This window comes from Brugia malayi (assembly GCF_000002995.4).
Source record: "Brugia malayi strain FR3 genome assembly, contig: Bm_v4_Chr4_scaffold_001, whole genome shotgun sequence".
Classification (NCBI taxonomy): domain Eukaryota; kingdom Metazoa; phylum Nematoda; class Chromadorea; order Rhabditida; family Onchocercidae; genus Brugia; species Brugia malayi.
The window spans coordinates 6,228,590-6,351,529 of record NW_025062478.1 but is presented as its reverse complement, the minus strand read 5'-3'; the positions used below and the strand labels follow the sequence as shown (position 1 = coordinate 6,351,529).

At 31.7% G+C, this 122,940-nt stretch overlaps 25 protein-coding genes across 33 annotated transcripts in view; 8 read left to right on the top strand and 17 right to left on the bottom strand.

Moving 5' to 3' along the window:
- Positions 1–9,044: 9,044 nt before the first annotated feature.
- Positions 9,045–12,633, top strand: Bma-dmsr-7 (Uncharacterized protein; the record flags this gene model as incomplete). Of its 3 annotated transcripts, XM_043081857.1 has the most annotated exons (9): positions 9,045–9,130; positions 9,300–9,512; positions 10,046–10,189; positions 10,502–10,682; positions 10,995–11,069; positions 11,276–11,385; positions 11,704–11,922; positions 12,062–12,109; positions 12,522–12,633. In XM_043081857.1, 9 exons carry the CDS (start codon positions 9,045–9,047, stop codon positions 12,631–12,633), a joined length of 1,188 nt encoding a protein of 395 aa, XP_042937791.1. The 3 variants fall into 3 exon arrangements, with proteins under 3 accessions (XP_042937791.1, XP_042937792.1, XP_042937793.1); XM_043081858.1 differs by lacking the exons at positions 10,995–11,069; positions 11,276–11,385; positions 11,704–11,922; positions 12,062–12,109; positions 12,522–12,633 and having other exon boundaries at positions 10,502–10,691; XM_043081859.1 differs by lacking the exons at positions 9,045–9,130; positions 9,300–9,512; positions 10,995–11,069; ... (2 more) ...; positions 12,062–12,109; positions 12,522–12,633 and having other exon boundaries at positions 10,071–10,189; positions 10,502–10,691.
- A 992-nt stretch (positions 12,634–13,625) lies between these two features.
- Positions 13,626–14,262, bottom strand: Bm9965 (Uncharacterized protein; the record flags this gene model as incomplete). Its single annotated transcript, XM_043081856.1, has 3 exons — positions 13,626–13,705; positions 13,953–14,114; positions 14,214–14,262. The coding sequence occupies 3 exons, from the start codon at positions 14,260–14,262 to the stop codon at positions 13,626–13,628; spliced, it is 291 nt and encodes a 96-aa protein (XP_042937790.1).
- A 1,383-nt stretch (positions 14,263–15,645) lies between these two features.
- Bm9966 (Uncharacterized protein) lies at positions 15,646–18,104 on the top strand (the record flags this gene model as incomplete). Its single annotated transcript, XM_001901825.1, has 10 exons — positions 15,646–15,774; positions 15,899–16,075; positions 16,187–16,414; positions 16,496–16,716; positions 16,814–16,931; positions 17,049–17,177; positions 17,259–17,356; positions 17,439–17,572; positions 17,740–17,873; positions 17,967–18,104. 10 exons carry the CDS (start codon positions 15,646–15,648, stop codon positions 18,102–18,104), a joined length of 1,506 nt encoding a protein of 501 aa, XP_001901860.1.
- A 981-nt stretch (positions 18,105–19,085) lies between these two features.
- On the bottom strand, positions 19,086–30,364 carry Bma-unc-120 (Uncharacterized protein; the record flags this gene model as incomplete). Its single annotated transcript, XM_001901826.2, has 10 exons — positions 19,086–19,157; positions 19,283–19,398; positions 19,525–19,602; positions 19,865–20,119; positions 21,164–21,317; positions 24,691–24,776; positions 25,048–25,207; positions 25,373–25,461; positions 25,913–26,024; positions 30,272–30,364. The coding sequence occupies 10 exons, from the start codon at positions 30,362–30,364 to the stop codon at positions 19,086–19,088; spliced, it is 1,215 nt and encodes a 404-aa protein (XP_001901861.2).
- Positions 30,365–33,972: 3,608 nt separating this feature from the next.
- Bm482 (Uncharacterized protein) lies at positions 33,973–35,024 on the bottom strand (the record flags this gene model as incomplete). Its single annotated transcript, XM_043081855.1, has 3 exons — positions 33,973–34,551; positions 34,738–34,796; positions 34,913–35,024. 3 exons carry the CDS (start codon positions 35,022–35,024, stop codon positions 33,973–33,975), a joined length of 750 nt encoding a protein of 249 aa, XP_042937789.1.
- A 305-nt stretch (positions 35,025–35,329) lies between these two features.
- Bma-slrp-1 (Uncharacterized protein) lies at positions 35,330–36,034 on the bottom strand (the record flags this gene model as incomplete). The annotated part of the gene is made up of 4 exons (XM_043081854.1): positions 35,330–35,377; positions 35,517–35,624; positions 35,724–35,782; positions 35,932–36,034. The coding sequence occupies 4 exons, from the start codon at positions 36,032–36,034 to the stop codon at positions 35,330–35,332; spliced, it is 318 nt and encodes a 105-aa protein (XP_042937788.1).
- Positions 36,035–36,564: 530 nt separating this feature from the next.
- On the bottom strand, positions 36,565–38,754 carry Bma-nuaf-1 (Uncharacterized protein; the record flags this gene model as incomplete). Its single annotated transcript, XM_001901828.2, has 7 exons — positions 36,565–36,712; positions 37,152–37,357; positions 37,555–37,668; positions 37,751–37,876; positions 37,987–38,103; positions 38,355–38,531; positions 38,644–38,754. 7 exons carry the CDS (start codon positions 38,752–38,754, stop codon positions 36,565–36,567), a joined length of 999 nt encoding a protein of 332 aa, XP_001901863.2.
- A 415-nt stretch (positions 38,755–39,169) lies between these two features.
- Positions 39,170–42,804, bottom strand: Bm1961 (Uncharacterized protein; the record flags this gene model as incomplete). 3 transcript variants are annotated; one of them, XM_043081852.1, is made up of 13 exons in its annotated part: positions 39,170–39,461; positions 39,579–39,701; positions 39,886–40,049; positions 40,272–40,431; positions 40,534–40,643; positions 40,781–40,936; positions 41,095–41,229; positions 41,318–41,419; positions 41,534–41,674; positions 41,899–42,051; positions 42,170–42,297; positions 42,377–42,493; positions 42,663–42,804. In XM_043081852.1, 13 exons carry the CDS (start codon positions 42,802–42,804, stop codon positions 39,170–39,172), a joined length of 1,923 nt encoding a protein of 640 aa, XP_042937786.1. The 3 variants fall into 3 exon arrangements, with proteins under 3 accessions (XP_042937786.1, XP_001901864.2, XP_042937787.1); XM_001901829.2 differs by lacking the exon at positions 42,663–42,804 and having other exon boundaries at positions 42,377–42,452; XM_043081853.1 differs by lacking the exons at positions 40,781–40,936; positions 41,095–41,229; positions 41,318–41,419; ... (3 more) ...; positions 42,377–42,493; positions 42,663–42,804 and having other exon boundaries at positions 40,534–40,565.
- Positions 42,805–43,307: 503 nt separating this feature from the next.
- On the bottom strand, positions 43,308–44,990 carry Bma-ric-8 (Uncharacterized protein; the record flags this gene model as incomplete). Of its 2 annotated transcripts, none has more annotated exons than XM_001901830.2 (1): positions 43,308–44,990. In XM_001901830.2, the coding sequence occupies one exon, from the start codon at positions 44,988–44,990 to the stop codon at positions 43,308–43,310; it is 1,683 nt and encodes a 560-aa protein (XP_001901865.2). The 2 variants fall into 2 exon arrangements, with proteins under 2 accessions (XP_001901865.2, XP_042937785.1); XM_043081851.1 differs by having other exon boundaries at positions 43,308–43,784.
- A 903-nt stretch (positions 44,991–45,893) lies between these two features.
- On the top strand, positions 45,894–47,513 carry Bm6179 (Uncharacterized protein; the record flags this gene model as incomplete). Its single annotated transcript, XM_043081850.1, has 3 exons — positions 45,894–45,919; positions 47,092–47,239; positions 47,418–47,513. 3 exons carry the CDS (start codon positions 45,894–45,896, stop codon positions 47,511–47,513), a joined length of 270 nt encoding a protein of 89 aa, XP_042937784.1.
- Positions 47,514–49,202: 1,689 nt separating this feature from the next.
- Positions 49,203–56,329, bottom strand: Bm14765 (Uncharacterized protein; the record flags this gene model as incomplete). Its single annotated transcript, XM_043081849.1, has 26 exons — positions 49,203–49,262; positions 49,402–49,647; positions 49,762–49,945; positions 50,032–50,131; positions 50,195–50,324; positions 50,395–50,592; positions 50,698–50,794; positions 50,886–51,094; positions 51,265–51,452; positions 51,511–51,653; positions 51,725–51,846; positions 51,935–52,087; positions 52,304–52,388; positions 52,488–52,696; positions 52,788–52,965; positions 53,091–53,254; positions 53,373–53,563; positions 53,671–53,767; positions 53,992–54,116; positions 54,203–54,366; positions 54,470–54,603; positions 54,684–54,920; positions 54,986–55,112; positions 55,357–55,607; positions 55,662–55,765; positions 56,032–56,329. The coding sequence occupies 26 exons, from the start codon at positions 56,327–56,329 to the stop codon at positions 49,203–49,205; spliced, it is 4,194 nt and encodes a 1,397-aa protein (XP_042937783.1).
- Positions 56,330–56,917: 588 nt separating this feature from the next.
- Bm1339 (Uncharacterized protein) lies at positions 56,918–57,219 on the top strand (the record flags this gene model as incomplete). Its single annotated transcript, XM_043081848.1, has 2 exons — positions 56,918–56,925; positions 57,123–57,219. The coding sequence occupies 2 exons, from the start codon at positions 56,918–56,920 to the stop codon at positions 57,217–57,219; spliced, it is 105 nt and encodes a 34-aa protein (XP_042937782.1).
- An 810-nt stretch (positions 57,220–58,029) lies between these two features.
- Bm4075 (Uncharacterized protein) lies at positions 58,030–64,110 on the bottom strand (the record flags this gene model as incomplete). Of its 2 annotated transcripts, none has more annotated exons than XM_043081847.1 (12): positions 58,030–58,280; positions 58,729–58,857; positions 58,987–59,174; positions 59,763–59,875; positions 60,227–60,367; positions 60,492–60,658; positions 60,778–60,844; positions 61,129–61,275; positions 61,507–61,750; positions 61,930–62,110; positions 63,451–63,580; positions 64,084–64,110. In XM_043081847.1, 12 exons carry the CDS (start codon positions 64,108–64,110, stop codon positions 58,030–58,032), a joined length of 1,785 nt encoding a protein of 594 aa, XP_042937781.1. The 2 variants fall into 2 exon arrangements, with proteins under 2 accessions (XP_042937781.1, XP_001901867.2); XM_001901832.2 differs by lacking the exon at positions 64,084–64,110 and adding an exon at positions 63,945–63,998.
- A 1,710-nt stretch (positions 64,111–65,820) lies between these two features.
- Positions 65,821–66,324, bottom strand: Bm1340 (Uncharacterized protein; the record flags this gene model as incomplete). Its single annotated transcript, XM_043081846.1, has 2 exons — positions 65,821–65,874; positions 66,250–66,324. 2 exons carry the CDS (start codon positions 66,322–66,324, stop codon positions 65,821–65,823), a joined length of 129 nt encoding a protein of 42 aa, XP_042937780.1.
- Positions 66,325–66,844: 520 nt separating this feature from the next.
- Positions 66,845–70,503, bottom strand: Bm4660 (Uncharacterized protein; the record flags this gene model as incomplete). Its single annotated transcript, XM_043081845.1, has 5 exons — positions 66,845–66,931; positions 67,497–67,580; positions 68,037–68,202; positions 70,145–70,233; positions 70,399–70,503. The coding sequence occupies 5 exons, from the start codon at positions 70,501–70,503 to the stop codon at positions 66,845–66,847; spliced, it is 531 nt and encodes a 176-aa protein (XP_042937779.1).
- Positions 68,902–69,830, top strand: Bm7595 (Uncharacterized protein; the record flags this gene model as incomplete). The annotated part of the gene is made up of 3 exons (XM_001901835.2): positions 68,902–68,995; positions 69,296–69,468; positions 69,750–69,830. The coding sequence occupies 3 exons, from the start codon at positions 68,902–68,904 to the stop codon at positions 69,828–69,830; spliced, it is 348 nt and encodes a 115-aa protein (XP_001901870.1).
- A 955-nt stretch (positions 70,504–71,458) lies between the features above and the next one.
- On the bottom strand, positions 71,459–75,463 carry Bma-mboa-2 (Uncharacterized protein; the record flags this gene model as incomplete). Its single annotated transcript, XM_043081844.1, has 9 exons — positions 71,459–71,716; positions 72,148–72,316; positions 72,696–72,928; positions 73,108–73,248; positions 74,396–74,518; positions 74,614–74,711; positions 74,828–74,964; positions 75,032–75,184; positions 75,351–75,463. 9 exons carry the CDS (start codon positions 75,461–75,463, stop codon positions 71,459–71,461), a joined length of 1,425 nt encoding a protein of 474 aa, XP_042937778.1.
- Positions 75,464–76,458: 995 nt separating this feature from the next.
- Positions 76,459–81,351, top strand: Bm4950 (Uncharacterized protein; the record flags this gene model as incomplete). Of its 2 annotated transcripts, XM_043081842.1 has the most annotated exons (12): positions 76,459–76,520; positions 76,705–76,813; positions 77,222–77,341; positions 77,527–77,624; positions 77,909–78,032; positions 78,268–78,384; positions 78,738–78,864; positions 79,021–79,132; positions 79,335–79,543; positions 79,968–80,119; positions 80,598–80,817; positions 81,197–81,351. In XM_043081842.1, 12 exons carry the CDS (start codon positions 76,459–76,461, stop codon positions 81,349–81,351), a joined length of 1,605 nt encoding a protein of 534 aa, XP_042937776.1. The 2 variants fall into 2 exon arrangements, with proteins under 2 accessions (XP_042937776.1, XP_042937777.1); XM_043081843.1 differs by lacking the exons at positions 76,459–76,520; positions 76,705–76,813; positions 77,222–77,341; ... (5 more) ...; positions 79,335–79,543; positions 79,968–80,119 and having other exon boundaries at positions 80,637–80,817.
- A 1,207-nt stretch (positions 81,352–82,558) lies between these two features.
- Positions 82,559–93,204, bottom strand: Bma-scd-2 (Uncharacterized protein; the record flags this gene model as incomplete). Its single annotated transcript, XM_043081841.1, has 28 exons — positions 82,559–82,786; positions 83,018–83,256; positions 83,396–83,609; positions 83,777–83,929; positions 84,021–84,195; positions 84,391–84,581; positions 84,759–84,888; positions 85,118–85,264; positions 85,409–85,592; positions 85,846–85,953; positions 86,188–86,358; positions 86,575–86,652; positions 86,819–86,984; positions 87,057–87,174; positions 87,449–87,663; positions 87,966–88,137; positions 88,235–88,312; positions 88,612–88,720; positions 88,846–88,948; positions 89,176–89,346; positions 89,442–89,587; positions 89,745–89,966; positions 90,137–90,295; positions 90,492–90,640; positions 91,549–91,733; positions 91,928–92,013; positions 92,276–92,395; positions 93,135–93,204. 28 exons carry the CDS (start codon positions 93,202–93,204, stop codon positions 82,559–82,561), a joined length of 4,287 nt encoding a protein of 1,428 aa, XP_042937775.1.
- A 5,199-nt stretch (positions 93,205–98,403) lies between these two features.
- Positions 98,404–100,343, bottom strand: Bm1341 (Uncharacterized protein; the record flags this gene model as incomplete). 2 transcript variants are annotated; one of them, XM_043081839.1, is made up of 5 exons in its annotated part: positions 98,404–98,502; positions 98,845–99,017; positions 99,713–99,758; positions 100,034–100,099; positions 100,248–100,343. In XM_043081839.1, the coding sequence occupies 5 exons, from the start codon at positions 100,341–100,343 to the stop codon at positions 98,404–98,406; spliced, it is 480 nt and encodes a 159-aa protein (XP_042937773.1). The 2 variants fall into 2 exon arrangements, with proteins under 2 accessions (XP_042937773.1, XP_042937774.1); XM_043081840.1 differs by lacking the exon at positions 100,034–100,099.
- A 3,668-nt stretch (positions 100,344–104,011) lies between these two features.
- On the top strand, positions 104,012–107,939 carry Bm7398 (Uncharacterized protein; the record flags this gene model as incomplete). The annotated part of the gene is made up of 9 exons (XM_043081837.1): positions 104,012–104,139; positions 104,436–104,597; positions 104,843–105,001; positions 105,791–105,956; positions 106,158–106,263; positions 106,391–106,587; positions 106,779–106,913; positions 106,981–107,175; positions 107,772–107,939. The coding sequence occupies 9 exons, from the start codon at positions 104,012–104,014 to the stop codon at positions 107,937–107,939; spliced, it is 1,416 nt and encodes a 471-aa protein (XP_042937771.1).
- On the bottom strand, positions 106,469–106,821 carry Bm13266 (Uncharacterized protein; the record flags this gene model as incomplete). Its single annotated transcript, XM_043081838.1, has 3 exons — positions 106,469–106,540; positions 106,614–106,693; positions 106,812–106,821. The coding sequence occupies 3 exons, from the start codon at positions 106,819–106,821 to the stop codon at positions 106,469–106,471; spliced, it is 162 nt and encodes a 53-aa protein (XP_042937772.1).
- A 309-nt stretch (positions 107,940–108,248) lies between the features above and the next one.
- Bm13108 (Uncharacterized protein) lies at positions 108,249–108,829 on the bottom strand (the record flags this gene model as incomplete). Its single annotated transcript, XM_043081836.1, has 2 exons — positions 108,249–108,494; positions 108,812–108,829. 2 exons carry the CDS (start codon positions 108,827–108,829, stop codon positions 108,249–108,251), a joined length of 264 nt encoding a protein of 87 aa, XP_042937770.1.
- Positions 108,830–109,748: 919 nt separating this feature from the next.
- Positions 109,749–115,414, bottom strand: Bma-cash-1 (Uncharacterized protein; the record flags this gene model as incomplete). The annotated part of the gene is made up of 19 exons (XM_043081835.1): positions 109,749–109,901; positions 110,073–110,212; positions 110,540–110,641; positions 110,905–111,081; positions 111,237–111,362; positions 111,519–111,640; positions 111,749–111,818; positions 111,964–112,144; positions 112,282–112,394; positions 112,626–112,738; positions 112,889–113,077; positions 113,209–113,328; positions 113,589–113,689; positions 113,775–113,878; positions 114,009–114,082; positions 114,444–114,547; positions 114,646–114,756; positions 114,996–115,084; positions 115,339–115,414. The coding sequence occupies 19 exons, from the start codon at positions 115,412–115,414 to the stop codon at positions 109,749–109,751; spliced, it is 2,265 nt and encodes a 754-aa protein (XP_042937769.1).
- A 5,294-nt stretch (positions 115,415–120,708) lies between these two features.
- The window catches only part of Bm5561 (Uncharacterized protein), a gene marked incomplete at both ends in the record, with an annotated part of 3,951 nt that continues 1,719 nt past the window's right edge, over positions 120,709–122,940 (top strand). The window contains 8 exons of the mRNA XM_043081834.1: positions 120,709–120,807; positions 120,985–121,191; positions 121,665–121,771; positions 121,891–121,978; positions 122,044–122,139; positions 122,347–122,467; positions 122,544–122,697; positions 122,897–122,940. The exon at positions 122,897–122,940 is cut by the window's right edge and continues 43 nt beyond it. Coding sequence (XP_042937768.1) covers positions 120,709–120,807; positions 120,985–121,191; positions 121,665–121,771; positions 121,891–121,978; positions 122,044–122,139; positions 122,347–122,467; positions 122,544–122,697; positions 122,897–122,940 — 916 coding nt within the window. The remainder of the gene's footprint in view (positions 120,808–120,984; positions 121,192–121,664; positions 121,772–121,890; positions 121,979–122,043; positions 122,140–122,346; positions 122,468–122,543; positions 122,698–122,896) is intronic.

The window sequence follows — 122,940 nt, the reverse complement described above, 5'->3', positions numbered from 1 at the left end:
TAATCAATTGTTATTATTGTTTACTGAAAATGATTTCTCTTTTTGTTGTTTTTATATCATTTTTTAAAGTTTCTTTCCTAGAAGAAGTAAATATCTACTTATTCTCAAAATTATTTTCGGCACAAATTAGATTGCAAAAAAAATTTTGTTTTGAACCAAAGAGCCTCATCAATTTTTATTTTTCATTTTAATATTAAGTAATTTTCCGTATTGGTGTGTTACATAATTTCTTCTGATAAACGCACTTCAGGTTACCCCCTGGATACTGAATTTTAGAATATTTTCAGCAGACTGAATTAACACTCCTTCCGAACATCCTTTGATTATAAACTTATCCATGGCCTTTTTTTTCCTTCTACATTCTACGTAGTTATGTCTACACTTCCATCAAAGTTGTTTTCTTTTTTTCCTGTTGAATAAGTTGCAAATCTCTTATAGCAGCAAATCCTTTTAAACTAGTGGGAATTCACCCATTCTTATATCTCTTGTTTCCAATTAGAAAAGTTTTGTTTCTTCATCACCTTATCATCATTATCATTATCACGCAGTTGTTACAATTTGTTTTAAATATATGATGCAGTATATATTTCGCATGATGTGACCGAACTAATTAAATTAAATAAGGCTTCAATTCATTTGTCTAATTGAAATAATCACTTTGGCCGCCAAAATGATTACACTGGTAGGACCAGAGGATTTAAATATATTTCCAGTCTTTTCATTTTCCAAAATTATTGTCGGTTAGTATCTCCATTTATTAAACTAGTTTAGCAAATACTGTTCTTGTTCTATTATTTTAAAAACTAAATCCAAATTAAAAAAAAATATGAATAAAAAAATGCAGACCAGTGAATTGTATAATGTATTTAAAGAAACATATTTTATAAAATAAATAAGATGTCAAAAATGGTAGTTTACCTGGAGAAATACAAAGTTTTGAAGCAAGAAATAGAAAAGTTCGTGCAGTAAAAGTTACATATAGGTCAGGTGGTGTATTAAGGTTATTAATTTTTATCTCTGTAAAATTGTCGTTAAAGCTGCCAAAAAAGCTGTAATATGTATTTGAAACTTTTAGGCAATGATGTAACAGAGAGATCGTTAAAAAAGAAAAATAACTTGTTTAAAGTCTTTTAGATTGAAAAAGAGATGCCACCTTGTCTCTTCAATTTCCTATTCTTTTAACTTTGTTTTTAGATTGATTTTTACTCTGTCTTCAATCCCTCATTTCTATTTCTACTTAAAACTTTATACAGTTAACAAGATTGGAATAGGAAACCAAAAAAGAAAACTCGAAGACGTCCTTCATTTACATATCAAAATTTCTTCTGAAGAAAAATAACCGGTTCAACTGGAGAGAATATAAATCCAATTTGTTTTCAAAATTTTTAGATGAGTTTTATCTAAGCATCAAAAATTCAGCTTATCCAGTTCAGTTTAATTTCGTACTAAAGCTGAAGTTTTTAAAACGTCAATCTATCAACGATTTGTTATTCCAAAACTGAAGTTTTGAAACGTCAATCTATCAAAGATTTGCTGCATGTGTTTCGTTTTTTGCGAACCTTTTTCATTCTTTTCACTTATCACAAATTCGAGTACGAAACTTACTCGTAATTTACATTATGTAGATGTCCTTTGTTTTGTGATAAGGTTCTCTGAAATGATCGAATGATTGTTATGTAATTATTTAATTCAGCGGATACCTCTTACATAATTACAGCGATGATCAATTGTAGCTGTGGTCATGAAAAACTTTCTAGAACAGCCTATAAATAATATAAGATCTACTACTGTTTTCCTCAGTCTTACACTTCTTTAAATGCCAGTGGTTTGATTGTCAGTAACTTTGAATCATAAAATTCAAAAAGTTCTGAAGAATCGTGACTCAACGAGACGTAAAATTAAAGAAATTACTTTTGATTCTGTATTGTCTTAGCAGATTTCACTGAAGTTGCAAAAATAATGCATGAAAAAACAATTAGTTTGTATGCAGAAATAACGTTAATGCTAAGAAAAGATAAAGTCGGTGTAAGAATGATCAGCCTCGATTTGATGTCAGTGACTTATGCATGAGATGATCTTTGACGACTAAGAAAGAGTTCTATAATAAATTAATTTGACATCGTCAATTATGAATGAGTTTGTTGGAATGTTATAAAGGAACAGTGTATAATTTTCAATAAAAGAGAGCATGCTGTGATTCTTAGTTCTAAGTTTTCTTACCGAGAATGTTGTAAATACAGATTTGTTTCTTATAATTTGTGAAAAAGCGATCTTAGCTTGTGAAGCAGAGGTAGAAGATTAATTTTCTCGATTAAAAATTTTTTTGGAAGATTAAAACCTTTCGAAACGTCAAATATGATGTGACGTCCGAGGACAAAATAGATAGTATTTCATTCTTTTTAGTATAAATTTTTCTTTAATTCAGAAGTATTATTCGATAAGATAAAAATACTGGCAATTTAAGATTCAGCTAGTTTGTATTTAAACATTTTGTTAATTTGTTACCAGCCAATGGATTGACAAATGTCTGATGTAAGTCTGTTTAATGAAACGGCATTATGAGACTCATTTTGTAAAGCAATATTCTTGTAGAATTATTGGATATATCAACTTAAATGAAATTGTTAAAAGTTTATTTCCTTTAAAAATTGAGCTTTTATTAATATTTCTAACTCAAACAATGAAGTAACGGTTAGGGCTGTCATAAAAAGATACATTTATGAGTAATTTTACAAAAGAAAAATTATCTGCAGATGGAATAGTAAAATTGCTTTCTTTTTGCATAACTTTTATCTCATCGGCTTAATAGTGATTATTTAACCATACCATATAAGTTTTATATCCAAAATGCTATTTTTATTTTTAATAGTAAAGAAGAGCTAATGTCATGGAATAGTGTAATAGTTTCTTTTTGGGTTCTCAAAATTATCTTTCATGAAATGATGCAAGACGAATTGATGGGATTTCTGCTCTACTGATAAGCTATTATCAGTAACATTCCTGCAGCTGTGAGTATTATTATCTGCATAAATTGTTTGCATAAATAGCTGGTCGTAAATTCAACGAACTTCCACAACTTCTTCTCAAAGAAACTTTCCAATAATGCGGATTGATCAGTATTGTAAAATACGTAATGATAAAGGTCAAAAGCAGGCTCAGATTACTTATAAGTTACTTTTTGACCGAATATTAAATAATATAAATTTATGAATTCACTCGAATTACGACAGATGAAGACAGTTGAAATAAGAAAAAACAAATTTTCTAGTTGTGGTTAGGATTTTCTTTCGTCACAAGTGTATACCCAATTTCGAAACAATTGCCTCTGCGCCTTTAATGCTGTCAGCTGTGCCATTTCCGACTTATCCAACTTCTACTAACTTATTTCGATCTTCCTTCTATTCTAGTCAAGCGTAGACTAAGTACGACAAAAAAGTTTTTCTCAAATATCTTTACGTTTAGTAAATTTAGAATTAATCATAAATTTTGCTCTGTTTTAATCATTTATTGAACTAATATGTTAGGAACTCCATGTTTCGTATATCATAGTTTCGTATATTATAATTTCTTAGTTTGCTTATTTTAGACAAGAACTAATTGTCGAAAATTTGACCTACAATTGCAGCACATATGAAAACAATAAATAAATAAATATCATATATTCATTTCCATTATAAAGTTCTCCTCTTTTCGTTAAATTTGAGCGGTTGAGGCTCATTACATCCGTTTATTTTCCATATTTGACTGATGCCATTGGAGATTTTAGACGCTGATGAAGAATAATGCAGGGAAAACCTCATTACTGCTGTTAGATTAAATTTCCTAAAGTTTTTTTCCAAATTTTGGTAATGACACAACAGTAATTTTGCAATCGAAATTCGTCATGCTGTTTTACAGAGTTTAGATTTTACTCTGTAAAACAGAATAATTCGCAGTATTTTTAAAAAGAGCTTGTAATGCTGAATTGTGAATTCGTTTTGGTTCTTTAGAGATGATTTCAATGGTTACTTATCTTTTATATATTGATGGCTTGACTTCGAGAACGAAGAAAAAGCACGTTTGCAGCAAATGCGCTAGTGCCTAAAAAGGCCAATGCGAGACAAACAAGTTCTGTTGCAAAAGACACAGAATAAAAGCTCACTAGTTGATGCTGTGCACTTTTTAATACATTTTTTTTTTCTCTTAGAAATAAGATTCAAAAAAAGTATATAGATATTTCAAGAATGAAATCTGAAAGCAAAATATTTCATCAGCATTTTTAATTTTTGCTTAACCTGATTCTAACATTGCGTCTCCTATAATTCCGGCCGAATTAAAACTCCTTCAGAAAAATGAATTCAAAATTGGACATTCTTATTATAATTCTAGAGCTATGTTTTGTTAGTAGAAAGCAAACAGTGAAGTAGTGATTCCTTTCTTCGAAAAATTCTGAGCAAAATATTTTTTTGAAATCTTCAACATAACACAATTTTTTAACATTTCAAGATGTTATTTTTGAAGCTTTTTCTGCTTTGAGCATTTAAATAAACTATTTTATTTAAATAAATTGTGTATTGTATAGCCCACTCATACTTTCCTAAATAAAGTAATTTCAGACTTTTGATATGTTTAACATAAATGCCGCCTTGTAGCGTCTAGATTCTCACTCTTACCTTTGCATTTGACAAACTCATGACACCTCCTGTTGGCATATTGTTCCTCAAATAATGATCGAATGTGAAATCTTAATTTGACAAATAGCGTGTATAAGATGCGTTGAAAGCTGAAAATTTGAAAAAATTTAAAAGCGAAGCTATCACATGTGGAAATACACTCAGCAAACAAAAATTCCTTTTGATCTCTAAATGTCGTCTTTTTGCTCTTACTATTTCATATTGCTTACATCTGTTTGCTGTTATAATAAGTACCTAGAACTGCTTCATTTAATTTAAAACATGGTGGAAAGATAGATGAGTACCAGATAAGTAATGATATGATTATCATTTGAATCTGAATTACGTTGAAGTGAGGTAATGGAGATGGCGTCTAAATTTAAAAAGTTAGTTTGTTGCAGCATAAAAATTCAAGGTTTCTTATTAATAAAAATCTTTGAGAAAAAATATTCTTAAATGCAACAATGCAGCGAATTTTTTTAAATTGATGAGAATATAAGTTCCATGGAAATATTTCAGTAATAGAAGTTATCAAAATTTATTAAAACCGAGCACATTATTAACTTTATTCATTCAAAATTTTAAGGGATAAAATGCAGCAAATTTAAATCGAACGCAGAATTAAAAACTTGTCAACAAACAGCAAGTTAAGAAGCTTCTTTTCATCGTCACTTCTAGAAAAACTAAATAAACTAATATAATAAGATATGAATGATCAACTACATATTTGTGGAAGGCAGTGATAATAATCTAGCTAAAGGTAAGTAGGAAATTATAAATGAAGCTAATTAATTCCAATTTTAAAGCACGAAATTATCATTAGTGAAGATTAAAAAGTTTGCAATCAATATCTTTGGTATGATTTTTTACTTTCACATCGCAATTTTTCACTTTTTTCTTTACTTCAGCAATCCCTAAAGTTAAATGTAAGTTAATTTTATGACGACCGTACCAATTATTGCATTCAATTCACGACAATGCTTAAATTTTTTGGCATATTCAAAATCTGACTTTTATTAACAAAGTTTGCTCATTGATTATTATAATTTCATTCCCTTTTCAACCTTATTTACAACTTTCAGCAAACTTATTTCTAGCAAAAGTGTACGATTTGAATCCTAATCAGTTGAAATTCTCCTTATCTTTGTTCAGCTGAATACAATAATATCAATATTCTCATCATCATCGAACATTTTGCACAAGATTTTGATAGAAATGAAATTATTTTAGAATCAGTTAGATGTGATATTTCGCACAAAATAATATTTTAAACTTTAAATTTTCTTTTACATTAACAATTTTCATCTTCACACGGATTTTAATGTTACTACAAAGTATTTAATGAAAAAGTCATCACTGGTGATTGTTTATTCTCATGAAAACTAAGGAAAGTGGAGTTTTCACTTCCTATTTAATATTTTCACAGATACTCCAGCAAATTAATTAGTCTCTGTTTCACTTGTCATTTGCGATCTATTACAAAATACTTCGTTTATCTTCAACGATGAAACATGGCTTTAAATATTTGTTTATCAACTAATCACTGAAACAGAAAGTTGAAAAGTTAGGTTGAAAAAGGCAAAAGGTAATGGTTGGATAGGCACTGTATGAATGGGACACATGTGCTAGTGCTGGTAATTGATTTATCACTGCCTTTATGATGGCTTATGATGATATATTTAGCCTATGTGGCTCTTAAAAACCAGAGAATGAATAGCAAAGAGAAGGAATAAAGTAAAATTAGGCTTATTTCACGCATATGTTTTCTATGCCTCATAAATAGAAAAAGTGTTCAAAAGTGGTCACAAATTTTGTCATAAAAATATCAGAGGATCAAACTATGTCAAATATTTTAGAATTTAAACTGCACCATATAGCTAACCGGTTGGATATTTGATTGTTTTTAATGTCCTATTTATTTCTTCCTCATTTTATATCAACTTCGAGAATATGCTAAAAGAACATTAATAAAGGTTAATTAATATTGGGAGTAGTTGTATAAAACTTGAATTTGACCGATGATCAAAAGACGTAAAATGATAATGTGCAGAAGTTTTCAAAGTTCTTCCAAATTTCTTTTTCTTCTCAAGAAGAAGAAAATCGTTTTTCGGGAAATGAGTAAGTGGATCTGAAATTTATTTTATTCCCTAGCTAATTCTATAAATAACCTAAAGAAAGTAACAATTATAAAAATCACTCAGTATACATACAATATTATTAGTGTTTATTAATGTACAGACATTTTCACTGTTCTCATGATTTGTTGTATTTGGTATTTATCGTAGTTACATTTGCTACCTTAATTTCTTTTCTCAGCTCACAGACTCACAGATATGAAAAAGACAGATGCGGAAAATTAATTTTTTTTTTTTAATTTCTGGATTATCCGTGCAAGAAGATTTCCGCTACTTTAGAAATTGCTGACTAAAGATTTTAATGGTATTGTCATTTTAGAAACCTAAAAATCAGCAAATCGATCTTTCACTTATTATTTGCTCTCGCTACTTTGGTTGCTACTTTCGGCTAATATCAGACTTTATCTTCAAAGCCGTAAATGTGAGTCATCTCATCTTTTGCTCTTCTAATATTAACTCATATTCATATAAAATTTGCTTTTCATTACTTATTTTCCCCAAACAAATTAGTAACATGAAATATCACAGGCTGCTATGAATTTCTATGTTCTGTAAACAACCAAACAGAAGGCATTTATTGCTCCTAAAATAAAGTTTAAACATTAGTCAATGTATTTAAACTTCAATTTGTATAAAAAGTTTCAGGAACTTTCCCTTTTTTTGATTTTTTTGACATCAGCTGTTAGCAGGCAGTTTTTCTACCAATAAATGTTCTTTGAGTGCCTGTTTCTGTTGACCCATTAGAAAAAAAAAAAATCACTCACTTAAAATTCGTGTTCAAATATTTGTCTGATAAATAATGTAAATGTCAATGAAATATCATAACATAAATTCTGAGAGCAAGACTTCTTTCCTAAATAGTTCTGTAATAAAAGATTTCATCAGAATGCAGAGTTTCATAAAATTAAACTCTATCTAACACCTTTATAAGGAAACCATTTTGCCTCCTAAAAGCCACATATATTTTGAAATTCAGTCTAATTGGTAAATCTCTCCAGCAATCAGTGACCTGAAACTTTTCCTTACATGTTTGAATTTCAGTTCCCCACAAAGTTCCGATGCTCTCTCTCCCTTCCTCTTTCTATTTCTCTATCCTGTTGAAAATTGCAGTTGAAGTATTGCTAGCACAATTGTTTTAAACCGGTGTTGTTTTTGAAAAAAGCTGTCATCCATTCTCAATTTCTGTCAAATTAGAAGTTTTTCTTTTGACCGTACTTTTCTATCACATTGCAACTATTTTGGGAAGAATATTCTGAATAGTTAAGATCTAACTCAAAAGCCTATTTTTATAGAATAATTTTATATAATACCTATTTTTGTTGACATGATATGCTCTGATTTAACCGTCGAATCATTTGAAGATTTGTCTCTAGTTTTCATTTAATCAACTTCAAAATTTGTTTAATTTCTTTCAATCGAAAAGACAGGACTTTTTTGATGTTCATCATTTTTTGCATTCCCCAAATGTCTATCATAATAGCATTTTATTTTTATTCAAATTGATGCATATGAATCATTAACTATTTTTACTCTTTATTCTTTGCTTCCAGTTTTTGTTTTTGTTTTTTTGTTTTTTGCAATTGTACTTATTTCCACAAATCGGCTAAAACTTGTCACACTGATAAATTTCATTGTCCGGTTTAGCAATGATAAAGCTAGTTTGAACTTCTTTAATTTTGTTACTAATTAATTCTGCTCTTGCAAATCGCTATGAAACTTTTGCATCGATTGCATGTTCAGTATACTCATCTTTTTTAAAATTAAGTCTTTATCCAAAGTTCGTTACTGTAAAGACTAATGTAAAATTATATATTTATGGATAGATAGCCCTTCCTAGCATTCTTTCGCCCTTTTTGAACTTATTGAATCAATTCCTTTTTTAAAAATTTATTCATTTTTCAATGTTTTTTTAACATTATAATGTTCAGTAGTACTATAACAACAAAATCGTCACTTTAAATATGAAATTTACAATCATCATCTGATCTGATAAACTGTAACTATTCGATAGGACTTAATTTATTGAACTGAAAATTAAGGAAAATGGAAAGCCAAAGAATTAGACTTTTGGAAAAATATATACTTCTGTATATTGAAGTATATATTAGTCATTTGTTCAAAAATACGCCCATTTCTTTCGAGAAGTTCTATGCTTATGGACAGTTGTTTTTCGTACGTCACTACCCACGCACGCATGTAGTTTTATTTTACGTTTAAGTTAATATTTTTAGACGAAAGAATACTATGATGTCAGAGGATGTTGTGTGTAAATGACACTCCTTTATTTGATTTGTCTGACAATGCAACACGGTTATTTTTGGCCGCTTTGGAAGCTTTTCAAAGGTCAGTATATATCATATCAACTAAAGCCAAGTGTTGGAAGGCCAAAACCACAAATTAGAAATGATGAGTGAAATCAGATGTAATAGGAATTGCCTTCTAGTACTTATCATTTAACTTTTACTTTGAAGAGTTCAACTGATTACTGGAAAGTACATTTGCCTGATTGCAGGACCTATTCTCCGGTGCATGGTTTCATCTGCATAGTAATATGCACATTCAGCATTGGAACCAACTTGATACATATATTGGTACTAACTAGGCCAAATATGAGGTGCTCGGCGGTAAACTGTGTACTAACAATGGTTGCTATTTGCGATATGGGTACCATGGGATCGTATTTCATATACATTTGCCATTTTGTACTTTTCAAAGATACTACTTGGTTAGTTTCAATGATTCAGTGTAGCTTCAGTGATTGTTATTCGCATTTTACAATTTCACATGCAGTTTGGTAATATCACTCTTCATCTATTATCAGTGTTTTTAAATGCTTGTACTTGTATCAGCAACTGCTGAAAGTTAGAACATTTCTTTTCAAGATATGTTCATTAATCATTTTGATTTATAATGTGACTAAAGAACATTTGAGATGACAAAAATTTGAAGTTGAAATTTCCACATTTGCACATCATTGTATGTAAGAGTCTATACAACATCTTCGTTTTCTGTCACACTCAGCTATAAAAATTCTTGAATGTCAGACAACTGAAAATTCGTATGTCACCAATGCAATGCAAATCATATAAAAATTGCTTGACAACAGTCACCATTTTGAATTCTTTTTCAAATATGAGTTATTCCCTCGAGAGTCATTTTTTTCTATCAATGAATGACTGATTCCTTTAAAATTCATCTTTTGAACAGATCAAATATTAATTTAATGAACATTATGCAAATATAAACGACTTATTGCAGTGTGCTTATTTATTCCTATTTATGGATGCGGTATTTATTATGTCATATGGTACTGAGCATCACTTTGCATACAACTTCTCTCTGGTTAATTGTTGCAATGGCTTTTATCCGTCAGATGACTTTGAGAAATGCTATCCTCAATAGGTAATTACTCTTGAAACCTATCTTTTATATTCCTGGCCATTAAAATCATCATGTATCGTTTTTTTTAGCAGTAAGAAAAATAAGTTCTGTCATTTATTGATATAGTATAAAGCTATTAGATGCGTAGTAAAATTGAATTCGCAAGCTAATTAAAACCACTTTGTTGTTGTTAGAATTCACTTCAAATTATTTGTAAAGAATACCACTTGGTAGCTTCAATAATTGCAGCTTCAGCGATTGTTATTCTCATTTTGTAATTTCATCACAGAGATGCAATATTATCATATTTTAATGAAACTTATATATTTACAGCAACTGGCAAAAGCCACAGATGGCCTGGAGAGTTTGCACTTTAATATACTTCTGTGTGTTCATACTCTGCATACCGACATTTCTAATGTATGATGTGGTTGAAGTTGGTGATTGGCATCCTGCACCGCATTGTTCTCATAGCTTTCCACCTAATTACACTGCTAAGTATTACACCTTTCATGTAAGCTGATTTATTAAATCCAGAGGTTTATTAACTGTTGGGATAACTTCTTCAATATTTGCAACTATTAGATATGTGAATAGATATGAGAAGTCAATTCTACTGATCGCAACAATTGTTGGTGTAAAAACTTTAATTTATTGCTGCGCAATCATTGTTGATCTTACTATTTACCGTATTTGTCATTTAATCATTGAAATTTATAATTAAATTCCATATTATGGAATCACTGTTACTACGAATAGTTCATCGATAAAGTATTATTCCCAAAACATTTTGTGTCTGTAATTTCACTAATTACTGTTTCTACAGATGTCACCGTCTGCAATGGCAAATGGATGTCGTTTTTTTAAATGGAATTTATGGATGTCGGGAATCATTTTCAAGGTATTTGTACTTCATTTCTTGAAAGTTTTTATAATTGGTAACTACTTTTTGTTATTTACACGCTAGCTAGCAAAAATTATGTATATGACCAAAAAGTCTGTAAGTTGAAGTAAATTAAGTTGACTTAAGATCAAACATAAGAAATATTTTTTGCATCCTTAATAACTTTATTTTATCGAACCCGACAATTCTATTGTTTTTTACAGGTTGTACCATGCATATTGCTACTTTATTTTTCATCAAGTCTTATATTGACATTACATCAAACAACTAGAAAGCGTAAACTAATATTGAAATATAACTCAACAAAAATAAGGTTTTTTTATTAACTTTCTCAAACGATATCTTGAAATAACAGAAGAGTGGTATATTACTGTGTTAAGTGCTGATGTTTATTTAGTGATAAGTTTGAGTTTTTTGAAAGGCAGCACTGCTTATTGTAACAAATTTGCTTATCTGGAAAGGTAAGCTCTTTAATAATCTGATATATTAGAACTGAGAAATATAAAAATCAAAAACTTTAATTTAAAAGTATTATTTACACCATTTATCAGTTTTGGAGAAATGCAACTTACGACTAGTAAATCAGAAAAACTTTATTATAAATTTCGAATAAAAATGAGATGAATTTCAGAGGTGTCACTAAGTCAGATCGGACGTCAGCTCTATTACTTGCCATAGTGTTGGTATTTCTAATTGCCGAGATGCCGCAAGGTATCATCGCCATCATGAATGCTATTTATACCACTCATGTGCACATATATATTTACTTTAATCTCGGTGATATCCTCGACCTTCTCTCACTGCTCAATTCATCCATTACCTTCGTCCTTTATTGCTTAATGTCTTCCAGGTTGGTAACATATTCATAAAAATATTTTTTTATGAATCAGTTGAAAATAAAAATCTGTCATTTCTTAATCATTCAACATGATATCTCCTATAAATTGTGTGATTGTTACTTGTCTTTCAAATACTTCCAACTGCTTCAGATACAGAGATACATTCTGGACAGTCGTGCTACCTAAGCATTTTTTCAGGTTTGTTACATTCCCTTTCATACTTATTTTCTTAAAATTGTATTTATAAGTTTATTTTTACAGAAATATCGAGTAAACAACAGGTATGTTTCAAATGGCTAGTGTTTGGAGTTTAAAACTTAGTAAAATAGAAATTTATTATTTCTTACAGATAAAAATTTGGAATTAGTCAAAACAATGTCCAGACTTACGTAAATTTTTTTCTGGAGAGCCACTGGATGGTTAATCAACATTTCCATAGAAATTATTACAAAACTCGAAATTCAAAAAAATGAATAAAATAATGAGCTATTATTTGGATCTCCACTCTTTCCATTTTTTTTAAAAGAAGTCCGAAAATTAAAGAACGATTTTTCATATGCATTTTTTAAATTTAGAGTTAAAATTATTAAAAAAAATGCCAAAATTTTAGAGAGTTCACCAGAAAGAAAACATCAGAAATGCTTTCATCAGAAATGCATTCCACACAGAAGCAAATAAACAAACCATCCCTTGCAACAATAACTGTGAAACCAGAATCCTGAAGTAAACAACTCGGTTAAATACGCCTACAGGTAGCAATTTCGAGTTGTTTTGAGAATTCTAAAATACAAAAACTTGGAATAATACGGTAATTGGAGTTTATTTTTATAGAAAAAAATTTGCGATTAGTGAAACTAATGACTTACGTAAATTCTTTTCTGGAAAAGCAACTAGACTGCTAATCTACATTCCTAAAACTTTACATAGACAGCCTGCAAATAATTCAAGAGGGCAAATTCAGACTACTAACTTTAAACGGATTTTTATGAAAAGGCAGGTAACTACACAATAAAGTATACATTATTTATTATAAAATGTGGCCCTCGATTGTACAATAAATTTAGAAATTGTCTTAGCAACTCGACTTCTACCACAGCTCAGTTTGATATGTCTTTTAATCAGTTTGGTTTTGCAGGCCATGCAACTAAGCTGCTATCTGACCAACCTTTAAATGATGGCGACCACACATTAGAAAGATGAAAGATTGAGGATCAATCCAGACATAGACATCCTGGATGCGCGATTGTCTTTTAGTAACATAATAGCAAAGTGTATGTTAAAAGCGCCAAATGCTATTTTCGTTAACAAGACGTAATCTTAATCTAAATTATTTCACAGAGTGTTTACAATTATCTACATCAAGAAGCGAATTGCCAGTCAAAATAAATTTGTCTATCAAGCGGTATCGTCGTGTAGAAACAAAGTGTCATGTTAACAAAAAACAAAAAAAAAAAAAAATTCAGTAGCAACACTAAGGGTGATTTCTATGAAGACTTCTACTGGAATGATTATTGTATCAGAGACTTTATTGATCATAAAATTATCACTGCGAAAGTAACAATTGAGTCGCAAATTAAAGCCACAATCCTTTACATACATAACAAGATCATCGACAGAAATCTTTGTTCTTAAAATGAATTTGTTTAGCAGGCGGTCTGCCGTAATCTGTTTCCAAACAAAGAAATATCAGGTACTGTCTTGTACACATAAACTATCAGTTCTTGATAGTTCTATCCAGTTTCTCATCCTCATTGTAAATTTTTTCCAACTCTTTCAAGTTTGGACAACATATACCTGTAAATTAAGCCACTGTGACCTATTCAGTAAGACTAAGTGTTAAATGAATCTGTTTCCAAACAAACAAAATTAATGGTTAACTGCTTAAAACCTAAGTCTCTTTTTAGAGGTGATTTTACAAAAAAAAAAAAAAAAACATATTAAGCCATTTTTCTGCTACAACGAAAAATGTAGTAAGCCAGGTGTTCTAACAGATTGGTGAATGTGTTTCAGTAGGTTTTAGTATAAGTAATATTCATTACACCTTTCCTCGTAGTATCATTCGCTGTTTTGTATTCACATCGGAATCCTTCGGGACAATTTTTTTCACATGTATGAATTCCAATATCTGCGGCTAGTAGAGGTTTTCCACCGTCGCGACAGTTCGGAATTTCCCCACCATAATCCAGTTCTTCGGGTAGTGGTACTAGAAAACAAAGCATAAACTTGGCAGAAAAAGGATTTAATGAAAGCTCAGTCTATACTTATTAAAGATTATGGCAACACTGAAATTGGTAGGACTTACTTGCACTAATGGACAGCACAAATAACAATCCTAAACAATGATAAAACATTGGGGTAATTGTAGAGCACGATGCTGCACTGGTGGATGGATACTACTCGTTGAAGAATCAACTCCGCAAACTAACAATTTTTTACCATTAAATAGTTGTTCCTGACGAATACAGATGGAAAGTGGTACACATTGATGAGGATAAGTAGAGAGGTCATCTTTCCTCTTCTTCCTGGAAAATTTCCGTGAATGTCAAATACTGGAACAAAACAAAAGATCGGTGACATTTTGTCGACTTCGTCTTCTCTTTCTCTCTCTATTCTTATGTCCCCACGCTACTTCTCTTACTTTGCAGTTATTGAAGCAATGAATTTTACTTTTTTTACTGATACTATGCCCAAACATGTCATAATGAGGCTATATTCTTAGAAAATATGCAGAATGTTCGTTTCCATAATAACGATATTTCTGATAATGATGATAACGATGACAATATTGATAGCAATAGCAAAGTTAGTAATACACTGCTAATGGCGATGATAATGGTAATGCTGATAATAATAATAATAATAGTAATAATAATAACAATAGTAGTAATAATAATAAATGACGATGACAATGATAATGATGGTGTGACGGTAACAATGATATTAATATGATAATGATAATTGATGTTACAGTCAAAAAGAATGGCCTTATTTTCATGAACATTTAATTTTCGTGAAACCACTTGTCAAACCCGTTAATCAATCAAATCATACTTCTGTATCCGTTAATTATTTGATACCGGTTTCTTTGTTTGCAAGTCTGTTTGTCACCTTCTCACAACTATTTCACAAAATGTCACAGCCGATTCATCAATAAAACCTTCACTTTTGAAAAGATGTAAAGTGAACTTGCTGATAACATTATCGTCAAGTAGTGTAGTGTATTGGATGATAATAACGGAACAGTAGATAAACCTCACATACCTCACCATCTGAAGTATTAAACAATCAGGCCACTTCTGGTCTCTAACTGAATAGGAAACGGGCTGGGATGCAAGTTGCGAGACTTACCGCTGGTAAGTTGTTCCTAATGACAAGTGATAATTGCATCTAATCTGATTTGCCCAATTTGCTGTTTAATAATTAATTATGTATCACCAGTTCGCTGTCCGTTTTGGATTTTGAAGTATATACACTTAAATTTAAATACTATAAGGATATAGAATTTTGTTACCAGGAAGTAATTAATTCATCATGAGAATGATTGATATATTTGAGGTCACGCCGAAGGAATTTGGTATTTACCATTAATTGTACACACTGTTTATCATCCCAGTTATTTTGATATTAGCAATGTTTTGTTTCCAAAACCCGTTTTTTATACTTCTTTTTTCAGTGGTTTAAGTGTACTAATAATACTCAAAAAAACAAATCCCATTAACCTTAGATTTTGGTCGATGTCCAGCGTAAAAGTCGATAAAGGTTTCCGATTAGTAATTATTGGTGCTGGACCTACTGCATTCGGTATGCTGCATCGTATTTATTCATTGATAGCGGAAGGAATCATATCGAAGGAGGACATACAGGTTATATCATTTGTTTATTCTTTGTCATACAGATTATATCCATTTGTTAAGCTTTGATGTTTCTCCTCGATAATATTTCACGTAATTCACATCTGGAACTTCTATTTATTATTTTTTATTCGAGATTATCGTTCTGGAAAAAGAAGATGAAGTTGGTGGTTTGGCAAGATCAGTAACAGATGAAAAAGGATTTACGTGGGATTTAGGTGTACATGTTTTGGGTGTGTCAAAGTATCCGGAATTCGAAAAAGTTATTAACTCTGTTGTGAATAAATGGAATAAAGTCAGGCGTTCTGCTAAGGTAAGCTGCCATTACTAAGAACTACTGAATATTTAAAATTTTGAAAAATTGAGAAGTCGCGCAAAAAATTCCTCAAATTTCCGTGGTGAAATATTGCTTATTTATTTGCAGGCCGATTTAGCTCATTTATTTAAAAGCGATAATTCGTGCAGCAACTACGTACCATATCCTGTTCAACATTCTATTCCCTATTTTCCACCTAGTATTAGGCAAAAATGCATCAATGAATTGAAAGATCTGCAAGGCTTACCTGTCAATTGTTCGAACTTTGCTGAATATAGTGCAAATATATTCGGAAATACATTGTTGGATATTTTTATTAGACCATACAATCGTAAGGTGAATTCGGATTTCAATGAGTGACTTCATATTGATATAAGTTTAATAGATTTTGAACTTTGAAATGAATTTTATAGTCAGTCACAAGAAACAGTTTATACAAGTGCTGCTAATGTTGTGATTGGAAAAGAAAGTGGAATTACTGTGTTTGTTTCGGTATGGACAGTTGAACTGGAAGAAATGAACGCATTTTGGGCATGGAATCGAATACCAAATATTGATTTGTCTAGTATTGAATTACACTGTGGACGGAGCCGGCAAGAACTTGAAAGTGATCTTAGATCATCTATGGCATGCTTCAGGTAAGTAGTTTGGTTTCACTTTTGATGCCTCATCCAATTTCTTAACAGGATGGTTCTTTTTTTTTTTTTTTTACACTGAATTCTCACTGTTTATCAGATATCCGAGAGACTACAAAGGTGTGGGCAAAATTTGGAAAAAAATTGCTGAACGATATCCAGAGTCCATTTTTCATTTTCAAGAAAGAGTACGAGGGATCGATATTAAAGCAAAAAAGGTGTTTTTCTATGATTTTTTTCTTCCTTCTGAAGTTCAGTTTCTCATAATTTAAATTAGTCATAATAATTATGTGCGCCCATTATATCAGTGGCTATCATCGTTTTTAGTTTTGCAGGTAATTACGGAAGATTTAAATCGCGAAACACATTCGTATGATTATAATGCTGTATTGTCTACCTTACCGATTCCTGAACTGTCGAAGATCTCTGCAGTAATTAGTGATGTCAACTTAAAACATTCCAAGGTCTTTTGCATTTTAATACACTGCTTTTAATAAAATTAACAATGTGAATCGTGAATTTTTCATTCCTTTGTTTTTTTTTAGGTAATCCTTGTTGGTCTTGGTTTGAAATATCCACAGTGCGAATGGACTCAATTTGTAACGTGGGCGTATTTTCCATTACCTGACACTATTTTTTATAGGTTTGTTGTGGATCCAAATCTACCTCTCATCCTGTCAAATTTCTATAAATTTGTTATATACTTTTCATGTTCTTTATTTTAGATGCACCTTCTTGTCCAATTTCAACGATAACTTAACACCAGATTGCAATCAATTTTGGTCAGTTCTATGTGAGATCGGATTGGAAGCTGACGCCAGTTTTGTTGAAGAAGAAGTTATAGTTAAAGTAGTTGAAGGTTTGATCGTACTTATTATTTCTTCGTTAAATTATATAAGCTAGGTTTATTTTTTGGGTGCAATAGCACATTTTTCTTAATCATCTGCAGATTGTATAACTGTTTCTTCGGTAGATGAAGGTTCATTTTTAATTTTGTTAATCGATGAATATGGTTAATTGTTGTAGGTTTGAAGCTCAAAGGCATAATAGCTGATAGTAACGAAATTGTTGACAAATGGTTGTGTATTCTGCCATATGGATATCCGATTCCAACTGTTAACAGAGACGAAGAGTTACAACGCTGTCATGAAGCGTTCCAAGTAGGTCCCTCTTTCAGCAAAAATATTTTCATAATATTCATATTTAGAACTTCATAAATCTTAGGAAAGTTCTTATTTTTTACTATTGTTCAGGCACATAATATTTATTCACGTGGACGATTTGGTGGTTGGAAATATGAAATATCTAATCAGGACCACTGCTTCATAATGGGCATGCAGTGTGCAGACCTCATTCTTCTTGAAGTTAAGGAAACATTGTATACTTTTTAATTTCAGAAAATTGTTGTGCTTTATAAATTATTTCTAAAAATGTTACACTTTACCTTAACATTCGTAAATGTATAAAAACTTGTCGACTAGTATATTACAAATTGTTCTAAACATTGTGCACAACAAAATGTTTTGTTAACAAAGGCACAAAAGTAATTACACGAAAACAATCAATCAAAAAAGCGAAATACAGAAAAGAACTAACCATTTGTGCTTGCCATCGAGCTCTGCTAAAGAAATTCGGAAAGTTTCATTCTTTCAAATTCATCTTAATGAGGAAATGAAATTTAATGCTGATTGGAAAATTTGCATAATGAGTTACATTTGTATTTCTTAGAAATTCATTAATTCAGTTTTTATAGAAATTTTGATACTGACTTCCCATAGCCCCTTGCGAAACTGCTTTGCTATAAAGGGGATTTTTTAAACTATGTGGTAGCATTATACGCAGTACTCGAAGACCTCAACACTTACTACAATTTTGTATGACACGCGCACACGATAAATGAAAAAAGGAACTACCATGGACGACTTTGTAAAGAAATAGAATCAAAATCATAATACATTGGGTACAAATCACGACTGATTGTGAAAGAACTCGAAATAAAGTAGTAAAAGGTATATGAGTAAAAAACATGCTTTCTACTTGCAGTGTTAAAAAGTTAAAATTCTTACCTTTATTCTACAAAGGAGATCAGTAACTTCTGCGTCTGTACTACCATCTGATTGGTATTTTTCATTTCTTCCTAATGTGTAGATTTAGGTTAATTTTTAAACTTCCTAATGTGATTAATTCCTGATCTCCGATAAATTCTCTAATTTCATTTCTTAACTTTCTCTTAATTTTCTTCAAATGTAAAGAATGAAAGAGACTTTTGCATTGCAATGTTATCCCATCAACTGCTATGCAGTGCTTCAAAATTACAAACAAAATTAATTTTTTCCCTTTAATCTTTTTATCGAAGTCTGCTTGTTAAATGGTCAGCTGGAACGTTCGCTGTTTTCTAATTGAGCTGCACTTAGCGCTGCTGTTGACATGATTTGTAAGAGACTCTGTAAAGAGGAAATTACATGCATATATATTAGTAAATGTATAAATAATAAGTAAATAAATAACTGAATAAATAGATAAATAAATAAATATATGGAATTAAACCAGTGGAATCGTGGAATCATACCTGTTGCAAGGTGAGCGAATTAATAGGAAACATAAATTGTTGACTAGTTTGTTGGTTCTCGCAAGAATTGTTGTTGCTGCCATTGCCATTAGCGAATAAAGAAGTATTATCAGCTCCTAAAATTAAATTAACTTTTCAAATCCAACCGCTTAGGCAACATTAACGCTTCCTTTTCTGAGATTTCTGAATCTGCTAAAGCAATTATCCACTTTTGATTTTGTTAAATATAAATTGTCATTAACCTTCGTCATTTGTATAAACCACTCCTTGAGGTATCTGATACATGATAGTGTTGTTCGTAGTTGAAGCCGAGTTCAAGCCTGAAAAGCTATTGAGAAGGTTGTGATCACAAAATTTCAACTTACCAAATAAATTATAATTTCAATCATTTCAATATTTTTTCATATTGTTGAAGAAGTTAAATTCAAAAGCGATGTCCAAAAACAGATGATCTTGCTCATATTATCAGCAATCGTTTATGAGAAAAAAGAAAAAGTAAATTACAAAGTGCTACTGGGGAAAGCATATATTGATAGATTGCTAAAAGTAATGCAAATAGCCATGTTGGCAAATAAGGATTACCTGGTAACAGAAATGGTGCAAGAAGAGGGAATGTTGCGGTGGCTTGAACATTGGTATTAGTAGCAATGTTACCAGTGGTACCATTATGAGCATTATTACCATAGTTTCTGTTATTATTATTACTATTATTAATGACGCTTCTAACATCATTAGTGTTATTAATTTTTGCTTTGCTTTTTTGTAACTGTCGTTGAGCGGCCGCAACACGAAGAGCTTCTTTTAATGTTTGTTGTAATGACAACGAAGTCGCTTTCTCTGCAAAATGATTAATTTATCGGTCCTAAGGAAAAAACCAGTTGCTTATGTAATATTCAAATTATGATTTGAAAAAATTAGGTACAACATTTCTGTTAATCCTTTACTAATATTTTAAGCTTTAGATGTAATTTAATTCGAATTAAAAGTTTTGTCTTTTTTACTAATTACTACAAATGAAGTTTCCCGCTCCTCATTATAGCTTCCGTTGTATGACAAAGCATTGTATTTGTGATGAGTGATGCGCCGCCGATCAGTCTATCCAATTTATCTATTTTCTATTTAATTTTTCTATCCATTCCTGTGTCGGTGTTTGCGGAGCTACAATGTCTACAAATTGACAGCAGCTGTCCAGATTTGGTCTATGTGTGCTTATATCTTGTTAACCCATTTCAAGATTGCTCTCTTCTCAATCTCCTCTTCACCATATATATAAATATAAATGTATATACATATATATCCCAAATGAACGGAAGTAAGTTGAAAGAGGTGCATTACAACAGTGGCTACGACTGCATCTATCAATTTCAGTTTTCTCCCCTCTCATCTATGCTGCAATTCATAAACTCCATTTCTCGTCGCCCACTCTGCTTTATTCTATTTGCAGGCTTAGTTTCCGTATATATCGTGCGCAGCACAGCCATTAAAATCCCATTTATATATGCATTAGCTAAATCATCCAGGGAACAACTGTCGCTGACCTCTATGATCAACTTTCGAAGGAGAAGGCGAAAGAAGATAAAATAAAACAGGATGACAGTTGTTACTTCATTTGATAAACCACCATAATGGGCCATCGAGTTACTTACTTTTCAATTCCTCATGCCACAACAAAGAAATTAATTATAGTTTCATGTAAATAAGGAGTTTAAAAAATTAAAGACCTTCCATAAATTGACTTTTTATTTATACGCGATTTATTGCATTCTCTGTTATCACTCAGGATTTATTATTATCAAGAGTAGAAAGTTTGATATCTACAACAACAAAGATTTCCTAGTTTAATAATTATTCGTCTTTTTTTTTGTACTGAAACATTATGACCTTTTTCTTTATCAGTTTCGCTTTCCTCTATCACAGCGTCATGACTGTCAACGCTTTCTGATTCACCTCCATCGGAATTCTCCGCTTCTTCTGGATTACAAGTAGGTGAGGCAGATATCACTGTGGGATGAACCATTGTTGGTAATTCAGGACACTATAAACAAAAATCTCATTAAAATATTGGAAATGATATTAATGGAATGATAAGTTATTGCTAGTGTTTTGAATAAATCAACTTAAAGTCAACTCAAATAAATCAATCAATTTCATGCAGGCTTTTTTGTTAAGTTAACTTCTAACTTTAAAACGTTTTAGAACTACGAAAAATATTTGCTAAGGATTGAACAAGTGAATTTTTATCGAAATTTTGCTTTCTCAAATAGCAAGTTTTTAAATTTTTCAATGAATTCCAATGAATGTAAAAATTTTGCTAATGTAGAGGAAATGGTTAGTTCATTTAGATTGTTAGCCAGCTAATTTATATAATTACAACTAAAAGTTGGTCCCCTTTAGGATTTTACAAATACAAACATGAGGATGACGTAACATTAGTAGTAGCAGTAATATTGATGACAGTAGCTGTTAAAGAAGATGAAAAGAGAATTAGTTGGTGAAAGTTACCATCTTCAATTACATAAAACCACATATGAAGAGCTACTACAACCACTGTTGTCACTGCTGAGACCAGTTTTCAACAGGCGTTAAAGCTCCAAATTTGTATACACAGTAGAAAAGCACTCTACGTTGGAAAGCCATGCAAAAGTTTTATTAATTAATCCAATTTCTGACAAATTTCGATAAAATTAGAACATTCTCATTAATTGTAAAATGCAAATACTGAAATTTCGATCTATTTGCAGACAAAATAGTTATTATGCAAATAGAAGTGGAGAAAGAATGGTTTGTTCCTTAATCATCGGTATAGAGAGCGAAATACTTATGTTTAATGCCACATTCTAGAACAAAGATAAAAACTAACAATCGTTAGTAAACTGCAAGAAAAAAGGCATCGGAGATGTAATTTTCCTCTGAACATTTTTATCAAAATACATTTTTGAGTAATGTTGTTCAAATGGCCCAAATCTTCTTAAGGTAAAGAAGAGATTTCTGGGTAAAAAAAAGGAGAGAAGCATCAAAGATTCTCACATGAGTTTGTGTTGCTGTGTATTATGGATTTTCATGCATATTTGATAGGATACCGATCTTGACTTTATTTATTTTAAAAGATCTGATCATGGTTAACTTTTTTTTCTTTTTTATGAAATAGTAAACTTACTCGTAACAGTTTGTATTTGCATCACTTCCTTCACTTCTAATCCCTCATTTCAAATCTATTCCATCACATGTTTCATCTCTATCTAGGCATTGCAAACACATAACTTATTAAATGCATCAGTCAATTAATCTAATATCTGAACTTCTCGATGCTTTCCCGATCCGTTATCATTTACGTATTGCAGTTGTTTAGCTTTGCTTTTTATAATAGCGGCAATTTGATGTAACAAATATAGGCGACCAGTGATCTGATGTAAAGTTATTTCGTCTTATTTATCACATTTATCATACATACATACACACACATATATATATGTATACATACATACATACACACACACACACACATATACGCCATAACTACTACACATGCATAAATTTCACATCTATCTATCCAATGATCAGCCATCTGAGGAGCATATCCTTCCTTCTTTTCTCCTTTAAACCTTTTTACACATTGGTCTGGCGATAGCCGCGCTGTTGTTGCTGCAAGGTGGTGATGCAGTGAGTGCTATTGGTGCTGTTGTTGTCGTTGAGTAGTTGATGATACTTGCTTGCTTGCGTTATTGTTGTTGCACATATTTGCTTGACAGGAAAGCCATCGAAATTTCCTTCTTCCCTGCTCTGTTGGGTTTATTCTTTGAATTTAATGGGAATGGAAGGATGAAAGGCTTGCTTTCAGATGATGGAAGCGTAGGTGGCTTTGATGGCTCAAGAAGACGACGCCGCTGGTCTTTTCCCCTTTCTATCTCAAGCTTCCCGTATAAAAGTATCTATGTGTGTATGAGTTTGCTAGTTAGTTGGTTAGTAGAGATTCTTAAATAGTATTGCTGGCGATGTGAAACTAGCTGCTGGAAGGGTATATGTATGTTTTGGATGATGGATGTAGTGGAAGAGGGATCTAGAAGTGCTTGATAAGAACAGATCTGGGCAAACAGGCAGTTGCAGTTGGTGCTTCCTTCCCTTTTCCTCCCATTTTCTGAGATCCGTCAACGTCAGGGAAATATTTGTTCTTGTTACCTTCATCCTGAGGAAATTTCGGAGACCAAATTACAAAGATTTTAGAAATTTAATAAATCTGGCTTATTTTAATTTCCAAATGAAAATGAGTGCAGTACAGTTGGTATTTTCCAGAAATATTAGTTAATATATATCTACAACTGATTATGGCAATCATTACAGAAGAATAGCATGTTAATTTCTTAGATGAAGGCAATAAGAACTACAATTGATACTTTCTCTTCTTTCCCTTGCTTTCCAAATGCTGCTAACAAAGTGACGGTCAGAGAGCTTAATCATAAACTGTTTTTACATTCCAAACAAAGAGTGAATTATTAGTTGTAAGGTAGGGCTTTATTAGCATTTTGCGTTTATAACATCGCTATCAGAAAGAGTAATTGGACAGTAATTGGAAACAAGCAATTTGCAGGAATGGACTAGGCTTTTATATGAAATATAGCTACCGTATTTGTCAAAGAATTCAGAGTGCAAGGAAAAGGGGAGGAGATTGCAAGCGAGGAGGAAAGAATGCATGAAAGACGTAGGACATGGCGCATGATGCACATCATACGGTGGTGTCCGCTCGGGAATGTGACATCCTGAATAGCTGTTGGTTACCGCTAGTGAAATGACTGCGGTAGTGGATGCTGTGACATAACAAAGAATGCAGACAATCATGCACCTGCACATGCACAGACACAAATGCATGCACACGTATACACATAATATATGTACACTCATGCACCATTTGCCTATTTGATGGTGAGAATAGCAATTTCACGTCTTCAACATAACTCTCTTTTACCGTACTTTCAAGGGCAATCATTGCTGTATGCACCACAAATTTTTAAATGACATCTCACTTGTAGTTTTTCCGAAATTTGAGAATTCATATGGCGCTGTTACTAGGAAAGGGCGAGGCTCTCACAGCATATATCACTTATAGCTAGAGGGAAGGAAAGATTAAAAAGTTATCTGCTTGTTTGTTTCAATAACCTATAAACTACGGTGATAACATTTGCTACATGAAAATGAAACATCAGAATCCGAGGTCTAATCTACTTATATGGCTGTTTAGCAGGCGTGGATAATTATGCTCAAAAGAATCAAATGGTTATTTCTTTTTAAATTGATGAGGCCAACAGATGTGAGAAGTTTTTGCAAATAATAGGCAAATGCGCAAGAATTGATGGCATGTGTTCGTCATATGATTTATTGGACGCAATTTTAACTCAAATTACATGTGAACAAACCTCATTTAATTTTCGCTTTCTTGAAATATTTGGTTGTGGTTCAAATGTGAATTCTTGTCGTGCCCCGATTGGATCCACCGCGTCATCTGAAACATCACAATGATTTCAAATATACACAAGAATAACTGCAACCGCATTTATCATCATTGGCTTTAAAAACCAATTTAGTTGTACGAAATAGCAAATTTTGCTGAAATAATCTTTTATTGGAAAATTAAATCATGTCAAGTACCAAAATTTTTTTGGTTTTGGCTTGTGAAAAAATATTGGGAAGAACAATGCAGTTTAAAATTACTGTTTGAAACATATTTAAAGAGGAAATAGAATAATTAGAAAAAAGCTGAAATAAGCACAAACCAATATCAGGAGTGTTAAGGCAATTCCTAATTAGTGTTTTTCCAGCTTCGGAAGAGATCATCGGTCGTAATTTCTTCGTGGCAAATGTATAAACGTGACCTGTTTCCGATGCTACCAGCAACATTACCTGAGTTCCTGTCAATGTTGATAATTCATAAGCCTGAAGAGGAAGGCTGGCAATTTAATATGGAAGCTAAATTGGAAGACCATAAGTAAATCTGCAACTAAACAACCTTCAGGAATAATAAATTTGCACGAGAAAATTTATTTTTTCCTCTTTATGAGAGGAAAAAAAAAGCAACAATAACAGCAATGAAACACAAACTTTTTTCATGATTCCAGTTTTCCTTTTACTAAATGTTGTATATCTTCGCAGTTTATTGCCAATATATTCCATTTTTATCTTTACTCGACCTGCAATATAATTACTCTGAAGATGACATCATTTAATCAGCCAATATATACACACAGGGAAATATGTATTGCATACGCACACATACATGCATATGTATACAGACACACACACACACACACATGCATGTATTTGAATTGTATACGATAGATTTTTCTGCATATTTCCGAGATTTTGTAAATTAAAATTTTAATTAGTTTGGCAAGTGATTTTATTTACAGAAATGAAACTGTTGGAAAAAATATGAACGCTGTGATTCAATAGGCATCATCGACATTATAAGTAGCATCACTTTGATTTTGGAAAGATAAAGAATTTGAAATGAATGAACAGCATTGAACCTGATTATAAAAAGTGTTCTGTGTTCGTTAATTATTCCAAATTCATTTGTTAACTAAATATTCTTGCCTCTTTTCAATTACCAGCAAAATTTTTTTTAATTGGAATCCATACCTTTCGTTTTTTTTCCATTCGGTAATGTCGGCGTCCCTTCGTTCACCTGATGCTGCAACTGCGGGGATGAACTTTCACATTCACCTCCCATCACACCTTCCTCTGTTGATGACTGAAGAAGAATAAAAAAAATTATAATTTAAGGGCAAAATGATATGCCATGATATGGTATGAATTAATTCCAATCATGACATCAACTCATGCCACGGTCATTTCTGGAACAAATTGACCGACCGTCTTCTAAGGTACAAATTCATCATTGGCTTTAAATTGATAGATGTTTGCTTCTTATTTGTGAGAAGAAGCCATATTGAAATAATTAATTTAGTGACAGAAATTTGTAGTCAATAATGATTACAAATTTTACAAATATTATGTTTTTTTTTGCATAATAAAAAAAAAAACTCTAGCAAATATTTCATGCAAATGTAACATGCATAATAATTAAGTGCAAATGAAGAAAGTTAAAAGAATTCTTGAATCTGCTTCTTGTAGATTAAGCGGTTTCAAGCATAAATTTGAAATATATGAATCAAGATGTATGTCATGAAATATAACTCTTGGAACTCTTGAGATGATAATTCGGAGTGAAAAGAACAAATATAAGTAGAAATAGAATAGAAAATAAGAAATATACACATATTGAATTTGTTAGGAAGCATTTAAGTCATTGTCATGCTATTAGAAAATAAAATATAAATAAGTCTCATCATTAGTTTTGACCTTAGATTGGCAAGATTCTATTTATGATCAGAAAATATTATACTCTGTTATATTTTATGCAAAAAAATCATAATTAGTGCATCAGTAATAAAATTGTGAATTGAACACCGAAGAAGTTACAAAATTAATTTTTCTTTCTTTTTTACGACTGCATTCTTTGAATCTTCCCATTTTTATTTGAAATGTTACAAAATACTAGACATCTGGAAAATAAGCAAATAACAAATAAGGGAATAACAATATGTAAAAATTTGCATCATTTAGTGTTGATCCATTATGTACTATAACTTTGCTAGACCATATTTTCATTCTTCTGTTACTAATTAATTTGTGTAATGGAGGGTGGTTCTAACATGAAAATTTTGTAATGAACAACAGTGGTTGTTTGCTGACTGACAACACTAATTTATACAGGAAGTCGTGAAGACTGGTATAATTATAAGATGTAGAGTTCAGAATATGTTTTAGAAATTTCATTAATAAGCTATCGCATTTCATAGTTTACCAGCTTGCAAACTCTAATAAAATAAAAACTTTGAAAAAGTTAAAAACAACGAGTCACAGGATTTATGTCTAAAGGACAGTTGCTAAAAGCATAGTTTCGAGATCTTTCATCACATTTATTGAAAAATGCAGTTAAAGTAGTCATAAAAACATAGTCAAACGTATTCAAGTAGTCAACATCGAAATGTCCTGTAACCGTGAGATGATGTCTTGCTGTTTTATTTTATTTCTTTTAGCATTTTAATCTATATTAAAATACTGATATTACTACTGCATAATTGTGTCATAAAAAGAAAGATCTTATTCTCAGCCTAGTTAAAATAATAAGAGCACCTGTATATTATACAATGGTCTATTAACCTCAGATGTGAAGATATTAGTAAAATAATTCAGGCCAAAAATAATTTGTTCGGGAAAAACAAAGTAATACACATGGTTGGAAACAAGTTCCACTGTCCAAATAGAAAACTTCATCTTGGAATACCTCCCTCTCCTTTTCCTACCTCCTTCTACATTTTTATCACCATCATCATCATCATCATCGCCATCATTATCATCATCATCAACAAATTGCGACTGTAATTGGTTTGGACTTATTTACACACCAAATGAGCAAACAGCATAATTTTCATCCTTCCCATAATAATATCCCAAAATAATACTATACATTGTCTTCCTTTCCCTCTTTCTCTCCCTCTCTCTCTCTACTTCTTTTCAACTCTTCTCCATATATTTTGAAACATTAATTTTTTGAAAAGAATGTTTCTTGCTATATTAATGTTTGCCACTGCCTGTATCTTCTGTTTTAAACTGACATCATCATTATTGCATGCAAATAACTTGTTTCTAAGGAATCATGACCTAGAATTTAATTTTTATTACCAAAAATGTGCCAACTTAGATGCAGACATTGAAATAACTATTCAAAAACTATTGTTGAAAAAAAGAAAAACAAAAACTTTTATGTTAACAAAACTATGAAATTCTTTCAACGTTTCTCATTAATATTTTTTGTGATATGAATTTTGAAGTTGATCGTCAGTTTTCTGAATGTAACAGACTTTGTTTTTTTTTTGAACAAACTGATCAAGTAACTATCGCAGCAAATTTGTCGTAAATAATGAGAATTGCTAATATGTGAATGGAGAAAACAGTGGAAAAACAGGAACTGATAGTTACGTAAATACGTAAATTTAGCTTCAAGAATAACTTTATGGAAAAAAGTATTCTCAAATTGAAAATTTTCTAGTTTTGTAAAAACGGAATAAACTAAACTATTTTAATTTTTTTTGAAGCACAAAATTTGAAAATTGCATTGTATATGTCTAAGCGAAGTGTAATGATGTAATCCTATTGAAAGCAGTGCTAATCTATGAAAGCTTCAAATATGACAGAAAATTCTTACACCTTTTATTCATAAAAGGGATTATCATGCAGTACAGTTAAATTAAATTAAATTAAATTGACATATTTATTTCAATCAGTAATTATTCATATTGTTATGAAAATACTAAAACCAAATATGATTTTATATAAATCAATTTGAATTACTTTTCGCTTCCAAAACTCGTCTAATGAGCAAAAAAATCGTTTCTGCGAAGATTTATATTGAAAAACAAATTCTTTGTTTTGGTGGTGGACATTCCCAGATAAAGCTATAAAATAATACGACAACAAATGATAGACAATAGTACTTGCTGGAAACTATGTAACGGAAAGAAAGAAAAAAACTAAAATTCAAAATCTGTTTTGATGTATTCATTAAAGATTAAGCAAATCTTACATAAAATTGACCAAAATGATGAATAATAACGATTGGTTGAAAAATAAAATCAACTTTTAATTAACTTGATGATTTTTAAGGCTTTGTTTTGATTTTTGTATTTATTAAAGAGCTATACTATCTTACATTATTAAATCAAAATGGAGTACTCTTTTCAAAAATAAAAGCAGGTTAGCATTTGTTCGGGGTAGATGAATAAATTGTGTATCATGAATCTTTTTAGTTTTTCTCAACTTATGTTCACATCATCAGTGCACCACATTCAGTTACATTTCAGTTTTATGGTAGTTCTCTCATTCATTGTATACACAAAGATTAAGCAAATCTTTCATAAAATTGACCAAAAAAAAACTATGTATTGCATAAAATACATGTACTTCTACTTAGCGCTAATTTAAAGAGAACTAAAAAGAACTACTTCTAGCCCATTCGTGATTGAGTATTTTTAATTTAATTACATTTTAATAATTATATTCATGCAGACATATCCAATCCACAAAACCTTTTCGCTCGAGAATCGTCGCAACATTTTTAATTGTTTTGCTTAAGCAGTAGTAGATATTTTTTCTGCTTTTATCAACTTAAAAGATAGTAATATTTATCAGTATTTGTCTTTATCCAGCTTTCATTTCAATTAAAGTTATCTTCCAAAATCAAAGCAAAATTTTTTGATTTAAGCTCAATTTAAGAATAAAATTGCACAAAAGTTCTAAATTATAAATTATAGATTTTAAACGCACAAAGTGATATCAAAACTTTTCAGCCAACTAAAATATTTTCTAATAGTTTCCTAAAAAGCGACAAAATTCTTAAAACATTTATCACCAGAACTTATTATTAGAATTTTTACTACAACTATTTGCTATAACTGGTCTTTGCTACAGAAAAATAATTAATACGGACTTAATTTGTGATTCAACTAATAATAGAAAGCATTCAATTAATCGATATACCACACAAATATTTAGTAAAAATATAGCTACTGAATTATATTGAATCATTCAATCTGTGTTATTGATCTGTTATTAGTTATATTGTTGAAAGAATACAGCTTCAAAAGGTAGAGAGAATTTTAGAATTCTTTTCGGAAGAAATCCAATAACAACAGACTCCTAACGACGTTAAGATGGGAACTGATCATATTCCACACTTCTGAAGTTTAATATCTTTTTATCATAACTTCACATTCTTTGTATAATTTTGTCTCCATCAAGTTGATGGCATTTTCATATTATGTTGTTACGAGTTCATATGAATCAAACAAACGAGAAAATTAGCTAAAATGAAACATATGAGTTATAAATATTTTGATAAAATTATTGGTGTGATAAGGGAAAGAAATGACATACCGTTTCTTTGGGTGTTAAGAGTAGCGACTGGCATGGTGAATTAGATCCAGGATTAGTGAAATTCAAATTGAAGCACGTCTCACCAGGGACCATGCTCATAGTCAGTAGCAGATGTATTGTATTCTGTAGGAGCAATTAATGTATCAAATATTTCTTACTTAAATGAACCAACTTTGATATAAGTTCAGCTTGAAAAATAGCGTGCAGTATACTCGGAAAGAGTAAGGACTTGGATATGATATGATGTTGAGGAGGCGGAGAAGGAGAAGAGACAGAGAATCTGGGACAGTTAGCAGGAAGAGTTAGCAAGGTTTGTAAGCTAGGCAAAGTGAAGTGAAAGAAATACTTTTTCCAGAAAGCGTTTGCTGCTTGCTGTCTTGGCGAATATTGCCAGCTATCCAGATTTAGACAAGACAGCACCTCACAACTCTCGAACTTGACTAGACTTCAAGATGCTCCCTGAAGAGGCAGCAGCAGTAGCAGCAGATAGTGGCAGATTTGAAAATGATTTTGAGAGTTGTATGTATATTGAGGAGAGATATATAAGTTTGAGCTGATGTTACATACCTCTTTCTTCAGCCAGCAACGTACTTGGTAAAGCCGCTCAACAAGTATACAGAGAAAGGGAGCAAAGAGAGGTTAGGAGAGAGGTGGAACATTTTTCAATTTCTCAGTTTCCTCCGCCTCCGCCTCCTCCTCCTCCAGTTCAAGCCAAGCCATATTCAAGCTAACAGTGCTGCAGTTGAGGCAGTATCAACTATAAGAGGGTAGAGGGGTGGACTACTTACTAAACTAACTTTTGACTACTGTCGTCATCATTGCCAAGCACAAGCACATAAACACATAAACACACACACACACACACATTCACACACCTATATATACACACACACACAAATAGAAGATTCATTTGTAGAGTTGGATGTGCCCACGCAATTTTACATTTAGCTAAAACTGGAGAGAGGAAAGAGGAGACGGCGAAAGGATGGATTTACTGTTACATTTCCTCCACTGAGCTTCTTTTGGCCTCTAATTATTAACGAAATAATTTTCGATTTAAAAATTTGCATAACATAAGTCAAATTGCACTTAGTAATACTGACGGCTATATCGAGAAGATATTTAGTTCATTAAAATAATAAGTAATTTAAGAAGATGGCATATAATTCAGTGTTAGATTAGCAAAATTGAACAGTGATAACAGTTTTTATTTCGACTTGATAATTTTGCAAATAACAATCGATCTGAACTTCAATTCGCAATATCAAATTCATTTATACCTTCTGCTAAATGTCGTATATCTCAATAAATGCTTTATCAATATAAGGCATGAATTTTCCATTTTTATTTTCCCAATTAAAAAAAATATTTCAGAATACTTTCCTATCTTTGGTTTTCTAGTTATTTCTAACTAACTTCCGTTTTATTTCGCCCGAAAAATTACTGTGATCATCCGAAGAGTTAGAGTATTCCAGGTTGAAATACAATTAGCTAAATATTTTCAAAATATTATGCAACTTTAACTCCCCAATATTATCAAAGAATTAAAATAAAATTTGTTGTCTTCGAAGAAATAAATCGAAAGTTAACTTAAAATTAATTTGGAAGAATAAAAAGTTGCAAACGTAAAAATTAAAGTCAAAATTGATTTTAGGCATAAAGAAATTGTACTATCTTCTACCGAAAATGTGTTTAGAAATTCAAACGAAAATTAGACAGAAAATATTCGAAAGCTAAAATATGAATGACGATAATGGATCGAGTGTTCGAGAATTCCAAAATGGGATTGGCTAGTGGTGATGAGAGTGATGATAGTAAAGGGAACAATGACGATCTGTGGTATTTGTTTATATTTGGGAGAAAAAAGTGATCATGAATTCAGTAAAAGGCCATTTTTAACAATGCAGATGAGTGCACATTCCATTTCGTCCGCCACGTACTGCGCAGTGAAAAATATTTGTTGTTCCGTTTTGGTACCCTTCCCAGTGACGACCATATCAGTCTGTTAAATCATCATTTTAAAGCTTTTTCCTTCTGTTTCTAGACATATATGCAAAATGAATCTTCACTGCATCCTTATGGGAATTAAATTAATTTCAATTTTTGCACGAGTCACTCAGTGCATTCCTCAAAGTGGTGACACATGATAAACATGTACTGAAGCAGTTTAACCGTATAGTTACAATTTGAAATTTTTGAAATCATTTGTAATTTGAAATCATTACAATTTGAAATACATTTGCCTATTTTGGAGTAATGATGGGTGCAACTATATGTAAGCAACTATATATTGCAAATTCTTAAATTACTTAGTAGTTAATTATTGCTTTAATTAAATTCTAACTACATGATACTATACTTTTTATAATCCTAGACTTTGGGTGTATTAAACTGACTGTAGACCAACTGGCCAAGACTTCAAATTTTCTGACTTTCCCGAAAAAGAAATATATGTTCCAAATTCACATTTATTAGGCCGACTATCTTTTGATATAGAATACATAAATGCATAATGTTTTGTCTGAGCGAAAATGGATTTTTACATAAATGTGAGTGCTGTCTGTTGAAAAGTATTGTACATGTTTTGCTGATATGATATGGACGTGTGACGTATAAGAGTTGCCTATACTTTTATCATCTTGTTTTACTGACAGAAATAAACAAAACTTCAAACTTTATAATTTTTTCTATTTTGGAAAGTGGACCGTGTGCTAATCAATCGGTATACATGGATGAAAATTCGGACATGAAAGGAAATATTTAGTCTAAAGTTTAAACACGGCCACTTCTACATCATAACTGCACTGTGTTAATAAAAAATTGAAATGCAACTAAAAATTAACTTTCGGCTCCTTATTTTACTAAATGATTTTAATCATTGACAGGATTCCTTATTTCCTCCTAAAAATCAGGAAAAAACACTGGTACACCTCTTAACATTAAATATTAAATAGTTTCTAATATTTAATTTTCTACCTACCTATCTCACACCAAAATCTTAAAAACTGACATTAAAAAGCTAAATGCAATTTGACAGAGTCCTATGATATACAAGAAAAATTCCCGATGAGGACGAAATACATGAAAAGAACTACTTTCCCATACATATTATGAGGTGATATATACCAAAATTATGGTAAAAAAGAGTTGTGATGCCGTTATAACTTTATTATTTATGGCCAAAATTATAGTGAAGGATGTAAAATAGAATGTAGTATGCCATTGCTGAATTGACCTTGCACTTACTGATAAACATAATTTAACCAGATATGACAGAAGAGATGCAAAAGATTTGAAAAGTTTAATTTAAAAAGGATGAACTTGGATCCTCTCCTGTCCAAATTTATATAACTAAGAATATTCTTTGCTCGTTTAGAAAATCAAGGATCTATTCATCAGAAATTATCAATCAAGTTATCTGGTAAAAATCTAAATTAACAATCGTTTTTAAGGCTCGAAGCGCCGTGCAAAGAGACGGAGAAAATATAGAAATAATTTATTTTCAAAATGTTTTGAGTTTTTTCATGAGTTAATATTCCTAAACTAAAATATATGATCAACGGCAACTGTTAAAACATTTCTCATGAACACGCATGCTTAAATTGTTTCATTCACTTTCTTAAGCAAATATCCGGTTCCTAGCTTGTTGGCTGGCCGTAAGAACTACGCTTCTTTACGCTTGATCTGAATTCGACCCCTTTTTAAAATAATTTTTGCTTTGTAGCTTCGATCCTAAAACTTCTGTTTGATAAGCTAATCCGATCAGTAAAACCATTCTTTGTACCATTCACATATAAACCATTCGAAGCACGCACATTCTTGTAAGTTTTGTTACACATTCCATTGTCACATTCATTTTCCCTTACGAAATCCGTGAGCTTCGTACTGACAGCTTTCTGTACTAACAGATTATTTTTTCCGGACTTCTCTTTCAGATTATCTGCTTTTTGTAACTTTTGTAGCAGATTTGTTTCTTTTGTGCGTTCTCCACGTTTTATTTCCTTTTCCTTAACACTTTTCTCAGTTCTAATGAATTCAACTGCATCAATTTCATTGTCGAAATTTGTTTTCGAAATATCCATTCTACAACTGTTTTCACTGTCAAATAATGTCGTATCAGAATTAGTCAAAAACAATGACTTTCCTCCATTCGGTAGTAAACAAATTACTTCCTCATCATCAATAACGTGTTTTCCCTCGAATTTCTTGATATTTTCATAGAAATCATCATTTTCAAATGAAATAAATGCGAAACCCTTGTGCAGGCCTGTCTCCAAATCCTGGAAGATGTTTAACTAAAAAAACCTAGATTTTAATGGTGAATATTTTGATATCCATTAGCTTAACATCAAAATTAACCATCAAATTTGATTAATAATCCCTTTAATTCTGGATAGAATATCATTTGATCATAGCTAATATAGGGAGACAGCAATAATAAGCACTATCAACAAAAAGGGACTTACAAATGGCAGCATGATGTTTCGGACTTTACCAAACTGAGAGAAGTAGTCTTTCAACTGCGCTGAAACAAAAGAATTTAAAAGAATTTAACGACTTGAATTTAACTATTTCATCGTATCCTTAGTTGAAAAAATTTCTTTGAATACTATATTTCACAAGGTTGCAGTGATAACTTACATGCACCTGTAACCCAACTGATTCTTTTAACAAAAAGTTTCGCGCTATTCCGCCGTGCTTCTTTAAAAATTTTAACAGCTGCACCAGGTTCTCGAAGTAAACGACCTGCCATTTATCTGCAAATCGATTTGTACATAAAATCTGTCAAAAATTAGCATCAAAAAGATTAGTATAAATTTGACTTTTTTCATAAGTGAGCATAAACGGATTTGAATTTTCCGAGATAAAAGATACCAGATAACTGATTGAAAAATAAGTCAAATTAAAGCAAACAATACTATCGTCAAAAAAAAAAAAAAAATTCAAAAAACGGAATAAAACATATGTCCACATTATAATAAAACGTACATGTCAATCAACAATCAAACAGCGAATGGAAAACTCGAACGAATTTTAACAAAGCAAATAGAGCTATTTCTATTTTTGTTGTTTCCTAGAACTAGATACTGCAATCTTTGCAATTACCTGAAATAGAGTTGTACTATGAAACTATATAGAAACCATTTAAGTGATATTATTTTAGGAAGCGCATTCGTACAAAATTTTGCTTAAAACATAAATGAACGAAAAATAACAATGATTGAAGCACTTGAGAAGCACTAACCTGCCGTCTGTTAATATAATGATTTCGTTGCTGTACAGCCTTTATTGCGTCGTCCGTGCTCTCAAAAACAACAAATGCAAAACCCCTATGCAGACCTGTTTCCCAATCCTGTAAAATAAACTAAGACCCTACTCATAAGTTATGATAATATACGCATTTTAGTTTTCAAGTATCAGTTGTGAACAGAAGAGAAAAACGGAAACTAACATATAACAATTTGACGTGTTCCACCTTCCCAAAACGACCAAAATGGAACTTCAGATCCTCTGCAAGTAAATAAACAACAATTCAATTTTACGTAAGTCAATACTTTAATTCTAGTAATAAAACAGTTGTTTTAAATTCAAGACTTCATCTTTCTACAAACACTTCACTATAAGTACTGAATTTAAATTGCAAGGTAACAAACTTTCACCGGTGAACCAACTGATATTTTTCAATACGACACGAGCTGACACGAGCGACGCTTGGAAATCTGTTGAAAACACTCTTACTAAAGTCCACTGTCCTATATGCATCCAATAACCATTCAGCGGATTTACCTTACAACTTATTACTATTACGCACTTCGTTAAAAATTCGATTTAAATAAAAGGTAAAGAGTTTATGAACTATGGATAGACAATTTTTTTTTTAACTTAAGAAAATATTAACTCATCAAAAACGATCAATATCTCTCAGAAACTGTCCGCATAATTAATAAAATATAACATAACATGATAAAATATAAGATACGACGCTGATAAACGAAGAAAATGTTGTAGGAACTAAAGAAACATTTATAAAGAGAACACAATTTTATAATGATAAAGCGAACATAGTTTTATAATCACAGAAGCCAACAATTATGAATTTCTATTCCATTAGCCTTCCATAATTTTTAAAATTCCAAATTTGTTATAAATATGATTTGAGCTAATAAAAATAGCATAAATTTATAAACAAAGTAACCATTTAAAAAAATAAAACACAAGCTTGATGCAAATAATATATATAATTTAGAATTTAGTATATTACAAGTAAGAAACATAAATAAGTGCTAAGAAGCCTAAATACCCTCAGTAAACAAAATTGGCAAATGATAAGATTCATAGGAATGTTCCTCTACATGACTTCTATCGTGCACCACGCCAATGTAATCAATTTCAAGCGAAAAATCTCCATCAATTCTATCCGTCAACATTATAGTTAATGAGCTGAAAGTACCTCGTTGAGTATAAGAGGTATTAACACAGTGAATGTAAAAACGTCTGTAAGGGAAATCATGAAATTTCAAGTCTTCAAAACTCCAAGATTATTTCAAAATCTTCAAGACTAATTATCTAATTAATATAGAGTGTCATGTAAATAAACTAACACATTCAAATAATGAGTAGGGTTTGAAGTTGAACTAAGGAAAATCAACATGGGAAAAACAGTAGTAGTCCCAGTATATAAGCACTTAAGACATCTGTTCATGTTCATCAGATGATGATGGTCAACATGAACAGAACAACAGCAAAGCGCTGAGTTTAAAAGTCAGAAAAGCCAACATGTTGTGGAACTGCATACTGATCAACATAATAATGCTAATAGCAATTACTACAGTTTTATTACAATTCTCCCTTTTTTTAAGCATAAATTTGTATTTCATACCTGACGTTAATATTTTTTATTGGATATTGCTTATCCATAATTCGATTGCGCACAGTATGGATAAACTTCGAGAACGGAATTGCTTCGTACTGCCAATATGGGCCACCATGAGTATGCAAATAATAACTGTGGGCATCACCCCAGGTAATATCAAATAAAAGCGGTGAATTCAACGAAATTTTATATGTACGCCCATCACCACGGCACTGAAAAAGAAATCTTTTTCAGCCATATTTTTAAATGTAACAAATGATACAATAAATTAAGAAAAAAAAAAACGTTCTTTCTCAAAAAATTCTAAGACGTATGAAAAACTTCAGGATTATTCAAAAAAAATGTCAGGAAAAGAATAATTCCAGGAAAATAGAATAATTTGAAGAATAATTTCACAATATAATGTCACCTTTATAAGGAAGTGGGAATAATTTGACCATTTGCTGAAATATTTTTTCTTCAAAAACGGTCCCCTATCTTCGAATTTGATAGCTGCCCATCCTGCTCGTTCAGTTCGTCCATCCTTTAATAAAAATTTAAATCGTATAAATATCACAAGAAAATATTTAAGCAACAAATGAACAACAAAAAAAGTACAAAATAACCTTTATTAGCTCTGTGCTTAAGGTACCTCTGAATAATGCCGTTTTTCGATCAGTGGCTATAAATTCACATTTTGAAAATCCTTCATTACTGTCTGAATCAGCACCACATCGCCAAAATTTAAATGACTAAAAAATATATGCAAACTCCACACCTCTTATTATAAATGCAGGCAATTCCTTATATAAATGTTTCAATTACTGTGCATATTAAGATATTATCATACTAAAATGATCACCTCTGATGTTTTGAACGAAATATCTTTTCGGAACTGACCATGTCGGAGACTTCCCAGATCTTCAAGAATCTTTGGTTTGTATATTCCAAAGCTACCTTTCATTTCCTTAGCTAGTTCCTGAGCGAGAAAAATTAGTTTTAAAATCGGTAAAAGTCTAAGTGCTCAGTCAATATGATTAAATTACATTACTATCTCCAACCAACACTACTATTATAAGTAGGAAAATTTCGGAAGTCGCCAAACAACAACCAGTACTATCATTAAGGTAGTTAAAATTCGTGCTCAAATCTGATTGCTTCCTCTACTCTGCTCTAATTCTACTGTTAAAGCAATGAGAAAGAAATTCCAAATCTGTTTTCAGAACTAACCATAGCATTGTTCCAGAAAAAGGTAGGCATTTCTGTGACAATATCCTTTAGCTCTGCCTCAGGATCAAAGTCCGGTCTCATATATTTGTTCGGATAACTCAAATTATTCGGTTGCACATCCCTGCGGAACAGTGAACGTATTTTCTTTTCCAATTTACCTTGCAGTTTAGTCATTGACTGAAATTCATTCGAAAATCCATATAGAAATCTCACTTCTACATTCTCAAAGCAATAAATTTCAATAAAAAACATATTTAAAACACCCGCATAATCGATGGATTAAAACTACCTTTTCCTCGTCATTCTTCAGTGGTAGTGTACATGCCTGGAGAAATAATACTGTAACAGGTCTACTTGCGCAGTATAAATTAGCCCAAGCCAAAACACTTCTACACATCATCACTAAAACGTTCAGAGGACGACACACAACAGTACTGAAAATGAAAAGTATTCTATTGCTTCCGTTCAGTTTCCAGTACTCTTTCAAGCAACCGCTTCCTAAGTAGCGGAATCATAAAACAACTGGACTTCCCATAAAGACATATCTAAAAACGATTGGAAATCTAGAAAATCTAGAAAGCAGCTCAAAATCAATCCAAAACCCAACTTTACCGTTGTGACGAAATAATTTAAATATCAAGGAATTGAAATTTTTCATCGGCTCATAAACAGTTTATTCAATTTTCATGTAAGATGATATGATAAATATTTCAAATCAGGTGTTTAGATCCAAAATGAAGCAAAATAAAAGATAAATAAAAGATTTTTATTGTGAACAGACATCAAGAGTGTACCTAATAAAAACAAAATGAGCATCATTCAGCACCTGCCAAAAGAGTTTGATGATTTTGCGTTTTGACAGTTATGTAACACAGTGATTCTTGCGGAGATGAAAAAACAACGATAATTAAAGAATTCCAAGAAGCATATGAGATCATTCTTCGAAGAGCATTATCAACAGTTACGATAGGCTTCTCATCCACTTTCATTTTCAGTCTTCTTGTATTAATATCCACCATCACAACGTTATGCGAAATCATTTCTTCATTAACACGCTTCACCAACTCTTCCAGTGAATCGTAATCATTGGTGTTCAAGTATATTTCGCTTAAAAAAAGTGTTTTTAAAAATTTTTGATTTTTACGCTGGGCAAACTTTATTCAAAGAACTTATTAGTCATCATTCCAATATGAAAATACTAGTTTTTGAAGATATAAAACAAACTGTTCATTGTTTGAGTTGTCTTTGATGCCATCAGGAAGAGCATAAAAAGCGCTTTTACCCTTATCGAGTCGTAAAAAATGCAAAATAGGTTCAAATCCACCAGTGCAAGTTTGAAATGCATCACTGAAATAATTATTAAAGGCGGATATTTTTTAAATAGGAAAATTTATTCGACAAGTGGAAATTGTTTTGAAATTTAATTGCAAATGTATAAGTCGCGGTTGCAGAAGAATGTAAAATTTTCTCGAGAACAGAAATTTCATTCTGAAGGTTAGTGGGTTTAATATAATAAATTATGACAACTTACCTCCAAATTAAGGTTGGTTCTTCGCTTGATGTTTGAGGCAATACAGAATTTAAACAACATATTACACAGTACTTAACGACATTTTTTTTGCATGCGCAATAAGGCACAATGCAAGCAACAGATAATGGCCTACCACATCTTTCACAAGTCTGTGGCACACTTTTCTGGAAACGTCAATTTTTGTTTTAATTTTAACCAACAATATAAGTCCTATGCTATTTTCCACTGATCTATTGAAGGATTAAAAACCGTTGAGCTAAATTGATAGTTTCATCAATCAGAAAAATAAAAAAGCACAATAACAGCTTTTTCAAACCAGTTTTCAAAAAACCAATGCATAGCAACAAACAAAATAAGACAATATCTTCAAAAAAAAAAAAACTTACAATATCCAAACACCGTTTCTTTCGTTGTGGTTCTTGATTAATTTGAGCTTCCGAACATGAATATTTGTTTTTATCAATGCGCGCTCCAGAAGTGGTTAAGCCATTTTCACGAGCCCAATCATCAAAACTCCATCCCAAAGAAACATTCCCGAAACGAATGCTGAATTTTTTCAATTTATCTATTATATAATAAATAATATAAATTTGATACGAACATATTGCAAAAGGACTTTATCATATAATGCATGGTTATAATAAGTACCCATGAGAAAGCTTGTATTTCAGTAGTCGCATAGTAATAACAGCATCATCGACAGAACAGTGCCCATTTTCTCCTTGAATTTCTTCATCCAGAAATATTCTCGCCAATGTCTATAAATCATTCTATCAATTTCACAAAAATGTATGATAAGAATTATAAACATATCTTTTCCGTATGTTTATTTTTAACGAGTTATAACAATGAATGAAACGAAAGAATATTCTCATAAAATTTGAACAGGAATTACCTTTAGGGATGATCGTTGTCGATCTTTACCAGATAAATTTAAACAAAGAGATATATCGACACAATATGGATGTGTGATACGCATCGCATTGAAATCGCATTCAAGAGTATGTCCAACCAAAATTGCATCATTCGGCAAGATATGTGATAAAGCTCTCTAAAAATGTGATGTTTTTTGCAATTATAATTTTTTATCCTCAAGGCATCTGATAAGTCAATAAAAAAAGGAAACGCATGACCTTAGAAATATACTATTTGCTCAGCAACGTTAAACAGTAATGAAACTCGCTTTAATAATAAATGAATGAAACCGACTTGTACATCTTCAACCCGCACATTCACATTTTCAAGCATTTTCTCAGTAATGCCACTGTACTTAGTAACATAATCAACTATTCTGTTCCTTGGTTTCACAAGCGTATCCAACAAAACTTCATAACACTCGTCGACCTGAGTAACAAAATTTACAGTGAATTTTGTTCACGAAGTTGAAAATTTTCATCCCTTCGTCAATCACTAAAAAATTACATTAACTTACAATTGATATCCTGGTCAGTTCACTTTCCCCAGTTTCTGTTGTACACATTTCACAATCAACTGCAAAGAATGGTGAATCAGCTTTTACTACACCATACTTTTCCTGAAATAATAATACAGCATTAAAATTGAAGAAATCCAACCAAGTAGCAAACTAATATGCATTTATTGCTAATTTATAAAATGTAAATATATGAAATACATAGTTAAATCTTACTTTTATTGGTATAATAGGCGTTAAATCCATGATGCGATTCGTTTTGGGAAAAGGGTAACAAAAATCTACCATTTGTCGCAAAGTAACTAGTAGTGCACTTTTTACATCAGATTTAATATGCTCTTCTAGAATATTAGTATGCTGAAAAAATGAATATTTCATGAAAAATTAAACTAATCAATGCAAAAAAGAGATAAAAAAATCTTTATTACTCAATTTCGAACATCCTTATCAGTCATATAAAATGATCAAATGTTAAAGCAAGAAGTATTATTTTTCGCTTGTTAAGCATCATGCGTAAAAAAGAAAAACAAAGCAATAACTGTGTTAAATAATTTCAATTCCAAAAACATCACAAAACTTACACCGACAATTCTCTTTAAACGTTCGAACTTTGAAAGCTGGACATTAAGCATGTTTGTCCAAAACTCCATACTCTTCCATGCTTCTGTCTGCATTCTGATGAAAGATTTTGAGCCAAACAGGCGACCGATATATGTATCCTTCTTATTACTTTCCTGATAAATGCTTCAAGATACACTATGCATTGAAATCACAACTCTCTATTTGACCATAAGAAATTACAATTTTACAACAGTATGAGGGAGACGATACTAATTTTCTGAAGTAACTTACTACCATTTCGAGATTACACTCGATCCGAAAAATAACTGCTTGCAATATTGCTCGACTGGGTCTTAATGATATCCAAAGAGGTTTGTCAACATTGTGGAATGACACGTAATGCACCAATTCGGCGATATCTATGAATACGTTAATGCATGAAAATTCTAGTTTTCATGTAATGAAATAGTGAAATACATAGAAGTGAAAAAAATTTACTATGACTTCCAAGCCTCACACCGTTCAACTTGTCTAAACTTAGACTGATTTTTGGAGGATCTTTCAGATGCCGCATAGTCCGCAGTTTTTTATCGAGCTTGAAAGTTATGTCTTTATCTGAAACAATTTTTCCTTAAACATATCTCATTCAAATAAATGAAATTTAATATGAATAATAGTAGAGTAAACGACGACATTTCTTTCACACGAATTCTGATACTATTGACTTGGAAAAAAGTAGAAATTTGTTAAAAAAGATAACCTAGGATCTGACAAAACCACCAACCATCAAATGAATGCTCAAAAGACGTAACTGAAGTTAGATCCACCGCTGTAGGATCATCACCAGAAAGCAACAACACCTCACTGATATTCTTCTTCAATTTTTTCACTTTCCTTCTCTCCTTATTACTTAGCACTTTAATCATATAGAAACAATCCTACAAATAAGCTTTCCACAATCTGAAACATCTGTTTATTATAATACAAATTAACAACACTATAACACCTAACAAATATACGAACATAACGAAAACTGTACAAATTTGACGGATCCAAAGAAATAGCTCCAAAAAACACAACATCAACATCAAAAGCTCACAAATAAAGTCCTCTTACTAAAGAAAGTCTGAACTAAACAATATATTTTTGGAAACAGAAACTTTCAAATGCACTAAATAGAAATATTCCAATAAAAACTCAAAGAAACAAAAATCGAGGCTAGTTTTCAGGTTAAAATTATTGAAACTCTGTGAAAGCTGATTTCAAAATTTGAAACTGTATGAACTGAGATAGGATGTTGGAATATTTTTTACACAGCTTAAGTATTCATAACTGATTTTCTGATGCAAACCAGCATCGAAATTCGTGATTTATCTAATCGCAATTGGCAAGATGGATATATAATGAATGGATTTCAGTTCAGTAATCATTAGGATCCAACACCATCCTCACTGTCACTTTTATCAGGTTCGGCATCATCATCCTTGACAAGTTCCAGCACATGCTTTACAGGCTCTAATTGTCCATCTTTCCCAACCCGTCCCGGAGTTATCAGTCCTTGATTCATCAGCTTATTAATATCATTCATCAGTCGATGTACCTCGTATTCTTTTTGCTCCTCAGTCATTCCAGTAAACGGATTTTCTCCCGCAGGTTCAATACAACCAGTTACTGGATTTACTTGTGTTTCAACTGCTTTATAATCTTCTGTTTCTGAAGCCTCGCTATCCGACTGATGCTTCGAGGTATTCAAAGCATTCAAGATGCCTCGATTAGCCAATAAACCAGCCGCATGTCCAAAACCACAGTATTTGACGAAACGATTAACACTTTTCTTACATAAGATGAAAATGAATTCAGCTGCCAAGTCCTGAGTATTCGAAATGCTCATCATTAAGCGAATCATACGATTACGTAGTTCAGCACCGTCATCTGGTCGTCGTTCAACATCGGTAGCATGAAGTGGTGGAATAACCAGTAAACGTAAATAACGACGTGCCTCTTTCACTTGAGAACTTAGACGTATCAAAACAGTTAAAAAAGTACCAAGGAGCTCGTTTCTTTCACTGCTTTCTGCTTCCAAGCGTCGTTCTAGCGCATGAAGTACAGCATCTGCAAAAGTCATGTCACGACCGTCATGGATTATATTTGTGTCTTTCTGCTCTATATGCTGTAGCTTCGGTGTTAACAATTCGAAGGACAATGGTAATACTGCAATTACATCTACTGCGGATTGTTCAAGTGATGGATCAATGTTTTTTATGGTTATAATTCTCGAGCATAATACCATGCATTGCTTTGCATTTGACTGCACAGAATCATCCCATGAGTAGCAAAATATATTGAACAAAACTTTTAGCGCCCAGTTTGTATGTTCTACAAAATTTTTCCACTGCAAATCCCGCCTCAGTCGTTCAGGAAAACATAAACTTCGTTCAAGTACTTTCAGAAAAACTTCACATCCATTTTTTAACCACCGCAACTGTAAATCTTTAGATTGTGCACTTGCAACAAACGCAATACGGAGGTCGTAAGAAGTAACCAAATCTATCTGTTCATTATTTAAGTTTTTCACCGGAAATTCAGGAATCTTCGATTCTGTAAAAATGGCAACATCCTGGACTGTAACCGGGACTTCCCGCTGCATAAAGGAAATTCTCGGAGTCTCGCTCAAAATTCTGATTCGATTAAGTAGCAGATTTGAAGCAATATCATTAAACTCATTTCTCGCAAGGTTACTGTTGAAAAGTATATTGATGAGACACATTTCAGCCTGAATGAATGCCTCCCAATCAAATTCAAAAGACTGTTCAGCCAGAAGAGCAATGTTAAGTACATCCTGTACCAAGCTGGAAGACAACAAATGATCTAGATTTTGCCTATCGCGCGCTAAAATCCGTAAAAAGCGAAGAATCTGTTGACGAATTACTGACGACTCTTGAAAACGCTCAGAGAAAATAGATAGTATCCGACGCCGTGTATCGATATCAACATGACCAAATTCGTGATATTTTTCAAAACTACCATTAATTCGTTTCAGACTTTCCACGAAATTACCGGTTGATGAATTCTGCCACTGCATTAAATCGCTTTCAGATATATTTTCGATCATGATCAGTAATGTTAAAGTGAATATCAAAGATGTGAGTTTACGTAATGCTGACCAATCCTTCAATTCCATAAACATAAGATTCCAATAAACTTGGTAAAGGAATATATATTTATTAATTCAACACATGCGCCCCTAATATTGAATCATCATAAGCAGATAATAGCTAATTAACAAGCAATGAGGTAGAAGCATGCGGAAGAGGGAATTTTTTGAGAAAGACAATCAATTGTTAAAAGCATAAGTGCTAGTCTCAAACTTCCGACGAGATCAAAACGGCCTATGATTAATGATACTTAACAGTGTCCTTATACTGTTCCTTAATACCCAGTGATAAAATTACTTTTCTTTACCGATAAATTTATTGCTTTCTTGCTCCATCCAACATCTCAATCTCAACCTAATTTGACCTCTAGGAGAAACTAAGAAATGCCCTATGCAAGTAGGGCAGATGAAGCACTGCAATGACCTCGATATTTGGAAAAACCGAACCCACCACAGGACTAATGGTCACGTACCTCCTTGCCATGCATGATAACAACCTGAAATGTCGGTTCAGCGATGCGTTGCGAAAAACCAAAAGGCAAAGTTTTCTGGTTCGTTGGTGAGACAACGAACCAGAAAACTGGTGAGACAGTTAGTACTCTTTTTTTCACACTATTTTGTAATTTGTCATGCGAATAATCATTTCTTCATGGGTAACATAAGGAATGTGAGGTTCTTAATGGTGGAAAACTTCCGTGATATTTGTATGGATAAACTCGGGTGACATCAGCTGTGACACGTTGTTCTCTCGACTAACACTTGCTGTTGCTGTACCTCTATGAAATGCTGCACATACTGTCTCTTATGCTCACTTTAAGCTATTTAAGGGTTATATATCCGGTTACCGTGCAGTGTTAAGCAATGACAATTTTCCGTCGATTAATACGGTGCGTGATGTTTTGTTGCCTACCTTGTTTCACTATAGCCTTATAAAGTCTTGTCTCTCTATAATGAATAGAAATGACATTCGATAAGGAAAAAATTCCTAATTCAATACTTTTATTATGATTGATTTAAATTATTACAGGCTGACTTTAGTAAAGTAGAAGAAAGTCTTTGTTGACATCTAAGAAGTAAATAGTAATTCTGTTAAGCAAAATCTTTTCTGACAGTGAATGAATAGGCTGACAAAGAAAATAGCTTTCAATTATTTTTTTTTTCTTTTTTATTCATAAATGATATGTGCTAATATAAAACTATGGTATTTCCTGATAAATATTCTTGTAGCTCAAGCCGTTTTATTTTCGCTTAGTTAATGATATCATACGTAATTAGAGTGCATAGTCTAGATTGAAATTTAAGTAGAATAGAACTTAAAAACTAGAGAAAATGCTCTCTTTCAAGACTTTATTTAATTGTATATACCCATCTTTGATAAAATTTTATTTAATTGGAAAAGATAGAATTATCACAATTTACAAACTTAATGGGATGTTGTCTTATTACTTCTTGAGTTTGGAAATGTACGGACGTTGTTCCAATTCTGAAACAAGAGCTATTTGAATTTCAACGTAAAAGAATCTGTTAGTGCAGATATTGAAGTCATTAATACGATTTTGCATGAGATGGTAGCATTTATCTTTTTCAATTATAATAAACATGAAAGGGTAAGCATGCTGTTCTCCTATAATTTCAAGTTCAGTAATATTTGTTTTGATATTTTTAATTTACTTACGCTAAGTAATTGACAAATGAGTTCATTTGTTCCTGGAGCATATGTCTCTCCTCCTTGTCATAGTAAATTTTAAGAAAAAATTCTTAAAAAAATTGGAAATTTTTCTTATATAACAAATTTTAATTTGTTCTATATCTTATTTTTCCTTTTGAAGAAATAGTCGTTGGTTTAATATATAAAATGGTTTATATTAAAAAAATTTATAGCTTTCAAAAAAAAAATTGATAACATTTAAAAGAATGCTTTGTGCTCATAAGTGAAATAAAAGGTCTGAAATTAAATGAATGGAATCCCCATATTTTTTGTCAATTCTCATTACATTTTATAATTATTTTGTTAGTTTTATTTTTAATAATATATTGTTTTTTTTTTTTTAATTTTCAGAACTGGGATAAAAATTAGTGCAGTGGTTGCAGCGCTAAAAGTCTCTTATCATCTTGATATTTGGTCCTTAGACTCGAATCAAGGAGCACAGAAACTTACAGTCCTAAAAGAAACCGTCATCCCCGGGACTATTGTTTTTCCAAAAGAGGTTCGTATTCATTCACTAACATCGAATTGTTTTTCGATTATTTCATTATCTTTATGTAATTTCTTCGAGAATTAAGCTACTACAGTGACGTAGTTCCTTCTTTCTTTTTTTTTATTGTAGTTTTCTGTTTGTTTTCTGAAGTTCTGTTTTGTGAAATTCCCACTGCTGTTTTTTCCAGATATTACCATGGGTGGAGAACTGTTCATGGTTCAGTGCGAAATGGAATAGTGTATTAGACAAAGCATTTTCTTTAGTCAGATGGACTGACTCTTGAATTTTATTTCTTTTGCAATGCAACTTGTACCATTTGGATTTGTTAGTTGAATATTGATAGGTCTTATTTAGCTGTTAGATGTCAGTACCACTCGGAGGATAATTTCATGTTTATCAGCACTGTTTTATACAGCACACTGTACGTGTTTCTGTAATATATAATAATATTTTCTACCACTGTAAGAAGTCTGTAACCGCTATTCAGCAAAATGACGAAAATGATACAACACTAATGTTTAAGTCATGATTGCATTATAATTATGGTAAATAATGGGAGGGTAGTGTATTGTGTACATCGATTGAACTCGTTCCATTTTACAGTCGCACTTAGGAGAGCGTGGTAGAGTAGCTTGGAATTTATTAAATGCTTGAATATTGAGGTTTGTCTTGACTGTACGCCATAATGAATTAGTAATAACCTTACTTATAATGTTTCGAGAATTGTATTTCTACGCTTTATTGACAAGGGTGGGCAATATGTGGAAACCTATGAAAGTTTTATTATGCGATCGACAGTTGTCACCACTCAGAGTTATCTGTCATTTCTATTCAGGGAGAAACATTAACTCCAAGATTGCTTTATGCCTTTGTAATCAAATTGTATAAACATTATTGGCTTACTTGTCTCCATCTTTAATGAGTACATACGTGAAACTCCTGCCCATAAACTCCATCGTAGATATTTAAGCCATTTCTCATGCCAGATATTATTTACAGGCAATCCCATTCACTACAACTGTTTTGAAATAAAATCTCTCATGCATTAATGTCACTACAAAAACTTTTCCAATGCCAAGATAGGCAATTATTTCCTCAAAGGAGAGAAGTGTTTAATAAACAAAACGAAATAATTTGATAGAAAACTAGTAATCATGAATTTCAAAATCTTCAAACATAGAAAATATTTTCTGCAGTAGTTGGTATGAAATAGCACATATCGAAGGAAGCTTAACATCGTCCACTGAAATAATACCAAAAATCCTCTGCTGTGTACAGTATATCAGTGAAGTTTTATCTTGCATATTCGCCTCTGGATACTTACAGATGCGAAATGTTTAAGGCAGATCACAACCACTTCATAAAACACTCACTATTTATCAGGAAAAGTTGAGTTCAGGTTCTATCTCAAGCTAACTTTATTTATCGACTCTTTTTAGCAGCAGTGCATCCCATACCTACATACTCAATGTGTTATGAAACAAACAGACTGTTTCCAATTCCATAGTGAGAAATCAGGACAAACTTTTTTTACGAAACAATTAATATTTCATTTTGCGTTTCGCCATATAGCTTATCTAAAATTTTTTTTTACGGCGGTATTATATAAATAGTCTATATGTACATATGTTAAAACAAAGATAATACAGATTACGAGGTGCTTAAGCAATTGGATTTATGGAAAAATTCTACTTTTCCACAGAAAAATACAGTGGATCAAATGCAAATAGAAAATTATGGATAATTTAAGGTACAAACAATTTAAATTAAAACACGAGGAACAGTATATATTAAACAGTAATAGTATTTCTCATATAGAAACGATAATTCAACGTTCAATCAATATGAACGAAAACACTTCGTCATCCCGAAATGTAAGTTTCGAATTGAGGATGCAAATGGTAGACATTATTTACACGGGTTCACATGCTCACTATGCTTATTTCAGCAATGAAATTAACTCAGTCTGTCTTCAGTCATCTGGTGAAATAGAGCGCTTAATGGGATGGGATTTCTTTCGGCGACCGCTATCCTGAAATTCAGATGTAAGAAACATCCACCACAACTACATCATAGCAGTGAAAAGAAAAAAAGGTGATGAGAAAAACAATGCTTGCCAACAACAGTATTAAATCTTTAAATAAAAATCTCCATAGCACAATTAAACTCACTTTATCGTCTTCAACACTGGGACTACTTCGTGAACTTGTTGCAGTAGATTCCTTTGAATCCTTTCCGGTATCCTTGCTAAAATCTTTGGCTGTGTCCTTTGGTTCTGAATTCTTCCCCATCTTCGGTTCTGCTGAGAGAAGAGATTTTGAAGAAGTGGCCTGTTGCTCATCACCGGATATTCTGGTCCACAGAACTTCCAATAAAACTGAATCGTTAAAAATTTCAGAACCATCTATGTTATACTTCTGAAATATATTTGATTTTTTATATTTTTCAATTAAATTTACTATAAAATAGATCTAGAAAATCTATAACACAGTAAGAAGGATCAAGAATAAAGTGTAGTGCACGGGACTTACTCTTGCATTAGCACACAATAGCCTGATGTCATTCCCCATATCTTGCACACTATGATATTTGCCATCCTTAATTTTCCGCTTCACTTTGTTAAGATCCATTGGTTTTTCTATGATTTCATAATAATCTGGCAGTTCTCTTCGCGAAGGTAACTGTTCAAAAGCTGCCGCTAATTCTTTTCCATTACTAAAAAATAAATCTTCCAAAGGAAACCTAAAAAAGGAAACAAAACCCGATTAAAGGCGTAATTTGAAAAAGTACAAAAAACATACCTAGTTTTGTATTTTATTAAAGCTTCATAGAGTTTGATGAGAAGTGAGGTTATTTCAGGTGAAACTTTTCTGCGCTTAGGTGGTTCATCGTCATCATCATCTGCAAAACTCATTCAGCAGCTCGATAATAACAAAAGCAAACTACTTTTTATATGAGACTTACCAATTTGACGTCTTTTTCTTCCCCTATCTTTCTTCCCTTTTTTTCTCTTCTTCTCTTCTTCGTCGTCATCATCATCGTCATCTACATCCTCATCAATACTTTTTAGCCAATCACGATCCGACATCAAATCCTGGAACGAAGAACTATGAGATACTATTTTAATAAATTTCAAAAGTTTCTAAAATCAATTTGAAAATAACCTGTGAATAATCAACTTCTTTCCGTTGCCGACGTCCAACTGGTTCGAATGCAAGCTTTGATTTTTGTGGTTCCTTTTCTTCATCAATGAAATGCTGTGAAGCTTTGACAATACCTTCTGGAATCTCACTATCTTCAATTAAACGAGGTTTACGACGGTATTCAGCAGCTTCTTGACGGCGACGTTCAATATCCATCCTCTCAAAAAAAAATTAATAAAAAGTAAATCCAAATTAACTGATATGCGGACTTTAATAGCGAAACAGTAGAAACGCTCCAAATATTAACGAATCCAAATAATTTACCTGGAACAAATCAAATTCATCTTCAGATCGCGCAACCATTTGATTGATTGTCTCATCATCTGGCACTTCATCTTCATCGTCATCCTCACTCTCTGCTCTACAAGAATGACATAAAGACACGTTCCTTAGTTTTTTACCTATTACGTAAAAAGTGAAATAGGAATTAATTTTAACAACCAAAATTTCACCTGATAATTTGTTCCAGCATTTGTCGGCGTTCTGCACCAGTGGAACGCTGATCAAACTTACCTGCTTGAATAACTTTCTCATCTACATTCAACTTATATCGAGCTGCAGCTAGAATTTTTTCTTCGATACTATTCACAGTAACCAATCGCAAAACACGCACTTCACGAGACTGTCCAATACGGTGAGCTCGGTCTTGTGCTTGCATATCCTATATTTATGTGAATAATTTTTGACTTGTAGAAATTGCAGATAAAAGTGACTGCTATAACTTCCAACAAAAACAAAAAGTGCAGGCCAACTACACTGAGACCATGGTTAAATAAAGTTCAACTAGTGGTAGTACTCTTTTACTTGTAGCAAAATAAGGGATGTTCTCACTTGATGTGGATTCCAATCCGAATCGAAAATTATTACTGTATCCGCAGTCTGCAAATTCAGACCAAGACCACCGGCACGTGTTGATAGCATAAATATGAAATACTCGCTGTTTGGTGCATTATACAGCTCCAGTAACTGTCCTCGCTCATCTGGTTTTGTGCTACCATCAAGTCGTAGATATTTAAATTCTGAAATAGTAGAAAACAAGTCCATTAACAATTTTTAACTTTAAACACAAATTTTTACCTCTGTAATTGAGATAATCTTCCATGATTGTCATAAGTGATGTCATTTGACAAAACATAAGAATGCGATGACCCGAAGCTTTTAGTTTCGGCAGCACACGATCCAAAAGTTCAAATTTACCGCTTACACGATATAAGTCTTTTCTGAAACACAATTCTTTTTTTGCAGAATTATACTATTACAATATTCATTTCAAATGGTTAAAAAAATTAACCCTGAAACATCTGGTACTTTCCAAAATTCACGGCATTCATCTTCAACATTTTCAAAAAGAAACGGGTGATTGCAAAGTTTTCGAAGGTGAACAACTGTATTCATTAGCGCTCGTCCACCAGCCTAGAAATATATGTTTGATCCTTGACCTGCTCAGAAAACATTTTAGATAACATAATTCCTACGGTACAATAAAGGAAATAAAACAAACATGCTTGCTGTCGATAAGGAGACCCTTTTGCATATGCTGATAAAGAATTCTTTGCAGCGCACTCATATCGCATTTAATAACATACTCGGTTTTTTCTGGCAACTGACTCTCTACTTCTTTCTTCAAACGACGCAACAAAAACGGTCGCAGCACCTGAAACCAACTATTTTGTTCTGAAAATCGTATGTTAACTATAAATTATGTTCTATCTTTAAATGATGGATGATCGCTGCATAAAAAAGTTGTGTGGAAAACCTACGTTCTAGAAACAAAAGAAGTTTGAAAATAATGCCCATAAATAACGAACAAGATCACACATTTATAAAGTCAGTACAGTTCGGTGCTTTCACAAGCCGCATATAAGAATACCTTGTGCAATCGTCTAATGATTAACATTGTTTCCTCTTGATTCAACTCCACTTTTTCACCGGTTGTTGCAAATGGAGCATTAAACCTGAAATATCATATCAAATAATATCTACGAAAATCAAAGTATTCTCATTTTTTTTTTTTTTTGAATTTCTTTTAATTTATCATTAATTTAAATTCTCACCACTGCTCAAATGTCCCGCATGAACTGAAGATTGATGGAAGAAGAAAATTCAATAATGCCCAAAGCTCAGGTAATTTATTTTGCAATGGAGTCCCGGTAAGAAGAAGACGATGTTGAGCACTGAAGTACCCATTCAAAACTAAGGTCAGTTTACAATTGTGGTTTTTCATCCGATGACCTTCATCAATGATCATATATTTCCAACGTATCTATAATATGTGTGTAATTTAGCGTTAAAACATATCACCATTATTTCAATGTAAAAATATTTCTGTCCTCCATATAGTGATAAAAGAATACCTTTCCTAAAAGACCTTTTTCTTTCAGCACATAATCATAAGTGGTTAACAGCACATTAAATGCGTTACGACGAATAGAAGCTTCTAATTTTTTACGAGCTTCTTTGTTTCCTTTGTAAACAATGCTTACAACATGTGGAGCCCATTTTTCAAGTTCCAAACTCCAGTTCGCAATCGTTCTGCAAGCCGAATTTTTCAAATAATTTCATTAATATTCCTAATTTCTTCAATTAGCTCATTATTTCATTATAACAGGTTAAAAACCGGAAAGAATTTCACATTGGAATTATAGACAAGAACTTACGACAAAGGAACAATAATTAAATACGGTCCATTTAATTTCTTCACTTCCATTAAATACGTTACTAATGCAATCGTCTGAATTGTCTTGCCCAGACCCATTTCATCTGCGAGAATACCATTAAGATTGTTGTTATATAAAGAAACCATCCATTCTAACCCTTTTAACTAAAAATATTTTATCACAACGAATCACATAAAATAAGTAAAAAAAAATGAAAAATTTTAGTAATGAAAGGAAAAAAATACATCAAAGTTGCAAGGTATAAAGGAATTATAGATTAACCTGATAAGGTTTCAGTTGTAACGCCTGGTTGCCACCACCCAATGATGAATGTTGTGTCACAATTTTCTCTTTAATTTTATGTGCTGTTGCGTAGTAAGACTCCATTTGTCGCCTATTTTTCTGATCGTATTCATCTTCTTCATTCCGAGCTTTCTCAATTATTTTACGATTTCGTGTCTCCTCGTCCATACCTGAACACTTTTCAAAATATTTATATGACCATATATTAGTAACTGATTTGGAAAAATCAGAGTTACATTACTTTAGAATGTCACTAAGCAAAAAATCAGCAGCAAACCTTCAAATTCATCATCCTTCTTTTGTTCAATAGGTTCCGGGATTGGTTCATCTGGCTCTGAATCTTCACTATCTGAGTACTCCTCACGCGACACTATCTTCGAAAACATTTTCAACAATTTAGCACAGTTTTCATATTTTATCTTATAAGAGTTGAATAATCTTCTTATAACTTTCCGAAATTAAGTTACTAAAAACGATCCCATTTGTAACAGAGTCCTTTAACAATTTATAAGCCCCAAAAGATATTAACTTCCAGTATTTTAACTTTCTGATTTACCATTACATGTCTTTAGAATCTCTGAAAAACAATTAATATTACTTCATGTCCGGGATGAGCATCAATCCAAGCATCGATGTCTTCTGATTTTGGCATTTCTTCTATAGGTAATATTTCACCAGTTTTTGCATCTCTTATGCGCACCCGTACTTCAGATTCACCGCTTTCTGCAAAATCATCGGTTTATCGGTTACACAATACAACTTCCTTCTTTGAAATTTGATATAATTATAAAAGCTTTGATAAAAATTACCTTGCATCTTTTCTTTCTCTTTTTGCTCACGACGCTCATTACGTTTTCTTCGTTTCTCTGTTGCTTGATGTTGTTTGACGAGTCCTGTTAAGCTTTCTACATACTCATCTGTTTGTTGCAATAAGAAAACCAAACGTTTGTCTTTCTTTTCATCCAGTAACTGCCTAAAAATTATATCTATAAGCGATAAGGCATGTCTACAACTCGACATGACTTTTGCACTGATATCCTGTTTAGAAAAATAGAAATTCTAGAAAAGAATTTTACCTGTAACCTTCTTCATCTTCCTGCATTAATTTTTGCATACGCATTCGCTCATTTCTCAGCTCGTCTTTCTTTCGTTCCTTTTCACTGTTGGCGTGGTAAGTTAACACTGCTTTCTTTATTTTACTTTGCTTGACCTGAAAACTTGATTTTATTCTTCAGTACAAAATTCAAAACTTCTCGAAACAATGAAAACAAATTTAAGTCCAAAAATCACCTGATTGTTGCGATGATACTCTTTAAATTCCTTTCCATGTTGTAAAATTGCCTGTAACAGATCATTATGTTTCTGCCGACGACGACGTTCTTGCTCAACTTTTTGTTGCTTTTCTAATTTCTCGGTAACTCGCGCTTCACGCAAAGACTGTCGCTTGGTCCGACGATATGCGTATGGATTTAGCGCAGTTTCAAGTGTTGTATCCTTCTTCAGTTGACTTAAGACTTCATTTCGTACCTAAATCATGAAAATCTAACAAAGACAAGTAAAAAGTCTGAAAAATTCTACTCCATCCGACTTACCTGTGTTTGCAAATTCAATAACCGAAGAGCGCGGAGCTCAATTTCTGCCTTTAACAATAACCGTTTGCTCAAATTCGCAGGAAGATTGCTGAGCCATTGAATTCGTGCTCCAATTCTATTTTGAATTCTGCAAAAAACTTGAACCAATGTACATGTTCGGAATCGCAAATCAATTCATTTTTGAAGAATTAGAAATATTCTTGTACTAAAGACAAATTTCTTAAATTTCTTTACACACATTTTGAATGATAAAGAGATAAATTTTGTTTTGTAAATTGCTATCTTATATCCCTCATGTTTGAATGCAAATGCTTTAGAATTCCTTAGCAACTCTAAATATCATTATTCATAAAATCAAATTCACTATATACCTGTATTCCCGTTCCTTTAGAATTGTTTGTGGGTCGACTCCGGGAGGAGGAGGAAGGCATGTACTTCGGTTAGCACGTTGCTGATGCAGCGTTAGAATTTTCATCAGATCGTACGGCAGCTTCTCGCCATTTTCTGTTTCAACAGGAAATTCATATGGTTCAGGAAGCAAGGAAGATGGTTTAGATACAGATGACGCGATAAGAGCTGCTGCAACCGGTTCCTGTGCTGCTAACTGTTTGTAAGCGCCAATCTGTAAATGATATGTCACAGAAGTCTGTAATTTGAATCAAAATATAAAGTGTACCTGTGCTTTCAGCTGTTCCAGCTGTACAGATGTAAATGTATTGTCCTGCGGTTCCTTCACTGCTTCCACCGGTTGATGGTGCTTCACTTCCGCCAATGGTGTTCCTGAAAATTAAAACATTTTAAAAATTATTCAAATATTCAATCAAATCTATGCCTTCATCTTTTCTTTCAAGTAATTGAACCATCTAATAATTTCAATCTACCCTCAAACATTACCTTGTGGTTCCTTTCAATGGAAAATTTACCATTCATTCTTTACGAAAAAAGAAAAGACTTTTTAAAAAGGAAAAAAAATGAGTCTTATGTACATATTTTATTTCTGATGAATAAGAATATTCAGCCCTAGCTCTACCAGACGTCCAACGAACCTGTAACTTTCTGTTTCAACAGCAGCATCTGTGCATAACGTGGATCTGCAGTCATTTGTTGCTCTTCCATACTTGCTATCGAACTATCCAGTTTCGCCATTGCAACTTCTTCTGCTGTTATACCATGTTGCACAGATCCTTGAACAAACTGCATCTGCGATTGCTGTAGCGGAGGAACTGTCGAAGCTGATTCGGTTCCTCCATACTGCACTGGAGGTACATAACCACTTGATACACCCATATATGGCTGTCCGTTAATTCCACTAGAAGGTGTATATTTTGGCACATTGTCGCCCATGTTTAGCTGCAAAATAATTATAATTCTAACAATTTTCGGTTGTACATATGGGAATATGCAGCCGTCTTGTTCTCAGCCTTCATACCTGTTTTTCCTGTTATGAAATTCTTCCGATAATAAGTGATATATACATCTGCTCCAGAACATATTCCGCAGAAAAAACTTTCTTAAAGGGAGAGGCACATACTATAAAAGTCAATCAGAAAATATGAATTTCAAAAAGAAAAAGAAACTGACATGCTACTGTAAAGAACAGCTCATTTACATATCAACAACAGTTTCATGCATCTAATGTTATTAGCAACACGTGTAAATGACACTGCTAGAATTCTGTAATAAACTAGTGTTCGCGCATGAAAACATAGCGATACATCTACCTTGCGTGCGTGAACTCATTTATTTACTTTCCCCCTTTTGTCTTCCCTACGTCAAAACCCCGCCTCACACTGAACACCACTCCCTCCACTCACCGATATCCGAACTTAATGCTATCGATCAGAAATGCATGGATGAAAACTTGACGTCTCAATTTCACTTGCTGTATTTTTTTAATTAATACATCTGAACTCTAATATCTCTCGAGAAGAAATGTCACGGTTTGTCCATCGCTCTAATTAATATACGTCTTCCTTTTTTCCAAAAATAAAAAGCACAATTATTAGTCAATTCAAGCCGTGGCAAGCCAGTGCGTAAATTCCCTAATACATATTATTGCATCATTTGCCACTTTTCATTCTTATCAGTTTTTTTGAAATTTCAGTTATATCCAACAGAAATATCAATTCAATTTAAGGTATCACTCAAGAAGAGATGGGAATGAACTTCCTGCATTTCACATTGTCCGATGTGCATGGCTCGAGTTGGAAATATGCCTCATTAGTGTGGAATGATAGAAACTCAGATGCACATGCATCGATCAATTTCCACTAATCATTCAAAGCAGCTCATCGAGATGCCAGAGAAGTTAATGTTAAGTCAAAAAAGATTGGCGTTAGTGTACTATGCCTGTTGTAATCCATCAATATTATCTATTTCTCGGCCAAATGAGCATAGATTTTATTAGTTAAGAATATTACGTCAATGACTAAAGTCATAGTTGATTGGTAATGAAAAATATTAAAATTTGAGGAACTACTTCCAAGAGAATAGGTTTATTTTAAGATTATTTTTTTCGTTAACTTTTAATCAGGCTGAAATTTCATTAGAAACTTGTAATTAGACTTTGAAGGACAGACTATAACTTCTATGGATTTCATTTTCGTATTTTATATACAAATGGCCAACTTCGTTTTGTTTCTTTTGTGCAGTTCTCTTTGCAAAATACATCGTTTACTATTATTACATCATAGAAAAACGTGTTCACATTTGGAATGAAACTGAGAATGTCAAATAGTAACAAATGACTGCATGAACCAATAAAGAAAAAAGTGACTTTATTTGATATGTACAAAGAACATCCAAAATGCAGCATAGAATTGAACGAAATGAAATAAAATCGCAAGGAGTAATGGGCTTTTACTGATGCAATGAATTAAAAATAAGAATTTTGTTATGAAATAAAGTTACCAGAATAAAATCCTAAAGATGAGAGTAACTAGCAAAAAAAACCCAAGGAGGAATCTCTATCTAGAAACTTCAGTATAAAAAAATAAAGAAACTGAAATATTTAGCATTGAGAATTTCTACACTGAAATCGGCATTTACTGGTAGAAACTACGCTCAATATTAAACTTTGTTTGCAATAAGATACCCCTATCTACCAGACTGATCGATGTATTAGACAGTCGTAATGTTGCTGATTCCTTTAAACTGATACCTTCTCTAAGTATCTCATTCACCATTTTCATCATAGCACCTTTCGTTGCTTCCTTGAAACTGTCCAGTGATTGCAGTGTAAGACCGAAAAAATCGATATGTTCATGAAATTGCAGCGTTCTAATCTTTATTAATCCTGAAATAATATTAAAACATACCCTAAGATAAAGCTAGTTGAGATAGAATAAAGATATTTTCAGCATTCTCGAGATAAGCTCACACGAACAGATAAAGTAAAATCTTTCGGTCTCTTCTACCTAGAATTATTCTGTAATGCTAGATGATCGCTAGACAACTAATGATGTTTTTATTGCTCTCACACATAGCATAAGACTGAACCTTCTTCAACAAAAGTGAAACTTCAAAAAAAATTTATAATCCGAACTACCAAAATTTTGGTTTATATTGCCTGTAAGTTTGACAATTTAATCTCACCCAAACAAAAGAGTTTTCTCACAAAACTTTTGAACATACATTTACCGTATTTTGAAACTATCAGTTCCTCAGCATTTCCAAACTCCGAAGAAATTCAACTGCACATTGAAATAACTCTGTAATTAATTTTAGTTTGCATTAAAACTAACCAGCAATACGACCAGGTAAGCTTATAACATTGCACTGTATTGTGGTACTGAACGGTATTAAGCCGATTTCTTCCGTTGTCCCTTCGACGAAAAATGTCGCATGCCCTTCGAGGGTCACAATAGCAGCATCTGATTTACAAAAAATTCACAATTCCAATTCAAAAATTACCTGTATTAGAAAAAATTGAAAATTTCCAAACATTACTAGTGTCTAATACGAAATTTTACTTTTCCCTAGTAGACCATAAGTAATCAAACCTGCCGAAATGATTGCCCTAGGCGGTTCAGTTGTACGTATGATAATTTGAAGTTGCTTATTAGGATATATTTCGGCAACTTCCGGAATACTATCCGACAAGCAAACTTCATCTATTCCACATGATGTACGTATTAATTTACCAAGCACAGGTGTTGTTGAACTCACATTGAAAACGAACGCATCAATGCTGAAATTGTGAAATATAACAGTTAAATTAAGAAAAAATCAAAGTTACCATTTCTAATTCAATTATTAAAAGTTGAAATCACTAGGCTCGAAAGTATAAGGTCTAGCATATAAATGCAACTCTGACAATAGTAAACCGATATCGCAACAAAGTCTTATTACACAGTTTAAGAAACTTAAGAATGCCAATTTTCCATCATAAAGAATATTTTCTTCATTTTAATCATCCTAATTAAACAATTGAGGATTTTGAGAAATTTATGTAAGATGACCAACAATAAAGGTTTACTACTATTATTTTAAAATAATCAATAAATTTTAGCGTAAATATTCGTTGAGGCAGATTTGATAAAAATAGACATGTGCATATCCCAGGAGCTTCAAAAAAAAAAAAACAAGAAAATATTAGCGCCTGAAACTTCGGCAGGAAAATCAAGTTTTGTATTATGCAAGTTAGCTTTCTTGTGTTAGCGAAAGGAAATACACCCGAACATTGCAATGGTTTTGACAATCTGAATGGATCGTTTTCATATTGAATAGTACATCAAAATGAAATTATTCGAACTGTTTACTTTGATCGAATTCTTACATATGTGCTTTAAGGAGGAGCGTGTTGATAGTATATTCCGATATCAGCAAGTCAACAGCATCTGCATTTATTACTTCATTGAACCGTAACATTTTCGGTCGTTGATAAAGATTCTGAAGCAGTTATTTTTTTTTAAACGAAAATTGAGAATCATCAGAGAACTTTCAATTCAAAGGAATATGTGAAGAAATGCTTAACGAAAGGCTTAAATTACATTAAAATGCTAACTTAAATGATATCCTCTAATCATTAATTTTTCTATTGTTATATGTATTAAAATGCAATAAGTATCACAAGTAAGTATACTGGAATAATTTCAAAAATAACGAGGAGATTTTTTGAATGATGGAATTAAAGGAACCACTTAGAATTACAGAATTACAGGCATGGAAAATTTCTAAGTAGCTTATCACATTTATGGCTTATCACAGATGAAGCAATAGAGATAAATGAATAAAACAAACAATAGTTTGATCATATGCTTTAATATACACATCACCATCTAGTCCAATAAAAAATTTTCCATATGTTGCACTTGTGTCCAGAATACTAAGTGAAAGAATTAACAGAGATAGCTTTCCCCGCGAATTTTCCCAACTATTGTTCTATAAATAGATGAAAATTATTGAAAGTATTCAAGAAAAAACACAGTTTATATTAAAACTAAAATTTTATAAACTTTAAAACATAATTTAAAGAAAGCAAATGAAAAAAAAAAAGAAAACTAACAGTGCTTGATTTCTGAAGTGCTATATTTGTTGGGAAGGTAGACGATGAATTTAGAATTATTGGTTCCAATTTATGGGCATAAGAAGCTGTATTGAATAATCTACTTAACTGTGATTCTTGCAACATAATCCCTCCAGAAATCGTTTGCATCTTAAGTTGCATTGGAGCTACAAGTATCATTCATATTAAATAAGGCATTTAACTAATTTTCCAGCATATTTTATGAAAGGAAAAAAGTACAAATATTTTCATTTATATTATATAATTTTTATAGAAGAAAATTCACCCTTCAGATAGTTTGATTCCGATTCCAAAGTCCTTTTCATTTTCTGTCCGCTTATATTATCTGAGTTCTAAAAATTACTTCAAAAAGGAACATATTATACTCAGTGCTTGATTCTTGCTTAATAACTTAATGCTTGATAACTTTCCAGAAGAAAACATTCCCAGCAACTTCTGATAGATAAGAAGTTTATTGCTGCTTTAAAAGACATGCAAAAAAAATCTACCAATTTAAAGATCAAACGAGTCAGTATTTTACTATGTTTTCGAAAACAGATTTTATGTAATGAAACCAAGATGATGCAATAAAATATGTTTATTTTAAAGGGAAAAAAAGAAGCGGTGCTTGATATACCTCGAAAAATATTTGATATAAATCAAGGATGGATATTTGAGTTGGTATCTGAAGCAGTTGATTGTTCAATTCATTATTGACCACATTATTCACAGTAATGCAAAGAGTTTCTTCTAATATCTGTCGAGTCTTTATCGTTATTTCATGCTATAGCAAATCTTATATTACAATTTTATTTGCATCGAAACTTTGTAATCTTTTACTGCTCCAAATAATATAAGAATTTACCGAAAGAGAACTTAAAGAAAAGGCAACATATGCGTGGTATACATACGCCATATATTTAAGCATTACTTTTTTAATTCTGAAACCAATATTCATTTTAAAATTTGACAGGGAGTAGGTGAAAAGCATAAAAATGACTACTTTAATAATTACTTGATATTTGGTATTGACGATGATAGTGAACAGGCCCATATTTTCCACCCAAGCGAGGATTACTTCATTAATTAGAGAACAACTGACAACTCGAATATATGGCACATTATCTACAGTCTTTTGAATATCGAATGTCGCCTCTACGACAAGCTGGTTAGCAGATATTGCTAGTGTCCCATATGTAGGTATTGTCATCGAAAGTAACGGTAATGGTTGTAAGTGACCGTATAATGTACCTGTGATGCTTTAACATTGATTTTAGTTGACAATTTGATTGCGAATGACTGAGAAAAGCGTGGTATTCCTTTTCACTAAACCAATTGTTAGTAATGATAGCTATTCCTCACTGCTTCAAACCAATTTTTGTGAGAATTTAGCCGAACCTCATTTTTTCTATTTACATCAAATTATACTAAAACTTACTAAAAGTTAAAGCCACTAATCCTAAGTGTTAACAGATTTGGTGGTGTTGGTACTACTCCAACGTACGATGGATTTTGATGTGCGACGAGATGGAAATCCTGAATTTTAACACATCCTTCTGGAAAACATTGCTGTTGAGGAGGAATTATCACCTGTTTAACATACTTCTTGAATAAATGATCTGAAATAGAAAGTTGATTGATTGACAAAAAGTTCAAATTTTGTTATCAATTGAAAGATTAATAAACATTTGGATTATAGAAGCATCTTCATGGTCAATATCTTCAGTTGGTTTTGCATTATGTACAGCAGCTGTAATATACTCGATCAGAAAGTCGAAATAATTTACAATATAAATATGTTTAAATAGTCAAAATATTTAATATTGTATAAATATTTCGCACTGAAGTGATTCACCACACAAAATGAATATATTGAATGTAACGATGTCTAATATAGTGGATTAATTATCTATATCTTATTTTTGTTTCTGGTTCCAAGTTTTTCTTCAGTGTAAAATACTAAGAAACCAATTCAATTCACATGTAAATATTCCCGCTTTCATACATTCATTGATTGTAATCGTCTCTTTTTTGTATCCAAATGGATTTCACAAATGTGCATGTTTGTAAACCATACCCACTATGTATATGAGTTAGAATCACAAAGCAAATTTTCATCACAATTTCTTCTTCGAAATCCATCTTTGCGCAGATTTCTTCTGCTGGGAACACCAACAATTCTTTTACCGATCATTTCATTAAAAAGGATTTCTTCGTAAAACAGCAATGAAGGAGGTTACACGACAAATATTTTGGTTCCAGAAATCAATACCAAAATCAAGATCAATATCGTGGAAGTTCTGGTTTTGTTTGCGGAACAAATCTTTTTTAATGAAGTGGCCTGCAAATGATTTGTTAGTGTTCGCAGCAGTGTGATAAGCCGGAGCGATGATAAGTAATTTTGATGATTCTAATTTAGATACAAAGACATGTACAAAAAAGAGACAACTACAATCATTGAATATAAGATTGGTATCAAAGCGGGAATATTTACATGTGAATTGGTTTTCAGTATCTTGCACTGAAGAAAAGTTGGACCAGAAACAAAGATGAGAATTAGATAATTCAATACATTAGACATCATAACATTCAATTATATTGAATCACTTCAGTGCGAAATATTTATACAATATTAAAAACAAAGAAACACAAACTATTCTGGACAAATACTTATATTGCCGATTATTTTGATTTTCTCAACACTTGTACATTGGTAATTAGTGTTGGTAATTACCATCGTATAATTTGAATTATGATTTATTGCAGTAACGCTGGCTATATCAAAAGTCTGAATGAACTATAATATCCAATCTTTTTTTTATGCTTTCAGTATTTCCATGCTCTGGTTTTTCTTCAACTTTTTAAATAACTGTTATTTTCTGGTATGAAACTTTCTGGCTTGATTTAAGTAGCGACTTCAAAGTTTTAAATAAATACGCATGAAGAAACAAAGCAATACCGACTACTCTGGATAATTGCTGAAAGATATCATCACTGAATCGCACTCGTAAAGCAGATTGCAGTGGAACGAAAATTTCACCGGGTGTTCCGAGACATTCATCGGCTGTATTTGCTAACCACAGTGCAATCTTTAAAACGTAACATTCATGCTCATATGAAATCCGAAGAACACTTTTTCATCGTTAAAAATTTTCCATTCCGAAATTTAACTTTTTTTAAAGTTCATTGAAGACGAAAAGAAAAGGTTATAAAAAAGAGTTCAGGTTTTACAAATAACAAAAGAAAGTGTGATAAATAATTTATTTGACCTCTGAACTAAAACATATTTCTCTGCCAATTATTTTATGATTTTCAGAAATATGGAACTCTAGGATCTATCTAAAAGTTGTTTCAACAAAAAAAAAAAAAAAAAGAAAGGAAAAAATCTTAGATAGGCGCTCTTCAAATATTTGTGATATATGCTAAAACTTTTACTAATCCAATGCAACATACTTGCATATTGTCATTTTTCTTCATAAAGTATGATAACAAATCATTTGATGTCATAGCAATTCACAAATGTGTATGTTCCATTTTAATGAACACAAGACAATTGCTCCATTTGGGATCAAAATTTCTTTTGCAAACGTACCGTAACGAAGGCAAAATGATGGTCCATTTGAGAACAGTTCTGTGTATATCCCACAGCACAACTCAATTGTGCTCCTTTTGGTGTTCACTTGACAACTGTTCCAATTAGTTTTTGAGTTCACTGAACTCCCCGGAAAAGAGTATTTTTAATTAAATTACGTTAGTGTATGTTAGTGAGGGTCAGAGATCATGAAATAGTGAATCAAAGTAGCATCAATAATAGGCGAACAGGGTTAAAGTGTAACGACGCGGTCACACAGATAACCTTAATCTACAACCTTTAGCTAGCTAAACAAATCAAACAGATTGGAACAGAGTACAACGAAGATAGAATAATCTAGAAATATCGCTGATTTTTACACAGCCGTAGGATCAGCAGAATAATTAGGATGCAGTTGCAGTTTTTCGTCATTATTTAGAGTCTAATTATTAATGATGTGGATTTTACTTCAATTACACTATTTTACTGAGAAGCATATTTTGGAAAAGCAGAAATTTTTTACAAATTTGAAACCACGGTTATCCAAAAATATTATGATTGATGATAGATCGCCTTTGGTGACAACATTCAATTCATGCACAAAAATTTGAATTTTAGAAGAAAAATAAAGTAATTAAAAAATAAATTTCTTTCAACGATAAAATGTCAAAAGGAATTCCTTTCAAAACAAAAAAAAAAAAAACATCCTATTCCAGGTATTGCTAAAAATCTAATTTTGACATTAAGTACGAGAATCTCCAATAGATTATAATTGCGATTGTATCTCAATTAAGGTCAGCGATAAACAGTACAGTTCAAATTTACAATTCAAATTCTAACACATATGCCTTATCATTTTTGTACTCCATAGTACTTGTTAGGCAGTTAATACAGAAATCATAAAGAAAAATATCATAAATCAGCATACATATAACTACTTATTTAAAATGAGAATTTTGTTGCATAACAGGTAAAGAATAAACGCAATTACCAGGTTCCATAGTATCTTAAACTATGTGGAAATAACCATGTCTTAAGTTGTTAAGTGAAACTGGTTCGGTGACCACCCTCAATACACCTCATTCATATATGCGCATCTTCAAGGACAAATATTTTTCCGCAAAAAAGCGACAACTGATAGTCTTATAGAGAAGTAAAGATCGTAAGTTTGAAAGGTGGTGATTCCCTTTATGACACATAACTCCCGCTAGTTGCTCAGTGTCCCCTTGAGAATTCCAATTCCATGCTGTTGAATTAACTTTCATTTCGTACCCCACTTTCTCTCTTCATGGTAATTGTTTCACCCAGTTCTGCATGTCACGATGTGCAAAGGACAAGCTTCTTAATTTGTTAAATTCAAATGTGAAGTGATGCATCAGTCTTAAATCACAAGTTTTTTTCGTAAAACGGTAGCCAACACCATTAATAGAATTTCGAGCAATTTAAAAATCTTATCTATACAAACTCGGAAAGCAATTGCAACAGGAATTTTTATTGTGTAAAAAGTGATAAACAGCGACGGAGAAAAAAGACAAAGCAAATACGAGAAATTGTTGGTGAATTTGGACACTTTTCAGAATGTGAGTCATCTGAAATCTAAGAACGAGGAATGTGCTTTAGTATTAAACTGTATAATTATGCGTAGATTCACATTCATGTAATATCTCTACACACTTTTCTCAGTATTAAAGAAAGGATTTCAGACAAAGTTCATTCAAAAATGGCCAACGATAGAATGCAACGCAAAGCCAGATAAAATTAGCTACCATTTAGAACAATTGGCATTTCTCCAACAGTTCTTCCTTCGAATCTCTAAAAACTTACAAATTACCCAAACTCACCAAAATTCACTTTTTCTGCTTCGAGATGAGGTAAACTAACATATAAAGTAGTCCACTTATCAGTATCAAATCTACTATTTCAGAATCTTCAAATAAATCCACAGTAAAAATAAATCAATCTGCATAATACGAAGATTTAACTAATATAATGGATTTTTCGTAATTTCCAAATTTTACTCTATGATGCACTTCACTTATAAATAGATCTAAAGAAGCGAAAGAAAGTTCTAAACTAACTGTGACTGACAAGCAAAATTCGACAATTGGTGGACGAATTGAAAGACTGACAAAACGAATCAAAGAAAAACGACAACTAACTGAAACTTATGTAAGGAAGTGATAAAACCTGGTCGATATTTCCTTTCCAAACTTCCACTTTCGATATTATTGACAGCAAAACATTCCAACTGCATTTCGCCATTTTTAACACTTAAATGATATGTTCACAAACCCAACTTCTTCCGTCACATAATTCTAACAAATTTCCAAAAGAGTTCACACAACACCAGTTTTCTTTTTGAAACAAATATTATACAGTGAACTTTGAAAAAAAGGAAAGTACTGCAAAATCTAGCAAAACATAACTATACGAGATCAATATATATAACTCCATTAGCAACAATAATGGACATCTATTTAAAAAAAAAATTTGATAAAAAATATATTAAAGCAAATAAGACGGCCTTTTGAGAATAAGAATTGCAAGGCAAAACAAACTGTAGCAGTGGTGACATAATAAAAGAGGCAGTACAAAAATCTGAAATAACTTACAAGGAAAATTTCCTGAAATTGGTAAAATCCAATAATGTTTAGAAAAAACTTGCACACATAACTTAGTACTGAGGAATGCAAAATGAGCAACGAAGTTATGAAAATGAATAAATATCTAGGTTGCTGCTGAAAGATAAACTTGGAAATGGAATGATATCAGAGTGATGAAATCAGTCATCAAAATTAAGACCTGTTGGTCGAGTTCTTCGTCGTTTGCTCGATTCTGATGTTGAGCCGTTTTCATGTTTTTCAGATTTCTAAAACAAATGTAACATTAGCAGTGAGCACCATTTTTACACAGCTTTTCAATCATTCTGCTCTCTGATCAGAACACTTAAAATTTTTACACGAACAAGAAACGAGTAAATTTTACATAATCCTTCAAAACATTTTCTCATTTCATGATTTCTTGAAGAAATAGCAAATAATTATATTGGAGTATGTAATAAATCCAACTTCTCAATATTTCATTCATCTTGAACTGACCTTAGCTTGCTGACTGCTTGCTTACTAATCAAAGTAACATTAAAATTTTTTGAATTACGAGAAACTGCCATAAAGTAATCTCGAACATTGCAACATGATAAATGTAGTTCAAATGTGCAAATCTTCATACCTGTCCGTCATAAAGTAAGTTCCAATAAATCTTAACAAAATTACTTGCCTTTTTCTGGTCTGATTGACTTCGCATTGTTTTCCGAGCGGCCATTGGCTCATCACCTATTCTACTTCTTAGTTGACGCTCAGACTACAACATACTATACCATTCTATTTTATCTATTCTAAAGCAAGTTTCTATTAAATTTTAACAAAATTAAATACCTTCCTCTGACTCGACTGATTCCGCATTGTTTTTCGAGCAGCCATCTGTTCAACATCTGTTCTATTTCTTATCTGACGCTCAAGCTAAAATTATTCAGTATCAAAACACTCCGATATTTCAATGTATATATTAAAACGTTCAGAACGATTTTCCTAATTAAGAGTAATCTTCTTGTCAAATTTAACATTGCAGCCACTTGAAAAGACAAGAGTGAAAGTGACCATCTCATTTCAAAATTAAATAGCTTTAGTAGAAAGATGAGATCAATAATACAGTCATTCTCCAACAATATATTTGTGCATAGTTTATTTTAAATTTTGTGCAACATTACTTTCTGAAATAAGGTTTGGCACTGCTTCTTTACAGCCAATATAATTGAGATTGTTTCCAAGATAATAAAAAGTTTCTCCGTATTTGAAATCAACAATAACATGGGAAATATGGAAAAACTAAAAACCCTCGCAAGCATGAAGTTTAGTTTATTGAAGTGAAGAACCGAATTTAAACATGATGAACGTGTAGACAAATACAGAGCTTACCAAGCTCAAGTAGGCATTAACAGCTCTTTCCAGCAAATCAACAGTCCTTAATTGCATGTCTGCATTAATAACACGGTTCAATTCGATCCTGTTGACAACGTGCACTAGAATTAGTTTGTCATCTGTTACTTCGGATACTTTCAGCGTTCTTCTAAGTATCATTTCTCTGAAAAACATGGAAAATTACCGTTCAAAAACCTTGCAACTGAAACACACAGCAATGTTGACTAACACAAATCTTAACAAGTGATAATCGAAACTACATTAAATATGATTAATGCATATTGTTAAAATTAATAAAGAAGATTATGTGCAAGAATAAAAAAACCACAAAAATATTAATGCAAAAGGTTCAATTTTTCAAAGCTGAAATCTGGAAAAGGATGCAATATATATTCCCGTGATTCAAAAATTAGCTCCAGCAGCTACCAACAATTTTGCTATTATGTATCTAACTTCACTTATGGCACTTACCGATCCTTGTGTTCTATTAGTAGTCTCTAACTAAAAATACATAAAAATAATAAGCAAAAAATTTAAAAAAGAAAATGATCAATCAGATGGTACACACAACACACTTCAAATATTAAATAACACCTAGATTATAGCAGATGGCTCAGATCCGTAACATGCAATACAAAATTAAGCTCGTAATAACTCAGTGATGTTTTCTTAAAATTGATGACAACACACACCAAACCACTGGTTATATTCTATGACTATAGCAAAATCTGTCAGAAATTTCTTTCTGAATAACTGTAATCAAATACAATCGCATGTAAACTTAAATATGTTTTACGACATGATAAATCATTTTAATAAAAACTGTCTACGGCTTGCGGTGTCATTGAGATCTTTAGGAAAAATGTCGAGTAATTGTCTGGTGTTAAAAACTAAATTTGGAAGTTTGGGTACCATTATTGAGGAAGATCGTGGAGATGGAGAAACAACTCATGAAGGTAAGCAAGACGCTACTGATGTTTGACTGTTGACCATATATGAACTTTGCCACTTTCTTAATCAACCTTTTTCTAATCTCTAATTAACTCTTTCCTTGATCACTATTTACTTTCAGCAAATAAGCATATGTATACATTTAAAATGGCCATCACAGTCATAGCTTTATTAATAATCCATAAGTGTTTCAAGTGATGATTACGGTCACTTACGCTCGTTATGAGCAAATATAGTAACTCATTTGGCTTTGTCAGACATAAGAGAAATTAATTCATAAAAGTTGATATTCAGAATTGTTTTAGTGCCTTTGATTCTACGCCTAACACAACGTGAAACTGAACGGCCACATGTTACTTGGGCCGACGGCACTATCGATAATGAGCATCTGGGAAGGATGAAGAGCAATTGCTGCTGCATATGGGTAAAACCACGTATCTGGGATGATCCAACTACGTGGGAACAGGATGAATATGAAGTATGCAAATATAGGATTTTATATAATTTGAAGGAAATAATAGTCAAAGGGAGAAAATAAAGAGGACTCAAATTGTATATAGTTATTGGCAACAAATGGTTCAGGATTTTCTTATGGGTGTTCCTTTAGTTGAGCTAGAACATAGTGGAGCAGCAAAATAAAGTTGCACAACCGGAATTTGCTCCTTATAAATTAATCAACACCACCAATTACACTAATTCTAGACAGAAATTACTATTTTTTGCATGATGTCATCCAGAATATTCCTGAAGCTTTTATAGGTTGAGAACTGTCGCGGACATACTCTTCAAATGCCACCGCAGCCAAATGATACAAATTCAGAATCAATGCATGTGAATTGAAATTTCATAATTTTTTTATAAGAATTATTTTTGATGACTCAGCAAACAATCAATAAACTACGCTCTGTGTTGCGATATCAATACATCACTTCGTGACCAGCTAATGATATTCTCAATAATTTTTTGGATACTACTGATATCGAAGAGCGATATTATCCCAAATTAAAGTCTTTTTATCAACCTAAAATTCATTATAAAAACTCAGTTAATTCAGATTCCATAAGTTAAAAAAAGAAATTGTAAGTATCAATCCGTCTAATGCACAGGATTTTTTTTTAAACCGATCTAACAAATATAGTCTATTCAATACTTACTGCCAAGACTGTTCAAGAAGTGATTCAGAGACATTTCCAGCAAATTCAATTTGGTCTTTAGTTGTCATCGCTTTTTCGTAGGTTGACGTCTAGAAAAATGATTAACTTACATAACATGCTTACGAAGTTCCAGAAAAGTCATGATCGCACTTAAAAGCTATTGCATTATTTCCCATATGAAATAATTTGCTCTAGATGAAGCATCTTCTTTATCAAAATATGAAATCTTGAAATATGTTCAATTAAAAATTTACCATGCTATCCGTAACAGTCATTACTGAACGGGGTTTATCGAAGTAAACGAACCATCGGCCTGCACCATCATTGATAACGCAACAATGAAAACTGTCTTGCGGCATATTGATTTGGATTTCAAAACTCAAAATCTTTATGATTGGCAAAAGTCTCAAAAATCCAATTTTCCTTATTTTTTTAAAAAAATTATGTCGATCAGTAATTAAAGAGAATTAAAAAAAACCGCACCTTCTAGAATGACTATAAATTCCAATAAATAATTTCTCATAGAAAAACTACTAGTTAAACAAAACAATAATAAAAATGAAGTGTAAGTTTACTTCGTAATTAATGATAAAAAGTATTATCCAGCAATAAATTCTTAAAATTTCCATAGTAAATTTAGAAAACACGAAATTAAAAGATTGGAGCATGAGGAAACAATATAAAATTTTACAAAATTAGCATTCTGTGTAAAAAATAATCCTAGTGCGAAGTAATTCAAAAGTGGATGAAAATAGAAAAAGCATGAAGGCACAAATTAGAAATAATATATAACCAATAAAATCTATTTGTAATTGATGAATGCTTCCAAATCAATTGGCTCCATCGAGAAACTTCCTATATCTTTTCCTAATAATCAAAACGTTAACCAATTAAATTTAAGAATAATTTAGCTAACTGAATTCTCGAAATAAATGATTCTCAAGCTGTTCAACCTCTAGCCGCGCTGAATTCCAACGATTATTGATTTTATTGATTTGAAAATAGCATATATAACGTGTACAAATTCAGCAAAAAAAAGAAAAGCTGACCGGTAAAAGGGAGAAATTCATTAATCAACAGCAAAAAAATATCTCACAAAGTTATTCGTTATCAAAACGCGGCAACACAGTACAAGTCATTAAAGCGTAGGAGAGGTAACTGAAGGAAATAGGATAAGTTGTTATATTAAATGAAAAGACTCAAAAAACTCAAGCGGAATCCACCTTTCCATATCCACTATGAATTTACGTAAAGCGTGCATAATACACTGGCTATAAGTAATGGACTTGACCGCGTGAAGTGATTTACTACTATCTACCGGTAATCATAAATTTGCGCGGTTGCATTGTGATATACATCGACATATTCTGATGAAGGGGGATATTGTAAAACATACCAGTCATGTACGTACATCAGAATAGCCAAGGGTTGACCAAGAATCAATGATAACCACATAACAATGTTTCCAGGAAGACCACCTTTTAGCACTTTTTCAGTAACAAAGCTGAGAGGTATTTGAGCCATCATGCAAAGATATGCCCAAAAACGAAACATATGGAGTGGAACTGATACCTAAACATGTAAAGACTATTTTAATCCCTTCCCATTTATTTTTTTAAAGATTCGAATATAAAATCGATCGTCAAATAATATGAAATGGAAAAATTCAATCAAAGTGTTAGTAGGCTTTTAGCATAACATTTTATTTGTTATATGAGAATGATTATAAAAAGACCATAATCACTGTTTTCGTTTAAACTATAAAAAATTGATATTACTAAGACCGGCTACAACCTGGAGTATTATTTTATAGTTTGCAAGCAAAGTAGACAATTCATGCTAATTTTATATCTCAATATTATTATGAAACTTCAAAGATAGCAGGAATAGCCGTCCAAAAAAAACATTATCAGTAATAATTTCTTGATTTCAAGATATCTCCCTTAAATTGTTGAACTTATGCCATAAGACCATGATTTTATGAAAAATGAAATATCACTAACAAGATATTCATGAAAAAATGCAGACACGAAGAAAACGGCGCATGCAGCACTCATTTTACTAAAACCATTACATATCATTGGTCGATAAATATGCCGAAGAGCCCAACGATGTACAGGTATATTCCATGTCTTCCAAAACACTGCCAAAGTTTCTGCATTCCAAAAATCTCTAAAGAAATCGTCATTCTCTAATTACCATAATAACTCAACATTGCTATAGATTTAGATCTTTTTTGGTTCATGATCTCTCATTCAGTGTGAGATATCAGGGATATCAGGATATTAATTCGGCATAAAAAGATATTAAATTACTGTAGATTTGTTAGTCATTAACTGTCTTTATGAAAAAAATCCAATTAGCAAGAAATGGGAAATATATTACAACCAACAGCAATGTACAGCTCAATTCAACGGCCAAACCCATACCACGAACTCATCAGTATTTCATAATGTATATTTCTGCCTGCAATCCAGGGGAACAGTTATGAATTTGGGTTCTTCAGCCCCTCAATTCAACATATCACCCATAAAATTTTTTTTTAACTTACAAGTAGAATTGTCTATCGGCAAATTCCATTAGCTCAGCGATAAGATTAAGAAGAGAATGGAAAGTGGTATAGAAAGAAATTAGCCAAATTACATGATTTGGCACAGCTAATTTGAGAACCCTTTCAATGCACAAGCCAAAATTCATCGTTGTAAATGGTTCCACACTATTTCGTAAAAGAGGCGCTACCCATTGTTGACATAAAGCTATTATGATCAATGTCAGACAACCAAACTAAAATGTAAGCTTATATAACATAAAATAAATCAAAGAACTAAGAACAAGATCAGTCTTAAAGATATGAAACCATTTTTAAATCAGCATAGTTTTCTTAACAATGCTTCTAGAATTTCAAAAGTAAATGATATGAAATTAAGAAATAAGGTTTTTTGCAAACAAGCAAAAAACTAAACCTCAGCAGTTCGCTTCAAGATAAATGATTTCCTTCGTCCATTTGTTCGTGGAAATTGCAATTCATAACATAAAGTTGGAGCAAATATGAAATAGTACAAATTCTGCAGTGTTAAATTCCGCGGATATGACGGTAGCATTTTCTGCAAAGATTTCGAACTTTTGATCTAGGGATCAGTGATTACTTTGGGATGTTTCCTCTTGCATAACTTTCTCTGAAAAAGTGAGAAAAAAATCAGAAAGCAAGAAAAACGTCAACCTTGGGATTATTTACAAATAATTGAAAGTTAGACATTTAAAAACTACGAAATGTTTCGGAGAAAAAAGTTAACAAAAAAGCCAATACTGCAGATTATAGACTTTGGATTTCATTTGTAGAAAAAGATGCGAAGCAAAACAAAAAAAAAATGACACCAAAGCGAGTACAGTAAGAGATAGAAAATCAATGAGCCGTACCATATGGGATTACAAAGTAATTACAAAAATAGTACACACAAGGATAAAACAACATAAAAATTTATAAACAGAAAGAAGGAAAATGATTTTATAAGATAAAAAATCATAACCATGTAAGTGTGACCATATGAACATAAAGAAATGCTCTTTAGGATCTATTTCCCCTATTTCTTCAGGATCTATCATCGTCTAAATTAATTATTAACCCTAACCAATAATTTTCGAAATTATTTGAAGAATGCCTTTAAGAAAATTTTTTAAGCACCAAATGAAGAAAATTATTCGGCACATAGATCTTGGACAATTAAAAAAGCTACAGTTTTTAATATAATATGGATAAACTAAAGTCTGATAATTAAAATGTAAGTAAAATCGAGAAAGATAAAAAGTAAAACATTATAAAGTAGAATAGCAACTAGGAAAAGTCACCAGCTAGTTTTGATACTCATTGCACGCTTTAGGCGACATCGAAAGCACTTTTCTGGGAAGTTCATCTTTCAATAGCTGTTAGTATGAAAACTACGCCTAAAACCTATCATCTCAGGATGCATTTTCAAACGGTGTAAGATAACCTAAAAAGTTAAGTAGAATGACATAATGACTAATGAAAATTTGGAACGTTCATTTTCACAGAAGTTGCAATAAATTGCACAGAATGAATAAAGTAATTAAAATTAAAAAACCGATTTTACAAATGAAAAATTAAGTTCTGAAAGTACACGCATTATTAAAAAAAAGAAAACATTTCAAACATACAAAAAAAATAAAAGGGTACAAATTAAATGGACAAGAGAACCCGAAGCATAAACTACCGAGAAAAAACTCTTAGTTTACCTTAAGATTTCTGTTCGTCGTATTCATACATCTATACCAGTAGTTTGTATGAACATATGAGATTAACTTCAGAAAAAGTATTACATATGTCGACAGAGAAAGCACAGAGTATAATGGATAACTCTGAAAACAAATTAATGATAACACTCTAATTTCTAGAATATAAAGCCTAATTAACTGGCAAGGAAGCAGGCTGTATTCATTAATTCCAAAACTACCTGCAAAATCCAAGTGACTACAGCAGGTATGAATATATGTAATGAAAATAGACACAAGTAGAAGGCGAAAGCCAGTTGACTGTTAAGCCACTTCCATGCTGAAATATCTTCACCCTAACTTAGAAAATAAAGTCTCATTGGCTTTCGACTAGTTTTTTATATAAAATCCTTCAGGTACATCAAATTTTTGGATTCGCCCCATTGTTTAACATACCCATTAATTTTTCCATAATAAAGACAATGAAAATGGTTATGTTCGACATGAGTACCATTGCCAGATTAGGCCATTTCCACCAAGGATCCATCGCAATGAAATAAATCCAACTAGTTGGTGATACTAATACTCCATACCTACAAATTATGAAATGAAGAAAGTTAATTAACAATAATTTAGTCAGTACTAGATTTCACCACTTGCTTTATGAAGTTTTCAAGAGCAACACGACCATTTGATACGAACAGCAGAAGAACTGCTAGATTAAAAAATCCTCGGTAATCCTTCCATCCGGAACTCCCACTGAACAGTGAATCTTGTGCTACATGAACTGGCTTTTCTGGATCAAAGCTATTTCTGAAAGGAGTAAAACAGATATAATTGGGTTATAAATATTGACTGGACAACAAAGATGAAATTCATTTAAACAGTTGTAAATATGTAGCTGACATTCAAATATGTTGAATTTACGGTATATTAACTTAAGATCCATTCAGAGAAAAGAAAACACCACAAAACTCACCTTTTAACAGTAAATGAAGTAAGTGAAGATTGACTTGGAGATGAAAAAAAATTTGCATCATTTGACTGCGAAGAGGGTAGTCGTCTTCGTAATGAGTGTTTATGACCATCCATTCTTCCTAAAAATTTCGTGGAAAGTACCAATCTTAACAGAAACAGAAATGTGAAGTGGTCGATTAGTGAATACCAAGAGAACAAATTTTGGCAGTCGATGCTTTTCTTTCAAAGTAAATTGTGAATGTGTATACTACAGATAATTATACGAAGGTACATATATGCAAGCATAGGTACGCTTTAACTAATTTCAGAAAAAAAAAAAGCAACTAATAGCTTAAACATCTTCAATGAAATGCTCAGTAAACCATTATCAAACATTCCTTCGGAGTACACAAACCATCCCATTACAATAGTACGAGAACATAATATATTCTCAAATCACGACGATATGTAACAAGCAGAATGTTTGTACATGGCGTAGTAATTTCGAGGAAAAAACTAAAAAGAATTATAGCAGTCTTTGACGTAGATTCATTACATATCCGTTTTACATAGTCGCTGACCTCTGTTCCTCCTCTAATCTCGCATTTCTTACCAGTCTTCCCATCACACAGCTCCAAGCACTATGCCTATTCTAAAATAAAAATTTCTATGCTTTTCCATCCTTCCCTCAGTCATTTTAAAGTACGGACCGATCATCTCTTTCCTTGTAAATGACTATTGCATCTGAGTGAAGACACAGTGCTGAACCACGTAATAACGAATCAATCAATACATACACGGACTAAAAACCTCAAAGGAAATGGACTGAAGTGACGGAAGTCAATCAAGTATTATTTACGTGAGAACCTAACATCACCGCCCTCGCTTACCACATCTGTCGTTTCCACCATTCTGTGCCTCTCCTGCAACTATCGCTCGTTCGATATCTCGTGCATGCAAATTTCTATCCCACCCAACGCGCTTTTGGGATTATTTCCTGAAGCTTGGAAGAGCAGCAGTGGTATGCCCCAGAAAGGCCAGAAATTGGGAAGGCCAAGAAGAAAGCTTACAGTTGTGCATTTTTATTCGCTATGTAAATGCAAAAGCGCATTTATAAATGAATGAAGTTAATGTGCAACAGATATTCTTTAGTTGATCACTTGGCGCAACGGTCGCACTGGGCAGTTTTATTGTGAGTTCTTGGTTGGACTTTTCATTTTCATAGGTTCGAAGTGGGAAAATGGTTATGACGAATTGAAGCGTCTTTAAGAAATCCTATGTAAAGGAATGAAATTTGATAAGATGATCAATTCAAATAAGATTCCTTAATGTAGTGTTCAATTAATACACCAATACTTTGTTAGTAGAAAGTTTAGGTATTTGGATTCGTTACTTGTTTCTGAAACGACGATTCAACATTTTCCATTCGCTACTGATGACTTTATGAATGACCTTGTGGCGGCAAAAATGAAATCAAAAAATAAGGTCATGTTCCTTCAATAAATGCACTACTTTCTTGTTTGTTTACATTTTTCCTCCCACAAATTTTACGCAGCTGAAAATTTGCCGGTGTTGACATAACATTATGTAACGATAGAAGAAATATTTCTTTTTTAAAATGTAAAACAATTTGTAAACTGTGGAAACGATATATAAATAAATGTAAGACTGAATTTTAATTAAATAAAGGTGATATGGGATGGCCAATCCTTACCCATTGTTATTATATCAGCAACAAAACGTGCAGGTTACCAGATACAGTAACTAGTCGGATAATTTTTATATATTTGACCATTTCCATTTAACTTTAAATTTTTGCAAGCTAGTCGGATAATTTGAAGCCATCGTTCACTCAAAGTGACTTAAGCAATTCCAAATAAACTTTGTTTTTAGAAAACGGCTGAAAAATCCAAAGGCAATGAAAATTCAGCAGGTTTGGCAGGAAAAACCGAAACGGAAACTACGGAAATCACAAGCAGGGGAACTGTCGAAAATATATCCTTCTCTTCTGAAGTTATACAATTTTTAACGAAATTAAATTGCTTCTACTCCTCAATTCATTATTATTTCACTTTATGTTTGCTTAATTCTAAACTTGGTCAGATACTAATTTTTTCATTTTCTAATATGGAAACATTCCTGATTTTTTTTTTTTTTTTTTTTGTTGGATTTGTTGCATTTTCTACTTCTTTGTTCAGGAAAATGAACAATCCGGAATTGAAGCAGAATTGCCAATAGGAGTAAAGACAAAAACTTTCTTGAAAGATGGAGAAACAATCGAAATTGATAAAAAACGGTACTTTTGAAGTTTCATATTCTAATAAGCGTAAAATCTTGCATTATGACCAAACACAAATAATCGAGCTTGTTTATGTTTATCTTGAAAGACTGCTTGGTTAGCAAGAAACATCAGTTAGCACACTTGCTTATTAGTCATTAAACTTCTGCAGAGTTTTTCACGTCATTTTTGTACTTAGAAGGTCCGTTAGATGTCTTAAATACCTTATTGAAATAAATTTATTTTCATGAAGTAAATTAAACACAAATGGTTTTTTAATTTAAATTTCGAAGGAATTTCAGTTACATTATAGATGGACCAATAAAAGGTGATTATGGTATTGTTGGTCTAATGGAAAGAGGAAACTCAAAAGCATTGTTTGCTTTGCATTACGAAATACGAAACTGCAAAATTAAAAGGCTTCAGGTTTAATGAATTTGTTGACATCCAATTCCGCGACTAAAAAATTAAAAATTAGAATTATCGCTATATTTGGATTAGTGTTCTGAATTTTATTTGTATTATAAGAACATGAAGCAAAAATAGATTTTTTGAAATCGAATACAGCCAACGATATTCTAAAATGCTAAATTTGAAAATCAGAAGAATATGGTAGAATTATTAATTTCAAATGCCTGTAGGTAATTAATGCAAATTACAGGTCGAAATAAACGTGTTGAAAAGTAGCAAAAAAGTCAGAAAACTAACGCATATTTTTCCCTTAATTTCACAAGGAAAGAATACAAAAGTTAATATAAGATATTTTATGACAAAAATGGTAAGCTGCCTTAACATATACATAGAAATGATGAGTATGTGCCAAGAAATAGTTCTGGTCTTTTAAATTATTTCTTTGAATTGAAATGAGAAATCGAAATTTCAATTGTTGTTGGTTTTTGTTTCTTGCTAAACTTGAGGAATAGTCTTTAGGATCCCTAACACTTCCAACAACATTTATTTTCTTCTAAACATTTTTTTGAGTAACTTCTAGACTTTTAGCTTTTACTTACCTAAAGTAACGCATTTTGTTTAATTAAGAGTAAGACCTTTTTTTCCTTGAGATAAAATTTGGATTGTCTGAATGATAATAACTGTTGATTTGTGTAATGGTAAGGAATATTCGATCTGCAGTTTGGCGAAACGATCAGTGACCTCCGTGATAGGTTTGGAGAATTTTCCACAGCTACGAGCCTGAAACTTTCATATTTAGCCATTGAATGCATAGAAGAAATTCATAAGATAGGATTCATTCATCGAGGTAAAATTTTAACTTCAATAAACTTTTCCATTATTTCTCTTTTTCTTCTTAATTTGTTCAAGCTTTTCATGAGAATTTCCAAATTTTGCTTGAACAATTCTGAAAAATAAATAACGATTCAATTTTATATTTTATTGAGATTTCTTTTTTTTCAAGATATAAAGCCAGCAGTTTACGCAATTGGATTGGAATCAGAAAGAAGCCAGTTATTCCTTCTTGGATTTGGCCTTGCACGATGTTACAAAACAACAGACAAGAATGCATCAGTGTATGTGAATGCATGCAAATATTTCATTGCAATGACTGATGATCATAATTATAGAAAGAGTTTTACCTTAGAATTTGATGGTTAATTTAATTTCAATCCGATCAAATGATAATTTAATAAATTAATTTACTTTACTTACTTTTGCATTCATTTTTTATGTTTTTTTTTTTTTCATAAATTTTTTAAATATAGATAAATTTAGAAAAAAACGTGATAAAGTGCATCGAATGGGCAATATCCATTACATGTCAAGGAGCTCCCATAAATATCTTGAACGCTCACGTAAGGATGATTTGGAAAGTTGGCTTTACATGATTGTTGAATTTTTCTTGACTACATCATCTTTGCCATGGGAAGATGAAAAGAACAATGTGACGGTGCTGAAAAGAAAGGAAGCGTTTATGAGTAACGGTAAAAATACTAATATTTAATAAACTCAACTATTTCTGCTTTTAGGGAATTCCATTCGATTCTTTTTTTTTCCACATGTTAGATCACTTAATTTTCTTGTATTTATAGCAGGAACAACTTTTCAGCTCACTTATATATATTAATAAACTGAATTTACTCCATAACCAGTTATAAATTTCAGCAAGAATTAAATGAATTTTTACTTCACGAAGTACTGAAAATCTTCTTGAATTTGAGTGTAAATATGTTTTGAATGGTTTACTTGACACTGTTCACTTTTCCGAAACAAAATGTTTTAAACTAACTACCACTACCTGGCAATTTCCTTAACAAAAATTGATATGTTATAATTAACTAAAATCTTACTTCTCCTGTTTTACATTATATTTTGAAAAATTTCTACTATTCATTTAACATTTTGCAGATTATCTCAAAATATTTAAAAAATGTAAAGGATTGCCAGCTGGTGTAAATACCATTTTACGCCAAATAAATAGCTTTCAATATGACACAAAACCGGATTATCATTTAATTAAAAACATCTTTCGGAATGCTATTGTGAGCGGCAATTATAAGGTTGTTTACTGCCTTCTGTAATATGTTTTTGAATCAAAAGGAATTGAGAAATTTCATCACTTCTAATTTTCTAGAGCGTCAAGTTCGGTTAACAACAAAGAGATTTTTTGCATGACATTTGAAAATTAGATAGGTTTCAATCAAAATTTGAATTAAAATCTACATAGTGGAAAGAAAATACGATTTTACATATCATTTGTTTTTTTTTTTTTTTTGCTTTTATTCATTGAATTTGAAAGTCAATTTATAATAGTTGTCTCGGACTTAATTAATTTTGTTGCCAGTGGTAACATTTAGTATTTTATCCTTAACATTCATGAAGTTTGTTCTTTTTTCATTTTATCCTTTCTAAACCAATTCAGATATTATATCAGATGTCAGGTTATTGTTTCATCATCTTAAACTATTTAAATTCTGTGACTTCTAAAACTATATATGGTTGAAGTATCTGATTCTCGAAAATCAATGTCTGTTACAGTCTGAGAAACTGGATTGGCTGAAAGGTAAAGAAGATGAAATGGTAGCAGCAGGCGCATGTGAATCCAAAATTTTCAATGTAAAATCTGAAAGAGAAAAAGAATTCAGCCAGCGTTCCCAGAGATCGATTAGGCAAGAAAAGAAGGGATGCGATTTGGAATCGAAAGCTATTGATGAACAACGTTCCGTATTTATGATGCCGAAAATTAACAGTCCCAAATGTACCTTATAATAATTTCGGCGGATAATGAATAAGATAAAAAGATTAGATTAGCCGATCGGTTATAAGCTAAAGTAAATGAAATAGGGTTAACTGATTAATATTATTTAGTAATTAGTTGATTAGCTCGATTTACTGGCATATTTGGCCACTTTCAGCAATATTTAAATGGCTTCGTCAAAGATTTGTCAGCTGTCCAATAAATTTTGGAGATGATTAGTGCTCATTCGTGGACACTCCACTAGTATTATTAGCAATTTAATAGCTTTGTAAAGATGATGGAATAAGAATAAGAGATTCAAAGCAGAAGATTCGAAATTTTTTGAGTTTTAGCGACATTGTACATATATAATTTATTTCTAAAATTATTACAATTTCAGCAGAAACACTAAATCTAAAAGATGCGAAAAGCTGTTACTACACGCCTACGATCAGTGCTGATGAAAGTTCATATATGTTGGAAACGAAGGCTTCCAAATCAAAGTCTGGAATGAAAAATACGAAGTCGAAATCACGAAAATCTCGAAATCATTAATTCACATGTCTCTGGTCATCTATAATGTCTAATTGATATATTCCTTTGGAAATTTACAGGTTTTACATGAACTCTGAGCATGATCTAATAATTTCAGATAAAATATTCACATTATTGTGCTGAGTATTGACGTTTTTAAAATATAATATAATGGAGCTGGAAAAATTTATCCAATTCAAATGTTTTTCGAAATACGTTTGTTGAATGATACCAAAAAATAAGTTCAAATTGAAGTTTGTATCTCAAAAATGAATTTATGGGAATTATTGGACATTAATTATTGGCCGATCACTGTTGGGCATGCTGGATTATTTAACTCCGCATTTTCTCGAGTCTTCAAGAATTCACAAACTGTCAAAAAAAGTGCTTGGAAAATAAATTTGCACTGCTTGAGTTCGAACACTATTTAAATTATTTGTTTTTATTAATCCTAATCATCCTTTTTGGTTTTCTTGGACTTATGTTCCTTTAATTTTTTATGTATTTCTTACTATGTTATTTTATGGCATTTTCGTAGCAGCAAACAACCTAGAAGGCTTATTAGTGATCAGGATTTGTTTCTCTGCTTTTACAAAATTTTATTTAGCAAAATATCTTTATTTTAGCGATTTTTTCTTTCGTATTACACGCTCTCATAAACAATATAAATAAAGAGATCAAATAATTTATAATACGATGCATTTTATTACAGCAAATATATGAAAGGCATTGGTGAAGATTAAGTTTTTAAGTTAAGTTAAACTCCCATAGTCTGGATGGCAACGGATTGGAGCAAAGTTGTGAAAGTCTGTCTCAAATAGACTTTTGAATTTCAGATAAAGTCAGAATCAGACTGCCTATGCAGACAACTGAATCACAGATACGCAAACAACAGAATGTACAGAATATTCAACAACGTAAACAAAAAGCGACAAACGTACATGTATTTACATTATGTATTTAAATTTGGGAAATAAATCAGACGATACATCTTCAATAATACCAAAAATTCTTTTAAATGACTAGAGATTGAGGGAAAGAAAAAGTAGAGGAACACAACGGCTAAGAGATGACAGATTTAAAGCACATAAATTAATTTCCTCAATTAATTGAAACCATTCTAAATGCTAGAAAACAATTCTGAATTTCTTTTATTAGGTACCATAAAACGGATGCTTTAAGGACATTTAAGAATTGTTCAATTTTGATTTGCAGTCGTAGCTGCTATTTATAAAATCTGACTTTGATTCATGCAATCCTGAAGTAATGACTGATGATTTGATGAGTTTGATGACTTTAAAGAGTTTGTCACACTAGGAGATAAGAAATCGTCGGATGTGGATGATGGTAATACTAACTTCATTGGTGGAGGGTATCGTTTTTCCAGTAGTGATACTACTTCGGTACGTATCGCATTGGCATAATCGCTACTAATCGACCGATTATTACAGGAATCCTGGAATATTCCACAGATTTCAATAATTTAAAATGTACAAGTAAAAAATTTGTGCAAGAACAGTTCTGCACGTATAAATTCATAATAACTAATTATAAATTAGTGATGAGAGATTATAAATTGAAGTAATACTAAGAAAATGGTATTTTCTGAATCTGTTGACTAATTGGCTCACAATAAGTCTCAACCGCATGCAGAAGTCTGAAATGTCGAGTCTAAAAATGAACTAACCACATCAACTACAGGCTTACGAGATCCAGCTACTGCATTATGCAGTGTCATGGTTGATAAAACATTGTCATTGCAGTTGCTTGCTGCTTCACCGCTATCACATGTCTCTGTACTTCCACTTGGTAACTGACCATTAGCCCAAAGAGATAATGGCCTAGATTGAGTTCTATCCAAGGTACAGAATGGCTCAGATGATTGCGGATGATAAGGAGTGCACACATTGAAGTTAACTCCATCACCTAAAGGAATTTCCTCAATTTCAATATCAAGATTTGTGAGAAAATCTTAAGAATTATAAGTAAATGGTCTAACATTCAGAAATTTACTATAAAAATAAATATAACAAGCTAGATTATTTTGACAAGAAGCATGACAAACCTTTTGTAGGTAACGGATCACAGTCATTGGACGGAATTGTTTCAGTATACGAATTCAGTATCGTATTAATGGTACTTTGAGAATAATTATTTTGCGACATCGTTTCAGTAACCGAAGAAGGACTCTCCGGTAAAGATGAATTATTAGGAGCAGACTGCGATTGTGATAGTCGATGAATGATCGCGGGCAAAGGCATACTTTGCATAACTGGATTCTAAAACCAATTAAATAAGATAAATTTTTAATTATTTTAGAAGCCAAACATGAATCACTATTGCTAGAATTTGATGTGCAGAATTTAATGTGGTGCGATGGCTTAATAATGAAATAATGTTCATGTATGTCCACATATTCACATATAATTAAAATTCGAATATATACTTGAAGCATAGAATCCAAATTTTCAATAATGTAGTCAAAATGCGGTCGATCAGTATCGGCGGTACTCCAACAAGCTAACATCAAACTGTAAATTTGATCAGGTATACCATTCGGTGGTTCCAATCGCCCCCCATTCACAATTAGAGACATAACCTAAAAAATTATTCATAAGTTATTCATATTTGTAAATTACAAGGAAAAAAAGAAAAAAAAAAACTTAACGAAGGAGCTAAAAGTAACTTACTTCTTGATTACTTCTCCCCGGATATGGCATATATCCAAGGGAAAAAATCTCCCATAATAGTACGCCGAATGACCAAACATCAGTTTTTACTGTAAAAACGCCATCAAGAAAGGCTTCAGGTGGCATCCACTTCACTGGTAACATTGCTTTACCACCCTTACGATAATAATCTTGCCTTAAATCTGTTTGGTTAAACAGAACGTAAGTACAATCTTTCCAGTTAACTTGCATTGACATAAATTAATTTTATTTCATTTAAAAAAAAGCCGTAGCATTATTTTCCTTATAGCCGTGACATTATCAAATACGTTTTCCCTGAATGTGAGGTACTCTTTTCCAATCTTTCCCAACTTTTTGAAAAGCAACAAACCTATAAATATCCCTTGCCATACCAAAGTCAGCAATTTTAACAACACGTCCTACTTCTTTCTTGGTTAGTAAACAATTTCTAGCAGCAATATCTCGATGTATAAAACGATTATCAGCAAGAAATTTACATCCTTTGGCAACATCTTGAGCCATATCCAGCAGATCAATCATTTGAATCCGTTGGTCTTGGGTCTTAAATGAAGATTTGTTATTATTAAAGATGTAAAGGTTAAAAAGAAATAGTAAAACAAAAAGTTAACAGAATGTGTGAAATAAAAAAGAAGTAAAAAATGCGGTGAATAGGAAGATATGGAAAAATTCTAACTGAAAAATAATTTTAAAGTGCGATGAAACAGAAATACTGCTGACATTTTTAGGTCTACATTCGCGAAGAAAAGATTTCAGGTCACCGCCAGCTAATAGTTCTAGAATGATGAGTCTTGGAGTCACATCAAAACACACTCCCATAAGTTCGCAGATGTTCTCGTGCCGGAATTTGCTTGAAAATGAAATTAAGCAGTGAAGCATTAACAGTGAAGCAGTATTAAGTAAAAATGAAGTAGGTTTGTGTTTTTGTTCAGTTTTTGCTGTTTTCACATATTTCAACGTCTTCCATAGACATTCTTGATAAAAGCAACGAGTGATTCGTTTGATTTTTTTCTGGATAATGAGCCTTTCGCTGATATTTTCCTAAATTTCGATTAAAGTCAAAATAACTTTAAGAATACCTCATAATAAGTGCTTCCATTTCAAAATCATTTACTGCCTGCTTGGATGCGGTCTTCGGTAACGTTTTCACTGCAACCTGAACCGATTGACTACCACAGTTCAGTGTGCCCTCGTACACCTCACCAAAAGCTCCCTGTCCAAGTGGTCTGTAAATTTTATCCATTCGTACATTACTTGTGGTTTATCTGTTTGCAGTATTAATGCTCAAAATAAAATAGATGATTTTCTTTGAACTTTTCTAGTCTTGGAAGTGTAAAAGAGAAACAATCAGCTTTATGAATAGAATTAACCTTATTAGAGCAACGTTAGCACGTGGTATAGGTTGAAGTTCAGCGCATGGGCCAAATGGTTCATAAATAGGATTTCCGGAAATACTCATAGGTGTACTTGGCGTTAAAGCACACATTCCTATTTCACGATTAAGCTCCACTTTCTCTATTTTTGCCTTTTTTAATCGTCTTCGAAAGTAAACACCTGAAAATCAGAATTTTTAGAGAATTTTTTTTTTCTTTTTCAACCTTTAAACCATTTGTTGAAAAGATGAAACAAATAACAAAAAAAGAACAAAAAAAAAACATACTGAAAGATTGACATTAAAATACCGATATAAGCTTCTATACAATTTTTGTGGCTCAGTTTCTCGATAACATGAACTTTTCTATTAATTTTCTAATTGAGAATCATTCTTAAAATTAATAATTTTGGATCACAACTTTTTAAATCTTACAGAAACTTCCAAATGCACTCAGGAGAATGATAGTGCACAAAACGAATGCGAAAACAAGCATCACCAGCAGGGATTCCTTCCGACGAATATTTATTTGCTTCTTCTTTTCTAAACTAGCAAATTTACAAAGCTCAGAAAACCACCGAATTATCACATTATAAAACGAAATGTTTATTTTGTATCTTTCAGTATCAATTTTTTTTCATATTTATTTATTTTTATTTTATTTATAACAACATTTAGCTTTACTTAAACATACGGTCGAGCTGTAAATGTATTTTAAATTCATTGAAGAATTATCTTCTTGTAGAAATTTTGAGAAAAAATTATAAGAAAAATCACTATTTTCGCCAAAAAGGCAGTCCTGTAACTCGCCAACTACTTGACCATCCGGGCAGGCACAATAAGAGCCAATTTCTGCGGTGTTGTCGAAGCGAAAACGGCAGGTTGCATTTTGAGAACAGCGTAAACGACATGGATGAATTAATACATAACCATTACCGCTATTCATACCTGATTTGTTGAAAATAAGAAGAGGAAAACATAATTCATAAAACTTTGTACAATTAACATTGACTTAAATTTTACCTTAAAGCTCAAAGAGCCATTAGATTTTAGTTTTTCTTTTTTTAAAGTCCTTTTATTTATTTATGTGATTGCTATATGATTTACAATAAAATATGCAACATTCAAAAGATTTTTGATGCATAACAAGAAGTAAAAATAGACCAGGTCTAACGATAGCACTCTTGTAGTGTGCGAAACTTTTTCCACCGTCACCATGATATTTTTGTCCACCTTCTCCACCTAAAACAATCATTTTATTAATCTGACGATATAAGTTTCTCTCTCAGATCTGGACCACAAAATTCACAATATTATAAAGTTTATGTTGGCTTCTGATATTCACTTATCACTACGATACAAATAGTTTTTTGCTGCCTTTTTTCAAAAAATGAAAAACAAAAAATACCATGATAACCAGCTCCACCACCACCTCCTGGCCCACAGGATGCACCGCCACCTCCATATCCTCCTAAAATTTTCCACACCGATACCAACGGGCATACACCACCGGCAGAAGATACGTTATTCAGTTGTCCAGACATCACAATACACTGCTCACATTTATCTTTTTCCTCAAAAAATAGGATTATTTCCGAGAAATCTTAAAGTATAGCAAAAATTATCATCTTTATGTTAACACTTACATTATCATGTATCAGATGTGCGCCATCTCCAGCCATCCACTGAATCCCTCGCTTTGGATTATAATAATCATTAGATTGTGAATTTTTGTCAGCCTCGAACAAGTAACCACCTCTCGGGCTACAATCCCAAGAAAACTTGGAAAATAATGGTAAATCAAAAGAACATTGAAGTTAGGGTAAGAAAACGTGATAATAATTGCTACAAAACCATAAAAAAACTATTGAGGCTGAGCAAAAACGGAAAAATATTTAATGATTCACCTCTACGACAGGTGAAATTTTTCGGATAAAGATGTAGAATTTGTCTCTAATTGAACATTTTCTTTATAAAACTAAAATATTGAAAAAAAAAAGAGATCTAAGAGATGTTAAATAACTTAGACTATGCTTACTTTACTCCTGGCTTCTCCAATGAAATAATTTGTTCCGGAAATATTCCACCACCACCGCCAGCTACTAAAATGATCATGTTTTGATATTTGACAATTGTTGCACCGCCGCCACCAGTACCCGGGAACATTACAGCATTAGTCAGTGCTGAATTATCATTCCAAATGCTACTGCTCTTCTTGCATAAATATTTCAACACCTCGTACTGGTAACTCTTCTGGAAAACTCTATTAATTCTTAAATTTTTATTTGATTTGTTCTAACAAAAAACTGGAGAGAACAGCTAGCTGATTAAGCATTAATCTTAGTTTTTAAAATTCTCTAATTGAACATTTCCTTCATAAGATCAAAATGTCAGAGGAAAAAATAACTTAAATTCGAGAAACTTTCATATTTTCTTTACTCTTAAAGATTTCCGCAAAAAACTTCACCGGATATTCTCGTGCTCATCAATTTTATCATATTTGCAATAATATTGTCGCTGTTACTATCTTTAGTTTTTATAAAAAATTAGCCTACCATGTCATCGGCTGACGTGTTAAAGTGATCACATGGACTTTCACCCATTTGTCCTACCAGAATGTTCAATTCCATACCCATTGTTAAATTAAGTACGCTGATCACTTGTCCACCATAATTATTGATTGTCTGCTGTGCAAGATGTCCTCCAGATGCACCATACGCTTCGATTCTTTTAAAACAAATCAGGTCTTAAACTTAAATCTTGAGATTCATTTAAAATTGAAAACCGCTTTCCTTTAAAATGATCGGAAAAATGAGAGATGTACCTGTATTCTGAAGTTTTTGGTACGATCCACTTTTGAAATCCATTGGAAGTATTCTTCCGCAACAATATTTTTATTGAGCTAAAAGAACTCCATAACAAAAAAACTTAACCAATTCTCGTCACAATCACATGTCGTAATTTATTTATAAAATTTTCGAGTGCCATAAAATGAATAGTTGTCTTCTGTGTAAGGTACGATTCTTCAGATTGGAAAGCAACCACTATTGTTCTGTATCATTCAGAATATCAACGAAAGTGATAGCAATGCTACCGTCAGGTTTCACTAATAAAGTGTGCAAAAGTGTGCACTAATAAAGTGTGCAAAAGTGCAAAAGTTAAAGTCCAAGTAATTACCTTTTTCAAAATTAATACTCATACCTCTGATTATAAAAATTTTCGCAAGTTTCGGGTGTTGGTGGTTGTGCTCCTTGTCGTCCACAACTTGTTATATTATACACATAAGGTACATACTGTGTACGCCATGCTTCTAAATTACATTCGTTTGTTTCATTACAAAATTTTTTCTAAAAAAACTTTAAGAGTTGAAAAAAATTCGTAAAATGCGAAAATTTTCGATAAATTAAAGCTAAAAAAAAAAAGCAAATAACAAACCATTTGCGAAACAATCTGGTGTCATCGAGAAATCATCAATAGCGAAACTTATCGATGAGTCAAATATTTTACTCACACCAATTTTTAAATAATATTCACTTTTCTGGAAATTTCAATGAGAAAAAAGTGTTTGCAAAAGATTTTAATAAAGAAAATTTTCTAATTAAGATATTTCAGCAAAGAACTCAAATTTCCTTAAAACATTTAAGGTGCGAATGAAAATGAAAAAAGTGGATATGGGATGAAAAAGGATATGGAAACTGAAAGTGAAACTATAGGAGCAATTATTAATTGAAGTTTGTGGGGAAACTCATTTCTTGATGAACAAACCTGTTCTGGTAAATCAACGGATACTTTCATCCATTCACAATAGTAACTGTGGTCAGCAAATGAGAGAGATGGCGGTGTCCAGATGATTTTAGGAGGTTGTCCGTTGGTTGGATGTACAGTCAGTTGCAAAGTTGAAACAGCACTTCCATATGAACAGTAATAAAATCGAATCTAATATTTACAAATAAGAGAATAAATTTAAAGTGTCTTTTAGAAATGTTTTTATCTTATCATTCATGAGATAAAACCAGAAGATAAGATAATACCCTGCATGAATTAGACAGAAGAGCGACAGGATTGAGAAGTACATTAACGGTTGGAGGAAAATATGGTGATATTAAATAAGTTGACTTTGTATCAGTGAAGCTATTCCGATCCTGACCATCTTCTGATGTAAAATACAAAAAATGACCTGAAGAAATTGAACTTTAAGGACTAAAATGCATTAAAATCTTTTTAATAAATAAATAATTCTTCCTGAACTTTTTCGAAAACTTTATGTTTAATTTTGGTTTTTTTTTTTCCTTATGTTTTAACAAAAATGACATGGAAATGGAAGTAATATTAACCGCTATTATTAGTATGTTCAAAAGTGTGATCTCTAGGAGGGACATGCTTTAATGATGATTGCTTTGCTGCACCGCTCGAATTAACTCGAATGAAAAGATGTTTATTTTCATCTGCTCTTCGACTATTATGAACATAGTAAGTCTCAAGACGCCATCCTACACAACCTGTCTTCTCCTCGTTATCATCTTCAAATGTACAGCGAGCACCAAGTGGTACTACTGCTAAAAGAATTAATAAATAAAATAAATAATGAATAAGGATCAAAATTCAAAAGTTTTATGTTAGTAGTATCAAAATTTATCCAATTAAAGTCTAAAATTTTATCCAAAATATTCATTGAAAAAAAAAAAAAAAAACTATTATTAAAAATTCGTTTAATTTCAAATTATACTGCAATTGTGTAAATCAGTTTGTTCATCCTCAGCTCCTGGACAGTCGACTGTCATATCGCATAACTGGTCATAATCGATGCACTTCAGATGATCATATTTATGGCATAGATACTTTTTAGTCTTATTTGATTGACATACGTTCTCGTACCACACCTCCTCTGCAAAGAATTTAGCTGTTTGTGTTTCAGTTCACTTTTTTTTTTTCAAAAAACAAAAAATTTGGTGTTCAAAAGTATGTGCATTTGATAAAATTTAAAGCATAAAATTAAGTGTAACATTAAAAAAAATCAGACTTTCATAGCAGTGATTAAATTTGAACTACCATTTACTGAAAATAAATGAGAAAAAGTTTACCATCACATTTAACCATTTCAATATTATCAATGTAACATTCAGTGTTTCCTTTTGATGCTCCAACGGCACCACTTCCCTTAGAATGACATTCGATTCTGATTCGGGTCGGATGAGTGACGTGTCCAATATGCACACCAACTTCCTTCCACCTGCAAAAAAATTCAAACAGAAATTAATACAAATGTTGCATCCCTGACAATGATTTAAGCTGGAATGTTCGAGGAACTTCAAGAATTCGAAATATGTAATCATAATTAAGAAACTTTTCTAACTGCAGATGTTATGATAAAATTAAGAAAAGTCTAAAAGATCTAAGCGGCGATACTTCTCTGTAAACAAAAACAACAAATTCCAAGAGAAAAATATGCCAAGAATTTATGTAAGACCCAGACAACTCATATGATAAAGTAAAACGTCCACCAGTTTACAAGAATGATGACACACCATGGCATCAAAATGTTTGCAAGATAGAGAGAAATAATGGATCATTTTTTACTTCATTGTTTATGATTTGATAAAAAATAACAATATGAAATATTTTGTTGGAGCTGATAAATCAAATTGTTAAATTTAAATATTTCAAATGTTTGTTAAAATTTTTTTGCAAAGTTAATCTTCAGAAAGATATCAGGAAAGATTTCAGAAAAAACTGAATATCTTAAAAAAAAAAAAAAAAAAAATAGTTCTTTTAATTGACTAAGTAATGCTTTGCATTCATAAAAAGTATGCTGGTGTGTCACTTAAAAACTGAAATGAAAAGAATGGAATCGTTTTAATCTTTTTTAATTGCAAAAGAATAAAAAAGTTTGGTTCATGACAATGTGCTAATAAAATAAGAAAATAAGTTGATTAAAAAGAATATAAAGTGTGTTCACTTCATGATAAGTTGGTAATAAGATTAATATCTTAATTGATTTTATTATAAGCAATTAAACAAAAGATCTCAATAAGCAAACTTCTGCGAGTTAAACGGCTAAAATGTCGCGATGTTTGGATAGCTAGACGATATCTCTGTAACATTGTTCCTTTAATAAATTGAATTGAAGATTTAACTAACGAATCAATATAATTATTTGCTGAATCGAAAGTGGAATGCAGCGTTGGTCTTGTCCACTCCGTTTCATCTTCATAATCATATAAGTCAGTGTAACTAGCTGCTTCACTTAAAGCACGGTGTTGACTGGTTACTATCAGTGTTGCATCCGGATCACCAAATAAACGAAACATGAACCGGAGCTCACACTATAAATATTTGACTAATATTTGTATATTCATTCCGTTATCGTTAAAAATCCCGGAAACCATACATTTTTTCTTATCTCAGAATATCGAAAAATCATACTTGGCGAAAAAATTTAAAAATATTGGAAAAAATTCCAGAACATGATGATATCTTAATTAAATTTGAAGTTCGTGTTAACGATCAGTAGTCATGCCTGAATGGACAGATGTTGATAGTATGGGCTAATGATCATCGCGGGCTCTTCACGTGTTTTAGTGAAATTGAAATATGCATAGTGAGCTGAAAATTAATTGCTCAATTCTTACTTCACTGAAAACTACAAATATTGTATTAATTGAGTCATATCTTTGTCTTATTATATTATTGCTGCATCAGTTGGATTTAGAACTGAAATTCATACTTTGTTTCACTGATTTTATGCTTTTTTACTGTTAATTTCATTTTTTTCATCTCAAAATATGGCCAATTTAACAAACTATTTTGGAAGAATTTATTACTCTTAAATCGTTTATTCCAAAAAAATTTTACGAATTGAACATACTCGGCTTTGAATCACGACTACCAATGACAACTTTAAAATTGTGTCTCGGGTCACGTGGATATTTGCGTGCTGGACTCTCGAATATCCAATCACATTTCGACTCGAAATCACATAATATACCTGAAATCTATTTATAGTTAAAAAAAGGTTTTATCTAATTTATCTCATTTTTTATCTAATGCATTTATTTTTTTCAAAAAAAAAAAAAAAAAAAAAAAAAAAAGCTCTAATGCATTAGTTAATAGAATTTAAAACATTTAGAAGACTGATTTTAGTACAACTTATTATTGGTGAATGAATGTTGTCAAATTTCACAGTTATCTTTTAAAAAGAAATTAAATTAGCTTTTATTAAACTTGAAAAATTTTATCAAAGTTGCTGCTATTTATGTGAAGCAGTTGGCATTTGTCACTGATTATTAATTATCCTTCATTTACAAATAAATATCAAAATTTGAAGAACATAACTATATTTTGACTGCATGTTTTTCGAGAAATCAACTTTAAAAAAGCTAAAAAACTTCTGAGATTTTTTGAAATCTTTACTAGAGAAGATTAAGAAATAGGACAGCTTCTCCACAATTAAGTAATAGCTTTTGTAATATTAATTTTATATTAAGTAATATTAAGTGGTTAAATTTTGCTGTTTTAGAAAATCAAGTCTTAGAAATATTTGTAAGCTGGAAGATGTAAGCTTTGCAAATATAATTTATTATCACAAAAAATAAAATACGGAATTAAAAAGCAAAAAAGGGTTATATCGAAAAATATATTTTTTTTTAGATTAAAATGGCTTGAAGCAAGAGATATAAGAAAATAAAATTTGATTTTAAAGGAATAATTTTCCAATTAATTATTACCTGAAAATACATAGCCAATTCCAGACAGTAAAATTAATATGGTTGACAGTGTAGTCTTTGACAAATCCATGACTAATTATGAGTATGTTAGCACTTCGGGCGTATTTGTTTGTTTATGAAGAAGTGCATCAAATGAAAGTCAAATGAAGTTACATTGTCCAAAAAGAGAATTTTTCATTCCTGAATTTAGGACTGACTGATTTAGCATATTTATATAATTACAAATAAATATTATTACAATGAAAATAGATACAAAACTAATATAATATGTTGAGGATAAATCTGGAATAAATGATAGAAGGCTGCATTAAAGTTATGAAAATCATACCACTTGAAGTGACAGTATGGTTAGTTCAGCAAAATTAAGTCATCAAACAATTTGTAAACAAATATTTGATAGCACAATTTTCCAAAATGTCTTATAAACCACGGAGTGGTAGGGATGTTAGCTGTTAAATAAGAGTTAAGAAATATCATATAAAAATTATTATTCGTTGATGGAGAAGAAAGAAAAACTCAAACAATTCCAATGATTGATGGTAACATTCATCACATTTGTATATATATATATATATAGTTGAAGGAGTTGTAATACTACTGATCAGTAATGGCGGTAATGTCGAAACGAGTATATGAACAGCATAGGTCGTCCTCGACCAAATCTTGAAAAGAATGAGAGGGCTAGAGCTCAAGCTGAGGATGTATGAGTGGATGGGTTTAACAGCTGACGCAATTTTCGTCTAAGGTCTCTGATGGAAATGTCGAAAAATTTTGCATCTAAAGCATACGGCTACTTTCTTAATCTAATTGGCAACCTTATTCAACTGTTCTCCGCCATTATTTGATCATTTTGGTATTGGTAATTTCGATCGCTCTAAAAAAAAAGAGAAAAATATGAAGTTTGGGGAAGAATGGTAATACTTCTCAATGAGGGGACCAATTACAACAAAGATCTTATTTTAGCGATAGTTAGATCAATATTAATTATAAACATTGCAACGCTGTTGATTAGTGTCTTGGACAACCAATTTTAATTGCGATTATCAAATGAACATATAAATATTGTAGTTTTTTATACTTAAAGTTCTTAAAAAAAAAAAAAAAAAAAAAGCCTTCATTCTTTTCTCAAAAAATAGAACTGAAAAGCAGAAGATTTTTTTGAGCTCATCTTCAGTTATACATAAATCAATGAAAAGTTCAGTAAAATTTTTTTTTTGTTATTTTGTTGTAAAAATACATGCGTCTATGAAGCTAAATATACTCATTTATAAAGAGAGCAAGAATAATTAAAAGAGCATAGAATATGTCACTTGATTATATGAGGTTGCAAGAAGTGCTAATGAAATAAGGCAAAGACTAAAATAATATTTGAAATGGAAATGAAGAAATCAACACCAACGAAAAGAATGAATGAATGATCTGTTAAGGAATGAAAAATGTTTTTTTTGCGAACAAACGACATTGTAATTCGTTTAAAAAAAACAATTATTTTTGTCTACAGAATTTGTTACAGATATTCTTTTCATTTGACATATAATCACTTATGCAAAATTTGAAATCGTTACACAAAAATAGGAACTTTCCTTAAGCTATCTTATCCATCTTGTAATTCTACATTCTCCATATGCTTTTCGATGTATAATTTTTTTTTTGTTTACGTTCTTAATTAGCAAATAAATGCGAATGAAATATGATATATCGATGATAACATCAATTATTTTCTTTCACTAGCTTTAATATCATACATGTGAGAATGTATTCGTTCTAATACCAAAAATATTGAAGATTTTCCTTTCAGATTCATTGTTATCAAAGAATTCGCATTGTCGGAATTATTCTCAAATAGTGTAAAAGTTATGCGACTATTGAAAAAATTCAAAAAAAAAAAAAAAATTTATTCCTTGAAGATGTCATTTCCGGATTGCCATCTATTTTATGTTTTGTTCGTTTCGTTAAAACAGTAATCAGTATAGCGCTCAAAGAAAAAAAAAAATGTTTTTGTAATTTTTGATCACCCCAGTAGATTTTACTGGTGTAGTAAACAGCTAAACCATTTAGTGCGACATTTGAACCAACTGATGATTTTAAATAAAAAACAATTCATTTTCAAGATGAAAACATTAGTCATAAAATCTTTCCAAACAACTGCCACTCTCTTCTTCGACGTGTTAGTTGCAGTGGTGTTTTCAGCACTTTTGAAATGGCTTACTTAGAAGTACGATGCCTTCTTCGGCATATCTCAATCTCTTCGCAGTGAACGAATAATGCCAGCAAAAGTACTCCAATCTTCAGATCGTATCTCAGAAAACTGTCACAAAGCATCCTTTACATATTTCAAGAGAACACCTTGTATGTATGCATTACTAAAAATGAAGGAAGGGAGATACTTGAAACAGATGGTTGGTTCATTGCGCACAGTCCTTGTCATAGACGCCGTCTGCTGTATTTCAACAATGACATGGTGGATGATGATTCAATGCTTCGAATATACACTCATTTATAATTGCGAACCTTCGAGTAATATAGTACTGAGTACTGGAATGTTAATTTTGAAATTTACGATTTGAAGTGAAATTGGGATAAGATTTTTCAGAATTCAAAACATTTTGGAATTGAACAAATTAAACATTATTCAATGATTCAATTTTTATAAGCGAAATTTTGGAGTTGAAAATCAGGAAATTTGCAAATCAGAAAGCTAAATTAATTTCCGATGGAATTTCTTCGGTAAATGTCAAAAAATAATTAACAACAGAAAAGAATTTCTTTGTAATTAATTCTATCTGAAATTCATTTACATAAACACAAAAGTTCGAGAAAAAAATAACTTTTTCTTTCGATTTAACTCTAATAAGTATTATATTATTAGGATATTATTTTTTAATTCCTAATAAAAATTAAATTTTTTTTGATGAAATGTAAACATTCGTCTTCTTTAGAGAACGGAGAGAGAAGAGAAGGGAGAAAGACGAGAGAGAGGAGAGAGGCAAGAGGGACGAGAGAAGGGGGAGAGAAGGGAGAGGGAGAGAGAGAGGACATACCTACAAATCAAAAAATTTTTGTAATATTTTCCCCATTAATACAATCATTTAGGTAATAAGTCACACTTTTACCTATCCACTCGATATAATTATTACTTTCGTTCATGAAAACAAAATATAAATGCCAACTTTTGTAATTTTAAAACATAAATAGAAATATATATATAAATCTTTTTTACTTTATAGGGAACTAATGTTACCTCTACAATTTTTCGTATTATTTGAGAAAATATTCAGCATCTTGTCAAAAATTAAGTTTTCACTAAATTTAAAAATAATACATTTTAAATCTGAAAAAAAATTAAAATTAAAAGTTGAAAAAATAAAGCTTTAAATTTACCATTAATGCAACATTGCTTACTTCTAGCAAAAATGTGTCGAAGAAAACTTACAATTGATGCAAAAAGTTTTATTGAAATTAAATTATTTTCATTGATTAATAATTAAAATTTAATTGTACTAATAGTTTTACATTATAATGCAGCGAATTCAACTTATCCCACTAACAACTATTTATTTTGCTAGCCTTTGTCCACCATTGGCTATTGGCTATTTGTTTATTCTTACATTTGAAATCTTTGAAATAGAATAAGTTAAGCTCAATAACATATTTTAATTATTAGTAGTGGATACACTTTACGATTTCATTTGATTCAAGCGCTGTTTATTGATTTTTCAAATATGAATTTTTTGTGAATTAACCTAACATCCTAGGCTTTATTATTTATTTATTTCCAATGAGACTGTCATTTTTTCAAACTAATGATCCCTTTTTATTTTTTTGTTCTGGTTCCCGCTTTACAGCGTAAGTTCGTTATGCTCTTCCTGTAAAGCGGGAAGCAAGTCATAGAAAATTCTAGATTCTGAATCTTATCAGTATATGATATTTTTTCATTGTTTGTTGCTAATATTGCAAACATATTTGTTTAGAGGACGGTGGGCTCAGTTTTTGAGAAATATTTATTTAAATTATTGATTTTCCGAAACAATTTCTTACCTATTTTTGTGTTTCATTTTCAGAAATTCAAACTTTTGTTTATCACAGGTGTTATCTTACAGCACAGCCTATTTATTTTAAATTTTATTCTTATTTATAATACAATTTGCTCACGTTCAAATGCATTTTTTTTTTCAAATGTTCAAATGCTTTTCCGTTTCTCTACGTTTGAAAGTTGTAATTAACGGAAATGCTTAAATTTCCATTCAATTTACTAACAAACTAGCATTTCAGAAATTTTAAATTATGCTATTTTTAAGTTTTACAAATTTATCTTTTAATTTTGCTATTGCAGAGATCGTAGCTGTCATTACTACTGCTAATTCAGGCTAATTTTAAAAAACTGTTATCAAGAATCTTCAATTTAAAATCTTGGCAGTTACGGATTTGAGTTAACCGAGTATTAGACTCAAGTCATCTGGCAACACATCATTAACAAGAGTAATTATTTACCGCATGTGGAAGTAGACATTTAATAGAAATTATAAATTTTAAGGTTGGTTAATAAATGTTTACCTGCCTCAACTAATTAGCATCATTAGCACCTTGTCCGATATTTCAACGCTGACACTGGCATTCATAAGTACTTGGCCAACACCGTAACACCATCTCATTACATTGAATTGGTTAACTTCAAAATTTAGCTATGTTTCGTTTTTTTTTTTCCTTACTTAGTCCTATCACATTCGTATGCTAAATACTTAAATTTTGTGCTTATTGATGATTCAAAAAGTCTTCAATTACTTAAGTAACACATATGGACGATGAAGCCATAATAAAACGGAAAATGTTAAAATCAAAACATGCGAAATGCTAAAAAGTGCTGAATAATGCAATAGAAATTGGATGAATCCTTAAAGTAGGATGAACTAATCAAAATAAACTGCTGTGGTTGCTTAAACACTTCCACCTTTTGATTAATAAAAAAAAAAAAAATGGAAAAAACGGAAGTGATAATAAGGACATGTATTGAGTTCAATAATTTAAACATTGCTAGACTGCTAACAAAATTAATAAAAAAAAAAGATAAATTCCAATTTCATCTTTCTGTTTTCAAATCTGACATGTGTGTTTTTCCGCATAAGACCTTCTTATTAACTTTCATATATCTTTCTGAGATAAAATAAAGAATTCAACTCAAGGTCAGCTTTACTTTTCATTAAATTAGATACAAAAAAGGCACAACAGGACAAAATTATTATATTGAACAGAACAATGTCGACAGTTACGATTATGAAAGATAGCAAATACAGTGATTGAGGACAGTAGAATATTCCTTCATTATTAATATGCTGTACTTTTGTGAAAATCGGATATAATCGTGCTGCTCCTGGAATTTCTATGATTGAATGTAATTCACATCCATTAAAAATTTGTACCGATTTCTTTACGAGAAAAAAGTGATTTTAACACCTATCAAAAAATGGTAGATTTTATCCCTTTTTAGCTTAATGAAAAAAGCAATTCAAACGCTTATCACTTAAAATCTCCAGAACTTTTTATCGATTATCACAAAGCTTCAAAACTTTAGAAATTTTTGCAAAATTTTTATTTTCTTGAGGATATTGCATTTGAATTTGTTAAAACAAAATTGTAGATAAATTATTCATCGGTTAGTACTGTAAAAGGGCAAACCGACAAAAGATGCGACAAATAAGATAGATAAAAGTACGGGGAATCCTAAACAAGTGACAGTGAATCCGACCGCAATACCAGTACATCCATAAATTATCATCCAAACCGGAAGGTAATTATCGGCTGGACAGTTTTGAATGTTTGTTCCTCCAGTTACTATCATTATTACACAAACGAAAAGAGATATGAGCAAATAGCATTGCATTATTTCTGTAAAAGAAACCTTCTAAAATTATTTCAAAGGTTAGACAAACAATGTTATACTAGCATTTGACCTTATAATGAACCTGTTTGTTATCAAAATATCAAATCATAGTCAGAAGTTATCAAAGTATCAAAGAAAAACTGGATAATAATTCTGCACAACTTGATGTAACAATAAATGCAACAATAAATGACGTAAACTATCACGAAGGAAAACTACCGTAAGGAGATGTCAGGTATAATTAGAAGTTATATAAAAAGTAATCAAATTGAAGGCTTTTTGCCTATACTGTATGATTAATTAATTACACTATTAATTGAAGTTAGCCCAATAAATTGGAACTGAAATTAGTCAGTCAAAATTCTAGTTTCTTTTTGTCTATTTATTTCATATCAACAGTCTTTCATTTCTTCACTTTTTGTTCACGAAGCAGTGAGGGGTTTTCGTATTATGATCTAAAGAAAAATTTAAAGGCAAGCAATGATCCTAATCAATCAATCAATCAATCAATCAATCTCTCAACCTTAATTTAATCCAATCAAGGCAATATGGCGCAGTAGTGGTACTCAAGTCCATACGTTAAGGGTTATAAATTGACTAGAAATACCTAAGAAATATGTAGATTACTGTAACGATTCTTTTTTGTTTGTACCTTCATTCAATGACAAAAAATTCCTAAATTAGACGACACATAACTGACCTTGTCCACTACCGCAACCACTTCCTTTCAAATCTTTTCTGAAGTCCTGAATTTGCTTTTTATTTATTTAAATAGTGTCAAAAACGCTAAAAATTTTACTGCGGGTGTTTATCTCTATCACTAATTGATGTTACAGTTCCTATGATAACTTTGTAGAAAATATCAAAGGAAAAAGATAATAAAAGTAATGTTCACAAATTTAAATATTTAAACTTGTCAAATTGAAGTCTTCAAAATACAATGTAAATTGAATCATTTATGTGATGAATTTTATTAGAAGATTTTGAAATACATAAACTTTTAAACAAATTTAAATTATACTTTTTCTTCACCCTCTATTGAAATTGCTGTTTGAAGCGATGATGATGAATTTGCTGCATGGTTTAGCTGTTAACAAAAAAACAACAGAGGACCAAAACAATCTGATGAGATGTGATCACATTTAAAGTCTAGGCTTAGTTAATTACAAATTTCAAATCTGGATTTTGTGAAATTATGTATTTCTGTGGAAACTTAGATTTTACTAAGGACTTACTGTATTCCCAAATCTTTGTATGAAAAGAAATGTGTTTTGACGCAAAACTGTCTTAAAACCGCTTTGCGAATGCCTTGTCTCTTCATTTGCAGCCATTTCTGTCAGATGTCGCACTCAAATCCACGAGGCTAACATTTGCTATCGCTTTTGGTTAAATAATGCACTAAACAGACATTACTGCCTTTTTTAAATAATAATTTGCTTAAAATTTGAATATGATCATTTTTTATAAAATTTCTGGTATTCATATGAAAATTTCGTGTTTATCAAACATTCTAGCGTAATTGTTTGTTTACAATGTGCTATGCATCTTCTCATTTTGGCATTTATTTGTGTCTCAACTACTGCCCAAAATATTAAATTACTACTTATTGCACTTTTGGCTGGACAAAGTGTCTTCTCTGTTCTGATTTACTGTGTCATAAGGAAGGAATGATGTAACTGAAACGATTTGCGATCCATTTCCAGATAAGGAGTAGAAATATGAGTTGGTGAAATTTAACGATTGATTGAAGCTGATTTGGATTGAGAATTTAATTTCAATATCTAATATTTTACAAGCGCATTAATACATGGATTTTCTAAAATTGTTCTTTTCGTTTTGATTTTTGAGATATTCACTGCTAGCTCTTTTGTTAATGTTTTGTATGATTTGTGTTATTTCCTTGTTCGTGTTGCATATTACTATAAAGTTCTGAATAGTTATCAATCTTTTGTAGTATTACTTCAACTTATAGTTGTCTCTGCTTCTTCTTAGATTAACTCAGTTCAGTATAAGTTTGTTATCAATTTTATTGCGTTTTATCCGCAAATAAGCTAAAAGTGCATTTGTGCAGAATTGGAGACATTTTTTATCAAACAGACGAGATGTTTTGCAAAAATGTCGGAGTAAGCCTTCACTCAAACGCAATAATTTGCCATTGTTTGCTTGTTGTCAAAATTGTCATCGATTTTCATTCTTATCTTTAAAAAAAGCAGCAGAATGTCAGTTTCTTCGGCTACTCGTATATTCCATATTTCCGATTATTTCCACTTATTTTTATTTGCATTTCATGAATCTGGAAATTTTCTATCCGGCATAGCAAGTAGAACCAATAAAGAAATGAGATTAGTAATTGCGATATGAATTAAATTTTAAAATGAATTGTTTGCCGAAGAGTTGCAGAGAAATTTTTTCAGCAACTCGCTTTTTGTTATTTCAATTTTTCAATTTTTTTCTTCCGCTTGGAGAGCAAAATGAAAAGAACAAATAATTTAATAGTAGAAATGCGGCTGTGTTAAAAGTTTAACATAAGAATTGGAATTTTCGAGCATTTCATGAAATAATGTTTGCTGAATTTGAATTATCAGTATGATGCATTTAAATTTTTTAAAATTTCATCAAGATAAAATGAAGTTTGTTGAATTTTTCCTATTTCCTATCTTCGTTTTAGGATAGTACTAAAAATGTAGTCCCAAATGTTATTGTTGATTGAGATCCAAAGCCACCCTAGAACTAATCGATTTTATGATGTTACGAATGGGTTACTCTATTACTTGATTGTTCGAAGAGCGTGCAGTAAAAAATAAAACATCGCAAACATCATGAAGTAGAATATGAATGATTTGTAATTTGCTGCTTTAAAAATTCTAATTTTAGATTGAATGTTTAAGTTACTGATATTAAATATGAATCAGTTTTGTTCTCATTCTGGTAACTATTTTTCTATTTGATTCAAGCTAATAGCGTTAGAAGTCATACTGGAAGGTAAAGCAAAAATAGAAATTGAGTGAAATTTAGTTATAGCTCATCGTCTTCTCTAGCAATAGTTTCTAAAATGTCTAAAAAGTTTGACAATTTATTTTTCTTTTCACCATTGCAATAAAATTCATTTTTTGGCATTCTTTTGTATACTTTTTCAGTAAAAAATAAATAATGTGTTTCGTCAGATAACAGCAATTAACAAATCTGATAAAAGTCAGTAGAGGTTACTAGAAAAGGACGAAGGATAAAAACAGTTGGATATATATTTCAACTTTTCATTCTTTTTTGTTGTAGAATTTATTGCATCTTTGAGACTGCAGTCACAAAAATTAAGGTTTTACGGAATTAAATGAGCTTTCGTCATAAATCTTAGTCATTTTTTTAAGAGAATAAAAAACCTGTCAAAAAAACTTTTACAATTTGTCAACAACAAACTTCATCACATAAAAATAAGTGATAAGAAATTTAAAAAAAGAAATCTTCTCCTTCTTCTTCTTCAAGATAACTATTCGTTGTTAACTATCATTGAAATAGCTGCTCGTTATTTCCATTTTTTCTTTTAAACAAACCTTTATTTTCTTTCGTGCAAGTTTTCCAAACAATGTTGCTGAGCTAATTCTATTTTCTGATTTAAAAGATAAACAGAATTATTTGTGATATGGAAGTGAAATAATCAAGTATCGATGTAAATTTATTGGCAACAAAGTTTTTAAGAATTTTTGATCAGTATCCTTTGTTTACAATGATACAGCCATTTTGGCATCAGAAAAAACGTAATTGTTGTCTTTTCTCAACAGTTTTTCTTTATGTGTTTTGTCAAACTTAATATTAATATTTAGCGATCACTTAGCATACATTGAGTTGAGAAAAGTAGTAAGAAAAATAACAAGTGGAAAATTAGAGTGAGTATTCATTCCTAACCGACATTTAATTTTTTTGAAATGACAGTTTTTTATCGATTAGCTTACTAATATACTCTTTATTTTTCTATGTTGTCGTAAAATCAGTTGACAATCTCCGAAATGATTCCTAAAATTCATCGGTAATTAGCTATAAAAATACTTAAAAATCTCTTTTTGCCATCTTAACACCCAGCTTTTCATCCAAAATATATCTTGAACTATTATTCTTAAATTGTTTTAAGGACTAATTAAAAAAAAAAAAACTATATGCAATGTTGTTTCATCCGCAAAAATTAGGAGAAATATGGATACATGTTTATTTTTAAAAAAGAATTTTAAAAAATTCCAATACTGCTTCTTGATCTCTCAAAAAAAACCGTTCCACAAAAAACCCACTTTGCATTTCTAGGAACAATAAGCAAATAGGAGGTATTATTTTATAACCAGAGAAATCATTTACGATAAGGAAAATATAAAAAATGAAAAATAAGCGATTAATCAAAATCATTTTCGCCTAAAAAATTAAAATAAATTAAATTCAAAAAAGGCACTATCAAAACTATCGCTTTATTACAGTCGTTTCAAATATGATTATTTCTTTAACTCAAAAAGTTATCATTTTTCGAAAACGGTTGTCTACTATGAACTAACATATAATTCAAATTTTCAACAAACTTAACAAATTCTCTTGCATTTAATTTATTTGCAAAGTAGAAAAAGATGCGAAAAATAGTAGTCGACGAATTTTCATTAAAATAAGAAGTAGAAAATTATAGTCATTGATAAGCATGGCTCCACTCTTCAATGAACGGTAACAATAGATATAGTTATTTCTACCTGTGATGTGGGCAGCACATTCCACTGATATTCTTGTGGAAAGAACGTACCTCTCATTTCCATTTAAAGAGTTTCGTCTACACAATATCACACAAATGAGAAATTGTGACTTCTTTCCATTATAGTATCAGGAAAATTTGATAGCTCCAATTCGCATTAATACTGAAAATGCGATTTGCAAGAGAGAAAAAACTATTTGTCGTTTCAGAGAAAGACTGAAAGAATAAATAAATGAAAAACAAACAAGCATTTGTATCAACGACTGATTAAACTCACTCTGAATGACAACATTGATAATTGTACTTTGGCGTCACCGTTTGAATTTTCATGGCTATTGCAAACAAACTACAGATCCAAGTTTCAGAGTAGTTGTTGTTGGGCCAGAAAACTCGATTAGTGATGATACGTGGTAAGTTCTAATTCAAATTATTCCTTCTATCTAATATTTGCAGAATATTTCAAAAAGGACAAAAAAAAAATGTTGAAACTTTAATTAACATGATTTGTGATTAATAAATGAATGGATATGAGTGGGTGTAAGAAGTGAATGTTAATTATTGCTAATACCAAAAATGTGATCATTTTTTTTTTTTTCAATCAATCAATGAAATTCATTGGCACTTTTTTATACCAATTTCTTTTTAAAGCAAATATTCCGGACCTTATTTACAGCTGTAAATGAAATTTCATAATTCTACTTTGTAGTGTTGATGTCCACTATCAAATTCAGCCAGCATTTGGTTCACGTAATCATTGCCATGCGCTATTGATAGAAAAAGTTCGGGAACTTGTCTCGAATTACGGGTTAACTAGACGAATCATTGTTACTTTCGAAGCCGAGCTGCAATATTTGATGGCTAAAATTAGGTTAAAAGTTTAGGTATTTGATTAGGTATATGTGCTGTGGTTATCATAAATGAGAATTATGAGAATTTTGTTAAGAAAGTAATTACTTAATGAATACAGATTTTGATCATCATCTTTATAAATAAAGATTGAAATTTTTGGAATTGAATTTAATATTTTTGGTGTCATTTTTAGTTCAGCTAAAATATCTTTTCAATTTCCACTTAGTACATATATTTTTTTGAATAGATATTTCCCGACTTCAGGTTTGAGTCCGGTATTGAAGGACTTCTACCCGATCATGTGGAACAAGTTGTGCATATGAAAGAAATGAAACTTATTGCTAGAAGAAATGGTCTTATGACTTTGAGGCATGTTGATTTCGTTTTTCTATTTACGAACTCTATTTCCCTTTTTCAAATTAAGTGCATAACTAAAACATAATTAGATTTTTTTAATGCATTCGATAAATGTAATTGAAATAATGAAAATATTTCACATGCAATATAACAATTCCGAAGCAAAATTAAAATTTTGTAGAAAAGAATTTTATGCTGCTTTTTAATGTTTAATATGATTAGTAATGATTAGAATCCACTTAAGAATTTAAAATTTTCTGTAAAATCTACATAGTTATATATCAATAAGAATTTATTGTCTGTTCACAGCAGCAACAAATATTCGATTTTATGTAAATATACAATGATTTTACATAAAGGACTTCTATATAAATATATAGATTTTATAGAAAATTTTAAATTTTTGAGTGGATTACAGAAAATTTAAAATTTTTTAAATAAAATGACGCTAAATTTCAAATCAAGTTTTAAGTCTGAGAGATTATAGATAGATTTTCTAATCTAAATTTTAATATTTCTGTTGTTAGTGCTTATCTCTAAATAAAAGTAAAACCAATCTTAAACATCGCAATCTTTTGATGACTTCTTTCCGATAGTTAGCCCAAAAATGTTCTCAATACCTGAATACCCATCTGTACAAATTAAGACATAAAATTCTACATTTATTATTTATGGAAAAAGAATGAGGATTATATATTTCGCACCCGACTCGATCAATCATTCATTAACAACTGAAAACGAAAAATATCAAAATTAAAAATGATGAAATTGTTTCGGAGATCTCAATAACCATAAAGTCAAAATATTATTCGAAAATTTCGATAATTTCAAACAGATTATTAAAAATATTGGCAGGCAAACGATAATTCCTTTAAAAGCTGAGCCATCATTGTGGTTGAGACGTATTGTCACCCAACTTGACGGATTTCCCGTATTTATACGATCATGTGAAGCGAAACATGGACGCAAAATAACACGTTACTCAATTCATGACTGTGATGAAATGCAGTATTGGATTAAGGTAATTGGTTTATTCAATCGGAATACTTTTTGGTTCTTCTGGTACATAAAAATTTCAAGGAAATAAACAAACTCCGTTTTTTTATAAGTTTGTTCAATTGAAAAAATCTCCAAAAGAAACAAGGAATTAATTTAAATCAAAACATTTGTAAAAGTATAAGTATCCAACAAGCATACTAATGGACTCATTAATTCATTTTAGAATAAACTGGAAGTAGAAAATAAACATGACAGGGAATTTATTGTAGAAGAATGTCTACGAAACGGTTATGAGTTTGTATCTTTATATTCCAATTCTGGTTTTATCTGTAAGCTCTTTTTCAACTTTTACTTTTTAGTATTCTTGAAACCTTCATGTTAATGACATATTGTATAATGCCACATGTTACCACTCATTTTATTAAGTGTCATCAGTATTAATTCCAAAATTTCTAGGCACTATAGCAAGATTGGGTGCAGAGGGAACATTATTTGAAAGTATTCGGGATCAAAAACCATATGCCTACGAATACCTTACAGTGGATCAAACACGAGATATTTTACCAGGAGTTGAATCGTTTGTCCTGCGAACTGCAAAGTCACTTCCTGTAATACCGAACTCATCTTTCGTGTTCATTAAAGGATTTTATAAGGTTTACTATGATAAAATTGTTATTACCTGCCCAACTTGCCAATAGGTAAAGCGAAATGCAGGAAAGCACAAATAGGTAAGACACCGACACCGACGGCACAACTTTACTGCAAATATATGATAAATTAGAACTTCATTAGTTTTACAAATAATTCATAAACAATTTAAATAGGTTATATTAATAAATTTCAGAATCATAACAACATTTATTTACTTGGAACCTACCTGCAACCATTGTGTGATTCTCATCGACGGTTAATTGAAGCAGCTAACCATGGGGTAGGCTGGGAAATCCTTCTCTTGAACTGCATGGAGGAAGTATTGGAAGTATGATAGTTTCGTTTCAAATTCCTACTTGTGAAATAGTAAAAGAAAAATTGCATAATAATTTCAGATAGCTAACCGACCATATGACATGCAAAAATCAACCGAAAATCATCATGTACTGGTGAATTTTCCGAGCATAGAAGGCGTTTTGCTACATCAGACGAATATAACAAAACGGAGTTCAAGTATGCGCGTAATTTGGAAAGCTTGCGAAGGTCAAGAATTGACCAATTGTACATCCTCCGATGATAATATCTTGCAGGTATTATCCCACTGTTAGTCAGTAAGGATCGGAACTTAGTGAATAAATTTGGTACAACGAAAAAAGAAAGACTTACGTGCGTTGAATCGAATTGCGTGGCGAATAAGATTATTATTTTATTGTTAACACCGCAAATAACCAAATATAGAATAGGAACTTAGAAATATAGGATTAGATAGTAGTAATCTGGCAATGAGGGTAGTGAAGTAGAATGTCCGATCTAGAATGAATCGAAACGCTTAAATATATTTTAGACTAATGAGTTAGGCTACAATAAAAAATAATATAAGACTGCAATATGTGTAAATGTCTAAAACAATGGATAAGACTGACAAAGGTTTTTTTACATGATTAGCATTTCACTTGTTATACGATTTAGATTAGATAACACATTCATCTCTGGGCAGGGGTAAAGGTTGCAGTTACTTTTGCATAATGTGATGAGTCCTTTACTTACGAAATGGTTTATACGAAAATCTTTATTGCTCTAACATATTATAGATTTCTTCAGCTTTCTGACACCTGTATCATATCTCTTTAGGAAATTCATTTCATTCCTTAAGGCAGATACTACTATGCTATCACATATGTTGCAGGTATTTCTCTCGAATCCGAATAGAGCGGAAGTGATCGCCGATGCTCGAGACCTGATAGAAAACACCTACATAGCTGTTGACCGTTCGGTTGATAAACAAAACTTTTGTAATGAAATACGAGCAAAGGGCTGCAGTCATTTCATTCGAGGCATGACAACTTGTGACTAATTGCTATCTTGTCTGGAAAATTTATCTTCAAGGTTCTTCGTACACTATTTCAATAGCAATTATTCAACTTATATAGCATAGTGACAACAACATTAACACTCAAATATATATCAAGGCTGCTTATAACTCAATCAGGGTACTGGCCTTTGGAATCAATATTATTAATGATTTTCTCTTTTCAGAAACTTGCAAGAGGCTATATTCCAGTGAAAGTAGTTGTTTAAGAATAAGGTCAGCATTGCAAATATAAAGAAATCTTCATCAATTACTCCAAAAACATTAATGCTATTCGTGCGCTCACATTGTTCTCTATCGTAATAAAACATTCTGCCATATTTTGTTTGTTAATGTGATCCAGAAGATAAACATTGCATTTTGATGTGTGGAAATGGAAATTTTGAACACAAAGAAATCAGGAAAAAAGCAAAACAGCAAACAAATTATTGTACTTCTGTTAATAATATTACCATTATATAATCCAACAATGACAAATGGGCCAGTAAATGAAGCGTACATCGAAATACTTGGATAGGGAAAGAAAAGCACTGCATTGTTCTGGAACAGAAAGTAAAACGATAAATCTAAAAATTGCTTGGAAATGTCAAATTGTATTACTTACAGAATAAGCTCAAACAAGCAAATATAATATGTCCTATTACTATCAATCTTCAGTTCTTACAGCAATATTTTAAAACGAAAACAAGAGAAAAAATAACATGTTACATAATTCCGTCCAAAGTTATCCCTGCAATCAATTTATTCTTCAGATGCTTTCCCATCGCTCAAAAATATATGAATTAAGGAACATTTCAAGTGAAAAAAAAAATATTAAAGAATTAAAAAACTTAAAAAATATTAATAAGATCAATAACCTTATTAACGTTTTCCATTTATTTCACAGACTTCGATCCCGAAATTTGCACTTAATAGCAAAATCTATAACAGATTTAACACAGGATTCAAAAAAAGTTTAAAAAAAAATTCTCACGACGAATGTGGAAGACCATAACGTGAAAACAAACAATGAATAAACAAAAGAATTATCACATAAAGTGCTCAAGAAAATAATGAAGTGTACCTAAACAGAGCACTTGTAAAATGGACTAATTGAATCCCACAATAAAAATTTCTCTAACAAGGAAAAGAACACCCGCAATTATAGAGTGTAAGCATGCAAACTTCAATCTTTCATATTATGGAAAATGGCTACATTATAAAAAATGAATTCAACCTTCATGAAAATTGGTGAGAAAGCATACACATTTTCCAATGCAGTAATTAAAGGCATGCAATGATTACAAAGGGAATGTTCTATGTGGATGTGCTAATCCAAGACTTTTTAAATTTATTTGAATTGAAATAAGCACAAGGTCAAACCGAAATACAACAATCCTTCCTTACTTCTTTTATGAGCACCAATAACACAAATTTCGACAAAAATCAAATGAAGTAGATCTGAAAACCAGTCAAAAAGAAATGAATCTAGATTTGAAAGGCAATTCAAAAAGAAAAGAAATCCCTAAGATTTGTGCATAAAAAATTTTGATATCAAGTCTACTCTGTAATTCAGCAGAAATATTTACAAATCCAGGGAATTCTTAAAGTTCCCAAGGTTACAACTGAGGCAGTTTAAAAGAATAATTAGTTTCGAGCGCAATTAAAAAAATGAAATATCCTTAAAGATATACGAAAACGGAAAATAATAAAAAGTACAGCATTTAATAAAGCAAACTGGTTTTTACTAAAAATGATCTAAAACGGGTAGCAATCTAAATGAAAAAAAAGGGAAAACAAAAACGAAACGAAACTTTAAGAGTCAAAATTATTCCCATGCAAATATTTTTGAGAGCTAAACACTTTTGCAAGGGCATCGGCACCAGCGGAACCAATCAAAGGCCTACTTGGATGAAATGCAACCGTCATCACAGCGCTATCAAACTTTTTGCGATGCGCCGCAATCTCCTGAAAATAAAAATAGTTTTAATGAACCGTCCATGGCTGTAACATTTTTGGCATTTACAATTATACGTGCATCTACAATATCAGAATTAAAGCCAGCTGAAATAAATTATTCCAATGGAAAGAAATGATCGGTATAATTTTTCCACTCTAAATATATAAAAAATGAACCACCTGTAAGCAAATCCTTTTTTCCATATTCCAAAGACGTAAAGAACCATCATGACTACCGGAAAGTAAATAAAGACCATTAGGATCAATAGCTAGACACGAAATTGCTTCAACATGTGCAACGGTTCCATGAATCATTTTGCCTGAAAGAGAAGCGTGACCTACGATAACACACCAGCAAAAGCCAATCTGCAGATTAACTGTATGACCAACATGGATCTGTCATTTTTATTTGTGCCTCCTTTAATGAGCCTTCTATTCATTCAAGTACAAAAGAAGAAAACAACGAACATAACTGATGTTACTTTATCAGTCCAAAAAACAAGCAAAACAACGACCACTAATAGCAAACAGAAAACAACCATGCAACGTATTTTAATTTAGAACTAAAAATTTTCAATTTATATTAAAAAGTTCATGTTCAAAAATTCCTAAAAATGATTTCTCTTAAAAAAGAGAAGTCCGAATACCAGTATTGTTATCGAAGTAGCGTATTTTGCGATCATTACTAGCAGTTAAAGATACTGACATCGTTGGGTGTGACAAAATTTTCGTAATTGTTCCAGCATCTTCTGAAACACAAACAATTTTGATGTTTTGTTTTCGAAAGACGAACTGCAGAGTTATTATGAAGTTGTACCAAACTTTTAGAAAAAAATAATCGAACATATTTTCAGATCTAAAAATGATGTCCAAATAACTAAAGAAAGAAAAATTTCCTGAGTACAAGCAAATTTACATTTCGGTGTTTTTTTCCATAAAACAGAAACCGATAGACGTGCTTCTGAATTTATTTCATGAAAAAAATAGTGAACATGAGTGCTCGAGAACTTACCATCACCAAAATCAAATGACAGCACATTGCAACCAGTCTCGATATCAATAATTGAAGCATATGATGAAGTATAAGCCGCTAGCAGTTGCTGTGGTTCAGTTGAAACAAAGTCGACTGATGTTGGCTTTATATTTGGCAGTGCAGCACCAAATGATTTGATAAGAGCGTCCGTATTTCCTTAAGATTTATTCACATATTTAACTATTAACTACACCACCAGTGGAAGGTCTACCATCCCTTTATTAAAACTCAAGCATCAGAAATAATATAATTATCACATGAAAGTTAGTGGCGTCCTATTAAATGCAAAACTTATTTTTGAAGAAAATTACCCGGTTCCCAGAGTTTAATCGTTCCATCAGCAGAAGCACTAACGAGGCGATTATCGGATGAATGAAACGCAACTGACCAGATCGCACTGGTATGACCTTTCAGTTTCTCACATAACACCTTCGAATCTTCAAACATGTTTTTAGATCGGAAAGAACATCTGACACGTGTTTTACATTTCAAAAAATCATCATCAGTCATAAACTTTGATGCAGTAACTTCAAGCAATGAACTCCTAAAAGACAAATTCATACTTCATAAATTTTAAGTGAATAAAATCACACCGTATGGTTCATATATATCCGTATTAACTGATGGTACCGACCAACAACACACAACACCATCAAAACCACCAGTATAACACATATCACCTGTTGGTGACATATCCATTGAAAGGATCGGCCCACTGAAAAAGAAATTTATTTATCAAATCCACAAAAAAAAAAAAAAAAAAAAAAAAAAAAATAAATCAGTAAACAAGATATGGTTAAATTGCAAAAAAAAAATTACGCACTTGTGTCCGCGGAACGTATATGTTGGCTCCAGCTCAGTGATTGCAGACTGTGGATGTGTTGAGACTTGATCTGCAATAATATACAGCAAATTTTATAATTAAAGAAACTATATAAACGAATTCGTATCTTAGAAATTGTTTATAAATCCCCATATGAAAGCTATAGATCATAAAGGATTACAGCAGCCAAACGAAGAGAAAAAATAGTTATTTACTTCCTTTTAAATCCATTTTCATACAGATACTACCCAGATTCCAAAGTTTCGCCGTGCTGTCTTCACTAGCAGTAATAAGCACCGGTTCAACGGGATGAAACTGCATGACACGAATGCTATCGAAATGTGAACGTAGCGTAAATTTCAAATTCCACCGAATATTCGTTGTATCTTCATCTGGCTAAAAATACTTTAGAATTTGAGATACCCATTCGAAAACATGCTTTAGATATGTGGAAAAATCAACCAATCTGAGGAAAATATTCAAAATTAGCAAAGATATAAAGATAAAACGAAAAAAGGGAAGTATATACTAACGATAATGAAATCATCTTTAATATCAACACTTTCTTCATCAGCAATTCCAAGAGCTGCATTGATATCCATAAACTCTCGCCTACTTTTACCACAGAAAAAATGTTGCACATCATCTGCAAAATAAAAATAGAAAAAGCGATAAGGACCTGTTTCATTCTTATCCACAGTATCTCAGTAAAAAAAGAACAGTGACATATGAAGTTTTGTATCATTTTCCTTAGCTAAAATGAATTTATACACTAATCGGATATTAAATCAGTAGGAAGTACGAATGGAAAAATAGAAACAAACGAAATCAGATAAAAAATTATCAAAATTCAGATATGCTGCAGAAACGAAACTACCATCAGATACTTCTTTTTTGACGTCATCCGCTCCTAAGCGAAGTTGATGTGGCGGTCCTCTACCTGACGAAGAATCACTCTGACTATTATTTCGTTTTCTTTCTTGTTCCGATCTAGAAGGGTGCAAATATAAAGTTATCCCTTTTGTTTTTTTTTTTTTTCTTTTGTTGTTGTTTATATAATAATAACTTAAACAGTTCTTAGAACATAAGCCAAGACATGAGAAATCTAGTAAGAGCTAAACCAAGTAATGAAATATCTACCTGAACTTTTCCTTCATTTGATCAATAGCACGTTGATTGATGCTCCACTCACCACTTCCTTCTGATCGCTTTCTGCTTACACTTGTTTTCTCATCTTTTAAAAAGGAAAACTCTCCAAGCGCATCCACAGTTTCCGGATCAAGAGAATCCTTGTGTTCTTTTCCTGTCTTCTCATCATCTTCCGAATCGCTGTAATCATTATTAATAACAGCAAGTGCCCAAATAATTTTTATTGGGAATTTAAAACTTAAATATGCCAAAATTTAAGTATGCATCCTAATTTAAGCACACAGCCTATAGAAAAAAAAGGGAAACATCACCTATCATCACTTCCAACTGGTACAGAGTTATCCTTTTTCTTTTTCCGAAGATACTGAGCAGCTTCCATTACAGCTCGATCAGTATCTTGAAGAGCCTTCACAGCATTTTGCCGAGAAGCGCTGAAACAAACAAGACTGTTCGGATTCAGTGTTTTCGTCATAATAACCATTAATAATATGTCTTATAGGAGTGCTAGTATATGAGTACATTTAATGATTAATGATTCATGAATTTTAAAATGTTTCTCTATCACGAATTAACCATCCACTTGAAGCTGATGCTTAATTTTTTTTTTTGGATTAATAATTACTGCACATGATATCGTGACACTACTAAAAGATAATGCATTCGGATATAGTCCAGCAGCAAGTGCTACTACCTGTTAGAATCATTTTGCCAATCTGAATGTGGCATCAGTCCCAATAAATTTTTGGCCCGAAAAGATCGAACATCCAAAATCGTCTCACTGTAACCAATCTCCTAAAATGCACTCAGGAAGTTACAAAATTTTACAAGAAATGCTCTTGAAACTTTTCAAACATTAACTGCAGAGATGTACATTAACCTGCAGATATTGTCTCAGTAAAGCTCTTGCATTACGAAAACTGGAGGTGCTGTTACACTGCGAAGCGTAGGCATCTACGTCAAGAGAAACTTGTTCAGCAGTCTCTGAAAATACACTTCGAAAATTCATGTTCCTTAAATACTGGATCATAGGGAAACATAAACCGCGATTCTTAAATTCAAAACATTTCACGCATCATTCCCGACATAAGTCCAGTGTACATAAACTATGTACCTGCTGCTTCATCCGGGCTCACTTCGTCTTCTGGCTTATCTTGACCGTTGTGAGTTAAGCGATAATTTTTAGCTCTGAAACAGAATATTTAGTCATAATGAATTAATGTATTGCAAATTTGTCAAAAAATATTCTGTAAATGAATACGATATCTTTCATCGATGGCCATACATAATTGGTCACTTGATAAGACTTGAAAAGTAGCATGATTGAAATGGAAATCGTTTGCTTATTCCAAAAAAGAATTTTAATCCTTACGGTTCAAACCATGTGATACGCAGTCTCTTTAATTAACGATTACGTGCTCTCTTAATTTTCATATCAGAAATTAAAAAATAATAAACATGCTAAACATTAAAAAAAAAATATAATTCAGTCACAATAATACAAAAAAGAAAATTGAAGAACAGCAATAAATCTGTCAAAAGGTCAGACCGTTCCTGTTTTAAACTGTATTCAAGCATTTTTATGCGTCGGATCAGATCTGCCTTTAAATTTTCCTGTCCTTTTCGCTCACCGTGAAGAAAGCTTATTCGTGCCTAAAATGATTATGAAAATGTATAACATCAACGTAAAACAATATAACATGAGAATGTTGCAACATCTGAAGTTCTTTTATAGAGGTACAAGAAAAAACCTGCAATTCAGCTCTTTCCATCTCCCACTGCGCCCGATCCATTTCATAACGGCTCCATTCATGTTGCAAGTAATGCAACACACCGTGCATTGTATATGGCACTTTTCGTGGCTATAAAAGAATCACTGATCAGAAAAATGGATGAAAGTCAGAAGTTATCTACAAAAGTTTTAGAAATTATCAACATAATGCCATGTATACAAGCTGTTTTTTAAGATCGTAACGGATGTATATCTCTGTTTATCACTGAAAGGCAATCAAAAAGATGAAAATTGAAAAGTCAAAAGGAGATTTTCGTTCGGAACAGATACACTCAGCAAACTAAATATGAACAAGTAATAAACGTCTACCTGTTCATCTCCTTTACAATCCAAAGCGTTTGAATCTTGCTGAACATCATGCAAAGGATATTCATTACTACTCATTTCTTCGTTCACGTCTACAATAAAACATGCAGAGATCTAATAATATTTTAGGTCCAACTGATTTTTAACTGGATAGAAGATAAACAATTCGAAAAATATTAGAAAATGAACTTCTGCTAGAGCTATCATTTTCATAAAACACGGTACATTTTGTTGCACTGATCACTGCATCTAATGTCTTAAATGCAGATCTAATACATGTAAATTCAGCACAAAAGATCTGGATGAATGTAATTAATGATATGTAAAAGAAATACAAGATACAAACTTGTATCGGCTCCTCTTGGTGTATTAACAGTGCTGGAATCTCTCTGAGCTAAGTTGGAGTTATCAATGTTAACCATCGCACACCAACATCAGAGACTGCTTTGTAGCCACCTACTTTCACTTTTTTTTTGTTTCAGTTAAATTGATAAAAACTGTGGCTGTTCCTATGAAAAGTTTTTCCACTGATGAACACACAGGAGGTGCTAAAAGTAAAAAACAAATTTTCAAAAAGTTAAGATCAAAGAAACAAAGGTGAAAATCCGTAATGTCGCGCTAATAATGCTTTTCTATCTGCAGATTTTGTTGCAGTAATAAAGTATACAAGAAAGGAAAAGATGCGGAATCATCAAATAATGCTAACTGACTGAATCTCACATTTTACACAAAAACATTCAAATTTTAAGTCTCCAACAATAGACTGACAGAGAGCCAATTAAAGTTAAATATAGTTCACACGCATTCATTTCATGAAAAATACTTGCTTAAATGGTTGTTTACATTTCACCTCATGACTTCGTCATGCTATAAAAAATGCAGGGAGGAAATATTTCTTAACGACACAGTACTTTCTCTCTTAGCTAGTTCTGGATACATATATTCCAGGAGCTTTCTTCACTGCCCAATGATAATTAAAATCTGAACGGTTTGGAAAATGCAAACATTAACTCAACTTGCAGGTAATTCCTCTCAGACTCTTTAAGCATGTAATTCTATTTGGCTTTATAAAAATAACAGGAAAAAGTATGACGAAAAATAACAAAAGGGACTAACATTGGATAAATTCGATAAGAAGGCAAGATAATGGGAAAAGATTTCTAGTGAATGACTTAGAAAGAAAATATCTACATAAAACAGTTTTCAGAATAAAAATTCTTCAAAATGATATAAACGACAGTGAAATATCCACCATATTATTTGTTAGTCACTGCGATGAGTGCTTTTCGTTATAAAAACGCTATATATATATATATGTTTCTGTCAATTTTTTTTTTCTTTCACTAGAACAAAGTTTGTTAGGAAGTTATAAAAGAAGGACAAACCACTGTAAAACATGCACCGTCGTGCATTTCTGAATGGATGCATGGTGCATCCATAAGCTTTCATCATTCTGAAATTAAAAACTTCTTACTATCTAAGACTACAAAACGTATCTCACAATACTGTATCTCATTATGCAAATGAGCTTTATATTTGTTAGGATATCCAAATAATACAGTTACTTAATTGGTTAAAATTTATTATTAAACTCAGAAATGTATATCACAAACGAGAAACCAATTGAGATGCTGGATGATAAGAACATTTTGTTACTGATAAAGTGATATTTCATTAATTATTTTGTTAAAATAAATTATCGAAAAACGTTCCATACACATTTCCTCTCACATACATACTTCACTTGGTATAAAAAAAAGAAAAATTAAATAACGCATTTCGAAAGGATTTTACGCTATACTACTTTCAACCAAGTGGTTGTGAAAGATGATAAAATTGTTAAGTCAATCATAGAAAGAAGGAGCAGAATTTATTAATTCCCACTTCAAGTAACCAATAGAAATAAAAGTAGACAGACATTTTCGTTATTACTAAAAACAACACAGCGCTTAAATCTGTGAATCTAGATTACTCTAAGATAGTTCAATGATTATCACAAACATGATGAGTGAAAGCGTTAACACAGATATAACTGCACTCAAAACCAATACTGAAATCGGTGTTGAACGGAATGAGTTTCAGGATGAGGAATTCCGGCTGATAAGAAGAACAAAGTGCAACACCTCTCACCTTTCCCCTTCATCCGCCCTTAACCTTCTGCACATTCCAGGATCTAATGAGTTACACAACGCACGGAAGAATCCGTTTCCTATTAAAGTTCGGATTGAACACTATGCAAATAAAACGTTTCTCCAAAGTCCTATTGAGAAGGATTTCTTATCTCCAATTTTACCTAAACACTTGATAGCGATACCTTATCACTTCTGAATTCTCTTCATCCGGTCAAATAACTGATACTACAGGCGCCAGTGTGAATGAATTTTGTTTGAAAAGACAGAAGAGAAGAAAATACTGAAGATAGAGGGATTCATTTTCATTAAACTCCTGAGAAACCAAACTTTTGATTTCTGAGATGAATGAAACGACGTGCATCTGAAAAAAATTTGAACAATATTGGGCAAGGATGAAGCCAAGCAATGACAATAGTAGTCTCTGTAATCAAGTTATAGATGAATGAGTACTTGTGCGTATTCTTAAGCATTTGTTACAAATGAAATTAACAATAATGGGTACCAATGAAATTAACTGCAAATGCTATGATTAACAGTGATTATCATTTTAATTTGATCACACAAGACAGCAGTGGTCTCTGTATTTAATTCTTTGAATTAAATCGTCAAAACTAATTGAACCTTTTCATGCAGAGAAACAACCGTTCCTCAATAAGCTGCGGCAGAATTATTAACACAAAGAGTTACTTGGCTTTATGCCACCAATCAACAGATCTGAAGACAAAGCCCCTTGCAGTAGGTGTATTTTGTTTTGAATGCTGTTGTCAGGTAATGTGGTGAAGGTACTGATACTATCAAACATTTCCTCTTTTCTTTTCATCCTTTAATTTCTCATGTTCGTCATAATTTCACGGATCTGCTTTCGAAGTTGTTGGAAAAAAGCATCTGATTATGTAAGAATACTTTAAAATCTCACAGGAAGCGTTAACTCAAAGTGATTTGGAGCCAAGTGGGAAATGAACGTTGCAATTGTCGTTGCACATTGCCTAAGCATTATCTATTGGCTTTATTGAGGAAGAAGCTTAGCACCATTTTATATGTCAGTTGAGCATTTAGTTCTTTTAATTTCATGCTTTATTTTACGCTAGATTTGGCTCTATCTTGAAATGCAACAGTTGAACTCAGTAAAAGTTAAAGAGCGGAATATCTTTGACATTATACCGTTAGGAGAATTCATGACTAGGTGTTTATTATACTCACCGAAAGAGTTAATAAAGGTTATTGGCTGCTGATATTTGTCATAATGATACTGGCACTGTTATCTCTTCTAGCTATATCATTCATTTATTTTTTGTGTGTGTCTTATAGCCATTTCTAACTACGCGCATCCTTCAGTTCAATTTTCCAGTCGATTATAATAATGCTGTCATTTACGTGGCCTCACTGTTTACCGTACGTGTGACGCACTCACTTTAAAAAAGTTGAAATTTGGTAATAATTCTGAATATGAGGTTCCGTTTTATATAAATGGTTAATTATAAGTTACAGTATTCATTTGAAAATTTCCAATACATTTCCTCTGATTTTGTCCGTAATAATCCTTAACAATTCCAGTGAGTCTAATATAAGCACTTTTTTGCCAAAAATTCTCATTTAGGAAAAGAACAGCTTTTTCTTTGGCTTACTTTACTTTTTTGACTGACTCCTCTCAAATTTGCTTCCGATCAAAAGATGCAATCCAACTTCAAGACAGTGCCACAGCGTTGTGCTTCATCATTTTCAATTTCTTATTTCGCAAATAGAAGTGAAGCCTTTTTTTTTGTTCCCATAGAAAGGAGAAAATTTCCTTCCATCTCCATATTTAAGAGTGAGGAGGCATTATACAAATTGTTGATCTACTCTCAATGTAATAATGATTGGACATTAAGAAAGATAAGAGAAGGATAAGGTATAAATAATCATTAAAATTGGAAGAATGAGGAAGAGTCGCAAGAAGAAGGAAGGAATTATGATTTGATGAGAAACATTTATTACGCAAAGAGTTGAAAATGTTTTGCAGAAAATTTCCGGAAAGAGTTTCCCACCTGCTAATCAGTTAAATATTCCTGTAGCAAGCATACTGTTGCAGGTTCTTATTATTCCGTGAGGTATATATAATTAATAGCGCAGTATTGTTCTCGTAATTTTACTGGAAAGAAGCATTTTAGACAAAGACCAACACTAGCACACATGTACGTATACGAACATACCTGAGGATACGTTGAATATAGGCATACATCACCAAATTGATAATTGGAAAGTTTGGAGATGGGTAGATGATATAAAGAAGGCTGAAAGTGGAGTGAAAGGAGTTGTGAAAATGACCGGATAGTGGAGAGAAATGTTAAGGGTGCGCGGTTTTTGAGGAGAGAATTGAGGTGAAGGAGAAATGTGAGCAGAGGAAATGATCTTCGGAATATTTCCGACTCGAATTATTATATGAAGTGATTTGTTTACTGGACCGACATGAAAACAGAGGCAAGAGATAAGATTTGAACTGTGGTTGTTCAGCTTTGTTGAATCAGAGAATCTTTATGCGCTTATGGTGTAATTATTCATTCACATTGCTTATATCTGACATTGTATCTCCCGTTGAAAACTGCTTGATTCAATATTTGCAGTCCACTATATTCTGTTTTCTCTTAAATGATTTGACTCTCTCTCCCGCTGTGTTGTTTTCCTTTCCATTTAATTGATTAATACTTTGTCAAAGTTTATTATTTTTATGTTTGCTGTGTTTTTAAGCACAACATTTTGTCCTTTACGCTAATTCCAACGTTTAGAATTTAAATGATGCGTTTGACGGACTTAAAAAAACTGATGCGAGCTTACGTGATGTATGCATGATCTACATATGGTAAATCTGGATATATAGAAACATCATAAAGATACTGTAAATTACCTGACTTACATAAAACAGTAATATCTGTTTGTTATGGAAATTGAACGTCTTCAATTCCTAATTTATAATTGAAAATATTCAAATGTTTTGTTCAAATTGCGTATTTTCACGTGATGGTTGTTTTGTTCGTATGCATTCATTTTACTTTCTTTTAAGCTCTTTTCAGAGTTGCCATTATCATGGCTGCTGCCTGCGATATGATCTAAACTAAAGTGGAACATGCTTGTCCATATCCAATGCAACTTTTATTCATCTCTTTTCTTGTCTTCCTTGAATAATATCCCTTGTTCGAGAATCGCAGACAAAAGACATAAAATGTCCAGCGATATTCCGTACTGCAAGGAAATGTCAATATGAAAATGCAATGATTTTATGATATTGGATTTTGTAACCGAACGTTGAGTGGCGAAAGTAAACATTTTGTAGGTTTATGTTTATAATCCTTAAATTTTCTGTTTCTTCATTTATTTCTCTACATGTTATTCTTAAGTTGTCGACTTAAATGGGAGCTTTTTTCCGCATATGTTCAAAATTAATTATTATTAATGAGGCAAAACGGAGATCCATTTTATAATTTTGTGTGATAAAACAACTTTTATATTAATGTTGTGATAGAAATAGTCAAAAAAATTTTTTGTAAGCTTTTAAAGATTCAATGCAATATTTATTATTTTAGAACTGGTATACAGCAAAGTGTGAAAGGATGACTGACAGTATTAATATACTCTCTTCAATAGATATTTTTAAAAATTTCGAGAATTCTCTACCACCGGAAGTTGAGGAAGGGAATATTGAATATAAGGTAAGTCTTTAATTTAGTGAATAACAACAATAACTTTCTTGATTCACTTGTCAATAAGATTATTGCTATCGGAAACTAAAATAACATTGATGTTTAGCTAAGGTGAAGGTAAATAAGTAAGCTAAATTTAAAAGTTAGAATAATGTAAATAACGTGTTTCATTGCGTAATAATGCAGGTAAAACTTGTCGATCCATCTTTAAGTCGAATGCAGCATCTGATAACGCAGATGAAATGGCGGCTACGGGAAGGACAAGGTGAGGCAATCTATGAAATTGGTGTGCAAGACGATGGTACAATGAAGGGTCTAACCGATAAAGAACTTGATGCTTCAATAGGAACACTGAAATCCATGGCTGCTGCTTTGGGTGCTAGTATTGTGGTGGTAAGTTGTCAAAGTTATCTTCATATTATTTTGCTTCTTATAAGACTTGCATTCATTAGTTTGGTTTGCAATCCACGTTGTTAGAACGCTATGCGCGTAGATTTAGCGCTAGATAACATGAAGATATTGCATATTTGGGATCTTGTAAAATAAAAAAATACTATAGGTTATTGTTAATAGTCGCCGTATTTGTTTAGTGAAGAAAACTTAATCTGTATGAGTTTCAGAGTGCTAATTTAATTTGTAAGGTGAAATATGAACAATATAGAAGCAGTATGACTTTTGTTATATTAACAAAAATCTTGATGGCAAATGATCGCTTTATTTCCAAAATTCTATTATGTAGTAATTTTGACTATTTTTTCCGAAATGATTGCCATTATTTGTCGCTCATTTGACTTCGTTGTTATTAACTAACACAGTTCATGCTTTATTAAGCTGTACTAATTTTGTCAATTTCCATTATTTTACAGCTTCGTGAACGTGATGTTACACCGAAAACCGTTGCGTGCTGTCGTCGACGAGTCGTTGAATTGCTCATACGGAAAGTTCCCGATAATCAACAGTTTATTGGACTTAGGTAATTAATTACTCCTGCATTTGAAGGCTTTCAACTTGTGTGGTAGATGATGTAATTTATGTTCTGTTATTATAAGTAATGACAATAGCAATAAAATAATTTATTGTGAAATCATTTAGGATAGCTATTTTGGGCAGTGCAAATGCTGGAAAATCAACACTGTGTGGTGTACTAACTCAGGGTCATCTTGATAATGGTCATGGAAAGGTATTTTGCTCCTTTTCAATGTCATATCAAAAGATTGCATTTTCGCAAAATAACTTCATTTTTAGGCTCGACTGAATTTATTTCGGTATTTACATGAATTCCAAACTGGTAGGACTAGCTCAATTTGTTTAGATATGATTGGTTTCGACTCACAGGGAAAAGTAGGATTTTTGTTTTTCTTATTATTATTTATTTAAATTATTTAAAAAAATTATTACTGCAACATTGATTAGAAAAAATTTATCATTAATTTTTGCTACTAATGTATTACAGATTGTGTCAGATTTTTTATTTTTTTGTAGAGGGAGAAGGGAATTTTTACTATGCCTGTGCTGGAATATTGCTTTAACTGTTGTATCTTTTTCTAGTTGATCAATTACTCGGAACATTCACTGGAAGAAATTGCAGAGCAGTCAACAAAATTAATAACATTAATTGATTTGGCCGGCGATCGTAAATATCTCAAAACAACCATCTACGGGCTCACAGGTAGCATTAATGGAGGAATTAGTCAGTATTTTCCTGCATTTATTTCCAGTCCTCTTCCATATTCCTCTGTTTTTAGGATATCTACCACATTTTGCGGCATTAGTTATTAGTGCAGTAACGGGTCCAACGTCAATTACACGTGAACATTTGGGTCTTTCCGTTGCTCTTAATATACCCGTTTTCGTTGTTGTCACTAAAGTTGATGCTGTCACCACGGCTGCATGTGAGAAGTAAGTGCCATTATCATTCTGTAAACCCAAATAATGGTTTAATGTTGGAAAAAACTCTTAATTTAATTGCTACATCGTTAAGTAATTTGGTATACAAAAGCAGTGCTTCCTTCATGATTAAATAATTTTTAAATATCCATAAAGTTACTTTCGTGCGGATAGGACAATTTATTACTTACATGGAGCTCAAATATTTCAGAGTTCTTCAAAGTATAAATATGCTACTTAAGCGACCAGGCATGG